Here is a 126,781-nt window from a genome sequence, read left to right as displayed (position 1 = left end):
CTCATGAGGAAGTGAACCAAGGGACAGAATTTTTGGGCAGCTGATAGGGACCATGACAAAGGTGAACGGACGAATAGGAATGTGTCAATGGTTAAGCATCCAGCTCGCTCTGGAACAGAGGGTGCTCTGACTCACTGGTCCCCTGGGCAGGGAGTGGGGAATAGGGCAACGTGGTACAGTGAGAAATAGCTGGAAATCAGAAGACTCGTCTTCCAGGGCCAGTTCTACCCTTTAATCATTAGATAACCAATTTATTGGGCACAACTGGCATACAAGTCACTTAACCTTTCTAAGTCTCTCTCTTCTCATCTGAAGACCAGAAACAGTAATAATCTCCACTATGCATCTCACAGGGTGGATGGGAGGATCAGATGGGATGGGTGGGTGGAATGGGAAGAGCACTGGGTTCTGGAGCCCAAGAATGTGGATTCAAATCATGCCTCTGATGATTACCACTTGTGGGATCTGAGCAAATCACTTAATCACCTCAAGTTTCAATTTCCCCATCTGTAAAATAAGGGGGTTAGACTAGAGGGCCTCTGAGGCTCCTTCCACCTCGAGATCTCTGATCCCATAAAGAGAATCATCTATGTGAAATGCTACAGAAATGTAAGGTACTATTATTAATTCAGAGAGATGATTGTGAACCTGCTCTCTGAGTCAGGCAAGGCAATCTGGATTCCATTCCCAGTTCCACTACTTTTTAGCCCCATAGCCTTGGACAAGTAAGCCATTTTATCTATGTCTCAGGTTCCTCAGCTGTAAAATAAGGATTACAATGTCTCAACTTCAGAAGCTATTGTAAAGGAAAAGCACTTTAAAAACAAAAGAGCCAACTTCAGGCAATACCAAGTTCCTCTCCAAGCTGAACTGGGCAGCAGTGCTCCATACTTAACGGACCCCAAAGTGGGTCCTTTTAAAAATAAAATAAATTTTTAAATAAAAAAAAAGTCTTCCAGTTTATCTACAGGCATCTAGGTGGCATGGTGAACAGAGTGTTGGGTCTGAAATCAGGAAGACCAGAGTTCAAATCTGGCCTGACTCACTAGCTGTGTGACGTTGGGCAAGTTGCTTAACCCTGTTTGCCTCAGTTTCCTCATCTGTACAATGAGCTGGAGAAGGAAGTGGCATACTACTCCAGTATCTTTGCCAAGAAAACCCCAAATGGGGTCATGAAGAGGTGGACACAACTGAAATGACTCAACAACCAGTTTATCTATTTGCAGGTTCATGTTACAAGGAGGAAATGGCAGCCCTCCAAGGAGCAGTCCCCTCCTGCCTTGAGCCCCTCTCAAATGCTCAACACTTCCATCAATCATAAACCTACTCGTCTACTCCCAAGGTTCCTATCCTTTCCCCCAAGGAAAAACCAGGAGACCAGATGGTGGCAGCTGCACCCTTGACAAGAAGTTGGTGATAATTGTGGATCTGCCCATGTATTTCACACCATAGGAGTAGGGACAACCTGATACTACTCATTGAGCCTTCTACTGGGATATGATGATGGAGAGGGCCAGGAATAACATTTTCCTAGATCACAAGAGACTGCCTGAAATCACAAGGCATCTACTTCTAATCTGGAGACTTCCAGAGATGCTAAATTAGAAAAGTTAACTTCTGAATTCCCAAAAGTTCTTTGCCAAGGACTCATTTTGGAGAAGCCTTTGACAGTGAACTCTACGATGAATGTGTAGGGTGCTTTCAAGTGGGGCTCCTACCTTCCTTATTCAGTATGAATGAGTTCAAATGAGTATAATGAATGCAAGAAGGCTTTCATGAAGAGCTAAGACCTTTTTCATTATCCGAGAGCTCATGGTAAAGAGAAATCCTAAGAATATGGTAAATCTGGCAAAGCTTTCAGAGAGTGCAGGTCAATATCAGAGAATTCATAGTGAAAAGAAATTACATATAACAAGGGTTGGAAGCCTAAACAGCTACCTGTTTTTGTAGGGCCCACCAGTTAAGAATGTTTTTTTAAAACAAAATTTTACTGTATTTTAAAATGTAAAAACCATTCTTAGCTTGTTTGACAACTCCTGAATACATGGATGCAACGTATGTGGGAAGACCTTCAGGCAAAGTCGTCAAGAGTAGATGTGTGGCTCTAACAACACTAATCTTATTAATTCAAGGTCTATGTTGAAATAAAAAGAGGCATTCAAAAGTCATTGAACATTTAACAAAGGAAATTTACTTTACCCTAACAAGGCAAAATATGACAAGAAGGATTCAGTGATGCTTAGCTTCTTTTGATGTGGCTATCCCACCTCTCCATCTAGAAATGTACTTATTCAGCAGGTAGAGTATGGCAAGTCCTTGGTATTAGGTACCCACTAAGTCTGAGAGGTCTAGCTTCCATGTGGCTAGGACTTTTTGATGCCCCTAAATGATCAGGAAGCTATGTCAGGAAAGCTGGGACCAGTCAGATCCCAAGAGCAGTTTTGTCCAGTTCTGCCATGTTGGCAGAAGCAGGTAGGGAAGGGAAGGAAGTTGCCTCAGGGAAGCTGAGGACAGTCAGGTTTCCAGGGTTCAGTTTTGTCCTATCACAGTTAACATCAGAGAATTCATGTGGAGTAAAACCCTATGGAAGTAGAATAAGTGGAAAGGTATTTAGGTACAACTCAGACCTAATTAAACATCAGGAAATTCATGGTGGATTGAATTCCTATTAATGTAAAGAATATCAGAAAGCCTTTAGAAATAACTTAGACCTCATTAAACATCAGAGCATTCATAGTGGAGAGAGACCTTATGAATATAATGAGTATGGAAAAGCTTTCATAAGAAACTAGAGCCTTTCAGTGTCAGAAAAATTCATACTGGAGTAAAACCTTAGGAATGCAGCAAATGTGGGAAAGCCTTCATTTTGACTGCAGTTCTTATTCATCATCCGGGAATTCATTGTGGGAAGAAACCCAAAAAACATAAAGAATGTGATTAAGCCTTCACCAGGAAATCAGACCTGATTGTTTACCAGATAATTTATCCTGGAGAAAAACCCTATAAATGTTAGGTACGTGGGAAAGCCTTCAGTTAAACCTCAGTTCTTATTGAACATCAGAGAACTAATATATGACAGAAGCCCTTTGAATGTGATGAATGTAGGATGTTTCAGGAGGAAATCAGACCACCAGAGGATTCACAGGGGAGAAAAATATTATGCCTGTGATCAGTTTGGAAAAGCCTTTTACCCAGAGCGCAGACCTTATGCATCATTTGAGACTTCATGATGGTAAGAATGTTTACTGATGCAATGAATATGGGAAAGTTTTAGGACTAGTTAATCCTCCCTGAAGACCAGAGTAAAACCCTAAGAATATAATGAAGATGGGAAACTTTTCAGATGTGTGATTTTGTTATACCTCAATGTATCACAGTGGAACCAGGCCTTAGAGAAGATAATGAACTTCTGGAACGAAGGATCGTGTCTTTATAATTGACTTCATACAGCATTGAATCTAGTGCTACTTGCTGATCAAAAAACCCTGTATTTAAAAATGAACAGTTGAAGGGTTATAAAAATGTAAGCTATTACAGTGATGAAATGCCTCCAGTCTCTGAGATGTGTCATTTACATATGAATATTCCCCCAAACTGGTGGCCTCAGAAAAGGCCGCTAGCCTTTCCTTCTTCATATGATGCTTTTGATTCCACTGTATATTCACCAGGCAGTCTTATGAAGTTAATTCAGTTTCTTAAGTAGACTTTTCTTCCCCAGAAGAAAATATTCCAATGTGACAATATGAGGAGTCCCATTCACTTGACTATTCTAGTTTGACTAGGGAGACAAAACTCATACCCTTCCCCTTTCTGTGACTCAACTTCCTTCAACTTCTTAAACAAGTATGAAAATCATGGCAGCCCTGTTTGCTTCTCAGGCTCAATGGAGAAAATGAATTTAGGTTTTCTTGGCAAAGATACCGGGGTTATTTGCCATTTCTTTCTCCAGCTCATTTTACAGATAAGGAAACTGAGGCTAACAGAGTTAAGTGACTTGCCCAGGGTCACATAGCTAGTAAGTGTCTAAAGCCAGATTTGAACTTAGGTCTTCCTGACTCCAGGCCCAGCGCTCTATTTGCTGTGCTACCTAGCTGCCCTAGAAAGTGAGTGGGAAGACCTTTATATGGATTTATATGAAAATTAGAGCTGGATGGGGGAGGAGGGGGCAGAGCCAACATGGCAGAGTAGCATGAAGAAATATAGCATACTACTCCCGACCCCATGAAAACTACTCTAGGCAGATCTAAAAAACACATAAGACTGAATCCTAATTGGGAAATCCAAGGTGGAGAAAACAACACAAATGGGGAAAACACTTAAAATTTAAGTCATTTTTCTGATGCAAGTTGGCATACAGAGACAGACAAAGAGATCTGCAGACACTGGGGAAGGACACTAGGAACCAAGTCTGTCCAGGAGCATGCCCTGAAGCAAGAGCCATGTACCAGGACAAGAGGATGTCACACCCAGAGATTAAACTTGTGCAGGAAGTGGTATCAACTGGCAGCTCTGTCACTCACTACCCAGTTCTAGGTCATAGATCCAGAACAGGCTGAGGAAGGGACCTGTGCCTAAAGGCAACATCCTAAGGTAAGGAGTGGTAGTGGAACTTAAGCTATATACTGAGCCTGAAGCCTGAAGTTCAGAAGTAGGAAGGAAACAGAAAGAATCCTACCATAAAGATCATTATGGTAACAGGGATTCTTAAGACACAAATCCAAAAGAAGAAAACATCTACAAGCAAAGCCTCAAAGGGAAAGAAAGTTTAGGTGCAAATTCCTGGAAGAGATGAAGCTAGTGTTTTGAAATGTTTTTTTTTTAATAAATGAAATAAGAATCCTAGAGGAAAAACTTGGAAGAGAGGTAATACTATGGATGAAAGAATTGCAAAGGGAATTAACAGCTTAGCCAAGAAGCAACAAATTGCTTGAAAATCAGAATGTTTCAAAAAGAAGATAATGACTCCATGAAACAATAAAAAAATATTAAACCAAGTCAAAAGACTGAAAAAAATAGGAGAAAACATAAGGTGGCTCATAGCAAAAACAATATCTGGAAACAGATATGAAAATAGATCCAGGAAAGAAAATTATGACAAAAAAAAAAAAAGAAAAAACCCAAGACATCATCTTCCAAGAAATCACCAAACACAAATTGTCTAGGTGTCTTAGAACCAGAAAAATGTGAAGAATTTAGATACAAAGAATGCACCAGCCACCTCTTGAAAGTCCAAGATGAAAATTTCCAAAACATTATAGCCAAAATCTAGTGCTTGCAGGTGAAGGAAATAATACCACCAGAAAGAATTCAAGTATCAAGAAATCACATTCAGGATCTTACAAAATTAGCAGCTACCACTTTAAAGAAACATATGACCTGGAAATAAGATATTTCAAAAGACAAAGGATATAGGCTTACCAACCAAAAAATAACCTACTCAGAAAAACTGAATTTAATCTTATAGGGGGAAAAATGGGCCTCTAATGAGGATTTCCAAGTATCCCTGACGAAAATGCCAGAGCTACATAGAAACTTTGAAGTATAAACAAAGGATTTAAGAGGAAGATGAGCCAAACATTAAAAAAAAAAAAACCCAAATATTGAGTTGAATTGACCAAATTGGCCTGGCATTATGGAAATACAACAAATAAGCTGTCACACAGTTGTAGAAATTAACCCTGAAAATAGCAGTAAAGGAAAAATACATGCTCAAGTCAGAAACTATGCTCAGGCAGAATGGCAGATCAATTTTTCTGCTTCCTAATGAAAACAGGATAAGCCAGCTAGGTGGCTCAGGGGATAGAGTGCTGGGTCTGGAGTCAGGAAGACCTGAGTTCAAATCTGATCTTAGATATTTACTAGCTATGCAACCCTGGGCAAGTTATTTAACCTCTGTTTTCCTTAATCCACTGGAGAAGGAAATGGCAAACCACTCCAGTATCTTTTCCACGTAAACCCCATAATGGAGTCAGACACAAATGAAAAAGTGAACCTCAGTAATGAAATTAAAACAAGACATCAAACACCATAATAGTCCAAAATCCAGGGCATTCCTTGGTAATGGGTGTGATTAGCTAGCAAATTTCTTCTTGCTAGGAAATTATTTCTTACACAACAGCAGGTAAACGGAAAGCCTGCTGACCTTTCATGTTCAGGAATGTGTATAGATAATGTGTATAGATCCGCACCCTCACCCCCTAAACAAAGGAATCCTGTTTAAACTAAATTCATTTTTAAAAAAATCTCTTTATCAAGGAGTAAAATTTGGTATTTTGGAAGAGTACTTGATGCCCTTGATGACCAAGGGCAAAAATCACTTAATTTCTCTCAGCCTCAATTTCCTTATCTATGAAATTAAGGAGTTGGAGTAGATGACCTCTAAGATCCCTACAAGTTCAAAGTCTATTATTTTATGAGGCTCTACCATTTTAACAAGAAACAATTGCCCTATGCAGAAAGATTGCGTGTTAAGGTGAAAAGGATATTCATTCACTCATTCATTCAGTCAACAAACATTTACTAAATATCTATAATATATAATGCAATGAAGCCACTAAGAAAAAACAGGAATAAACGAAAAAGCATTTATTTATTTATATATATATTTATTAACCTTTTATTTTTCCAATTACATGTAAAAACAAATTTTAGTGTTTTTTTTTTAAATTTTGAGTTCCAAATTCTTTCCCACCCTCCCTTCCCTTCCCCCTCATTTAGAAGGCATGCAGTTTGGAATAGGTTATATATGCACAGTCATACACAACATATTTCCATATTAATCATGTTGTCAAAGAAAACACAGACCCCCCCCCAATAAAAATAAAGTTTAAAAATATATGTTTCAATCTGCATTCAGATCTGTCAGTTCTTTCTCTGAAAGAAAATAGCATTTTTCATCAAGAGTCCTACAGAATTGTCTTACATTGTTGCATTCTTGAAAACAGGTAAGTCCTTCACAGTTGATCATTGTACAATATTGTTACTATGTACAATGTTTTCCTGGTTCTGTTCACTCTACTCTGCATCAATTCATGTACATCTTTCCAGGTTTTTCTGAAAGCATCCTGATCATCATTTCTTACAGCGCAATAGCATTCCATCATAGTCATATACCACAACTTGTCCAGCCATTCCTGAACTGATAAGCATCCAGGAATCCCTTCAATGTCCAATTCTTTGCCACCACAAAAAGAGATTCTATAAATATTTTTGTATATGTAGGTCCTTTTCCTTTTGTTTTTTAAAACCTTTTTGGTAGTGATATTGCTGGATCAAAGGGTATGTACAATTTTATAGTCCTTTAGGCATAGTTCCAAATTGCTCTCCAGAATGGCTGAATCAGTTCACAATTCCATCAACAGTGCATTAGTGTGCCAATTTTCCCACATTCCCTCCGACATGTCATTTTCCTTGAAAAAGTATTTATTAAGGGATTAGTATATGCCATATACCATACCAAGCACTAGTGATACAAAAAGAAAAATCTAGACAGTCCCTGTTCACACTCTATTTGTGGGGAAATACATAGAAGAGAGCTTAACTGAAAGGCAAATAGATGTTACGATCCAGAAATCTTGAGGGTTCAACAAATGATCAGATGGCAAGACCCAGGGGTCTTTAGAGAGCATCAGCAAACTATTTTTTACAAAATGCACAAGCAGGACCATAGGAACAGAAAAAAAAAAAAACAACCATGAATACAGAACTCTTTTCCCTTCTATCCAAATTTTGTTTATAAAAAGTGACTGATTATGCCATTAGTAATAATAGTAAACATTTATGTGGCATTTATTATGTGCCAGGGACTGTGCTAAACTCTTTACAATGATTAACCTCATTAACTTAATCCTTTTTTCCCCCTCTGGCAAGAAATTGCTGTGGATCTGTGGGTTGATGTTCCTTAAACCTTCATGAGAAGCTTCTCCTGGCAGTCATAGACCTAGTGAAATCCCAAAAGACTTGGAAGAGCCACCATATATTCAACAGTTAAGCCTGTAAAGGAACCAAATTTAAGGAACAACCTTCATGAGTTAGACTAACCTAGTAGCAGAATGCCATGTCCTACAAAGAAGACAGTGATACCATCAATCAAGCATCACACATTTGAAAGTGAACTTGGGAGAGCTTATGTCACATGGCAACCATTTTCCATTTGAGCCCACTCTCCCCACGGACTAAGGTGGTAGAGGGGACAGTATGGATCTAGTTTGAGGGGCTGTGTCTGCGCTTCTGTTCTTGCTAGATCATTTCACTGAATAGCCCTTTGAAGAAGGTAATAGTTATTAATTATCAGTGATATGAAGGAAAAAGTAAATGGTTGGCTTAATACTAAGGCTCGAACCAGTAAGTTTAGGGGAGATACAAATTGTGTCTAGTGATTGATGTTGGAGAGAACACATGCTTGAGCTGACAGCATTGGAAGTACCCCACTGACGCATGGGCAGTACCTCTAAAATCCCAAGGAGGAGATGTAGCTGTCTTTTTGGGACATGATTTTCCATTGGGAATGGGAGCTGGAATCAGGAATTTCAAGGTCTTATTACATAAGCATGAAGAAACTGAAGCCCTTTGTTGCCCAGTATCAGAGGCAGCATTTGAATCATTTGATCCTACAACAAGTGCTCTTTCTATTGTATCATACAGGAGGAGTCTGAAAGAAGTGTGACAGAAATAGGAGAGGAATGGAATACAAGCAACTGAGGCCACTAGGTGACGCCATAGTCACAGAGCACTGGGCCTGAAGTCGGGATGACTCATTTTCATGGGTTCAAATCCAGCCTCAGACATTTACTAGCTATGTGACCCTGGACAAGTCACTTAACTCTGTTTGCTTCAGCTTCCTCCTCTGAAATGAGCTGGAGAAGGAAATGGCAAAGCCATTCCATTATCATTGCCAAGAAAACCCCAAATGGGGTCACAAAGAGTCAGACACGTCTAAAATGATTGAACAGGAATCCTTCTCTCTGCTCCCATCATCAGAGGAGTCTTTTATTTTGCCTATTAGTGGAAGAGTACATTTTGTTTTATTGACTCTTTTTTCTTTAATAAGTCAATTAACAATAGGAAAATGGGATCTTGTATGCTCTGTAGCTTTTAGTCAGTTGTTTGATGGTAAAAATAGAGTCTACTGTGGAATATCACTTATGAAAGACTTCCATTTAATGTTATGCTTGATGTTATAAAATGACATTTAACAACTGATAATGGACAGTTGAACTTGATCCATATTGTCATAAAAATTTCAGATGGAAAAGCAGCTCTCTTGATACATAGTTGTTGATTTTTTTCTCAGTTGCTTTAGTTTTATGGTAATGTCTGATTTTTTCTTTTTTTGTGTGTACATTAATCATTTTTAATTTTTGTGATTCTGACCTTGACAAATGCCAATAAACATGAACATTTTCATAATACAAAGAATAGAAAAAGAGGATTATTTATGAAACCAGGGATTTTTATCATATCGAGATTGGTTTCTTAAAAAGTATTATATTCAACACATTGGCTTCAAAAACAAAAAGCAATGCTCAAGGAATCTATAGACTAGAGGCAGGGCAAATAGTAAGTCTCACAAAATTCTAGGATTCAGTGGCAAGGCAAGTTATAAAGTGGTTTTCTATTTCATCAGGAAGATTAGTCTGGGACTCCCAGCTCATCTAAGCAGTATGAACAATCAGAATTCTTTCTGCCTGGTGGGGTCTGGGTGGTCCAGGGCAAGGGAAAGGTTGATGGTAAGGAAAGTATCTGAAAGTATCTTCAAGAAGCTTATATCCAACTGGGGATAGAAGAATAATGTCATCTTCACAGATGAGCATAACATAAACTGGAAAATAATGGCACAAAGTAAAGACAAATGGATTTTATTTAAGAGATCTGAGTTCAGTTGTCAACTCTGCCATCTTACTGATTGCTTTATTGGGTGAAAAAGGGTAGAGACAAATAGGAATTTAGAGGGCATCCTATCCAACCCCTATAATTGTACAAATGAAGAGACTGAGACCCAGAGAGGTTCAGTGAAGAATGATTTACTCATAGTCACATAACTGGCAAAGTCAAGATTTGAACCTAGGTTTTGTGACTTTAAATCTTATTCTCTTTCCCTTTTTTAAAATGTTTATTTGTTTTTAGTTTCCAACATTCACTTTCACAAAATTTTGAGTTCCAAATTTTCTCCCCATCTCTCCCCTCCCCCATCCCAAAACATCTACATTCTGATTATCCCTTCTCCCAATCTGGTCTCCCTTCTAACACGCCTCCCTTCCCTTATCCCCGTCTTCTCTCTTGTCCTGTAGGGCAAGATAAATTTCTATACTCCATTACCTGTATTTCTTATTTCCCAGTTGTATTCAAAAACAATTCTCAACATTTGTTTCTAAAACTCTGAGTTCCAACTTCTCTTCCTTCCTCCCTCCCCACCCATCCCCACTGAGAACACAAGCAATTCAACATAGGCTATATATGTGGTTTTGCAAATGACTTCCATAACAGTAATGTTGTGTAAAACTTAACTGTATTTCCTATCCTGCTCCCATTTATTCTATTCTCTCTTTTGACCTTGTCCCTCCCCAAAAGTGATTACTTCTAATTGCTCCCTCCTCCCATTTGCCCTCCCTTCCATCATCCCCCCTCACCCTGCTTCTCTCCTTCTCCCCTATGCTCCTATAGTATAAGATAGATTTTCATACCAAATTGAGTATGCATGTTGTTCCTTCCTTAAGCCATATGTGATGAGAATAAGCTTCAATTTTTCCCTCTCACCTCCCCCTTTTCCTCCTTCATTGAAAAAGCTTTTTCTTGCCTCTTTTATGAGATAATTTGCCCCATTCCATTTCTCCCTTTCTCCTTCCAATATATTTCTCTCACCCCTTAATTTTATTTTTTTAAATATGATCCCTTCCTATTCAAATCACCCTATGCTCTCTATGTATGTGTGTGTGTGTGTGTGTGTGTGTGTGTGTATAATCCCTCCAACTACCCAAATGCTGAGAAAGTTTCAAGAGTTACAAATATTATCTTTCCACGTAGGAATGTAAACAGTTCAATCTTAGTAAGTCCCTTATGATTTCTCTTTCCTGTTTACCTTTTCATGCTTTTCTTGATTCTTGTGTTTGAAAGTCAAATTTTCTATTCAGCTCTGGTCCTTTCATCAAGAATGCTTGAAAGTCTTCTTTATCATTGAATGATCATTTTTTCCCCTCAAGTATTACACTCAGTTTTGCTGGGTAGGTGATTCTTGGTTTTAGTCCTAGTTCCTTTGACTTCTGGAATATCATATTCCAAGCCCTTCAAACCCTTAATGTAGAAACTGCTAGATCTTGTTTTATCCTGATTGTATTTCCACAGTACTTGAATTGTTTCTTTCTAGCTGCTTGCAATGCTTTCTCCTTGACCTGGGAACGCTGGAATTTGGCTACAACATTCCTAGGAGTTTCTCTTTTTGGATCTCTTTCAGGAGATGATTGGTGGATTATTTCAATATTTATTTTACCCTCTGGTTCTAGAATATCAGGGCAGTTTTCCTTGATAATTTCATGAAAGATGATGTCGGGGCTCTTTTTTTGATCATGGCTTTCAGGTAGTCCCATAATTTTTAAATTATCTCTCCTGGATCTATTTTCCAGGTCAGTTGTTTTTCCAATGAGATATTTCACATTATCTTCCATTTTTTCATTCTTTCGGTTTTGTTTTGTGATTTCTTGGTTTCTCATAAAGTCATTAACCTCCATCTGTTCCGTTCTAATTTTGAAAGAACTATTTTCTTCAGTGAGCTTTTGAACCTCCTTTTCCATTTGGCTAATTCTGCTTTTGAAAGCATTCTTCTCCTCATTGGCTTTTTGAACCTCTTTTGCCCACTGAGTTAACCTATTTTTAAAGGTGTTATTTTCTTCAGCATTTTTTTGGGTCTCCTTTAGCAAGGTGTTGACTTGCTTTTCATGCTTTTCCTGCATCTTTCTCATTTCTCTTCCCTGTTTTTCCTCCACCTCTCTAACTTGATTTTCAAAATCTTTTTTGAGCTCTTCCATGGTCTGAGACCACTGCATATTTATTTTGGAGGCTTCTGATGGTAAGCATTGTTCTTCCTCATCTGAAAGGATGGAAGAAAATACCTGTTCACCAAGAAAGTAACCTTCTATTGTCTTATTCTTTTTCCATTTTGGGGGCATTTTCCCAGCTAGTTACTTGACTTCTGAGTCCTTTGTCACGAGGGTGGTATACTCTGGGGACTTGTAAGTTCTCAGTTCCTCCAAGGTGGCACAATCAAGGGAGAGGAATTTACTCCTCTCCTGGCCTGCACTCTGGTCTGGGACCTACCAAAGCTTTTCTGTTCAGAATCTGCAAGTAGAATTCCCTTTCCAGAGCCTCCACCAGCTCCACTGTTTCAGCCAGCACTCTTCCTCACCCCTGGGCAGCCACTCAGGGCTGAGGTTCAGATCAGCTGCTCAATTCCCCCAGGGGTCTTAGGCCGAGGCCTCCAAAAATGGATGCTGCTGCCACTGCTGCTGCTACCACCACTGCCATGGCCTGGGGCCGGGGATAGGGGAGGACCCTGCTCCCTTCTCACAAAGGTGAAAAAGCTTTGTAACTGACTTTTGAAGTTGTCTTTGGCATTTGTGGGTTGAGGGATCTGAGAACCGCCACTGCTGCTGGGGATTCCTCCCCTGAGGCCTGTTGCGGTCCTGTTCCTAACAGTGCCTTGCAGCCAAGGCTGGGCTGGGCTCCACTCCTTCCATGTTACCTTGGGCTGGAAATCTATATCACTCTGTCATTTTGTGACTTCTGCTGTTCTAGAATTTTTTAGAGTCATTTTTTACAGGTGTTTTATGGGCTGTGGGAGAAGAGCTAGAGTATGCACATCTTTCTACTCCACCATCTTCTTATTCTCTTTCTACTACTCCTTACTGCCTCCCTTCTAGATTTAGAAAATTTTAAAAGTCCTATGCTTTTTAAATTCAGAAAAAGGTTGTGAGAGAATGTTTCTCTTGGGAGCTATAGAAGTAGTCAATCATTGCCCTATATGAAAATGAACTTTTAGGCACTGTTGACAGATATCCAGTCCCTTCATCAACCATAGGTTAGAGAGAGATGGCACATGGGGAGAAATCCCTATTCCCAATAAGAACAAGGCAAAAGGTGTAGGGGTCATAAAGTAACTTTTCATTCTTTTAAAAATCTTTTTATTATCATGAACCCAACAAACACCAGGAAACACAACTGCATATAAAACCACAGATCTCTATTATAAATAGCTTGGTTCTGTTTTTTTTTAAAATACATAACAAATCCATCACAATAGCTCCAAAACTGTCCTGTTTACCTGTATTCCCTTTGAATTTCCTTCTGCTCTTTTCACAACAATACGGTGATTAAAAATAATGAAGACAGCAGGGTACAGTGGCCCCAGAATCTGGAGTTTTGCCATCAAGTCCCTGCAACAGTCACTGATCCATAGAGTGACCCTAAGTTCCCTGTGCCTTCAGTTATTTCTTTGCCTGTGAAACGAGGAGGTCTGGCAGAATTCCACCTCTCCCACCCATCCCACCTTCCCACTCCTAAAAAGTATGCCTGTTATTTTTCAAGCATGTGCTATTTTTTCCCCTGGTTCAGCCCTGCCCTCTTCCCCATGCTTGAGGCCCCATATAGGTACCTGTGTTGAGAATTTAGGTTTGAACTTGATTTCCCACATAGATAGCCAGTAACTGGTCCCTGGTGCTGGAGAAACCTGTTTGTGGGGATGGCTACAGAAGTATTTCACTCTCTCTATCACCCTCATTCATGCTCTTGCTATCCAATAGTCATAAAAAATCATAAATCCAGGGCTGGAAGGGACCTTAAATGCCATATAGTCCAACTCCTTGTCTATATACTTCCAAAAGTCTTTAGAAAGATTCTTGACCCCAAGGAAGTCAAGAGATAGATTTCAGAGCTCAGATGCTCTGAGCTAGGGCGGGGCTAAAGTTAATGGGGATTCATACAAAGTCTGGCAGCAGATTTAGAACCAGTATAGATCACTAGGTTCCTACTCTCCCAGGCGACTACTAGACTGCGCAAGGAGAGAGAATCCACTAGAGGTCAGAAAAATGAAGCAAGTTAAAGCTTCCACACCAATTAGTATTGGGATTGAGCCATGAGAGCCACTGCACTTCTGACCTGAGCAAGATAGGAAAACCCAACCTCAAAATGAAAAGATTTTAACTTGGGTCATAAGATCATGGACCTCAGAAAACAACCAACCCAATTCCCTCATTTTATTTTATTTTTTTTATTAATTTTGAACTTAGATACAAAAAGCCAAAAAAAAAAACCACAACCCAACATTTCCATGTGCACAGCACATAAAACCCCCTCATTTTGATAGATGAGAAATCTGAGGCCCAAGGTAATAAGTATCACACCAGGTCCTCCCCGCCCCCGCTAATATCCTTTCCACTGTAGTACCCTACTTCTGGGAAGCTACGTGGTGCAGCAAATAGAGTACCGCAAATAGAGTACCGGGCTTGGGCTCAAAAGACCTGAGTACAAATCCAGCCTCAGACACTTACTAGTTATGTGACCCTGGCAAAGCATGTAACCTTGCTTGCCTCAGTTTCCTCATCTGTAAAATGAGTTGAAGAAGGAAATGGCAAACCATTCTAGTATCTTTGCCAAGAACCCCAAATGGGGTCACAAAGTCAGAAACAATTGAAAAGACAGAACAACACTCTACCTCTGTCCTTAAACCAAGATGGGGGAAATTAATTTAAATAAACAAAGATGAGCCACCATTTCTGAACAATTTCATCACAATCCAGATGATTCTAGTAGCCTTTATTCATGTATGAAATCAGTGAATCAGTCCAAGACAAGTTCACTAGTGTACATTTATAATCATCAAGAGACTGAAGATGGTCTGGGCTTTTATTCTGTAATGTGTCCTACACTAAGCCCAAGTGTCCATTAAGAACAATTAAAAAAAGGTGGAAGTGGTCATGGCAGAACATTTGACGTTCAGATTGAATTTCAGTATCATTCTTGGCCCTTTTTCTGGTCTATTCTGTTTTTATAATTTGGGCTTCGCTGGTTTTTCACTACTTGGTCAGCTACCCAGGGGTGGGGAACCTGCACCCTCAAGGTCCTCTGTGAAATCTAGATTCTGTCAAAAGGCCACACTTGAAGACCTAGAGGCCAAGGGATTTGTTCTGTGAGGTTTGGATTCAGTTAAAACACTAGAGGGCCACATGTGGTCTCAAGTCACAAGTTCCCCACTCCTGAGCTATACCATTTATTAATCGATTGGGAATTGGGAACACTTGAGGTTTGGTTTGATAAATGCCTGAGTTTCAAGGGCAGACGTGATTCCACTCCTCTTTGGTGGATTTTGTCATTTTTAACTTCAGACTGACTTCTGCATTGACTTGACGATCTGATTTTTGAGGGGATGAGAATGACATCTTTAGGAGCACAGGTTTGGAGCTAGAAGGGACCTTGGACATCATTTTAGCTCAACCTCCTATTACAGATGAAGAGGTGGAGGCCCAGAGACATTATCTGACTTGGCCCAAGTAAGTGAGATAAGTAGCAGAGGTGAATGCTGAATCTAGGTCCTCAGACACTAAATCTAGTCATCTTTCATTACCCCATGCAATTACACTTATCCCTTCCACATAGTGAGGTTTAGGGGCATGGCACCAGAACCTTCAATCTGGAAAATCCATGTAAAATTACCATACCAGAGAAAAAGTCTGAATTTTTTTTTATGGAGTATTTACTTTATTAGAAAACTTGGGTTAAGTATTTGGTCATAGGCTATATTATACAATACTATGCATTTCTCAGTTTCTGAACTTTTTCTGTGTCATCTACTAGCCTTTGCTCCACAACAGTCCCAAAAAATTCCCATTTAATTTCTTACACAGGACTGCAACATATCAAGCTGCAATGGGGAAAATCTGCACATGGAAGTAATAACTGTACTCCATCTTTGTTTCCTAGTTTTTCCCTTGGCTGAGGAAGGGGAAATTGGATGGTGATTATGTAGGAATGTAGGTAAGACATTGCCATGTAATGCATAAAGTTCCCTGAATGGCTGATAACAAGAACTGTAGGACGAATCAATGATATGTCAGGGCTCCCAGGTGAATGGCAAGGGGGCATAAGGGGCCATCAAGAACCAGACAGAGCAGATCTCTGATCCAAGGGGGAACCACAGTGACTTACAGGCTAAAAGTGTTTAAGGAGGCTGGGTATCTCTGGCTGGGGCACACAGTGATTGAGAATTAAAAATAATGAAAGATTTTAGTCCTAGGATCAAGGGCAAAGTGTCAGCCAAGGATGGTTTCTAGAAAGAGGTGAGGTGCCAGGGGAAACTAATGCAGTTTGACCTATCTTTCAGGTCTGGAACCTTTAAAGGTGCCAGATACCTGTGCGTCACCTATTCATTTGCTTGGGTGATAAGCATGTTCTGTTAAGATTCATCTGGTCCCAACCATGTCTTCCCCAAGATAAGCCACTGCTTTACACCCATAAATGAATTACTTTCCAACACAAACTGAAAAAGGAATTTGAAATTATACTCTCAACCTACTGATGCTGTCCATGATCAATGCTTGAGAATTCTAGTTCCAAATCAGAAAATCCCCAACCTCATCTATCTGGGCCTCAACCCATCAGGGAAAGCTCACTCTGTTACTTACACCTGGTTCCCTTATTACACACCCTCTCTCACCATTCCTAGCAATGGATTTAATTAGGTAGTAAAAAGTAGTATAAAGAATTTTGGATTTAGAGGTCAGAAGACCTGCGTTTGAGTCCTGGCTCTGATGCAGACCTTGAAGCAAGTCATGGATTCCCTTAGCTGTAAAGTGGAGACAATGATGTTTGTACCACCTGCCTCACAAATTGTTGTAAAGTATTTTGCAAACCTTAAAAGTGCTATGCAAATGGAAGTTACTTTAGTGAATCCACAGTCTCATCAATGTGGCTACTTCCTCCAAAGGAGCAGATCACAACCAGACAAGGTCCTAATCTTCCAGATGCCTCCCAATTTGGATGCAGACACTCTGGCACATATCTGTGGTCATCAGCTATGTAGAGAAGCCACCATCCCACATAGTCCACTCATTAGGGGACAGCTAGGTGGCACAGTGAATAGAGAGCACCAGCCCTGGAGTCAGGAGGACATGACTTCAAATCTGACCTTAGACACTTAACACTTACTAGCTGTGTGACCTGAACAAGTCACTTAACTCCAATTGCCTTGCCTGCACCTGGCCCCCCAAAAAGTCCACTCATTGATCTCTCTAAGTCATATGGGGAAATGAAGGAGCAGTGCTGGAAAGAGGCCCATCTGGGTGATAGGAGCCAGCCCTAGAGCTAGGCTGAGGGGCTCTCTTCAGCATATACTGAAGTCTGTGGCTGGCTTTTGTTACACTTCACTGAAGATCAGTTTTGCTTCTCTAAAATTTTCAAGTCATTTTTGAACACCCACTATAGTCTTAGTCTCATGTAAGGTTATTTGATGCAGGTGAGAGAAGAAGATGCCCTCTCTGCCCTCGGAGAGTTCACAATCTAGTCAAGAAGACAGACTTGGCAGTATCCCCACAGAATGCAAGTTAGGGAGACTCAACCTGCTTTCAGAGGAAATTGCACGATGAGCTACAGAGGTCAGGAAAAGCTTCCTGAAAAAAGACTGACCAATATAACAGCAGAAGTGCTGAATCTGGAGTTGGAGAACCTAGCTTCAAACCCCAACTCTGCTACATATTACCTGAGTGACCCTGGGCAATCAATCAGTAACTAGTTAAGAAGTGCCCACTATGTGCCAGGCACTCTGCAAGTCACAGACAGAAATTAAGTGCTGCCTGCCCACAAGGAGCTTGTACTCTATTAGGAAGAGAAAACAGATACATCAATTAAGTACATACAGACTATACACACGTCAATGGCAATGTAACTTGGAGAGGAAGGGGTAGTGCCAGGGGGTGGAGCAGGAATTGGGAAAGACTTCACTTAGAAGATGCTCAAGCTAAGTTTTAAAGGGAACATAGAATTTGTGCAAGGAGGCAGCCGTGGGGAGTGAGTCAATTCCAGGTGTGGGGAATAGCCAAGGCTTGTGAAACAGCAGAAGGGCCAGTGGCCAGGAAAGGGGACTGATGTTTAATAAGGCTGAGGCCACTTTTTCATGCTATCGTTTCTATTTGACCCAAGAGACAGAGGGAACACTGCCGTTTTTGAATAAGGATATGACATGGCCACACCTGCACTTCGGGAAAATCACTTCAACAGTTGTAAGGAGGGTGGATTTGAGAAGGGAGGAACCTGAGTCAAGAAGACTAGGTAGAAGGCTATTTCATAGTCCTGGCAGGAGGTGATGAGGTTATGAATTGGGATGCTGGCTGTATGAGTAGTGAGGAGGGGCAAGTCACTTAAACCCATCCGGGCCTCAATTTCCTCATCTGTAAAATGATGCCATTGGACTAATGAGCTCTAAGTTTCCTTCCTGTTCTAAATATCTGATCCATAGCATTCTATTAAGACTTGAAAGACAGGAGGGATTTCAAAAGGGAGAGAGGGCAAAGGCATTTCCAAGCAGAGTACAAAGCCCAAGCAAGAGTTTATAGGCAGGAATGATCCTGGCATGCCTAAAAGATAATACTGGCTGAAGCAGAGGATGTGTGAAAGGGGAGAGGGGGAGACAAGGCTCAAAAGCTTACAGCCAGATCGTGAAAGGTTGTAAGTACCAGGATCAGCAGTTTGGATTCCATCTCAGAGGCTAGAGACTACACAATTAGAGGTATGCATACGGAATGTGACTGGAAGCACTGTAAGGGAAAGAATGGATGCAGGGAGACCAGTGAGAAGGCCATCTTAATAGTCTAGACAAGAGATGAGTGGCAGGATGGAGAACGGACCAGAAAGGATGGGTCAGGTTACAGGGCAAGAATTCAAAGGACCTGCTGAGTGACTAGATTGGGGGATGAAGAAGAGCTAGCCAGAACACTGTCCTATGTATAAGGGTTCTGGAGATGGAGCCTTCTCCAATCAGACAGAACATGGGGGCCGGGTAACAATGGGCAGGGACCAGATGTTGATAAATAGCTGTAAGACCAGACCGCTGGGAGCTCCAACTACCTGTGGACAGCTGGCACCCTCTCCTGGTGAATGAGAAGTCTGCAGTCTAATACATGGAGTAACTCATAGGGATTCTCTCCCCAGACCAACCCTGAGGATCTGTCCTGTATGGGTGGGCAAGGGCGGATGGGAAGGGGTTTGGTGCCGGAAAATACCTGAGACTGAGTGAAGCAGCATCCTAGATAAACCTCATCAACTCTTTCACCCCCCTCTATCCCCATGGTGATAGATGGTCCAAGCAAACCTGGAATGTGGCATCATCCATGCTCCATTACAATGAAAAATCATCCGTGTACCTTGCCCCCCCATCTCCCACCCCATCTTGATTTAAAAAAATAAAAAAACGCTTTTCTCCAAATACAGGCACTATAGAAGCATCAGGAAAGGAGGTTAAGAAATTACGTGACCTTGAGAGTAACCTCTCTAGGCTTCAGTTTTCTCATCTATAAAACGAGAATGATTGTAAGCAGACAGTCTAGCGATGGGCTCTGTCGGCTTATTTTCAACAAAAGATTCTGTCCCCTCGGCCAGCAAAGCTAAAGGTTCCAGGGGAGATATTTGTCCCCTCCCTCATTCTGAGCAACCTTCTGATACACAGTAATAATAATAGGAGTAGTTAAAATAATAATTAATAATAAATAGCTTTTATTATGTGCAGGGCACTGGGCTAACTAAGCACTTCCCAGACATTATCTCATTGGATCCTCACAACAACCCTGGGAGGCAGGTGCTATTCTTATCCCTAATTTACAGATGAAGAACCTGAGGCAGACAGAGGTTAAGTGACTTACACAAGGTCACATAGACTGGATTTGAACTGAGGTCTTCCTGACTCCAGACTCAGTGCTCTGCCCACTGCACCACTAGCTGCCTGTAGACTGTGACAAGGAAACATCTGATCCCTATTCACTCTACTGTTCAGGACAGTGAATCTCCATCTGTCCCTGTACTGTAGGTGCCCAGTGGTGGGGAATCAGGGATTAGCCACTTCCCTTATGGCACCAGCTTGAAACTAACTGTCCAAGTCCCAGCCCAGCCCAATCCCTGGGGATAATGTTGATGCTAAACTCCTTCAGGCTTAGAGATACAGGCTATAGGAGGTAGGGAAGCTTGTGGGGGGAGGGAGGAAGGGGAAAGAAACCCCTCTCTGGCTGAGCCTAGCCTCCCAGTAAGCCCGTGTTCCATCATATCCAAGGTCTGGGGAAGAAAGAGATGATCTCTATCTGGGAATGGGTAGGGTTTCCTAATGACACATCACTGACCCCCTTCCAAGTGGGGGTGGGGTATTGGTGCACAGTTCAGTTCTCAGGTTCCACTGCCCATTCAGCCAACCATTGCTGGCACCTGGCCCGCTGCTCCTCCGATTCTCCAGCCTTGGCCTCCTGCATGACCATGTCCTGGCCCACCTTGGGCAGAGGTGAAGTTTCCCCAGGGGTTGAGTCCACTGTGGCCTTCAGAGCCTGGATGACTTGCTCCAGGGGGTGGACCAATTGTTGAGGCTGCCAGTTAGCATCCAGCGTGGGTACGAATGGGTCAGGCGTGCTCACCTCGATGAGCTCCCCGCAGGTGGGGATGCGTAGATAGAAGGCATGCAGCATCATCCGGAAGGGGCGGCTATCCTTCTTGAAGCTATAGGTGAAGTCACCCACAATGGGATGTCCACTGCTACTACAGTGTACTCGCAGCTGATGGGTCCGGCCTTCGGGAGAACACAATGTCAAGAATGCACATGAACATGCTTAGCCCTCCCATCTGGGACCCTGGCAAAGAAGCATCTAGGGAAAGCCTCAGCCGTCCTTTCTGAAATCATCCTCTACATGACACCTCTCACTGGTCTTAGGGTCATGGGATTTTGACTTGGAAGGGAGGCCTTAAAGAGGATTAGTCCTAACCCCTTACTTTACAAAAAAGCAAACTGAGGCCCAGGCAGGAGAAGCGACTTGCCCAAAGTCACTAAGGCCTATGATCTTTCCCAAAATCTCCTTCAGATTTCATTGAGGTTTCTCATTCTATTCTGTGGACTTTGGCAGATAAGGGCCATCCTCTCTCCTCATCCCTTTACTGAGATGTCAACCTGTCTTCCCATATTGGAGAAGCCTTGTTGTCTGAATCATAGAATCAGATTTCAAGCTGGAAAAGACGTTAGGGCCCCATTGAGTCCAGGCCCCTTCATTTTACAGATGAGCAAACAAACTGAGGTCCCACATGACTGAGTGATTTTTGCCCAGGGTCACAGGGCTAGTAAATGCCTAAAGCACAATTTGAACTCAAGTCTTCCTGACTGCACTTCCATAGTTCTATCCATCACAGCACTTACCAGTCTTTAACGAAAGACCATGCTTCTATAGCACTTAACAGTTAAAGACCTCTCTTGACAACCACCTCGGGAGGTAGGGAGTCAAAGTATCATTGGATACACCTACAGGTGAGGAAGCTTGGTCTTAGAAGACGGGGGCACACACCTGGTAGGTGGCGGAGCCAGCTCTGGGGCAAGTCCAGGGCTTCTCCCAAGGCATCTCACAACTCAAGTTTCTTGGGGTTTGGGGTCAGTAATGGGCATTTACAACTCCTCTTCCCTAACCTCTGGCTAAATAGGATGGGCAACAATCATTCACAGACCAAAAGAATTCTTCACACTCCTCTTCTCTCACTCACTCTGCCTGTATCTTCCAGGCTGCCTCCAACCTCCCCAAACCTCCCATTCCTCTACAGAGGAGGAGGCTCCAAACTTTCTGATCATATATCTCATCAGCAAAAACCAATTGAGCACACATCCCCGATACGTCTGTTTATTCATAAATGATACACATGCGCTACTATATTAATGATAACATTGTAAAACTTATGCAAAAAATGGACATTTTAAAAGGATATGATAAAGATGAAATAATTTTTGATCCTAGAATCAATAGGAAACCATCAGGATTTATTGAGTAGGAGAGTAATATGGTCAGACGATGCTTTAAGGAGTATTGTTTTTCAATTCGACAGCTGAATGGAAAAGAATATGGAGAGGGAAGGGACTTGAGACTGGAAGACCAATTAGGAAGCTGTGGAAATAGTCCAGGGAAGAGGTAATAAAGGTCTGAACCAGGCTGGTGCCTGTGCAAGTGCTGAAAAGGGGACCTATGCCAAAAGATAAAAAAAAGGCAAAATCTCTCAAGCGACTGGCTTTCTAGGATGACCCCAAAGTTGTGAACCTAAGTGACTGCAAGGATTGTGGTCCCCTTGACCAGAAGAGGGGTGGGATTTTGGGGAAAGCTAACGTAAGTGAAGACAAGGCTGTCACTGCTCAGAGCTTGGGGTATGTACCACCACTACCACAATGTCAGCTGGAATGAGAAAGGAGGCAGGTTGTGGCAATGGTGGTGAGGTGGGGGGAAGGAAGTTGCCCTAGCTGCCTGGATCATAATGAGGTCATAAGACCACCCCATCTCCCCACCACCGATACCCAACGTAGACACAAGAGGCCATGAGGGGAAGGGTAGGACTGAGCTGTTGAACAAGACAAATAAAAGGGTGTGATTATACTGGAATCAAGCACACTGGCTATTGAATGAGGGTGAGATGTGACCCATTTTTCTACTCTCTGATTAGTTAATCCCATATACTACTGGGGTTCTATACAGGTGGAGACCACCACTCTAGACAAAACCCAGGACTAAAATGTGGCTGCCTCAGATACCTGCTAGCTACAGACCAAAATAACTCAACTCCATCAACCTCCACTCTTCGAGGCTAAGTGGATTGGGCTACTGAAAGATTTAAGTGTCAAGGAACTCCTTAATTCCGATCCTTCCTCTAACACAACTAGCTTTTGTAAGCATGGAGCCTCCTTATCTGTGAAATGGGTATAAATAATGGATGCAATAACCTACCCTCACAGGATTGTTGTAGATCAAATGAAAATAATGGATGAAAAGCATTTTGCCAACCTTACAAAGTGCTAGAAGGGCAGATACTTCAGTAGCTTAGAACAGCATTAAGACTTTGGGGACCCCTTGTATAAATGTCAACAATGATATTATAATAAGAGTCAAGAAATCTGGGTTTGATTCCTAGCCCTGCCACATACTGGGCAAGTCCCTTACCATGCTGGGTACCTCATTCACAATACTAATCTAAACTACAATACGTCTAATTCAAGACTCAATAGGATGATAAAGAATGTTATAAAGAATGTTACTACTCACATCCTGGCAGAGAGGTGAGGGGTTCAGGTAGAGAAGGAAGTCAATTTTTTGGATATAACCCATCAGGGAATGTGTTTGGCTTGACTGCGCCTATTTCTTACATGGCTTTTTTTTCTTTGTTTTGTCTGCTCCCTTTTTTCCCCAATGGGGGAAAGAAGTGAAAGAGAAAAATAAATTTTTCCTATTTTTTAAAAATTAAATTAACAAATAAATGAAAATGAGGTTAGATTATATGACCTCTAAGAGACCTTTAAGCTATAAAGACCAAGCTCTGAAGCCATCAAGTCTCACTGAGCCTCAATTTCCCTATCTGAAAAACAGGTATAATAATATAACATAATACAATTAATATAATAATATATCATTATATCACATATAATTATGTAATGTGCGTTATATAACAATATAATAGTAATAATATCATTTCTATTACAGCACGAGGGCTGAACGAGAGGATGTTTGTGAGAGAACCACTCAGGGCTGTGCAGAGAGCAAACCTTCCTGAATGGGGAGAATGCCTGGTTCACCATCCAGGCCGACACATAGAGCTGGTTCCTCCAGAAGCACCACAAAACATTCAGACCCTCCCCTGACCCTGGCCAGGTGAGCTGTGAGGGAGGTAGTGGCGACCTTACCTGTGAGGGGCTGGAGAAGAACTTTGGAGACTGGATCACCCTCATACAACCCACGCTCCAGGACTGTCAGCTCTGTCAGGCACGGTTTGGCGTTCTCACAGCCTGGGTGGGGCAGAACAGAAGACAGACTGTGGGATGCTGCCCTTCCCCTTGCAGTAAATGCTGGCTTGAAGAGCTCCCAACTGCAGGAAAACCTTCCTAGATTTGCCCCCATGTCCTTTTCTCCATAGGCCCAGGTAAATCCCTGGGCTGTGCCTTTCCTTTCAGCAGCAACATTTCCTTAGTCAACACATCTGTCTGTTGTACTCATAGACCATGAGTTCCCTGAGAGTTTTTTTTGTCTAAGAAGCACAAAGCTGTCCCTGGATGTTCAATACTGGCCTTTTTGATACAGCATGACCCTAAAATGAAATTCATTCATATGGAATGAAAGCCTGCCCTCCTCAGACCCTGGTCCTGCCCTCTGGAAGTTTATATTCCAAGGCTATGCAGCAAAAGCATTTGTGGTTGTTCGTGACATCAGGAGGGTGATGCCCTGACTTGTGAGTGAACTGGATTTAAGTGAGGCAGGGCTGGACAACATTATCAGTCTCACTCTCTCCCTCCAGAGTCATTGGAGTCCAGTGGCAAAACATGGTCTGGACGACTCATAATGGCAAAGGATGCAGTGGGAGACCTTGACTTTTTTAAGCCAAAGTCTTTCCCAGGTCTCAGTTTGTCTGAGGCAACACCCATCCAATAGTCAAGGCCAGGTAAGGACAGAGGTAAAAGACAGCCTAGTTTACCTCCACAATCAATCCAAGTTTCTCTTAACCAGAGTTAAGACCACCCAGACTCCCTACCTTCTGTCCCTTCAATACACATCATGTGGGTCAGGCCTTCTGTCATATTCTTTCCAATGGCATGGTTGATGGTCATCCTATTCTCTTCTACATGGCCTCGGACCTTGGGAATATAAAGAAATCACGCCACTCTGAGAATATTTCAAAACAATTCAACAAATACCAATTTAGTACCTGCCATATAAAAGGAGACTCACAAAACCAAAAAACAAAACAGAACCTGCCCAATTGGAGTTGGGAGACCTGGGTTCTAATTATGCACTAGATACTTATTGTGTGACCCTGTGGAAGTCACTTGATCTCTCTAAACCTAAGTTTGCTCATCTGTAAAGTGAGGATAATACTTATATTACCCAACTTACAGGGCTGGTGGGAGGAAACTTTTTTAAACCCATAAGTACCAAAGAAATGTGTATCACTATCATCACCATTGCTATTATGGGCCTGGCCCAAGCCTCGCCTCCTCTAAGGGGCCTTCCCTGACCACAGTCTCTCCAGATTCCTACAGCAATTCATTATTGCCACACAAATCAACACCTGATCACAAACTCTCTCTTGTGGTGTGCTTTATTTCAAATCAGATAATATTTGTAAAGTGCTTAGCACAGTACCTCGCACAGAGTAAGTAGTAGCACACTCCCTCCACCCTGTAGTATCCTCTATTTCACCTATATTTTGGCCTCATCCCACAATGTCTGGTTAATACCAGTCACACAGTAGGCAGAGTAGACTTGATGAATGAATAACTGACCCCTCCAAAACAAACAGGGAATGTGTCCCTCCCTGGGTAATCTCCAGAGTAGGACTCTGTCTCTCTCAAGGACACTTCACCATCTTCCTTCCCTCCTGTCTGAGTACCTACTATGTGCAAGGCATTGTGCTGGGTGCTGTAGGAAGGATTAGGGGCAAAGAGGGAGGAACAAGGACAAAGAGAACTCCCCAAAGGAGCTCAGAGAGAAGACAATTTGCAAATTATCTGATTTGAAATAGAGCACACCACAAGAGAGAGCCTGTGGTCAGGTATTAAATTGTGTGGCAATCAGCAATTGCTGCAGGAGTTTGGAGAGACTGGTGTGGGTTAGAGTGGTCAGGGAAGGCTCCTTTGAGGAGATGAGGCTTTAGCTGGGCCCATAATAATGACAGTAATGAAGATGCATCATCTGCACCCATGCAAACAAATATAAGTACTATATGATGAGTACCTCAGAGAGGTGCTATGTGTTATAAACTTAGATTGGGGGGGCTGGGAAATCCGGAAACACTTCATCGAAAAAGCAGGGCCTTAAAGGACAGGTAGGCAGCCAACCAACAGAAGAAATGAAAGGAGAAGCATTCCAGCTGTGGTGTGTCACAGAGACAGGAAAGTAGGGGTTAACTAATTATTCATTTTGGCTGGAATGTGGAGTCTGTGAAGGGGGTAATGCAAGAAAGCAAGGAGGAGGAGGGCCTCCTGGAGGGCCTTGAATGCCAGGCTAAGGTATCATGGACTGGGAGCCATGTGAAGGCAGGGATGGGGAGACACGTGAAGGTATGGGCGTGGGCCACGTGTGGGTGGGGGCCAAATGAAAGGCATGGAGGGGGCACATGAAAGGCATGGGTGGGGAGCCATATAAAAGATTTCCCCCAAACATCCTAAGTTTTCTTTCATGATAACCTATCAAAGCTCTGTTAGCCTGGGGTTGGCTAAAGCATTTTTTTAGGGCATGACTGGTAGTGAATGACCATCAAGGGCACCACAAGCTATGCCAACCCTACCTCCCATGCATCTCTCACTCTCCCTCCCCAAAAAACCCTCACAAAACCTAACAAGATATAACCACGTTCCCATAGCCCCTCGCTGGGGTTTCATACCAGGGCAAGGTAGGCCTTGGTGACCTGCCGCTCCTTGAAGCACTTGTACGCCCTGCCAGCTGCTGCCTTGTTCAAAGCCACACAGAGCGCTCCACTAGTGGAGAAATCCAGCTGGTGACAGAACCTGGAGGCAGACACAAGACCCACAAACATCACTTTCCTCTGGGCAACGAGAGAGAGAGAACAAGGCTAGGCAGGGGCTCCTGCTCCTGTGGGCCATGGGCAGCAGAAATGACCACACTCTGCCAGGGCAGGAGACCCATGTCCCCTACCTCCCAGCTTTGTTGGTGACTTCACTCATTGGGAGACCCTGAACAAATGACACTTTTTTTTGAACCACAGAGCTAGAAAAGACCTCAGGGATCATTCAGGTAAACCCTTTATTTTAAAGATGAGGAAACAGGCCTTGCCCAGGGTCATACAGGTACTAAGTGGTGGTATGTTCATCCTTTGTTGCAAAGGAGACCATGCCATCAGAGAGATAATGACATGATCTACACTTGACTTTGTTTTGAGTGAGGGAGGGCTGTGCATGTCACCAGCCTCACTTCTGTTCCAGAGTCATCTGAATCCAGGATGATGATATTCATCAGGATGACTGGAGATGACCCAGGATGAGGCAATTGGGGCTAAGTGACTTGCCTAAGGTCACACAGCTAGTGAGTGTCAAGTGTCTGAGGTGAGATTTGAACTCAGGTCCTCCTGACTCCTGCACTGGTGCTCTATCCAGTGCACCACCTAGCTGCCTCAACTAAGTAGTGGAGCAAGGATTGAAACTCAAATCTTCTGACTCCAAAATCCAGAACTTTTTCCACTGCATCAGAGTTCCCTGAGCCTCAGTTTCCTCTGCTGTAAATATTTGAGGTCCCTCTTTCAAAGGACTGTTTGTTGCTAATCTCAGCAGAGAAGACATGTGCAAGAGATACACAAATCACAAAATGAGGCATTAAAGTGTGAGTTGCTATGATTTTTATTAGTATAGAAACAAAAATATTAAGTTGGAAGGAACTCTGTAGAAGAACTTGCTCTTTATGGAAGAAAACAGGTCCAGGAAAAGAGATTAGGTGACTTAAATACTTGCCATATAGCAAATCAGTGACAGTATCAAGACCAGAGAACCTTGGTTTCCTACCTCCTAACCCAAGGACCCTGCCTTTATCAGCACCTCCACTGTTGATGCTCAGAGAATCCCAGGCCTCATACCTGAAGCCATAGTAGGTGTCAGGATCAGCCAGCTCTGGGAACCGATGTTTCAGCTGGCTCTGCAGGGTCAGGGTCTCATACCACATCTTGCTGTCAATGCGGAGGTCCCAATGCTTGTTGACCACGATGAAGTCTGAGCTCTGATAGAGAATGGAGAGGTTCTCCATGCATCCTGGCTCCATGATGGGCTTGAAGCCTATAAAACAATAGGATAAGGACTGCGTTCCTCCCAAACCCGTTGGTTTTCTTTCTTCTACTAAGAGATATAGTCCCAAGCTGAACCTCTGCCAATCATCAAGCATTATATGCCAGATCCTGACGCTAAGTTTCCAGAAGCAGAGACAGTAGAAGTCCCAGGCTAATTAACATGAATTTGCAAAATGGCTTCGATGGGATTTAAGGGTACAACCAAAGACTCAGAAAGAGGTTTTTTTCTTGCACAAAACCCACTGATCCTGAAGGAGTTAAAACTTGTGAAATCAGAATAATTCTCAACTTTCAGTGACACAGTGGTGGAAGGAAAGAAATGTTGGACAGCAGAGCAGATTCTCCTTCTCAGTCTCCTTTAGTCACTACCCCTCTCCAAGAGAAGTATGTCCCCAGAAGCTCCCTCCTCATTTTAGATGAATCCAGGAGAGCATCTGAAAGGGCTGCTTCTCTTTAATTTGATATACCCTGACAATCACAAGCACATATGTCTTAAGACCCCACTTTACTCCTGGCCCAACAACCATCTGAACACAAAAAGAACCTTGAATTCAGAGTCAGAAAACCAAGGCGTTCAAAGCCTATCTCTGCCATTCACTAGGGATGCGACGTGGGGAAGTCCACTTCTTCCTCTCAGAAGGCAATTACATATCTCAAAGGGTTGCTTTTAGAAAAACAATTTGTAAGCCTTCAGGTGATGAGAGTTATGATTATAGACCATAATATCCCTGAGGGGAGATGTTCAATTCCCCCCAATCATGTCCCTCTAGATCCCACCATAGCATCCTGCATGCAGCAGGTGCTCAATAATGCTGCTTAAATTGCAGAAATGAATGACCTAGGAAAAGCTAAATCTTCAGAAAGTTACCATAAGAGGGAGAGACCTACCCAGAAAGAACCTACTTTAAGTAAATTTGATTTAAACAAATTTCTAAACTTACAGAAAAAGAATATAGGAGCCATCAATCCCTTGCAATCAAAAAAATCTCTATGTTTCTAATAGGATTCTTTAAGATGGCCTGCTCCCCCAGAAATACTAAAAACAGAGCTTGAGTTAGATAAATTCACCTCACACCTACTTTCTCTGGGAAATGTGTCTATCTTACAAAACAAACACATCTGATGGTATGAAACCCCTCTCCACAAACTTGGATCACAACCTTTCTATAAGCAAGAGACAGCTAGGTGATTTTTCAGTGACCACACAGCTAGAAGGTAGGAGAGGTAAGATTTGAACTCAGGTCTTCCTGACTCCACATTAACATTCTATCCACTGTGCCATTTTCTTCTCTGTGAAAACAAGGTGATGATGATGACAATAATAACAGTCCACTTTTCCAGGGGACAGAGCACTGAGCTTAGAATCAGAAACACTCATCTTTATGAGTTCAAATCCAGCCTCTGACACTTACCTGAGGCAAGTCACTTAAAGGGCCTCAGCTCCTCACCAGTAAAAAGAGCTGGAGAAGGAAATGGCAAATCATTCTAGTATCTTTGCCAAGAAAACCCCAAACAGGGGTCTTGTAATGCTAATGAGAGTTAAAGATCTTCCCCATTCATTAATGGGCCTGCCCATTAAGGGAAGTTTGATTAGGGGAGATTTTTGTTGTTGTTGGAAGGCCCACACTTTTTATTAATTTCTAATGAGGCACTGGTTCTCAAGGGTTGTGATGCCCTCCGGTTCTGAAAAGTGTATAAATACTCTGAGGTGAGGTTTTACTTTGGATCTTACCCACTGGAAGTGTTTGTTTGGCCAGATGAAACTCTGGGTAGCTGCTAAGGAGCCTCCCCCACCTCCCTTTGAAAACCCAGATGTTGGTGCTTCACTCTCTGGTAACTATGTATGTATGTAATGGTCAGACAGCTGGATCTGTCTGTTGGTCTGTGATGTATGTATTGCTTATGGTCAGACAGTTGGAAGCCCTGTCTATTGATCTTTATTTCTCAGTTTGTGTTTTCTCTGAAGTTCAGGGTGCTGACGTTTTCCCCTGAACTAAGTGAATGATGTATGTGCTTTATTAAAGTGATTGTTGACCCCTCAAAAGTTGCTTTCCTTTTAGAAAAGCAGATCTAAGAACCTGTGCAGCAAACTCTCCTATGTGTGTCAGGGTGCTTGCTGTTACAGGTCTTGAAGAGTAGGACACAACTGAACACTTTTCCAGAGTGATTTACACTTTTAGAAGGTGTTCCCACATCAACCCTATGAGCCCTTCATTGTACACAGAAGGAAAACAGCTCTGGACAGGATAAATAGTGTGCCCAGGGTTAGATGGCTCATAAGAGAAAGAAACGGAATTTGAATCCAGGCCTTCTGAAAACAAGTCAAGGACTCCTTCCAGAACATCACATGGCTATTTCTGTAGCACATTAAAAAGCCAAACTGAAATGACTTGGGAAGTGTCTGTAGCACTGGCATAGGAAATTCAGAGGGGCTTTCATAGGCCTGTTTGTGTCCTTCAGTGCCTTTCATTTCCTAAGAATGATCTTAGCTTCAGAACAGCTCAGTCATATAGGGGAGGTATACCAATTTGTAGACAGAGAAACTAATGCCCAGAAAGATCATAGAACTTACCTCAAATCGCCCAGGGAGTCAGCAGCAGAGATGGAAACAGAATCTAAGTGTTGGGCCTTGGAGTCCCATGAGCTGTTCAGTAAATCATGCTCCTTCTGTGGCTCCTCTCACTTTGGGGCTACTGGAAGGGATAAGGAGGCTGGAAGAGATTCCAGGCAGCATCTCTGACTGTGGAAACAGAAGACAGTGCTTATATCAGAGCTCCCTGGGGGAGAAACCCAGTGTACTAGCTGGAAGCTATTATTTTAGATGTTATCTAAAATAATAGGTCAATGAATGTTGAGTTAATAAGGGACCTTAGTGATCAGAGAGGAGGAAAGGGTAGTACCACTGCTTTCTAGAAAGAGTGTGGTCATCAACTGCTCTATGGTGCCATTCAGCATTGTTTGTGATTCCCCCATCAATCAACAAGCTTCTATTAAGCCTTTACAATGTGCCAGGCACTAGGCTCAGCTTCAAAGAAGCAAAGACTTCAATGACCTTATATTCTAATGCAAGAGACAATACAAATCAGTTAGAACATACATGATAAATACGGAGTGGATGGAAGGTAACCTCAGAGAAATGGCACTAGGGTATAGGAGGGGATGCAGGGAGGGAACAACCAGGAAAGGCTTCCTAGAGAAGGTGGCACTTAGTTGAGTCTCAAAGGATGCTAGGGATTCTAAAAGTTGGAGGCTGGAAAAGGAAGGCATTCCAAGAAGGGAGAACAGCTATTGTAAAGGCAGAGAGGCAGGAGATAGAGCATATAGAGATGGAAGAAAGGCGCTTAAGAAAAGCAAATAGGCCAGGATGTATGGATCTCAGAGTACTCAGAAAGGTGTAGAATGGAAGAAGATTGGAAAGGCTGGATGGAAGGGGGCCCAGTTGGATTCCATATATGACTCAAAACTCTCTTTCCTGGACACCACTTCCCTAAATGTATTGTCTCTCCCATTAGAATATAATCTTTTTTGCTGTTTGTATTTGTATTTCCAGAGTATAGCACATTGACTGGCATACAGTAGGTGCTTACCAAACGCTGGTTGACTTTTCTCAATCTATAAAACAGGAATTATACTCAGTATCTTGTTAAATACTACAAGAGAGTGGGCTGAAGGCTACTAAGGACAGAGAGGAGTAGTGAGAGACAATAAGGGTAGGGTAGGGGGCGAGGCTTGCTTTGGGTCTCAGGAAGGAAACCTGCCAGGACCTGACTTCCCAAGTGGGCCATTATATTTCTGTGTGACTTTGGGCAAGTCACTTAATCCTGGAAAAATGAAGGTTGTCAGCTTTTTATATCCTTTTGACAGGATAGGATTTAGAGCTGGACAGAATCTCTGTGGTCATCTTGTTCAACCCCCTTCATTTTACAGATAAAGAAACTGAGGCAGAACCAGGATTCAAACCCAGATCGCAGGACCCCACAATCAGTTGTTCCCACACATTACTGACACAAATTTATATAGTTACAACCCTACCTTCTTTTGCTCCCTCACCTCCAAACCTCCATCTCCCATTTTCTCATTTCCCCTAAACTCTCTTCCCAGAAATCAAATAAAAAGAGATTTGAAGAATGAAAAACAAAGAGAAGAATAAAGGAACATTAGCTAGATTTGTAGATTGCCTGGAGGAAAAGACAAATGGCTTCCCGCAATCTACTTAATGGAATAAATGAAGACTTTAATTGAGGCTAAGGGGAAATGAGGACCCTAATGGAAGCTGGGAGGAGTCAGGGCTCCTAGGCCAAAACCTCTTTGGATTTTCAAGAGCCTGGCCAAGTCCCTAAGCAATCCAGCTCAAGTTTGTGGAACTGGGCACTTAGCTGGAGAAAGAACTCAGTGCAGTGCTAGGAGATGGGAGGGACAGAAAGTTATATCCTCATGGAGCTTATGTACAGTCTAAGAAGAGGGAAGAGGCACAAATACAGATAATGCTATTACAGCAACATATCATGATAAGTACATTTGGAAAATGACATGAGAGGGAAAGCTGGGACCAGTCAAAGGGATGAGCAAATGTTTTGTGGAGGATGTATAAGTCTAGTCAAACTGTGTTTTGCAGAGGAGAAAGGATGCTATAGATCTGGAATAGTCAAGGAACTCCTGTGAGGCTGCTCAGGAGATGAGAAAGGCACCTCTCCTGGGAAAAGCATTTACCTGAGAATCAAGAGGCCATACCCTCGAAGCTTAGTACCAGTGTGATTTTGTGCAAATTACTTAACTTTTCGAAGCCTCTATCTCCTTATTTACACAATGAAAGATGGCTTTTAAGATTACTCTTAGCTCAAAAATCTATGATATTATGATGATCATTTATACCTAGTACCGGAAACAGACCTGTCTAATACCAAAGAGGAATGAGAGGATCATTGGACACCAGTAGGCTATTTCCTCATGGAGCTCAAAAAAGGTCTACAGTATGACCCAGATTCTTTTGACTATAGATTTGGTAAGGAGGGCTCAGGGACAGCCCTCCCCCCCATCAGACCTTTTGCCTGGACATATATATGTACATGTATGTGTATAACATATATGCTGTCTTTAGTATAGGTAGAAGAGGATTCTTCAGTCAAGATAGCAAAGTAAGGAGTTTTGCCTGACAAAATAATAGAAATCACCAAGGAAAAGAAAAAAATTAAAAACGCACAAGAAAACAAGTCATCCCAAATAGTAATAATAAAGAGAATACTAATATGATTTTTAAAAATACAGAACTGAAAAAGCTAAAACAAGAAAATCATTAAGACCATGTAAATGGACAGCTTAGAGGAAATAAGAAAAAATCTTGGGAACTCAAGCTAGAGATGAAAGATGCTTTTAAAAAAGGAGGGGAAAAGAAGAAAATGGTTAACAAGTTAATAATGAAAACAGCAGCCAATCTATAGTGGTAAACAGATAAGGCAAATTAACTGGAGATATATTTGGAAAAAAATCACTGAAGTGTCCAAAGAAGTTTAGAACATGCAAAATCAAGTCAAGATAAGTAGAAATACAGTACTTCCAGGATCAGACATGCTAGAAATTTAAAAAACAAACCAGAAAAATCTGGATGAGTTATTGCAGGAAAAAGGAAAATAAAACTCAGAATTAGGCTCCCAAGGCACCAGCATTCAAACAGATTGCACAACATCCTGTCGAAGAATACTACCATATTCAAACTCCACATACAAAAAGGATACACTTATCAACATCCTAGACCCAAAAGGAAATAGGCTCTGTATTCTGGACCCAGCACTGGGGATGGGCCACCAAGAGCCATCCACATTCTCTCCAATGATCTCCCTAGCGTTCCATAAGTTTTGTGAGAGAGCATGAAATTAGGGGTTCAACCTGGGGCCAGCAGGATTTAGGAAACTCAAAATTCTTTCACTACCAGACTAAAATAAGGCTCTTGACTTCCAGGCCTCATTAACACCTTTTTGAATGAACTCAAGGCATAGATTCATAAAATGTCTGAGGGGAAGGAACCAGGAGGCCATGTAATCCAACCTTCTCTTTTTATAAATTAGGAAACTGACCTACAGAGTGAAAGAGACTTGCCCAAGGTCACTGAACTAGTTAATCCCGGAGTTGGGACACAAGTATTTCGAACATATCCTCCAGTTCCCCGGGGGCGGCAGGACTTAAACCCTCCGACACTCCTCTATCCAGGGCCACCCAAAATCATACGGATTCCGTCTGCACCACCATGGATGACGACCTGAACGGGCCTGTGTTTAGCAGCCCTTGGAGGGCAGAGACCCCACCCTCAAGTCACTCTATCTGCCGGAGCAAAGCGGCGTCACTAGTAGCACAGCCCCCGCGGCCGAGGCCCAGATCCTATCTCCCCCTCCCAAATACAGATCCATTTGAAATGCAGCCCCCCAAGCCGGGCAGTCAAGCTGTCCTGCAAACCAAGATGGGGAGAGGGCAGGGGGCTCGAGAACTGACTGCACTGAGGGACAGCTTCCTCCGACACAGCTAGTTCTGCAATTCCCAGGCTGCACGCAACCGTCCCAAAGTCGCACTGGAAGAGGCAGCTTCCTTCGGGGCCATGAAAGGATTCCCCCCCCCCCCCCTGGAATCTACCTGAAGAAGCCCCCGGCCCCCCAGCCTCCCTCTCCGGCCCTTTCACCCCAGCTGAGCTTTTCCGCCGCAGATCCAGCGTGCACTACTCACCTCCCAGGACCACAGTAGCTTGCAACACTGTATCCTCCGGTTGTTGCACTGACTTTTCCACCCCGCCTCCACGACCAGATTGAAAGCCACACTGACCAATGGGAGAGAATGTAACGCCCCCAGCCTACCTCTCCGGTCCTTTCACTCACCGTGGGACTCACCCCCGCTGAGCTTTTCCGCCGCAGAGAAAGCGAGCACTACTCACTTCCCAGGACCAAAAACTGCGCTTGCAACACTGTATCCTCCGGTTGTTGCATTGGCTTTTCCCCCGCCTCCATGGCTAGATTGAAAACCACGCCGACCAATGGGAAAGGATATAACGCCCCCAGCCGAGCCCGGAACGGTGGTTGGCTGGAGCCGGGTGGAACGCCCGGAATTCGCCGAGGGAAGGCGTGCGCGCGCGCTGCGTGACTCCGTAAGCGCGGGTCTTTCGGACCGGCTGCTCCGCGTCCGGGCAGCCCCAGGTGTTGGGGCTGGAGCCCAGCGCCGCAGGGGGTCCCGTGGCCCCCGCGGCTGCTAGAGCCGAGTCCGCTGCCTGTTGGGAGCCGCGATGGAGGACTACGAGCAGGAGCTGTACGGAGTCGAAGATGAGTTCGAGGACCAGTTTGCCTCCGAGTTGGAAGTCTTAGCGGAGCTGGAAGGTGAGATTGAGAGCCTCCCGGGGCTGGGGCCAGGGGGCGGCGGGGCCGGGGTCCGAGCGGGGGGACAGGCCGGTCAGCACCGCCCCGGGCACCTGCGGGTAGTGCGGGATCGGACGCCGTGCCGAGCGGGGGGAGCAGAGGCTCCTAGCTGCGCGCTGCCGGGCTGGACGGTGGCCGCCTTCCTGGGCCAGCTTCTGCAGCGAGCTCCCCGGGAGCAGAGAGCGTCCCCTGCAGAAGGAGCCGCTGTCCTGCCGACCTTGGAATCAGGACGGCCTGAGGTCGAACCCTCTGCTGCATGACCCAGCTGGGTGTCCCCGGCAAGCCACCGAACCCCTCCCAGCCTCAGTGTCCATCTGTACAACGGGGATGGTAATAGCACCTACTTCACAAGGTTGTTGTCATCGTAAAGGAAACGGTGTGAGCATAAATGTGAATTGTTAGTATTTGGGCTAGGGACCCTGGGCCGGGCAGTCCGTCGTACTGTCTTTCCTAGCCAGAGAAGACCACGCCATCAGAGAAATGAGCGAGGGAGGGCTGCCTACTGTCTGTAGGATGTGTGGAAAGGACAGACACCCAGGAGCAGGACTCTCCATTCCTCCCACCTTGTGACATGGCCACTTTTCCAGGGACTCCGGCTTAGGAGTTGAAGAAGTCCTTGGTTTGGGTCCCTGCTCCCCTATAATACTCAACTTTAGTTTCCTCATCCTCTTTGGTCAAATAGGGATAATAAGAGTTTGCACTATCTCCCCCTTAGGGTATTATGTGAGGAAAGCACTTTTGCATGCTGAAAAATACCAAAGAAAAGTGTGCTGGGATCGGATTATTCCTGGATTCCGTTTCCAGCTTTGCTATCTGAAAGCAGGCAAAGCAGATTCCTTTTCTGTAGCCCATTTTCCTCATCTGAAAAACAATCAATAATAATTCTTGTCCTTCTTATCTCACAAATCTATGGTACTCTTTATGTAGAGGATCTTAAATGTATGTAGTATAAGGGATCATTGAGTCCAGTCTCATCATTTTACTTATGAAGAAACTCAGATGCAAAAATTAAGGACTTGCCTAGGGTCACACAGAAACACCAGGAACTAAACCATAAAAACACTTTAGAAACAGAAGCTGTTGTTGTTGTCATAACTGTCGTAGAAGCCCCCATCCTAGAATGACAGATTTAGAATGGAAAGAAACTATAGTTCGATGCTATTTTATCCTGTCTTTTCAGTTTACTGGAAGGAGAAGAGCTTGTAAAGCTAAGTGTTTTACAGGTAATAATAGTTGCTAACATTTATATGGCACTTACTATGGGCCAGGCACTCGGCTAAGCACTTTGCAAATGTTATTTCACTTGATTCTAACCATTTATCTTATCATTAGAGTGTAACTTCCTTAAGAGTAAGAATTCTCTTTTTTTTTTGGTATCTCCAGCTCTTAGCACAGTGGCTCTTCTGACTCTTTGTGATCCTATGAACCATAATGCCCGTGGGGTTTTCTTGGCAAGGATACTGGAGTAGTTTGCCCTTTCCTTCTCCAGTGGATTAAGATAAACAGAGGTTCAGTGACTTGCCCAGGGTCACACAGCTAACAGGTGTTTGAGACTGACTCCAGGCCCAGCTAATAAGTATTTGAACTCAGGTCTTCTTCACTCCAGGTCCAGGGTTCTAATCACTTCCTGCACTGATGAGGAAAATGAGGCTCATATAGGTTAAGTGGTCACACAGGTAGTGAATGACAGGGAGGATTTGAATCCACTTCCTTTGACTCTGAAGTCACTGTATGGTGACTATACTGCTCTGAGTTTTGTCCCTGTAACAATGTTGGTTTTTCCTCCAGGAGATCGCTCTGTCCCGCCATCTAGAGTCTCACAACCCCAGAAGAACAAGCTGACATTTGAAGATGCCATCACTTCTGGGGATGTCATTCCCTCCTCCATCAGCATCCGACAACGACAGAATGGTGTCTCCCCCCACAAAAACCACAGGGAGGACAGGGACGACAGCTCTAAGAAACGGCTCCTGAATGTTGATCTCAAGGAAGAAGAGGAGGAGAAAGACTTTGAGTTTTTACCCTCAGTAGACCTCCAATTCAGTAAGTCGACCTAGTCACCCTGCTGTTGGAGAAGGAATCAGAGCCTGTTAATTTACCAAACTTAAGGACATCATAGACCTGCCTTGAAACCTCTAGCAAGTCATAGAAGAGATCTCAGAAGTCACTCCCCACAGGAAGCCTAACGTCCCTGATAAGTGGCCATCAGGCCCTGTGCATACCTCTCCATTCCACTTTCATATGGAGGAAGAGTGGGCAAACTGTAGGACCAAACATGTCAGATATTTGTGTATAGTCCACAAGCTAAGAATGGTGTTTACATCTCTAAATACTATAGAACTTTTATTTTAAAAAAATGTAAAACCATGGCAAGCCATTCCAGTTAGTTGCTGACCCCTAATATAGACAGCTGTATTCATGGGCAGCTAGGTGGCCCAACATGCGGGGACTGAAGTTAGGGAGACCTGAGTTCCAGTCTGCCCTCAGACACTTACTAGCTGTGTGATCCTGGGCAAGTCACTTAACCCTATTTGTCTCAGTTTCCTCATCTGTAAAAGGAGATAACAAACCACTCCCATCTCTTTGCCAGGAAAGCCTCAAGATTGGACATAACTGAAAATGACTAAAAAACAACACTCATTAAAAAAAAATTTTTTTTCTTCTATTCCATCAGAATCCTCCTCATAACTTCTGCTTCTAGTTCTGCCCTGTCCCTGCCCGCAGGAAAAAAAAATCAAATCCCCTCAATCCAATAAGCATGTTTTTTATTTTATTTGCTATCGTTTCTTTTAATATCACCTACATTTTCTGTTATATCTCTTGTTCTACTCCCAGAGAATCATCTGTAATAATTATAGCATTTGTGTAATGCTTTAAGGTTTGCAAAGTGCTTTTCACATACTTCATGTTATCGTTAAAACAACCTGGAGAGAGGTAGGTTCTATTATTATCCTCATTGTACAGAGGAGGAAACTGAGGCCCAGAGAGATTAAGTGATTTGGGTGCAGATTTGAACACAATTCTTCCAGATTCAGGAATAAAAATGTAGAGGAATAAACAGGTGGTTTTTTTTTAGGAATAAACAGTTTAGCCAAACTAACCAACAGATCAGAAAAAGTCTGAGATGATATGCTGTGTCCTATACCCACTGTCTCCCAACTTAGCCTTCTTATCGTTCTTTCTTTGGGACCAAGCTCCAGCAATCTTTTATTATCAATATCTTCCTGGGAGTACAAAGACAAAGCGATGTCTTATCCTTGCCAAGTCTACACATCCCATTTCCTTCAGCTAATCCATAGCATGGTTTAGAAACCAACCTCCTCACTCTCCTTTGAACACACTTGTCCACATCCTTCCTAAAATGAAGGAAGGAGTCTGATACGATCATGATTATAAAATCAGATTTATGTCAAGTACCAAATGTTACCTGGGACTATTACCCTGGCCTTCTAGACTCTAAATATGTATGATGAACTAGGCCTTCCAAGATTTCATTGGCTTTTTTTGGCTTTCTCATTTTAGGACAAGTCACAAACTGCCTCCAATTTACTCCTGACCGGTGGTCTCAAACTCAAAAAGAAACAATAGGTTGGCTGCATATTGACTTAGAAAACCACACAGCATCTTTATCTATGTTCTGTTGTATTTTTATTTATTTCATAAAATATTTGCCAGTTACATTTAATCTAATTCCTGTTGCACTTGGCAGGATTGACTTTAAGAACTTGGTGCCCTGCGAGATTCCGTAAGGGTATAGGTCTCCTCCAGGAGACAGAAATGAAGTAGCTGATTTAAGGTATTCCTAAGGTATTCCAGAGCATGACATTTTTGATGAACAAGTTTAGGAAGTTCTTGGATGCTGGTTCCACCCCTTTCTCCAAGGCATTACAGGAGACTGGAAATTAAAGGGCAGCCTTAGAGAAATTAAGGGACCTGGTACCTCCTTACCATATCTGACTCTTCAGTATTTCTGCTCCATGTCCTGACAGCTCCTAAGTCCAAGAGGCAGAAGCTGGAGGTAGTCAAGAAGCTGACCTTTGGACTGGAGGAAGAACCAATTTATCCCGACTCCCCTCCTAGAGATATCACTCCACCCCTTTCTCCTGAGGATGTCCAAGAGGCGTGGAGCAACAGGTAGGTGTGAATATAGCAAGGTGGCTACTGTGCCAAAGCAGAAATCTACTACATGAGGGGCACTGTGAGAAGTACTGGGGGTGCTGCTTGGTTTTTGTCCTTCATTCTCAAAGAGAACCAAAATGACCTCATTATGCTGGAGTCAAGGTACAGTGTTTCCAACTGTGATTCATTAGACCAATACAAACTTGGAAGGCTGTACTATAGATTGAAGTGGAGATGTCTCTAAATTTGTGCATCTCACATCTCTTGAGCTACTCAATTTTGCTTTGCTTATAGCGCACAGCTCTGAGAATGCAAAAAGAAGCAAAAGACAGTTCCTGACCTTACGCAGCTTACAATGTAATGTGGGAGGCAGCCGGCAAACAAATATATGTAAAACAAGTTACGTATAGGATAAAATAGGAAATAATTAACAGGCATAGGAATTTTGAGGGGTTGGCACAGAACTCACAGTCAGCAGCTCTGAATTACAGTCTTTCTGTGCCTGGGTTTCCTCGTCTCTAAAGTGGAGATAATGGTATCCTGTTCATAGAAAAGTCAAGAGGAGACGATGAGGGTGAAAGGTAGGAAGCATTGTTGTACAGTGGTAACAACTGGGGTCTGGGAGTAAAAGGACTGAGTTCAAGTCACTGCTCCAGCACTTAGTAGCTCTATAACCCTGGGCATATCACCATTAGCTCTCTTGAAACCATTTCCTTATTTTAAAAATGGGAACAGTAATGCTTGCCCTAACAGATACATGATATTCTCGGGACAGAAGCTCTTTGTAAATCTTAAAGTGCTGTATAAGTGAATTATTGATGATATTAAATACATTATTAATAGATATGTCATTCTCATTTTTTAGATAAGGAAAGTAGAGCCCAGAGTGGAAAGGTGACTTGCCTGGTCACACAGCAAATTAGTAGCAGAATTTAGGTTGGAATCCTACACAGTTACTAGCCCGGTGCTCTTTTCACTGTTCAAAATTGGGAAATTGGTGACTGATGTGGGAGTGGAAAATTTTGTCTCTGGGCAAACCTGCTCAGACCTGCTCATCAGTATTTGTGTTTGTTCCCTGCGGATATTATAGAGACTTAGACAAGCTTGTGGACCAAGGGCCCCTGGACATCAGTGATGTGGGTCTCCTGCAGATGACACCACCTGTTTGCAGGGACAAGAAACTAGTCCTGAAACGCCCCCCAATCCTGGAGGAATATGTCAATGTGACATCCACTGATGGCACCCGGGTTTTCATGGTGGTAAAAGACGACCCCTTGGGAGTAGGAGTGAAGGTAGGAGGAACTAGAGGATTGCCTGAGCCTTCAGGCAATTACACCCCCATGTTGATAAAGGCCCTGCCTTCAAGTAGCTTACAATTTAACATGGGGGGAAAGACAAAAACATAACTAACTGTGATGCAAGGGGGAATGGGATGAGTGTGCAAAGGCATAATCCAAGCAGAGTGTGGAAAAATGATGAAATTTCAAGAGTGAGAGGATGCTAATTATAAGTAAATTTATGTAAGGATTTAAGATTAGCAAACCACTTTAAATATAGTATCTCCTCCAGTCTTCACAACAGTCCGTACCTTCTCGATAAGGACTACAGGTATTATCCCTATTTTTCAGATAAGGAAACTGAGTTTTTTAAAGGCAAAGTGACTTGTCTCTACACATACAGCTAGTAAGTGTCAGAGGTGGGATTTGAATCCAGTGTCTCCAAATTCAGTGTTCTTCCTTTTGTATCATGTTGTTTCTCTTACATCTGCAGTGGTTAGAGGCAGGGCAAGGGAACTGTCTGCCAGGTACTGTGGAGGTGAATGTCAATGGTCCTTGAGTTGAAGGGAAGAACTGGAAAAACAGATGGGAGGAAAAGAAGGGCAGGCTATTGTAGGCCATGGCAAGAGCAAAGATTTGTCTAAGGGAAATGGCAGGATGAAAACAGGAGATGGAAAGAAGTCCATTTTGCCCGCAGTATAGGATATGTGAAGTTGAGTAGTATGAGCTAAGGCTAGAAAGGTAAGTTGGAAGCTGATGAAGAAGAAGAACCCACATCTACATAGCTCTTCAAATTTATAAAGTATTCTCACAACAGCTGTATGAGATGGATCATGGAAAGCCTTGAATTCCAGGAGCAGGACCATCTAATTTGTTCAGTAGACAGTGAGAACCATTGAGGATTTTCTGGTAGAGGAGTGCTATGATGGTGCCCATTTGAAAGCAGTTCCAGTGATGGGTTGGAAAGGGAGTGATAATGCAAAGTGGAGCGAGCAGAACCAGGAGAACATTGTACACGCTAACATCAGTATTGTACAGTGATCAACTGGGAATGACTTAACTGTTCTCAGCAATACAGTGATCCAAGACAATTTCAAAGGACTCGTGATGGAAAATGCTATCCACTTCCAGAGAAAGAATTGATGGAGTCTGAAAGCTGATTGAAACACCTTTTTTAACTTTATTGTTGTTGGGATTTTGGGTCTGTGCATTCTTTTGCAAATGGCTAATATGGAAAGGTTTTGCATGACTGCACATGTACAATGTATATCAAATTGCCTGCCTTCTCAAAGATGGGGGAGGGAAGGGATTGAGGGAGAGGATATGGAACTCAGTAAGAAATAAATGTTAAAAATTTTTGTTTGCATGTAATTGAGAAAAAAATAAAATGAAAATGAAATGAAAAAAGGAGTAATAGGCAGCTGGACCAATAGGGAGATTATTACAATTGAGGTGAAAGAAATAAGGGCCTCATCTAGAGCTGGAGTAGAATGTAAGTAAAAAGCAATAGAATTTAGCATCTGATTTGGAGCGAATGATGTAGAAACTGAGAGGCAAGGGCACGTCAAGAAGGATGCTGCATTTATAAGCGTTGGTGGCTGGGAAGATACTTGTGTTCTCAACCGAAAGAGAAATTAGGGAGAGAGGCAAGTTTTGGGGGATGAGATGATGAATTCAGTTTTGTACATGTTAAGGTTGAGGTACCATTGGGACCTTAAAAAGAAGCAGTTGGAGATGAATTACCCAATTCTTAATCCAGTGCTCTTTTCACTGTTCAAAATTGGGACAGAGCTTGATAGCGCCCAAGAAAGATCTAGAGGTAGAGATATAGGAGCCAAGATGTCTTTTAGTCATTAGTCTATTGGCCCCATGTAGTAGGCTGAGCCTGATTCAGGCCTAGTACTGTAGGTTCAATGTTGGAATGAAATAAGATGCTTATAAATCATCCAGCTGTTAAAAAAGGGGGGGAGATTTACTTAGTCATAGCATAAGAAGGATATTCATCAAGGATATAGCTCTCCAGTTGGGTGTTCACAGCACACCCACACATACATATTGAAAGGGTCTGGTTAGGATGTTGAAACATCAGGCAGACTTTTTTTTATGTCCTTAATTGACCAAGAAGCTCTATCAACACTAGGCCTCTTGAGTTTTAGCCTTCTGGTCCAGTAAAGTCTAGGAGACAGCTTCCTTGGATCTTAGAAAGAGAATTAGCTTCAACCTACATAGCAAGGTGAGAGTGGGTAAAAACCCTGGCCAATTACATCCCAGTTGTTAGGTCGTGGAATTATCCTAATACTTTAAAGAATAAGAAACCTTAGAAATTAATGGAGTCCTGGATCTAAAAGCAGAGGATCTGGATTCAAATACAAAAAAATCTGATATTATCTTAATTTAATTTTATAATTCTAATTTAACTTTTTTGACACTTATTAGCTTTTCCTCATGGGTGAATCACAACCTCTTGGAGCCTCTCTTTGTTTATCTGTAAAATGGGGCTAATTACACTTGTGTACATAGTGCTGTCTTGCAAAAAAAAAAAATGCTGCATTAATGTAGGTTACGAGTACTACAACCTTTACCTGTGTGGTCTGGAGTAGATCACCTAAACTTTCCATTTCAATGTCCTCTTCTATAAAATGGGGAGTGTATGTGAGAGGGGATGACTGGACAGACATCAAGGTCCCTTCCAGCTCTGCATCTGTGATCTCATTATTCAGAAGAGGGAAACAACACTAAGAAATAGGGAATACTTTGTTTAATATCCAACCAAGGTCTGCGCTGGGATGTGAACCCTAGGGCTTAAAAATCTACTGCTTTCTCTACTGATGCGGTGATAGTGTAGAATAATGGGAATGTGTTACCTTGTAACCAGAAGACCTGTTAAGTGCTGGCCCTGCTGCTAGATGGTAGAGTGTATAGATTCCTGGGCCTGGAGTCAGGAAGAATTATCTTCCTGAGTTCAAATCCAGCCTCAGATGCTTACTAGCTTGTATGACCCTGTGCAAGTCATTTAACCCTGTTTGCCTCAGTTTCCTCATCTGTAAAATGAGCTGGAGAAGGAAATAGCAAACCATTCCATTGTCTCTGGCCAGAAAACCCCAAATGGGGTCACAAAGCCTCAGACACAACTAACGTCACCTGAACGACAGTAATCCGCTTCTAACTCACTTTGTGACCCTAGGCAAACTATTTCTTACCCTTCTGTGCCTCTGTTTCCTCAGCTGTGAAATGGAGATGATTTGCATTTACCTACTTCACAAAATTATTGTGAAAAAAAAGGTTTTGTAAGCCATAAAACACTAGAGGAAGGTGAACTGTTATTATTCAGTAATTCAGTTCGTTTGGTGCTTGAGGCTTTCTATGTGCCCAGCACTGTGCTAGCTACTCCATTCAAGGATGCCTCCTCTTATATAACAAGTGAGGTTTTTCTGAAAAGTTGCATATGAATTTGAAACCTAATTTAAATGAACCAGGATAACTCATGGCTTAAAGGGACATTCTTGTTATATGAACGGAAGGATTCTTGTGTAAAATTAAGTACTTTCTTCACACCAATTTATCTTCTTGGTAAGTTTGGATTTTTTCCCAACTCTATGGCCTAATTAATTACAGGATAAGAAAAGAATCTGAGCTATTCTCTGGAAGCTGTTCAAATAGGATCTGACCTGTGTTCTCATTAGTCCTGGAGATTGCCCATGTTCCAGTTCTTGCCCATCACAGTGGCCCCTAGAGCCTCATTCCTTTGGCCCTGTTAAAATACAGATGGTCGGAAGCAGTGTTCATTAAACCATTTTTCTCATTTCCATCCATACATATATGGATTTGCCATTCATTTCCTCTTTACATGACCAGGATATGATAATGGAAGGTGGGGGCAGAGGCAGGGGGTCCGTAGAAGGAAAGACACAGAGAGAAGGCCTGGAGTTTGACCCTAGGAAGGGGTTTTATAAAAGTGCTATGTCTACATATCTTGTCTCCCCCAGCTCTCCTACTGTGATGCTACCTGGCGTGGACGTGGGCATCTCCATTTGTTAGGCATGCCCTTTTCTTACTTGAAGGAGCAAGTTGCTGATGAGGTAAGGCTCTATATCCAATGGTCTTCCTGCTTGGGGACTCCTGGTAGGAGGAGGGAGAAGGACTGATGAAGCCAGATAGAGAGATTGGCACAGCAGTATTGAAAGAAACAAAACCAAAACACTAAGAGTCCAAAGACCTCAGTTTGCATTCCATTTCTGACATAGGCAAGTCAGTCTCTCGAAGTCTCAGTTTTCTCATTTGTAAAATAGGGATGATATTACTTCTCCCTATTAAGTTATTAATACTTAAAAGGGCTTTTCTTATATCACTGAACTGGGATGAAAAGATCACCTTGTAAATACTTGTAAGGGCTGCAGAAATAGAAATTTAATTGTTATTTTGGCATAGATGCCCCTCTCTTGCTCTCCCTCCATGGGCTTGAGAAGTACAAGGAGAGGTTTCTTTTTTGGTCTAAGGTCACACATGGAGTCAGAGAAAAGATCAGAGTCCAAGTTTCCTAATTCCCAGCCAGATCCGACCTCCAAAAAATAGTATAATATAGTATGTATTCAAGGCAACTTTAAAAAATCTAGCTTGAAATCCAAATCCCAAATTTGAATTTTTTGTTAAACCTACAAGATGTGTTTATTCTTGTGGGCCATGAAGTTTAACGTGATCCTGATTTGGAGTGGCAGAAAGACTGACAGATACATCATCAAAGGAACTGGGCTCAAATCTACTTAACTGAGTATACCTTTGGGCAGATCTCACTCTATCTATAAAATGAAAAGATTAGATCAGATGATGTACAAGATCTCTCCTAGCTCTGATTCTGTGATTCCTCTCATCTGTTTGCTTGCAGCGTAGGCGGCGGGTTCTGGAAGCATCGGAGAAACTAACTGAGATGTTGAACAGGTGAGTTTATTTGCCTTTCTACCTGATCTTTCTAGGGCAGCTAGGTGGCACAGTGGGTAGAGTACTGGGCCTGGAATCAGGAAGATCGACATGCAAATCCAGTCTCACTAGCTGTGTGACCCTGGGCGAGTCATTTAACCCTGTTTGCCTCAGTTTCCTCATCTGTAAAATGAGCTGGAGAAGGAAATGGCAAACCATTCCAGTATCTCTGCCAAGAAAACCCCAAGTGGAGTCACAAAGAGTCAGATGTGACTGAAGTGACTGAACCACAATAATAGCTAGTCTATCCAGGGAAAAACTTTGCCTCTTAGTCCCTTGACCTTCTGTGGATTCTACTTTACTGATGCTGGTTCCAGAATCCTCTTTGTTCATGCCCTCCTGTTCATGTGAGGGTCCTAGCCCAAGGCTGAGCCTCTATATCTAGCTAACCCCACCCAACCACCAAAGTTCATGTCTGGTCAGTGTGTGAGAGGGTGTGGGTAGCTCATTGTAGTACATTCCCACCATCGGAAACAGCTTCTGGCCCTGATCCTGCTGTGGGTCAGTTGAGTCATGATAGATTTTAGAGAAAATTGTCTAGTCCAATTTCCTCATTTTACAGATAAGAAGACTGAGACCCAGAGAGGGTAACTGATTTGTTCTGAGTCACACAGAGAGTAAATATCAGAAGACAGATTTGAATTCAGGTCCTCTGACTCACAATCTAGCACTTTTCCCCCAAACTATACCAGAATTCTGTTTACAGATGATATAATGATTTACTTTAAAGAATCCTAGAGGATCAGTGAATAAATTAATCAAAACAGATTAAGTCAAATAGAAAGATATAAAATAAAACACACAAAAATCCTCGCATTTTCTCTCTTTTGCTAACAAGACCTATCGGGAAAGTTTGTTTTTTTTAAAATTTTATTCACAATAAATAATTGGGAATTGACCTATTGCAAAAACACCCAGAACTTACATGAATACAATTAGAAAACACTCTGTACAGCAAAATAGGAAAGCTTAAATCATCAGAGTGATGTTCATTGTTCATGGTTGGGTTGTGATGAAAATGACAGTGTTACATAGACTGGCATACCAAAGAGGGAAAACCTGCAGGGTGGGTGTGGAGCTGGGAATATGGACACTTGGTGGTTTGATACCCACCTGTTGGTGTTATACTGGTTTTCAGACATCAGGAGGCCAGTGAACCTGAAGGGGAGATCTCAGAGATGGGGGATGATGGCAGTAGAGCCAAAGAGGTGGAGGAAGAGGAGGGCAAGGAAAATCAAGACTCTTCCCAGCACAGCCTCTGGGTAGACTTATTCACCCCCAGGCACTACAGGGAGTTGCTCAGTGATGATGTAAGTCTTCGTTCCAAAAAGTGGGATTGGTTTTCTCATCACAAAAACTGTGTATATGTTGGGAGGTTGGGGGTGGGAATAGAAAACAAATTTCACTGATGTCCTGTCAATTCTGAAAAGATTGTCTAGCAGGGGTGGGGAACCTGCGGCCTCAAGACCACATGTGGCTCTCTCAGGGGTCTTGATTCTGTCAAGGGCCGCACTTGAGGACTTTGTGGGCCACGTGTGGCCTCAAGGCCACAGGTTCCCCACCCCTGGTCTAGTAGAATGATGGCCACCGAACTTGGAGGGAATTGGGTATTTTATGGGTTAAAGGAAAAGCTACAGAAAAATCCAGATAACTGATGGGGGCTTGATCATAGGATCATAGATATAGAGGTAGAGAGGATCTTGTTCAAGCCCCTCACTTTTTAGATGCACCTCAGGCCCAGAGAGGTTTAGGAACTGTCTATGGTCACACAGCAAGTTAGTGGCTGAGCTAGAAGTTTAAAGCAGTCCAGTTCTCTGGTGCTGGTGGTAGACATTTCCTTGGGGTTTGGAGATTGACCAGTGGCAGAGCTTTGCTGGTGAGATGTTCTAATTGGAGGAGCTAGCATTTGGGGCAGTTTGTGTAGTTTAATCTTTCTCCTGGCAGCCAGGAACAGGAGAATCAAACAATGACCCCTCTGGAAGCTGAGAATGACAATACTCAAAACGTTTGGGTTAGAAACAGCCCTGGAAAGAGAGTCTGAATTCATCTTTGCTATTAACTGGCTATATGACCTCTCTAGGTCTCAGTTTTCCCATCTGTAAAATCCAGTGTTGGGTTACATGTCTAGCAGCTAGGTAGCACAGTAGCTCACAGAGCGCTGGGCCTTTAGTCAGGAAGACTCATCTCCCCAAGTTCAAATCTGGTCTCAGGTACTTACTAGCTATGTGTCCCTGGGCAAGTCACTTAACCCTATTTGCCTCAGTTTCCTTATCTGCAAAACGAACCAGAGAAGAAAATGGCAAACTACTCTAGCAGCTTTGCCAAGAAAACCCCAAATGGGGTTACAAAGCATCGAATACAGCTGAAAACAACTGAACAACAAAACAGTCTACAATTTGCCCATGAATTGCCAATTTTTCCATTGGTTCCTGCTTCTCTGCCACTCATGAAGGTGTCTACTCTCCTCCCCACAGTACACAAACCGCTGTCTTCTGAAGTGGCTCAAGCTGTGGGATGTGGTGGTGTTTGGCAGAGAGAAGCTTGCCAAGAAACCAAAACTGAATGCTGAGCAGCCACCAGCCCGGGCTCCCTCCAAGTTTGGCCGGGAGCCCCAGAAATGGAAGACCAAAGAGCAGATAATGGAAGAGATTCTGGAGGCTGAACTGGATCAGAACAACAGGCCCAAATATAAGGTGAGGGCTCAGACTCCAGGGGATGGTGGGGAGGCTGTTGAGGTCCCTCTGGGAAGACTGACATAGTGTAGGGAGATGACCAAGTACCAAAGTGGCATTCTCCACTCTCCCCAAGACGCTCACTCCTAGCAGTCTGGCCTAGTGCAATGGAAAGAACCATATTTCTTTGTGTCAGGAGACCAGGTTCAAATCTCACTGTATGACTATCACCCTCACTTTCTTCTGTGAAGTGGAGATGATAGAATTTGCATTGCCTGAACTCCCAGGATTGTTAACACTTTGCAAACCTTAGAGCAGTTTATAAATGAGTTATTGCATTCCAAAATCCCCAGAAATTCCTTATTAAGATTGTAGACTTAGAGCTAGAATGGGATCTCGGAGGCTTCCTGGTCCAACCTTCAGACACTTTATGACCCTGGGAAAGTCACTTAACCCTGTTTGCCTCAGTTTCCTCATGGGTAAAATGAGTTGGAGAAGGAAATGGCAAACCACTCCAGTATCTTTGCCAAGAAAACCCCAAATGGGGTCGCAGAGAGTTGGACGGGACTGAATAACAACAGTCCAACCCCCTCATTTTACAGATGAGCAAACTAAGGCCCAAAAAGATGAAGTGATTTTTCCCAAGGTCACACAGGTGATAGCAGCAGGCCTGAGATTCGGCCTCTCTGATTCTCATCCTGTTAATTCCTCATCCAAATCTGTGATCCTTTGGACAGAAGCTGAGAGGAAATCTTTTATGTTTATTATTTCTTTAATTGGGTGGAGGGGTGATCTTTTGCATATGAGAAGGGGGGAAAATCTTTAACCAAACAATATAGTAAGGAGGATAACTCTCACTTCCCTCATGCTTGTAAAGAACTTTGCTCATCACAATCCTGCTAGGAAAGCTGTGCAGGTCTTGTTATGCCTGCTTTAGAGATGAGCAAATTGAGGCCCAGAGAATTACATTGAGTTGCCCCAGGTCATAGAGCTTAAATAGCAGAGCCAGTGCTAGAACCCAGCTTCCTAGTACCCCATCCTCTGCCCTTTCCATTTCCAAGTCCATCTTGGACTTGGAAGTTTAGTAGGGAAGACAAAATTCACACACAAAACGCAAACAGAAAACAGCGCTCTGTGGTATTTTATCAGGTGTAGAGCTATGTGGTGCTGACTACAAGTCCTTTAGGAGAGAAGGAAGGAAGGAGGGTGGGATTGGATTTAATCAAGGAGGACTTCATGGAGTAGGAGGTGGTAGGGCCAATACTAGGCCTTGGAAGCCCATACAGAGTTTCAGTGCATTTTTCTGTCCCCTGCTGACTACAGGTAGCCCTTCTGTGTGGTCCACCTGGGCTGGGGAAAACCACCCTGGCACATGTGATTGCCAAGCATGCTGGGTACAGTGTGGTGGAGATGAATGCCAGGTGAGTGGAGGAGGGGCAGGAGATTTCAAGAGAACAATTCTGTAGGGGAGGACTTCTGAGACTAAGAAAATATTTTTTAAGAAGAAAAAGGAGAGTTTGCATGATTGACAGCACACAATGCTGGATAGAGTGTTGGACTTGGAGTCATGGACCCTGGGTTCAAATCCTGCCAAGTACACTTATTAGCTATGTGAAATGGGACAGATCACTGAGCCTCAGCTGCACCTTACTCATCTGTGAAGTTGGAGTACTAATGGTATCTCTATCCCAGGGTTGTCGTGAAGATCAGATGAAGTAACATAGATAAGACATTTTGCAAACCTTAAAGTGTGATGTGTGTTCTAGCTGTCTTTACTATTATTCATGACAAGCCTGTGAGATGGTTTTGTGCAAATACCATTATATGTATTTCCCAGCTGAGGAAACCAAGGCTCATCATGTCTTGCTATTGATAAGTAATTAGAATCTTGATCTAAAACTAGACCTTTGGATTCCCAAGTCTGGTGGGTTGTTCTGGGGGTTTTTTCATTACCTGAGTCATCAACAGGAGAGAATTATGTTGGAGATAGGAAGGACTTCTTAATGCCACCCTGCATGGTGTAGGCTGTGGCCTCAAGGCAGGGACCTGCTCCGTATGATCTTCTGAAGTCTTCTGAAGTCAACTCCTAATTCTTTGCTGCTGTGATGGCTTTGGGCTGATTCTCTTTCAGCGATGACCGCAGTCCTGAGGTCTTCAAGACTCGAATTGAAGCAGCCACGCAGATGGAGTCAGTACTGGGAGCCAAGGGGAAACCCAACTGCTTGATCATTGATGAAATAGATGGTGCGCCCACGGTACGAGTGGCTTTGGAAGAACTTTTAGGCTACTCTGTGACCAAATTCTTGACTCTCCACAGGTCCCCAGTAGGGTGTAGGTACAAACTATCTGGATCAGTTACCTGGTAGTTACTGTACTATGCTCAGGGGGCCAAAGTCTGCATGTAGGCCAGTGAACTTCAGTCAGAGACAACACCTTAGTCCCCATCAGCTATCTCACAGACATGGGGTATCTGAGAGATGGAATGTGTGAATGGCTTATGGATAATTTGGAATGTATTTTCCCCTAAGTGCCAAGATTGCTAGGTAGTACAGTCTATTGAGTGTCAGAATCAGATATCTTCGTGAATTCAAATCTGGCCCCACACATTGATTAGCTATATGATCTTCAGCACATCACTTAATCCTGTTTGCCTCAGTTTCTTCATATATAAAACAAGCTGGAGAAGGAAATGGCAAATCACTCTAGTATCTTTGCCAATAAAACCCCAAATGGGGTCACAAAGAGTGAGACAGAATTGAACAGTAATAAAACAGTGCCAGTTGTTCTTCCCACATAAAGTGAAACACATTTTTTTAAAGAAGGCGGCCACATTTGTCATTCCATCTGATCTATGGTTCTTAGGTCTCTGCTTTCTCTTATCTCCCAAGGCCTCTAGGTTAAGATTCCATCCCTCCTTCTAGAACACACCCAAGCCAAACATGGGACTCACCCACCTGAGCATGCTGGACCATTCTGTAATCCCAGTCAGTCAGGAAACCTCTTGGTGGAACTTTCAGTTGGTTGGGACTCACTTGTATCACCATGTTTTCATTCTGCTAACTCACCTTCCTTTTCCTCTCTCTACTGTGAGACAAACACTGTGAAGTAAAAGTCACAGTTTTCCCATCATTTCCAGAAGCAGACAAATTAGCATTCATTTTACCTGCAGAGTTCACAAGGGGGAAATGGACGTGGCTCAGATTTAGGCCAAAAGTTCCAGATCTGCATCCTTTAAGTTTTTTTTGTTGTTGTTACTATATTTCTTCTTTCCCCTTTCCTAGCCATGGCAGTGTCCTGGGACAGGAGGATGGGAGTGGCGTATAAGCAAGGGTATGCTGGAGCCAGCTCAGATTGGCTCTTAAGAAGTAATTGTTCAATATTCAGTGTGAGCATTTGTATTTCAGAAAATGGCAAATCTGACGAGTCAGGGCTTGACTTGACTGTTTTGTTGATTGGAGAAAATATTAACAATGAAGATTAAATTTTAAAGTGTCCTGTGTACATTTTTCCCCCAGAGAGCTGGCTGTTAAACATTTACCAGCATACCCCTAAGTATAGGTGTTATTCCAGAGAAATGTGTTTTGTTTTATATCGTGTCCCCATGTGCTGGAGTCCAGTCAGTCACTCATATACTTCCCTGCCTCCTTCCAGCCCTCCATCAACGTGCTACTTAGCATCGTTAATCGTAAAGATGTGGGAGAGACAGAGACAACAGGAGGAGCAGCTGGGGGTGGCAAGAAACGAAAGAAAGAAGGGGGCCTCTTGCTGCGGCCCATTATCTGCATCTGCAATGACCAGTGAGTATCTGTGGTACCTTTCTTTTCTGTGTCTTTCTCTGTAAAATAGGGATGTTGCACTTGATTTCTAAGAACTCTTTCAGCTCCAATGTTCCATTCAAAATGGTGGCACTAGAACTGTTCTAGGTCCTCTGACTGAAAAACTATGGGAACACAATGTCACATACATGGTTAGATGTGGTCACTGCATTGGTTGTTTTAGCTTGACTTTGTTGTAAGAGAGGGTTCAATGCCAAGAACTGAGGAGGAAGATACAGAACGTGGAGAATCATAGGTGGAAGAGATATCAGAGATTATCTAGTCCAAGGCTCTTTCTACTACACGCAACTGACTAGTGATTTAAGTCATTAGTTCATGGATAAGGGACACCTCCACGTTATCTAAATGGCCTGCATTATCTAAAAATGCCCATAGATACAGACTTTAACCCATCCACCCCTTCCTATCCCGTAGGAGTCTTGCCTCAGTCTTTGTATAAGCCTGAGGTACTGAAGGCCTTCTTCAGATTCTTCTAATACATCATGAATGCCAGTATAATACTTCAGCTGTCTACCTGTTGATCCCTCACCTTCCTGACACAACTGGCCCACCTCCTTTCCCAGTCATAAATATCTTTCATAATTAATGTCCTTCCTTCTACTTCTGATGCTCAAGTCATTGTTAGAAGTAGGGCTGCGTCTTTCTTACACCTGCCCGTGGGTCTTTCCATTGAGTTTTCTGTATCACCCTCAGATCTGGTTCTTCCAAGACCAAGACCTTCCATGATTTATGGCGCTATGATGCCATTTGAGAGAGTATCAGTATTAAAAGATAGCCTTCTACATGAGTGAGAAGTTTGGGATCATTGAAAAGTGCCTTGTGATTACTTGGCGCAGTGTGTGATAAATACAAAGCTGTTTACTTAACAAGAGTCCCCTATCCAAGAGCTCAGTTATCACAGATCTTTGATGGTTGGGGTTGGCATTGTTGAGGATTGACTGCCCTCTTTATTCAGGCATATGGTACAATGGAAAGAATATGGAGTCAGAGGACCTGGTTTCAAACCCCAACTCCACCACTGTGTGACTTTTGTAGGCTTCAGTTTCCTCATCTATAAAATGAGAGGATTGGACCAAGTTACCTCTAAGGTCTCTTCCATCTATGATGCGCTCATCCTATGATTTACTCTGTATCATCAGAGCCTTCTTCAATAGAGCCTCTGTTTTGAAACAGCTTTTGCTTTTCCATCTCCCCACATCCCCCAATAAACAGCTACTATGTGGTGGACACTGTGCTAAGAGCTTTACAGATATCTCATTTGTTCCTGAATAGATACACACCTTCTTTGAGACAACTGAAGCAGCAGGCGTTCCTCCTCCAGTTCCCACAGACTCTGCCTTCCCGGCTGGTGCAGAGATTGAATGAGGTCAGTATCTTGATTAAGGGAAAGGCAGAGGGGCCAAGCCCAAGGTTGGTGCTGCCCCTGATCCTGAAAATTAGACACAGAGCCTCTACCCAGCTTTGTCCCTGCAGCTTAGAGCATAGCCTGGCTTTCTGGAGTTGTTGGCCAGCTGTCAGAGCTGCCTCATGATTACCTTCTTAGTGGATTATCTGCGTTAGAATGAAGGAAATCATTGTGGAGAGCCGTCTTCAACAGGGCCATCCAACACTTGCACAGACTTGGATTCTCTGTGCTTAAAGTCTAAGACATTGTCTTTTATGTCTACCATCTTGCCCTGAGTTGAGCAGGTACCCTTCTCTCTCTCCCCAGCCTCCACTTACCAACTTTCCCGCTACATGTTGTCTTCCCCCAGGAAAATGTAAATTTTTTTTTAAGGGTAGGCACTTTTTTTTTTTTGGTTCATATTTGTATTCTTGAGTTTGGCCTGGCACAAAATAATCACTTTATAAATGCTCTATCTATACATGCCACCCCTACTGAATGTCTTATCATGTCTTGGTTTTCTTAGTGAAGGTAGTGCTATCCAACAAGTTGCTTTATATCTGTAGGATATGTTAGCTGCTACCAGTGGAGGGCTTGAAGAGAGAGAATAGGGCAATGGGGAATAATCTGTGGGTTGTTTCAGGGGAAGAAATAAGGCAATAGGGTGGCTGATGAATAGACCAAGATGGTCTAGTCAAGTCAGGAAAAGGAAGTGGGATGGTTTTAGGGAAAGCTTCCTGAAGAGGAGCAGGTCAGCTTCTCCTTAGCACTCTCCCATTTCTGACTTACGGACATAAACTTGATCCTTTGTTGTTGTTCAGTTGTGTCCAGCTCTTCATGACCCTGTTAGGGGTTTCAGCTCATTTTACATATAAGGAAACTGAGGCAAACAGGGTTAAGTGACTAGTGCAGGGTCACACAGCTGTTAAGTGTCTGAGATCAGAATTCAGGAAGATGAGTGTTTCTGATTCCAGGCCTGGAACTCTGTGCACTATGAAGCAGCCTAGCTGCCCCAGGCCTGATCCTGAGAGACCATAAATCCAGAGAGGAAGTTTAACACCCAGTATTATCTTGCCTTAGATCTCCTTGCGGCAGGGAATGAAAGCAGATACTGGTACCCTCATGATGCTGTGTGAGAAGACAGAGAATGATATCCGCTCCTGCATAAACACCCTGCAGGTATAAACCCAAACAGAGAACTTTGGCAGTGACTTCCAGGGTTGGGGGGGTGGGTAGGGAGTTTTCACTGAACTGAAATAGTCCCCTCTCTCTATAGGTGATGGCAACACTGGATAGTTCTTGTCCTTGGCCAGCTTCTAGTTGGCATATTTCAAACCTGGAGCCTTCTCTAGGTTTTCCACCATCCACCAGAATATGGCAGGTTTCTTACTTCCCTGTAATTGGCCTCACAGATTGTATTTCTGATGGGAAGACCCAAAGGAGATCAATCCTACAGTTAGGGACATGTCTCAGGCATTCCCTCTGTCCTTTAATAACCCATCATAAGACTAACTAGAAGTTTTCTCCAAACCCTTCTAGAAAGCTTGGAGAGACCCATGGCAGAGCCCTTGACTTGGGGTGGGAGGCCTAAGTTCATGTATTAGCCAAGATGTTAACTCATCAATTTCCAATTCTTTGCTGCCACAAAAAACTGCTATAAATATTTTTGTATATATGAATCCTTTTCCTCTTTCTTTGATCTCTTTGGGATACAGACCTAGCAATGGCATTACTGGGTCAAATGGTATATATAATTTTATTGCCTTTTGAGTATAGTTCCAAATTGTACTCTAGAATGGCAGTCTCGTAATTTTACATACATGAAAACTGAGACCGACAGCAAATTGCTTAATTTTTTCTTCATCTGTAAAACAAAGGGTTCTGACTCTTCCCTAAGGTTGCTTCTAGCTTCAAAATACTGAGTCATCCCATCTTATAATTTTAAAGGTGCGACAGAGAGTACACCAAAAGAAAGCTGAACCCGGAGTGGTTTTAACTACCAGTCTGGGTTCCAGAAAGCAGAGAGTAAAACATACCTCCCTTCTCTTGATAGAAAAATGGAAGACTGCTGAATGGTGTGTACCATGGCAGAAATGGTCACTGCATTGGCTGATTTTATTTATTTGTTTTTAATTCATCAGAGAGGTTCGGAGGAGGGAAAGAGGAAGTATATAGCCAAAATGACTGTTACAAAAAAGCAAAAGCATGTTAAACATAAAATGCATATATTCACAGAGTGTCCCATAATCACAGTACAATTTCAAGGTATTAAGGCAACTAAGGTTTCAGGGACTCTGTGTGTGTATATATGTTTAGATTTATATTTTTACATATATTGATATACATATATATTATAAACCTATCATAGGATGATTTTGAATTAGAAGAACCTCAAATATCATCTGATGCAACCCCCTAATTTTTTTTAATTTTTAATTTATTTTAAATAAATTTTGATTTCTAAATTCTCTCCTATTTGTTCCCTCTAAATTCCCTCCCCCACATTTTGCGAAGGCAAACAATATGATATGAAGTACACATGTGAAGTCATTCAAAACATATTTCCATATTAGCCATGTTGCAAAAAAAAAAAAAAAGCGAGAAGCACAAAGAGTTAACAAAATTATATGTCATTTTGCACTCTGAGTTCATCAGCTCTCTCTGGAGGTGGACGACATTTTTCATTATGAGTCCTTTGGCATTGTCTTGGATATTGATCAGAGTAGCCAAGTCTTTAACAGTTGATCATCATTACAATATTCCTCTGACCATGTGCAACGATCTCCTGGTTCTGTTCACTTCACTCTGCATCGATTCATATAGGTCTTCTTTTTCTGAAACCATCCCCCTCATCTTTTTTTATAGTACAGTAGTATTCTGTTGCAATCATAAACCACAACATGTTCACCCATTCTGCAATCAATGGGCATCCCCCCAGTTTCCAATTCTTTGCCACCACAAAAAGCTGCTGCAATTATTTTTGTACATATAAATCCTTTTCCTCTTTGATCTCTTTGGGATGCAGACCTAGCAGTGGTATTGCTGGGTCAACAGGTATGTACAGTTTTATTGCCCTTTGCTTATAGTTTCAAATTGTTCTCCAGGATAGCAGCCCCTTAATTTTTACACACATGGAAACCAAGACCTACAGAGGTTAAGCAATTTGCTTAAGACCACTTGAGTAGCAAACAGAGCTTATATTTTAACTCATATCTTCTGACTCCAGATTGATAGCCCTTGACTTTCCCCATTCAAAGCTAAAGTCTTTTGTTTTAGTCTGACTCATAGGGACATCCTTTGGCACCCATTAAATCATTTGAATGTATTGTTCTCAAGGGTCTCTACCCTTCTTTGTATCATTTTTCTACCTTCAGTTGAGGCATTTTATGGAGTTCTGTGTGTCAGAACTGAACTTAGAGATTCTGTAGATCCAACCTCCTTATTCTACACATGAAGAAAATGAGGTCCAGAGATTGTTTAAGGTCACCCACATCCTCTACCGGAACCAATATCTTACTCCCATCTCTAAACTTTGTACATGTTTACGTAGTAAGGCAAAATAACCTTAGGTTTGGAGTCAGTCTGTGTCAAATCTTGGCTCATTTACTTAATTATTTTTCTCCTCTGTAGAATGAGGTAGAGCCTAAAGTTCCTTCCACCTTGATATTCTTTGAGCTTTAAAAATAATGGAATAGCACCAGGATTTTGGGAAGCCAAGTTACTGAAATTAGTGCCCTAAAATATCAAATTTCAAGTTTGCATCCTGCCTTCATTCGAATCATTCCTTCCTCATGTTCTGTATGTGTTTGCTTCCCCCTCTCCTCTGGCTGGTGGATACCTAGTTCCTGTATGGCCAGGGCCAGAAGGAGCTGAGTTCAAGGATGGTGCAGTCCATGAGCATCGGCTTGAAGGACCAGAAGAAGGGACTGTTTTCCATTTGGCAAGAAATATTTCAGTTGCCCAAGATTCAAAGGTAATGCTGTGTCTCTGGACTGGGAGTGTTGGAGAGTGTGGGAATGGGAACACAGAGATCCTGGAGGGCTTCAGGACCCCAGCACTGGGAATTGCCAAGGAAAGGTTCCTTTGATCTCCTGCCAGCTGCTATAATACAGCCCAATCGAATCCAGCAGGACACCAGTAGCTTAGAGTCAGACACAGTATTTGGGTTTGAATCATAGGATGATAGAGCCAAAAGGAGACCTTATAGGTCAGTGAGTCTACCCCCTTCATTTAACAGATGAGGAAACCAGACCCAAGAGAAGTTAAGTGATTTGGATAAGGTCAGTAATTGGTTTCCCTTGTAATTTTATGTTTTATTTTGTACATTTCAAACTATTATTTTGAGAAGTTTTTGCTAAACCAGACTAAGAGATCCACAGCCCCCCAAAAAGGCTAAGAACTACTGCTGTAGGGAATGCCTGGCATTCCTGGCTACCAGAGGAAGACTTTTATTTATGAGCAAGGAAACAAATGGAGATGGGGAGGAAGCACTGAGTACAACTGGAGCCCCTCTGGGCCCCAGATACCTATGAAGAGTAATTACATCTCCTGTACACCTGACTTCACGTGCCTGGTATGTACAGAGACCATTAACTGTGCAACCACCAGATGTCGCCCTTTACAGCAACCCCTAAGTCACCCATCCCCATGCCCATCACCATCCTGGCTGTGCATGGCAACGTTAGTCTAATGTTAAGACAGCAATGCCCTGTTCCTCCTACCACATGGTTAGCCAGTTGTACCTGAGTAACATAGAAGGGAATTTTCTAGTTAACTAAATATCATCCCTTTAGGTTTCACAAGTGTTTTTTGATTTTTACCATTTTGGATGGAAATCTTTCTAAAATATATTGACAGCCTCCTTTTCTTTTGTCTTCTTTTCCTGCCTTTCCTTCCTCCCTTTGCACTTTCCTTTCTCTTCCTCCTTCTTTCATCCTCTATCCCTCCTTCCCTTCCTCCTTTCTTTCCCCCTTCCCTCTCTTCCTCCCTCCCTTCTGTTCCTTTCCTCTCTTTTCCTTCCTTCTCCACTCCCTTCTTCCTCCCTTTTCCCTCTTTCCCTCCATCTTTCCTTTGTTCATTCCTTTCCTTCATTCCTTCCTCTCCCTCCCTTTTTAAATTTCTTCCATCTTTCTTTTCGTTCCTCTTTTTCCTTCCTTCCATAAACAGGATACAAAACAAAATATAACTTTTTCTCAGGTCATCATATCCATTTAAGTAGATGTCACATAGGAGGCAGGTGACCTGGGTTCTAATCCTCTCACCTTCCCTTCCCTTTGGCCTTGGACAAGTCATTTTGGCCTCAGACAAGGGACTGAACCAAATTGTCATTTTGAATTCAAGTCCACCCATGAAACGATGATAATAGGTAACATTTACATGGTGCTTTCAAGGTTCACAAAGCACTTGGTAGGTGGAGGAAATGTTATCCAAAATTCTCCAACTCTTCAATCCAGTGATGCCTTCAGGGACCACTGAGGCGCAGGGTAGAGCTGTTTCTCCCTTCAGATAAACAGCCACAGGCCGGCTCAGGATGAGTTTCCCATCACAATTCTTCTGTCTACATTTAATTCTATAATTCTGTCTCCTCCCTTCCATCACTGTCGTTTCTTGATGTTGTTGGTTTTTTTGTTAATGTTTCTCATAATCGCAGCATGTCACAGATGGAAACTTAGAATACGGAACATAGGAAGTTAGACCTGAAAGACACCTCAGATCGTATGGAAGTTTTTCACCTGGCGTCCATAAACTTATTTTTGGGGGGATTTGTGTGTTGTTTTAATATTTTGATCATTGAATTTCAATGTCATTGATTTCCTTTTAATGCATTTAAAATATTCTGCGAAGGGGTCTAGAGACTTCGCCAGACTGCCCAAGGGCTCCTTGACACATACAAAAAAGGCTAAAAAACCCTGATCTAGCAATACCTCCTTATGCTAGAAGTATAGAAACTGAGGCCCAAAGAGGAGAGATGGCTTTCCCAAGCAGCGCAGCCAAGATGGAAACCATATTCCCTGGCACTACTCCCCAACTGTGTGTATATATACTACACCACAGCTGTGCTTTTATAATTATTATATTTTGACGTTGTTGGTTCCTTCTTGCTGCTAGTATCAGTGTCCTAGATGCTTCTGGATTCACAAACACAAGAAAATTGGAGAATGTCAGAAGAGAAAGACACCTTGGGTGATGGAATGTAACTTAGCAGACCTAGAAGAAACCTCTGAGACCATTGTTCTACAGAGCCCCAGAGAGAAGGGCTTAATGGTTAACATAGATAGTTTAATGCCAGACATGGAATCCAGGTCTCTGGACTTGCAATCCAGGCCTGTTGCTATGATAGCATTCCACAAAAGTGGGGAGAATTTAAGTAGAATTAAAGGTAATTTTGCCTGGAGGCTTTTGTGAGGGTAGCATCTGGAAGCAGGCAAAGGCAGGGTGACTACCTCTCTCTTTGGCATCCCCAGGCAACGCATTGGCCAGGATGTCTTTCTGCCAGACCAGACTCTCCTTGATGGTGACAGTGGCCCTCTGGGTAGGGGTCCTCTAAACACCTCATCCCAGAGGTTCCACCATATCCTGCATATTACCACTTCCACCGGAGATCACGAGAAGGTGACCCAGGTAAAACCACCTTTCACCTTGCCCTAGTGTTTTTGCCTCTGAAGTGCCAGAACTTTTCCAGTGTAATTCAGTCTTCATAGCTGTAGGAAGCTGTCCTCTGCTGCTTGTTTTTCCAGATACAAATACAGTGAGCAAAAAGCCAGGCAAGTGTTATAACCTTCATTCTACAGAGAAACTGAGGCCAGGAGAGGTGAATGGACTAGCCTCAGGTCACATTGGTAGCAGCATTGCTGGGGTTTGAACTTGGGTCTCTTGACTTCCAAGTTCATCACCTTTCCATTCCCCCTACAGTGCTTCTGTGTGAAGGGTTAATTGGTTTGGTAATTCTGTTGCTTCTCAGTTTCATCAGTAACCATGTCCTTGGTGAACTAGGGATTCTCTCCCCTAAAGCGGCTTTAGATTAACAAGCCAGTATGTGTGGGTCTGTACAGGAAACTGTCCCTCTGGGCTTCCAGAAAACCTCTGGATTGAGCCCTGGGTTTGTTTTGGAGGATTAATTTTGGATTTGATAATGCAGGTGAGCTAAGGCAAGGATTTGGGTAATGATGCAAAAGCACACGTGGAATCCCAGTTTATTGTTTTTTTATGTTTTTTGTTTTTTAGATTTTTTTGTTAAACTCTTGTTCCTGGAAAGATGAGCAGGTGCTAAGCCCTCTTCCTCTGGGGTAGTGTGAGATACTCTCACTGGGGGGAATCCGCAGCAGTGAGGGAATACTTACCCCATCCTACCACTGTCACCTCAGACAGAATTACAATAGATTTTGAACACTTTAGTGAATTGAAGTGGTCATGTTCAGCTATCGGGCTCATGGGTTATTTGAGTCTTACTTAAGAGGCAGCATTGTATAATAGGAAAGAGAGTGACCTTGACCTGGGCTTCAGAAAACCCTTCATACAAACCTTTAGCGTTTCTTCTTTCTCTGGGCCACAGAGCCACGTTTTCCTCCTCTACAAACTGGGGAACGTAATGCCCACAGGGTTGTTGTGAAGAATATAAATATAAAATTTGTCAAAGAAATCTTAAAGTGCTCTTTGATGACTCACTGTTAGTATGAATATCCCACACAATTTTAATGATATTAATAATGATAGCTAGCATTTAAATGGTGCTTTCTATGTACCAAGCACTGTGCTAAGCGCTCTACAATTACTTTACTTGGTCCTCACAACAGCTCTGGGTAGTTGTTGTTCATTATTTCAGTCATGTCTGACTTTTCATGACCCCATTTGGGGTTTTCTTGGCAGAGATATTGGAATGATTTGCCATTTCCTTCTCCAGTTCATTTTACAGATGAGGAAACTAAGGCAAACAGGGTCAAGTGACTTGCCTAGGATCACATAGCAAGTATCTGAGACCGGATTTGAATTCAGGTCTTTCTTAATCCAAGCCCAGCACTCTATCCACTGAGTCACCTAGGTGAACGGGTCAAGTGACTTGCCTAGGGCCACACAACTAGTAAGTGTCTGAGGCCAGATTTGAATTCAGGTCTTCCTAACTGTGGACCTGGCACTCTACCCACTGAGATGCATAGCTGCCTTCTGCTTCTGTCTTAACTGTAACCATAGCCATGTACATGAGGGTTTTGCAGAGAATCTAGGCTTAAGATCATATGTTCTTCTTTTGTAGCAAATCTTTCTTCACTCCACCAGTGACAGAACCTAAACTCTGGGCTGTTTTTATTTACAGGGATGGTCTGTACTAAGCCCTACCATATTTCCGTGCTGGGTTCTCCCATGTGACTACGTACAGAACATTTATGAAACAGCTAACTGTTGCTGGTCTGAGAGCTGGGCCAAGAGTGCCTTTGTGAATAAGGCTGGAGGAACAGGGTGGAGACAGCTTGTAGGAGGCCTTGAATGCCAAGCTAGGAAGTTTGGCTTGTATCCTCCAGGCCAGTGGTTTTCAATCTTTCTTAATCAATATTCCCAATCAAATCAAATTTCTTAATCAAATATTCCCATCAAAAAATATATTTTCAAGCATTTGTCTTTTGAGCAAAATTTTTGATCTCCAGTATGCACATATTTTATATAAATAATGTATATTTAGGAAACAACACTAAAATAGACATTTTTAAAAGGACAAGAAAAAGATGAAATAATATTTGATCCTCTTTAGGGAGCTAATGGAATAGAAAGTCATGTTGGTAGCTGTGTGAAGATGAATTGGACTTAGGAGAAATTTGAGGCAGGGTTCTATTGGCTTTAAATAGAAGGCTGCTATGATAGCACAGGAGAGAGATGCTCTTGTCCTCCTGAGCTAGAGCAGAGGAGACAGATACAAACCATGTTGTTGAGGGAGAAGTGACAAGATTTGGCGGCTGATTGGATAAATAGAATGAGAGAGAAGGAGGAACTGAAGATGATGCTGAGGTTGTAAACCCAGGGAGTTGGACGCATGGTGGTTCGTTGTTCAGAAGAGGGGTAGGTTTGGGTGGAAAGAGAATGTAAAGAAGTCTCCAGGGGCAGATTGTAATTCATCCATGCCCACTTGTCCTGTGGGACTCCCAAAATACAAAGACCGGAACCAGACTGACACTAGTCATTGCCTGTGGGGGCCTGCCATGGCCCCTGGGCAATCTGAGAATGGATGGGGGAAGTCTAGAGGACAGGGAGTAGGGGGAGTTTTCCCCACTGTATCTTTGCAGCTGCTGCTGTGGGTTCCCAGGTAGCAGTTAGATTATACCAGCTCTAAGGAACCAGCTCAGCCTCAGAACCAGTGAGATTGGGAATTTGAATAGCAAGATGAGTGAGTGAAGTTGGAGAATGTTGAGGAATGAGGGTTGGGGTGGTTGTGTTGGAGATAAATTCCTATAATTGGTTGTATCCATGTTGTGGCCTCCACTTTGGAAGCCACTGCTCCAGGCAGTAGAAAACAATGCAGGGCTTCCAGGAGGGAAGCGTGATGTGGTCCAAGCTGTGTCTGAGAGATGTCATCTGCCAACTCTGAAGGATGGGGAGACTTCTATTACAGTAGTCCTGAGGAAGATGATGTGTGAGGGCCTAGAATGGGAAGGGAAGGAGAGAAGAAAGTGTGTATAATATGCCACTCCCCCCGACCCCTACACCTTGCCCTTTGAGGTGAGTTAAAACTCAGGCCCTCTGAGTTTTTACTTTGATCTCATCCATTGCAGGGCCTCTATGACAACTTCCTAAACATGAAGCTCAAAGATCCCACCTTAAACTCTGTGTGCGCTGCCATGGATTGGTTGATATTTGAAGACATTCTGGACCAGACTGTACGACATGGGCAGAACTTCCAGCTTATGAGATACTTCCCTTTCCTTCCCGTCGCCTTCCACCTCCTCTTCGCAGCCAACAGCATCCCTAGGATCTCCTACCCCAACAGCCAGCATGAGGCAAGTGTGAGCCCCTCAGGATGGAGGAGAGGTTAAGGGACTATTCATAATCTGCATTCATCTGAAGCAAAGTTACCTCTTTTTTTCCTAATATTAGAGATAACATCTATTTGACTCCAAATCCAAGACTTTTTTCCTCTAAATTTTTCAAATTTCATTCTGCTATACTCCCTAGTTAAGAGGGTACAGCTGGATGGAACCTTTCTTCTTCCCCCAATACAATACCCTACACCTTCTATCCACATAAAAATAAAAAAACTTAACCATAGCTTATCTGCCTCTTAGCCTAGTAACAGATTCATGGGCTGAGGATGAGTCAAGAAGGGGTTGGGGATCTTGGAAATAGAGAAGAGGTGTTTATATCGTTTCCCCATGTAGTTTGCCCTTGACACCATCAAACAGCTCTTGGGAACTCTGATTTCTGGAGTCCTTTAGGCTCTCTCCAGTGGTCTCCTTCCTGGAATGAATCCTGACCATCCTTTTCTCACATTCCCCTTCTCCCAGCCAATTTTAAGAACCAGCTTAAAAAAAAACCAACAAACAAACCCTATGGAATCTCTCCCCACTGCACTATGCTGTTAACATAGCAATTGCCCCCATCTTTACCAGAGTGTACATGTTTGACATTCCCACCCCCTCCCCATGGGCCCTAGTGTTTTCTAAACCTACTGTACTATTGGACTTTTTCCCTTGCTCTAGAGCCCAGATGATCCTGTTTGTGGTAGGGAGGTGGGACAGAGCTACCTATCAGACCATTAGTTCAAAATGAATTTTTTTCTAAACCAATCTACAGGCACAGAATAAGATGAACCAGACACAGAACCTGATTATGTCGCTGGTATCAGGGGTCACTCCAGCTGCCCGAAGCCGCGCTGCCCCACAGTCCCTCATCCTTGAAGCTCTCTGTCTACTCCTGGACATCATCTCCCCTAAGCTTCGTCCTGTGAGTCACCTTCTGGGTTAAGGGTCTGTGAGGTATATCAATAAAAGCTTGAGGGGGTAGAGGTATAGTCATTCCTGATAACCTCACAGGGTAGTGTAAAGGCAAGCACCCTGACACATCCAGGATGGCCTGCTAGCGCAGGTTCTTAGATCTGCTTTTCTAAAAGGAAACCAACTTTTGAGGGGTCCACAATCTAATTATATTACCAACAGAGAAAATGCAGTCAGAGAAATAAAGACCAAGAGACAGGGCTTCTAACTGTCTGTATGTAAGCAATACATACATCACAGACCAACAGACAGATCCAACTGTCTGACCATTACATACATACATAGTTACCAGAGAGAAGCACCAACATCTGGATTTTCAAAGCCAAGGGGCTTCTTAATGGCCACTCAGAGTCTCATCTGGCACATGAACCTTCTTCCAAAGAGTAAGCCCCCAAGTAAAAACTCACCCAAACCAGAGGGCATCATGACCCTCATAACCCATTGCCTTGTTGAAATTAACAAAAGCTTCCCTTAATGAACTTCAGGTGAGACCTTTTAATGACTAGGGAAGATCTTTAACCTTAATTAACATGACAGGTAGTGGTAGGTACATTCTGAATCCCCAGGCATTGGGAAGGGCAGAGAATCAGGGTTCGCTTCTTCAGAATTGGGGCATAGAGACCATCTTCCTCATTACATCAGAGTGTAATGTAGGGGCCATCTCCAGTCATCCTGATCTGTATCTGGCCACTGGACTCAGATGGCTCTGGAAGAGAAAATGAGGCTGGTGACTTTACATAGCCCTCCCTCACTTAAATCCAGTTCACTTGCAAGTCATGGCATTATCTTCCTGATGTCATGGTCCTCTTCCGAGAATCAAGGATAAACTGTAACCCAGTATAGTATAATTCATGTTTCTTCCATCAGTCAGAGGGCTCCTCCAAGAACAGGGACTCTCATTTTCCCCTTAAGACTGGGATGGTATAGAGCAAGAGGGGAACAGAAAAGATAAGGAGAACCATGAACACTCCATTATTGATTGTACCTCCTTTAAGACCATAAACACCTCTCAGAAGCTTGAGACTTAAGAATTACAAGGTCTTCCACCACATTCTGCCCCTCTCCGCATCTGTCCATGTTAATCCTAGAGTTTTAGAACCATAACATCTCAGAGCCAGAAGGGGTTATTAGAATCATCTGGTCAGAGGTGTCAAACTCACAGGAGATTTCCTTAGTGTGGCGGAACCAGATTAAAATGTAATTGGGAAATGTTTAACAAAATAAATAGAAATACAGTACAATATAGATCATGTTACTTTGTGGTTTTCTAAATCAATATGTGGCCTCCAGGGATCCATTTCCATTTGAGTTTGACACCATTTATCATTGTCCAAACCAGCTCACTTTAAAGAGGAAGAAACTGATGTGAAGGCCCAAAAGTAAGAAATATTGGGGGGAGAGGGGCGAGGGGCAGGGAATCTTTTTAGGAAAAAAAAACTTTTTCAGAGTCTTTATGTGTTGCCCCAGGAGAATGTCAACTCCTTGAAGGCAGGGATAGTTTTATTTTTTTCTTTGTAGCACTTTCCTTCACATAATAGGTGCTTAGTGAATGAATGTTTGTTGACCTGAATTCAATCCCAGTACCAAACATGGTTATGTTAATGTTCCCAAGCTAAAAAAGTGACTTTACATCTATAAAGACTACTAGTCTGAAAAGTATTGCTTATGTTTCCATTTTCCCAAAAATTTGTTTTTCTCTTGTTTCTTCCTTCTGACCACAGTGAGGTTCATAAAGTCCTGTGTTGCTTCATCATGGTACAGAGGTGATGTTTGGTTCTCAAAGTCTACACTAGCAGAGCACAAGCTCTGTCAAGTTAACAACTCAGTGAGCATTTATTAAGCACTTACTGTGTTCAGCAATACTGTGTAGGTTGTACCATGATGGAAAGACCTCTGATATGATCCCAGTGAAGATTGAATCCAAGAGCAAACCTAGTTAAGAACAGAGAAGTACTTCAGTAAATTGATCTCTGATTGATGAATATTTTGGTTGTAGCAGCCTTTGAACAAAGAAAACTTAAAAATGGCCTTTGGTCTTATGTAGTTCCTCTTTTGCATCCATGTTGTTGGTGACAGGGTGACAGACAAGGGGCCAGAGGGTGATTAGAATCCATTTTTTAGAGCATCCATAACCATTAAGTGACAGCTCAGTGGTGCAGTTGATAGAATGCTGGACTTGGAATCAGGAAGAGCCAAGTTCAAACCCTGCCTTGGGCACTTAACTATCACCCAGCAAGTCATTTAATGTCTCAACCTCAGTCACTTTCCTCATCTGTAAAATGGAGACCATAATAATAGCACCTAACTCACAAGGTTGTTATGAGGTTGAAATGAGTTGTCATAATAAAGCATTTTGTAATATAAATATAATAGTAAAGCATTTTGCCAACCTTAAAATACTGCATAAATGCTAGCTATTATTATTAACTACTCTGAATGTGAGATACTTATTAATACTCAACAACCTAAACCAATAAAAAGATTAAACCATATAAATATCAGTATTTTGATGAGATTGTTTAAAAAAAACAGAAGACAAAAGGAAATTTTAGCTAAAAGGAAGAGTAGCCCTCTTAGAGAGGCAGACAAAGGAACTGGCAGAGTTGGTTTCATTGGGTACCCCAAAGACATCAAGAAATATCATTTCATGGGACATGATCTCGTCTTGCCATGTTTGTGAGTGGTGTAAGTAAAAAGACTACCATGAAAAGAACTACAGCCTTGAAGTGTTGCAGAGAATGAAAATGGTGAAAATTCTATGAAGACTCTAAGAGGATCCCTTCAGCTAAGCCAGACATACTTTGATGCAAGGGTGACTTGAGTGCCAAGGCGAGCACTGAGAAGAAGGGTGAGAAATACTTTGGAAAATATGACTCAAGTTTAAGAAACAAAAGAGAAAGCTTGCAGATTATTCAGGAACCCCACACTTTTGGAATGTCAACCCTTTTAGAAGAGAGTTGGAAAGCATTCGACATGGAGAACACTGAATAGTATGGTGAAAAATTAGCATAGGATCATAGATCCAGAGCTGAAAGGGACCTCAGAAACCATCTAGTCCGACCCCTTCATTTTACAGATAAGGAAACTGAGGCCCAAGGGAAAAAATTGGTACACCCAAGGTCATGCAGGTGGTAAGCATCAGAGGTAAGAATTGAACCCAGGTTCTCTGACTCCAAAGCTGGTGTTTTTTCTACTACCTTGAATGAAATTGATTATAACTTAATAAACAAGAAGCAACTGTGACATGATAAGTTGGAGTACGCTTCTAGATGTAGTCAAGCTATTTGCTAATTAAAGCAAAAGCCAAAATCAACAGCAAACTAGGAGAAAGGCTAAAGATAAGGGGAGATCACTGTGAGTAATCGCAACATCTTCTACCTGGCTTATTCAGATGAGTCACCAATGAAGAAAATTGTTGTCGTTCAGTTGTTTCAGTCATGTCTGACTCTTTGTGACCCCATTTGGGGTTTTCTTGGCAAAGATACTGAGTGGTTTGCCATTTCCTTCTCCAGTTCATTTTACAGATGAGGAAATTGAGGCATACGGGGTTGAGTAATTTGCTCAGGGTTACACAACTAGTAAGTCTTTGAGACTGGATTGGAACTCAGGAAGATGAGTCTTCCTGACTCCATGCCTGGTGCTCTATCCACTGTGCTATCTAGCTGCCCCAGGAAATTCAGAAATGGCAAAGATATCTGTCTACCTAGATTACCCACCATTTCCTTCTAAAGTTTAATATAAAGCAGTTATAGCAATGTCAAGTTCAAAAGAGTCTAGTAACTTACTTAAGCCACCAAATATTTCACCTCCTTGGCATGTACAGAAAAATGACAGTCAAGGGCATCACTGATTTAGAAATACAAACTCATTTATAAAACACTGTGGAAAAGGAAGATAATGGAATATTCTGAACAATGTCTGCTTTTACAACAAAAAAAGCAAAGTCTACAGAGAGCTTGGCATGAGACCCAAATGAGCCATATCCTCCCAAGAGCATTCACAGATGAAACTGACAAGAAAACAAATAGAAAGTGGAACAAATTTGTCACTGTTTCTATGGCGATCTATTTTCATCATCAGCAAGAGGAACCACAGCATTTGGACCCTAGCACCTCAGTCCCTGATGTATCCAAAGAAGTAGAAATAGCACTTAGGAAGATGTAACTGGGAAGGATGGTTGGACCAGACCAAATTCACCTTGAGGAAGTCTGTCCTGGAGACCGCAGAATCTTGAAAGCATTGAAAGATTAATTTACAGGATAGCTCAGGAAGAGGGAAAGATAATAAACGATTAGGGAGAAAAAAATCTTCATGTTAATTCCCCAAACGACAACTAAGAAATCATCCGTAACTGCTCACCCATGTGCTTGCTTTCTCATCTTCATTCAAGATCTATGTAACTACCTAGCAAAGTCATCCTCAGTGGAAATAGGAGGAAACAGGCAAGCTTTTGCAAACAGTTTTCCAATTAATTACTAATCATTTGGGAATCATTGTGTCAGTCACTGCTTGATGCTGGGGATGCAAAGATGAAAATGAAGCTGCTCTTTTTGTCCAAGTTTTTCTGCCCATCAGATCACATCTTTACAGTCACACAGCTGACTGAAAAGTACAGAACACAAGATTCCATTATGTTCGTTGATTATGGAAGGAGGGGCAACAAATCATTTGAATGGGTGGGCAAAAAAGACCCATAGCCTAAAATGCTATTCTACAACCTATGAATATTAAGGTTGTAAAAGATTCTTTGGTAAATGCAACTAGACAGATCACTTTATTCGATGGCCCTTTAATTGGTAACATCAGGAAAGGTATAGAACAAAGAGGTCATCAGATGATGAGGAGCTCCCAAATGTTTTTGTTTGAGGTGGATGCACTAATTGCATCAAGCTCCCAGGATGTTATAGGACCTTGTCAAGGAGATTCACAATTATTTCAAAAGAAAATTGCTTAATAATCCATTTGCAAAAAACAAAGGAAAATGTCTGTTGGCCAGACTATCTATATCATTCAATGAAATGACTGCTCCATTGAATTATTGCATCAGTAAATATATTTCAAACAGGCACTAAAGATCCAGTAAGTTGTGTCCATGATTAAATAAGAAAATGAGACTGGATTGCATTTAAGAAACTTTGCAATATTTTTAATTGTACCAAGCTGTTCCCCTCTTCAGTGACCCTTTTTTTCCCCAATACAATTACTCTCTCAGTGATACATATGGTTATGAATCTTTTATTTACACGTTCATCAAGGAATGAGAGGTGCAGGTAGCCTAAAGGGTGTTGAGAGAGAATGCATAGGAAGCTTAAGCAAGTGACAGCGTATTTCTAATACGACCTACACTCAAGTGCTGATATATTAGAAATATTGAAGAAATATATCATTAGAAAAGGAGGTGGGCTGGTCACGTAGTAAGAGCAAGGAAAGGATAACAGAGAGATAACCAAGAGGCTCCTCTCATGCCCCTAAAATGGAGAAGGACCCTAGAGGAAGGACTCTAGTACACTGAGTGGGGCCTCTGGAAAATTGATAGAAGATCATGGGCAAGGAAGGATCACATAGGAGGAGATGGCATGGATAGGTCACCATCTGCTCCAGTGGAGGAAATGGTAAGACCATAGATCTGTTTGAACTAATTCTACAACAAGGAAGGTGATGGTTGTGCTATCGAGTAGTATTGTGTTTATTTCTGATTATCACATATTTTGGAAAGACATTGACCAGTTGGAGCTCATCTACCGGAGGACAATGTCATTGATGATTGATCTGGAAACTGTGCTAGAAGAGGATCAGTTTAAGTAATGGGGGATTTTTACCATGGAGAAGAGAAGTCTTTGGAGAATGGGTACAATGGCTGTCTCCAAAGAGCCAACGATTTCACGTGGAAGATGAATTTACTTTGTCTTATTTGTCCCTGGCAGGCAGAATTAAAGACTAAGACTACTAAGAGCAGAGGTTGCAGAAAGGCAGCATTCAGTTCTAACAATTAAGAGTTATCTCAGAATAGAGTGGACTGCCTTGGAAGGTAGTAAGTTCCGTATCATTAGACCAAGTGAAGCCTCAATCACTTGAAGTCTCTTTTAGCATTAAGATTCCATGACCCTATCTTTTCTCACATTTCTTCAGCCTCTATAGAAATGTTAAATCTCTAGGCTGGGTAGGCAGCTGACTCTTATAGCTGTATGACCATGGGCAATCACTTCATTTCTCTAGGACTCTTGTTTCCTTTTCTATCTAGATCTATGATCTATGGTAACCTTTGAAGTTTTGAGATAAGGATGGTTGTATATGGTCAGCCACATTATAATGATAATAAACCACATTTCTGTAGTGTATTCCTCATACCAGTCCTGGGAGGCAGGTAATATTGGGACTCAGAAAGGGGGATAGTAACTCGCCCAAGGTTTCAAAGCTAATAATTAGCTGAACATGGAATTTGAGTCCATGTCTTCTCCCCATCCATTCTCCTTCTGCACCATGCTGCCTTTCATGAAAGCCTTTGTGAGCCGCCATGTTAGAATGTTGTTTCTTTGGGGGAATGTGAAACATGTCAAGAAGGGAATGTAGCAGTAACCAAGGGAACACTTCTTGATCTCCTGGCCTCTAGCAACAGGTTTGATCCTGGTGTGCAGGCCAAGCCAACTTTCTGTTTGTGTGCCAGTGGTTTACAATTTGGGATGTATTTGTATTATGTGGTGGTTGGGTTTTTTGTCAACATGGAGGCTTCTTAGGTGGTGATCTCCCTGGGTCCCTGGAGGCTTTCCCCAGTGACTAAGACCCTCTCCCTCTTAAATGTTTCTTTCCAGGTGAGCACCCAGTTATACAGCAACAGAGAGAAGCAGCAGTTGGCCAACCTCATTAATATCATGCTGGCCTATAATCTCACATACCACCAGGAGCGGACACCTGATGGGATGTATACATATAAACTGGATCCGTAAGTCTCAGTAATATTAATGATGATGCCAATAGCACACACCTCTCTTGCATTTTGGGTGTGTAACAAGGGTGGGTTCTAGACCTGTGATTTCGTCAGAGGAGGTAAACTCTCATTGTGGAAGCTTTCCACTAAGGCAGATCAGCAACTTCCCTGTATCTTATTGTCTTAGAAAATGACCTGGAGCCCCAAGACAATAAGTGACTAGGGCTGTACGTTGTGTGCCAAGGCACACTTGTACTCAGATCTTCTTTAAGTTTTAAAAATAAATGTATATATATATTTTGGATTTATATATATATGTGTAGTTTCTTCACCAGTATTTCACAATGTGTCTCTATACATTCCACCTCCCATTGCTACAAAGAATAAAGAAGAAGTCTCCCTTTAGATTCACACTTTACAAAGTTTTTCCCTCCCGAGAACCTGGCAAGGTAAGATAGTCAGCATTATTGTCTACAGTTTGTAGCTGAGCAAACTGCAAGTCAGATGTAGAATAGCTTAATAGTACTTAGTACACTGCCTGGCACGTAGGTGCTTAATAAATACCTATTAATCGACTGACTGCCTGGAATAACTTTCCCAGTGTCACACAATAAATGTCAATCAGGTCAAAAAACCAAGCCTTTTGGCTCTTAAGTTCAGAGATCTCTATGAACCTCTTTATTTTTCCAAAGATGGAGAAGGTCATTTTTTCTTTCTTCTGTCTTGGGATCATTGACTGAAATTCTGGGGGCTTTCTAACATGATGATTTATAAGTGAAATGCCAATATTTCTCACCATCTCCCAGATATCCAGCCCTCTTGAGAGAACCTTAGAAACTATAAAATGTCACAGCTGGGGTCTCACTCAGTGATAGCCAGCAGTAATTGTAGACTACCTTGAACATTCCCACCTTTTTGCCTCCCTTTCTTCTCCCCGCTCCTTGCCTAATTCTGACTAGGGAAGTGTGCAGCCTCAGTTTAAACAAAAATGGAAGAAGACATTTCTGCTCTTGTCATCGACAAAGGCCCTGGTAGTATGTGCAAAGCAGGATTAGCTGGGGATAATGCTCCCCAGGCTGGGTTCCTGTCCATAGTAGGATGCCCAAGATGTCAGGTTGGCATGGTGGGATTCAGGCAGAAAGACTTTTATGTATAGCATTTGCTTCAAGAGTGTTCACAAAATATAAATTTGCCCTGGTAAACATACATCTCACATTGGGCTCATGAAACTAAAATAAGTCTTTGAAAAGAAACTTGTTGAACTATTACTGATTTGACCTCATATGCAAGTTAATGGTTGTTCCTTTGGTCTACATTTTATCATTCCTTGTATATGATCTTTGATCTAAACCCTGATGCAGGTCACTTCATGTGGCAGGTAAGGCTAAGAGCAAACTTCTGTTGACTTGAAAATATGGCAGTACAGTACATGAACGGTTGACAGTCTCATCAGCTGTATAGTTTAGTTGTATGAAGCATCAGATCTATACAGGGTATCTAAAGGTCATTTCCAGCATCTAAAATAACTGACTACTAGAATTTCTCTCCTAAGGCTGGCAAGAAAGATTTTATTAAATGGGTGTTACATCTTGCCATCATTCTAGAAAGAAGATTTATTGAATCCAAGCCTTAGGAACCAGTTGGTTTTTTTTTTTTTTTTGGTTTGTTTTTTTAACCCACTGTTTTCCCCCCAGTGTTATTGAACTAAGTTACTCAACCTTGAGTTGCAAAAAAGTTTGCATTTACAATCTATAAATCTATTCATTTACATAAGATTTTTTAAATCTAATTTATGTAAAATGTTTTTTATTGTTATTCACTGATGTCATACTCTTCATAGACTCATTTAGGGTTTTCCTGGCAAAGATACTGGAGTGGCTTGCCATTTCCTTTTCTAATTCTTTCTACAGATCAGGAAACTGAGGCAAACAGGATGAAGTGACTTGCCTAGGGTCACACAGCTAGGAAGTGTCTGAGGCCAGGATGGAACTCAGGAAGATGAGGCTTCCTGACTCCAGGCCAGGCTCTCTATCCCCTACACCACGTAGTTGCCCCAGAATTTTTGTACTTTGTCTTAATGTTCTCGTATGACAATAGAATACCAAAAGTTTGTAAGTAATCCTGAGTGTTGAGGATGGTAATGCCCAGCACATCGTTGTGTAAGGAAAAATACAAAGTGCTGCAAGGAAATTTAAAAAAATACAATGTCATAGTTGGGAGATACCTTAAAAATTACTTGGTCCAAACCCCTCTCCCCCCTCAGTTTATAGAAGAGGGCCCTGAGAAAAGAAAATGACTTGACCAAGGTCATACCTCAGGTACAGGTAGGGCTGGGACTAGAACCCAAAACTGCCGACTCCCAGCCTAGAGCTCTTTCTACTGCATTTCCTCTAACTTTTGACTCCAGGACAGTGTTAGTATGGACCCTGGAATATTCAGGCCATATTGAGCTTTTGAGTCATTTTCAGTTGTGTTTGACCCTTCGTGACCCTATTTGAAGTTTTTCTTGGAGGGTTTGCCATTTTCTTCTTCGGATCATTTTACATATGAGGAAACTGAGGCAAACAGGATGAAGTGACTTGCCCAGGGTCACACAACTAGTAAGTGCCTGAGGCCAGATTTGAGCTCAGGAAGATGAGCACCTTGCCTAGCTGTCCCCATCTTGGAGTTAGGCACAGCCAAAAGAAAATGGGCCGTGAGTCTGGGTGAAGAGGGAAGATGTGTGTGGTCTCTGATCACATAGGATATGAAAAGGAGGTTCAGACTGTATTTAAAGCAATCAGGAAAATTAAGCATTAAGGAAGATGTGGTTGGAGACAGGAGAGAGTGTTATGTTGTAGAAAGAGCCCTGGACTGAGACGCCCGGGCTCATGGCCCAACTCTGCCTTTTAATTCCATCTGACCTTGGACAAGTTACATCCTCTACCTGACCTCCATGTTGTTCTTTGAAGAATGAATGGAGGGTAAAGCACTGGATCTGGAGTCAGGAAGACCTGAGTTCAAATCCAGCCTCAGATGTTTACTGATTGTGTGACTCTGGGTAAAGTCACTTAACCCCAGTTACCTCAAAAAAAGGAAAAGACTGAATGTAGTTTTTCTTTTTCACTAATATTCTATGGTAGAGGTTGGGGGTCAGGAGCTGTGTTTGAGTGAACCTATGATTTCATTAGTGTAGGGAGCTCCCAGTGAGGAGCTTTCTCTGCCAATTCAAACTATTACCTTCTTTATAATGTAAAGTCTTCTAGAGGGACCTGGGGTACTAAGTGGTTAAATGGCTTACCCCACAGCCAGACTCTGCCAGTATATGGCAGGGGTGGGACTTGAAGACCCAGATCTTTTTGACTCTGAGGCCAGTTTTCTATCCACTTGGCAACACTGCCTCTCTGTTCTAACTTTTAACAGTCTTTTGGGGTTTGGTTCCTGGCCCTCTGAGAAGTCATGTGAGAAACTTTCATTGTGCCTATAAATTATCCCATTGAGAACTTCCCAGAAACCAATCCTCAAGAACATAGATCTTTTGCAAGTTATTTTAAAAAAATTGTTTTCAGAAGTCCAAGTCTCTTGTTGGCATTATTGCCGGCATTCTGCTTAGGATTCAAAAGCATTTATCTAGTTCCTTCTCTTTTCACTCTATCCTTAAAATGGTCTTTGTGCTGAAGTGGGAGCTAACTGGGGTCTCTTCTTCTCATGCCCAGAAGGCTCAGGATGCTAATGGAAGAGAGATTTGGCCATGCCAGGTATCCGTGGGCCTTTCTCACTCATTGCTGAGCAAGGCTCATATAATAATAAGCTTTTCTGCCATGTCCTCTTGTCAGGTCAGACAGTCAAGGACTCCTGGCACTCCATGGGTGGGGAGCAGATGGCCAACTAAGCCCCAGCATCCCATTTATCTTCATTCACGTGGGGTTTAAACACATCTCATTGCCTCATGACTTTTCCCCTTGAGCTAATCTCCTTATTCCTGTACTCGATCTTTAATTCCAAGGGCTCCCTCCATCTATCTTGCTTCTCTATTTCCTATGAAGAAAGGATCCCATTTCCTCCTTATTTTCTTCCTTTTTCCCCACTACGACTTCCTTTCCTCCTCTTTCTTCTATCTCTTCCCTCTTCATTCTCTTTCTCTTTCCTTCCCAGCTACTGAAATTCTCATCTTCCCTACCTCTCGACATCCCTAAAAACACATATTCTCAGAGCTGGAAGGAATATCAGAGATCGTGTAGTCCAACTCTCTGATTTTGTAAAGGGGGAAACTGAGATTCAGAAGAGTGAAAAGTCTTCCCTACTGGCATATATTTGAGGTGATGGCAGAATCAGGACTAGAACTTAGGACTCTTAACTCTCTAAACAGTATTTTTCCCCCTGTATTATGTATCCCTAAAACCTCATCAGACTTTGAACCTTTTGGTTCTGCAAAGACAGAGGGCAGGGGTTGTGCTAAGGGTAAACAAGGGGTGATACCTGGGTTAGAACTCCCTGGAGGGAAACACTCTCACATCTTGGATAATAGATCCTGCACTTAGATTACAGAATCTTAACATTGAGAGAGACCTTTAAAGTCCATGTAGTCTAACCCTTCCATTTCCTGAAGCCCTATAACAAATGTCAGGACCAGGATTTGAATCTGGTTCTCCTGACTCCACGTCTGGCATTTTTTCAACCACATCACAGTCTTCTTTCTTAAAATTCTCAAGACTTGGGAAAACAGTGACAGTTATAGCCTTTGGGGAAGCGAAGCTTTTCTTTTGGACAGGCAAGGGAAAGAAGACAGCCATTAGAAAAGCATCCTGTTCTGATGTTGGTATGGACAGGACATAGTGACCTCGAAAATGACTTTTCCAGGCTATGCTTTAGGAATGAACTCTTCTTCCAAATCCCCCTATCCCGGATTCCACCAAAGGGTTTAGTGATGGTTCCCACCAGAAAGGTGATTGGCTCTTAGAGCTTGGAGCTTTCCGGTTTGGAGTGGGTAGTGGGGGTGGCTTAGACTGTCATTGAACTCTTGGAACCTGCCATCCTAAAAGTCCCCCATTCAAGCTCAGTCAGGGGCAAAGGACCTCAGAGCTTCAACTACCCATCTCCAGTCTAGGCAGGTATCTGTGGAGCTGGCCAGAATGTGCTTTTGAAGTAGAGAGAGCAGAGCTTTAGGAAATAGTCATGGTTTTCTCTTCCAAGTGAAGGGATATTGGGGGTGTCCAAGAGCCATGTGCAGAATTCGGGGAGTTGATACTAGGGGCATCGCTGCTCATTTCTCTGGACACTGACTGGGCAGCTGCCGACATTCTACCCCAAATGTTCCAGGCCCGGTGCCACGAAACTCTGTTCATCACTGACTGGGGGATGCCCCTGGCTATTGCCCTGATGCTTCTGGGGCTGATCTACCTCTTTATCTACCTTCCTGCCATCCTGCAGCATCACTCAGCTGTAGTTGTGGAGACAGCCCAGAATGTCACGGAGGAACTCCCCACTGGAGCCCTGGGATTTGCCAGGGAGTAGAGGGTGTTCTGTCCCCTCTAGGCACGGGCCAGTAAGGGAGGAAGGGTGAGTGACCAGGACGTCCATCCAGTCACACGGGTCCATCTGGAGGATGCTCCAGCAGCCTGGGGTAGAAGGTGCCCCAGACCACAGCCATGTGAGTGACTGACCCTGTTTCAGTTCCTTCTCCTTGAAAGCAGTGCCTGGTTGTCAGGACTAGATGGGCTGCTACATGAAATTTCAAAGTGGTTATACAATTGGGCCGTGTTACTTCAGACCACATTCATTGGGAATGGGTGCTCATTCAGGCAGAGCAGAACTGAATTGTATCTTTGCAATCATGTCTCTGAAAGAAGGGCATGCAGGGCAGGTTAACAGAACAAATAGAATTGCAGAGGCCTGTTTTAAAGACTTTGGGGAGCAAACTTTTCAAATACCTTTGTATGCCAGTGCTGTGTTCATCACAGATGAGCTTTATTTATCAAAGCAAGTCTGGCAGGATCTCTGACTGCCCTGTGAGCCAACAGTTTGTATTACTGCACATAGTGAAGCCAAGAGTTAATTCTGACTGGTACCCAATTCAAACTCCCTCTGCCCCAGTCAGTCCTTGCTAATAAGGTTTCACTATAGAGTTGACTCTTACTTATTCATGTTGAAGTGGAGGGGGGAAGGATCCAAAAATATGTCTGTATGGTTCAGTAATTTAGAAACCACCCCCTGCCTATCTCCAGATGTTTTCCTCCATAGCTGTTGACTGATTACCCACCGTCACGAGTAGTAAGTTAGATGCTAAAGGTCCTCCTTTTCCATCTTCCCTTCTCTTTCCCCTATTTTTTGTCCATTTTTCTGTCCCCCTCCTTCCTTTTTTCCCCTCTTTTTTGTCCTCCTTTCCTTTTTTCCCTTTTTCTTTTCCTTCCCTTTTTCCTTCTCTCCTTCTCTTTTTCTCTTCCCCCTCTCCTTTCCTTTTTTCCTCCTTTCTTCCTTCATTCCTTCCTTCCCTTGGCCATCCCACCCCATTTCTTCTTAGGAGACACCTCTACGTCCTCCCTCCTCTGCCTTTTACCTCTAGACCTTCATCTACCTACCCACCTTGTCTGTACCTTCCCTCTTACTGGGTGTATGGTATCTATAAATGCTGGCAGAGCTGAGCTGTTTCTAAAGTATGTTGACACAGAAGGTACAACCACTGTGGCTGTGGCTTCCAGCCTAACTTTGGTGTCTCTCCTCAAGGCTGCCCAGGATGTTCTCAGGAGAAGCCTGAGGGTTGGCACCTTAACTCCTTCTGGGTCTGATTCTGGCTCTCTTACATCTGATTCACTGCAGCCTTGAAGCTGTTTCTGGGAATGTTTGCAAGGGATCTATTTTTCAATTGCAGAGGCACCACGATATATTATTTAGGCTGCATGTATGCGGTTGTGTGTGCTGATATGCATATTTTTAAAACAGCTCATTTGCAAAGGCAGCCATTGAAGTCTGCCCCCAAGTACAGAAAGAAGTTTCACTCTGGGGCTTAAAACAAAATGAAGTTAATTTTTCAAAACTCTTCTTTAGTTGGGAAACAGACTTACTTTCAAAATCATTCTCACTTCATTATTGTGAGTCCTTTCTCCTTCCACTGATGCATATCACAACCCTCCCATGCCTTAAATATGGTGGGTCTGAAGCCAGAAGGACCCCATGGCATCAATCTTCTGGAAATTTGAGCTTATCTTAGAGATGAGCCTTTCTAAATTCAGCTAGCCTGATGCTCCAACATTAAACCTCCATGCCGTACCATGATACACTGAGCCTCTCTAGCTAGGTAGCACCCACCAGAACAATCATTCTCCTAGCATAGCTTTCAAGAACCTAGAATCATCACCATGCCTTAGTGAGGCACAGGAAGAAGGAACTTCAGTTCAGTAATGTTCTACTCTGTGCCAGGAACAAAGAAAAAAGTTAAATGGGCCATGACCTCCGGAAGCTTCCCTTCTGCTTCTAGATGCACGTGCAAATAGGTAAATACAAGGTGGTTTGAGGAGGGAGAGAATGAGCCCTTGAGAGTAAAAGTTGCTTCATTCTTTATATATTTGCATCACTAGCAGCTAACATGGTGCCTGGCATAAAGTAGTTAGCTACTCACCCAATGCTTATGAATTCACAGAGGAAGTGGCATGTGAGCCAAGCCAAAAGCAGAAAAATATGGAGATGGGGAGAGGTTGGCTTGTTCAAATGACTAGAGATGCAGTGTTGAATTCAGGGGACAGTTAGTCTAGTTTAGCTGCCTATGAAGACCCCAGAAGAAGGAAAAGAAAAGGACTGGGCTGCCTACTGTTGGAGTTGGGTCTTAGTCCTGCTTTCCCCTCCCTTTCACCCTTCCCCTCAAACCATCAGGAACATAGAGGATGTCTGTCGGTTCCCCGATCTCCCTGCCCGTAAGCAGCTGACCTATCAGACCAAGCAGCTCATTGCTCGGGAAATTGAGCTGGAGAAGATGAGGAGAGCAGAAGCTTCTTTTCAGGCTCGACACGGCAGCCAGGTGAGCAGAACATGGGCACCACAAACCTGGGTTCTTGCCCTTCTGGGAGGGTAGAGGGAACTTTGGATTGGCCAGGCCTCAGGGTGGGGAACCTGTGGCCTTGAGGCCACATGTGACCCTTTAGGTCCTCAAATGCAGCTGAATCCAAACTTCACAGAAAAAATCCCTTTAATAAAAGGATTTGTTCTAAAGACTCAAGTCAAAATGCCACACCCTACGGTCCTAGAAGGCCACCTGTAGCCTGGAAGCCTCTGATTCTCCACTCCTGGGGCAGTGGGTGGGAGGATGGAGATATGGAAATCTCCAGCCAGTGCCTGACTGGCATAGCTTCTGCATGCCCCCTGAGCCCAGAATCATCTCTTCTTAGCGATTCTCTTGTCTGCTTTTCTCTCTCAAGTACTACTGACCCAGGAGAGGGCAGTGATGAATGGTTTACTGTCTTTCCCTTTCTTTGGCACTGACTCTTTGAAAGGGAGCTCAGAAGACCACCTCCTGACATCCTGGCTTGTTTGGTGTGCAGTCAATTTGAAATGATTTCCAGAATTTGGTCATTTTCATTTCTGTCCCTGCAAAACACCCATTCTGGTTTTCTGGAAGTGGTATTGGGGAAATTCTGGAAAGTGAAGCCCCCTGCCTCTATACCCAGACCGCTGGGACAGATTTTCATTACCAAAATCAAGGACTGACCTTCAGGGAAGCTGGAGCCAAGATAGCCCAGGCCTTAAAATTGTTCAGAAATAGAAAAAATTTCAGAGGGTATCTGATCTACTACTCCCCACTGGAACAGGAATCTCTTCTGTAACAGCTCCAGCACAGTCATCCAGCCTCTCCTGAAATACCTTAGGTAATGAGAATCTTACCACCTCCCACCAGTTCTTATTGGCAGTATATTCCTTTTTCTTGAACCAAAATCTGCTTCCTGCACCTTCATCTCCTGTTCCCCCCACCCCCACCACTGTCACTGGTCTTAATCCTGCTGGGTAAGACCAAGCCTTTCCTTCTGTGCAGTGCTTAGCACACAGGAAGCACTTAATAAATGTGACTGACACCCTGTTCCCCATGACAACTCTTTAGATATTGGAAGACAGCTCCCATGTTCCCCTAAAATCTTTTCTAACTGGAAAGTTTCCCTGTTTCCTTTAGTGAGCCCTCATGACATAGTTTCCAGTCGTCTCACCATCCTAGATCCCTTGTCAATCCTGAGCTCATTTGTCAATGATCTTCCCGAGATGGGATTTCCCCAAACTGAATATAATACTTTAAGGTGACATCTCACTGGCAGATTGTCATCCTCATACCCCCCCCCCTTTTTTTTTTAACTACCATATCATATTGAGCCTTTGGCTCACTACGTTTTTAGTCTCTCCCCATGCTATACCTTCCCCCACCCGCACCCCTCAGCCCCCTTTATAATCACAGAATTTCCGCATCTCAGCCTGGCAGTGGGAATTTCAGATAAACACAGGATTTCCCAAATACAGCTACCTAGGGGGCAGTCCTAGTATGAACACCTAAGGTACACTAGAAATTACTCAATTTCTACTCCTCCCTGGATTTTTTTCTTCTCTCCTCTTTAATGACTCACAGCAGAAATTTCTTCCCTGGTGCATCCAAGGCCAGGATAATTAGTCCTTCTGAGGCAGCATGAGAGCATGCTTGTCAGCAAAAACCAGCATGAAAGACTGCCAGGCTAGAGCCCTGAGGAATTTTTGTTTGCATCATGTCTTTGGGGAGACATGGGGGCCTCCTCGGACCACTGCCTCCAGTGGTTGGCCTGAGTGGGTGGTTGAGTTTAAAGCTGTTCATCCCGCATCCTTTGAGATTGGAAGAGGTTAACTGGACCAAAAAATTGGCAAGACATTAGCCTAGGAAGGCAGGGTGAAAAAGAATGCCTGTTGTGTCCCAGCTAAAATAAGAAACAAGTTTTAGCTCTCACAAGGGTGTAAGCATAACGGAGTACAGCAACAGATAGAGCCCCAGTTTGGGAGTTAGAAAACTTGGATTCTTTTCCTGGCTAGCTTTGTGACCTTTAACAAAGCTACTTCTCTCATCATCCATTTCCTCATTTGTAAGATTGCAGGGTTGGACACAGGGGAGGTGGTCTCTAAGGCTCCTTCCAACTCTGACATTCTGTATTTCTATGAGCTAAACTCCTGACAGTTCTCACTTTAATGGTGCATCGATTTAACTAGCAGCTACTTTCCTCGATGGGGAGTTATTGGTGTGCCAAAGCAGACACAGAGCCTAGCAAGGTAGTTTTATGTTTGTATTGATTGTTTTGTATCTAAGGTTAATGAAGTGGATTTTTTTTTAACACATGGTTGATATGCTTGGAGTCCCTAATGAGGACAGCTACGTAAACAGGCTGTTAGACTAAGAATCACCATGGGTACTGTGCACTAAATTGCTCATCCTTAATGGGCATTAAGTAAGACCATTTGCCATTCCAGAAACATAGGATGCCCAGAACTGGACTCCATGTTCAAGATGGACACAGCTGACCAGCATATAAGTCAGTGGGGCCAGTTACCACATCATTCCTACGTCTTTTCTTCTCTGGGCTATACATGTCCACTTCCTTGGAGACCTCAGAGCCCACCTAATCCAGCTATTTTCTCCCTCAGTTTACTAGACTTGTATGTGTGCTGATGATTTGGGGTCCTTTCTGTGTTCCTTTTGGAACCTGGAACAGTACTATCCACTCTGTAGAAGAGTACACCATGGTATAGATCCCTGGACTGGTAAGTCAAGTCATTGTGGCCTTGGAGAGATCTCTGCTTCTTAGGTCTGAGAGTTCACTTTCCTAAATTATGGCTATTGAACAGAATTATTTGGAAGCTTTAGAAGTATATACTTCTCAAGTTAGGGGAGGGCAGGGAAAACCAACAGGAAGGATTTTGATATCTCCAAGTGCCCATCAGAGTATCTCGTATCAAGGATCCAAGACAAGGCCTCTCCCAGGATTTGAGGCCCTGAGATAATTGATTGAAAGCGTATGCTCTGTCCAATTCAGTCCCCTCCTCGTGGAGGCAGGGAAGGAAAACACTGACCCCAATAACTATTATGCAAAGTAGAACTTTATTTGTTTTGATGTATTGTTATTTGAGACCTGAGAAATGAAACATCATTCCTCCTTGAGGTGGTGGTGATGGGGAAGAATCAGAATAGATTTCCTGGAGGAGGTGATACCTGAGTCAGACCTTGAAGGACGGAGGCAAGGATTTCAGCCGAGACAGGAAGCATGGGGTGGGGGGACCAGTCTGAGCAGCGTGTGCTTAAGGACCAACAGAATGATACAGATAGCAGTGTTCTAGGGTTGAGCTCTGTCCAGCCCTCTGTCTCCAGCAGTCAGGCACGGGGTGGGGAGGGGGCATCATTCAGATAGCCTGAGAGGATCTGAACTGAAAGGGACAGCCGCAGGCATCTGTGGGAGTGCAAGGGGGAAGCCCCCACTGCCGGCATCTTCTCCAACCCTGTTTCCTCTGGCCTGACTCTTCACCAAAGACCCTTGCCTTCTCCCGTGTTGTGCTCTCAGTCAGATTCTTTTTGTCTCGTTCTGGCATATTGGAGTGGGAAGGAATACTGGCTCTAGAGTCGTGTAGTGACCTGGGTTCAATTCCCAGCCCTGCCACATACAACTTATGTAACCTAGAGCAGGCCCCAATTTTTTCTGTGGTTTTTTTCTGGCTATAAAAAGAGGGGATTGGGCTAGACCTCCAGGCCCCTTGCTAGCTTTAAATCCTGTTCCGGTGACCTCTTTCCCACTTACACAGCTCTATTTTGCTTTGAAGCTGCTTGTGTAGACCTTGTGTCTGCCTTTACGATTCCACTGCATTTTTCTCTCTCAAGCACATCATGGAGAATTGGAAAATGTTCCCTGTGACTTCCCTCCTGTATTGTTCTATCTCCTCTATATAGTGATTGAAAATGCATAATTCTGTACCATTTTGTGTCCTGACTTGGTTATCCATATGGAAGTCTCATCTCCCCTTCTAGACATTGGGGTCCTGAATGGCAGGAAACCTACCTTAATTCAATTCACTGACTCCTTGTTAGTGGCATAGTTATAGTAGATAATGGTTAGCCCTGGAGTCAGAAAGACCTGGGTTCCAATCCTGCCTCTGATTGTTGTCACACATAGTGGTTATGTGACCATAGGCAAGTCACTTAGGCTCTCAGTGTTTCCACATATTTTCCCCCTACCCCCAAGATTTAATTATTACAAATTACAGAAAAGCTGTTGGTCTGCATTGGTGGATGAAATCTCTCTCCTTATCAGAAAGTCCCATACCTATGAAATCATACATCCAGATCACCACCTCCTAAATGTTTTTTTGGCACCTACTGTATATAGAGGGTCATTTGGTGCTAAAAGAGATATGTGTGTCTGTTTCTGTCTTCTCAGAACATTATAAATAGACTTTTCTATCCCCTAAAATCTAACACACAAAAGTTTTCTGAATACTGATTGGTTGGTCATCAGGAAATTGAACCAGACACCCAAGGCTCAAGCCAGAAATCTCCATCTTTTTAACCCACATATGTATAACTTCATCTATACAGAAGTCAGAGTCCATAGAAGGGGATCAGGCAGTGCTTGGTGACAGAGACTTCGAATGGAGTGAATGCCCAAGGTTTGGTGTGTTCCTAAGATGTCTCTTGTTGTACGTTTCTCCCCACTTTAACAGGCCAACGAGGAAAGCACTTTGGCGACAGAGAACCCACAGATGTGCAGTAGGGAGAAAGCAACGGGGGCTGCTCCCATCCGGAACCATGAGCAGCGCCTGGAACACATCATGAAGAGAAAAGCTTTCTTTGAAGAGAAGGTGAGTTTTGAAGGGACTGAGGAGAGCCAAGGACAGGGAGAGAGTCCTAGGTTTGGCGGAGAGAAGATGTGAATACTCTCCCTGGTTCTGCCACTGATTTGCTGGCTGATCTTGGCTCAGTTCTTACCCCTCTCTGGGCCTTAGTTTCTTCCCTGTAAAATGGGGATTGTGATGTGTTACTTCAAAAAGGTTATTAGAAGGATAAGAAGTTTAAAAATAATAATATCTAGCATTACAATAGCGTCCACTGTATGTGATGTACTGCTAAGCACTTTACAAATATTACTTCACTTGATTGTCTCAAGAACCGTGGGTGGTAGTTTTATTTTTATCCTCATTTTATAGAGGAAAAACTGGGGCAGACAGAGGTTAAGTGACTTGCCCAGGGTCACACAGCTAATCAGTGTTTGAGACTGGATTTGACCTCAGATTTTCCTGAGTCCACTTAGCCACCCAGCTGCCTACTGGACATCTCCGCCTGGATTGTCTTGGATGCCCCATAGGCATCTCAAAGTCAACATGTCCATCACTGAACTAATTATCTTTCCCTACCATGTCTCCCTCCCCGCCCCCCCAATTTCTCCTATTTTTGTCAGGAACATCACTGTTCTTCCAATCACACAGATTCTCTACCTAAGAGTCATCCTCAGATCATCTCCACTCTCTTTTTCCCCCTCCCCCAACCCTTTTCCAATCAGTTTTCAAGTCTCATCAATCCTGCTTCCTCATCATCTCTCAAATCTCTTCCTCTTCTCTCTCCCAACAACCACCATCATCTAGGCCATTACAGTCTTTCATCTGAGCTATTGTATTAGCATCCCAAAGGGTCCCCTTGCCTTTAACATCTCTCCTCTCCCATCCACTCTTCACTTCGATGCCAGGTTGATCTTAAAGTGTAGGCCTGGCCATGCTACTCCCCAACTCAAGAAACATCAGTTCTCCCTGTCACCTTTAGGTTAAGAGGCAGGCTCCTGACCTTTAAAACTTTCACAAGGCCAATGACACATTAGTCTCCCTATGTACGTGACATTCCATCTTCTGCCTCCTGCCTTGGCTGTCTCTCATACCTGGAATGCTCTCCCCTCACCTCTGACTCTTGGAAACTCTTAATTCCTTTTAGGCCTGGCTCAAAAACCACCTTCTTCAAGAGGCCTTTGTGGTTTTGTTGATATGCTCACCTCATCTCCCCCTGCGCCTCCACCCACATCACTGTGTGTAATTTTTTTTATTCTGTATTTACTTTTTTCTGATCATGTTTTATCCTCCTCATTTAAAGTCATTGGGGACAAGTACTGCATCATCTTTGTATATGTATACAAATTCAAAGCCTGAATGTTAGGCTAAGGAATGCAGACTTTATCCTTAAGACATTGGGGAACCATTGAAGACTTTTGTGCTGGGTAGAGACACGATCAAAACTGTTTCCTTGATGGAAGGCAAGGGATGTGAAAGTGCCATACGCCCAAGATGTTTTCTGGACTTACCCTTCTTGGCCTTGGTTTGTTGGAAGCCTGGTTTTATTTATGTCAAATATCCTGGATCCTAATCATGCTTCAGTATAGAAGCAGGGTAGAGGTCATTCCCTAGCCCAGGAGGAAGGCTAGGCTGGGAGGCAAGAACATTATTCTACCCTCTGCTATCCTTCATCGCTAGAAGAGAGCAGGACTCCCCACTGACTCATCTACCCAGATGAGTAGGAAAGTAGGAAAGGAGGGCTCAGTATACTGTTCTCAGCCGCCATCTTTCCTTTCCTTAGGAGAGGGGTCAGAGAGGGTAGGAGACCTGAGCCTTGAGTGAGCCCTTAGCCAAGGACAAACAGTGCTTCCTAAAACCTACAAACTAACTCATCCCAGCTTCCCAGAGTGTGGAGGGGCTCATGGGGCTCTTGAGGTATTCCTGGACTTTATGGCAACTGTGTACATTCCAACGAGCCTCTGGACTAGTGAAGGGGGGTGCACAGGGGTTGGACATGAGAGGATTTGCAAAGGATTCCTCTTCCACCAAGAACTGAGGGACCTTATCCTTTTGATTTTGTAGCCTAGTAAGAATGAAAAGGGACAGTGAGGTGGCACAGTAGATAGAGAGCCAACCTTACATTCAGGAGAACCTGAGCTCAAATCCAGCCTCAGATGCTTACTAGTTAGGTGACCTTTGAGGAAGTCACCTAACCCTGATTGCCTCTCCTCTTCTCTCCCCCTCAAAAAAAAAAACAAAACCGAATAAATAAGATGAGGTGAGAGGGTTCATACCCTCTGAAAACAGAATAACCTTTTTAGATATATCATGGACCTTTGGGATTTTGTTACCCTGAATTCTCCTCCTGGGCCCTTAACCCCGCCTCTGTGTACAGTAGAAAGATAACAGACACCTTGATGAAGAAGGGAGGGGACAAACATAAATAAGCACCTACTACTACTAACTAATAAGCCAGACGCTGTGCTAAGAGTTTACAGACGTTAATAGCAGTTGATATTCGTCTGTCACTCATTGTTTCCTCTCCTGTGAAACTAAAAACTAATCCCTACCCTGCTTCCTTCAGGGTATGAGTCTTGATGGTAAAGACGGATGGAAACCCTTGGTAAACTGTAAAGTAGCAGAGATGTGAAGGATAGTGATTACTGTTAAGAATGACATGCGATCAGGAGGCCTTGATGGATCATGCCCCTTCTGCCCTGCCTGCAATATCCGTCTCCAGGCCCAGATAATGATGATAATCGTAAGCTCATATTTGGGTGGTGCTCAGTGATGACCAGGTGCTTTTCACCTCATTTAATCCTCCTGTGAGGTGGGCAGCACAGGCACAGTCCTTCCTCATTTTACAAAGATGGAAACTAAGGCTCAGGAGACCTGCCCAAGGCCACATGGATGACATCAGCCTGCTGCTTGTTACCTTCCCCGAAGACAGAGTGGTAGTGAGAAAGAGGGGAGGGGGCACCTGGCCAACAGATGTTGCCTTTTATTTCTGTTAGACCGAACACAGTTAATCTGGGCTAGGGAGTTGATCTAACAGAGGTGGGGGAGGGGAGAAGAGACACTCATTAATATAATCCCTCAAAATGATGGCAAGCAGAATTCTGGCCCAGAACATAAGATTTAAAAATTTTAGACAAAAAAAGGTGATATTCTGGGGCATTAGGGTAGGAGAGTGTATGTGTATGAAAATAAAAAGGGTAGGGAAAGGGGGAGAAGGGTTTAAAGGGTGACTTTCAGGGATGAGGAGAGAGACACTCTAATCCCTAGAGAAATGAATTTGCCTTCAGACCATTTGTTCGCTTACGCAGCTGGGAGGATAATGATATTAATGTCTGTTCTCTTTGGCTGGTCTGGGTGGGTTTTTCAGACAAGTGAATGCTAGGCTGCACTGGAAATTGACTGAACCCCTGTCTTTTTAATCCTCAGCCAGAAAGAGATTTCTTTGGACGAGAGGTAGTGAGAAAAGTTGTCACTCCAAGTCAAGGTAGGTGGAATGGGATGGAATGGGACCAGCCTCCCTTTGAGGGAGGAGGAGAAGGAAAAGGGGAAATGGGGAGCAGGGAAGGTTTTTTATGTGCAGAGAGGTCATCACATTGAAGGAGAGGGAATTTAGAGGGTTCAGATTAGACTTCAGGAATAGAAGAAAGAATTGTTTAGGATTGTCCATGTGAGCAGTCTAGGAGGGGTTGTTGGCTTACGTTCACCCCTTCCATCTCACTGTATATACTGGTCCTCTTCTCCCTGAGATAGGGATAGAAGCCACTGGCTTCTTCACTTAAAATTTGGGGATCTCAGGAATCTCTCCTTTCTTACCCTTGAGTCTTAGAAAATGACCCCCATCTTCCTCTTATCCACAGCAAGGGTTCCAAGATACATCCTATCCACCCTTAAGAGAGTGGGAGCTGTCCACATCAGAGCCCATTTTCCCTTAGGGAGTCACTGTGGTATAAAGGGGAAAGATCTCAGAAGACTTGCCTTCCTATCCTCCCACTTCCTAGCATCATGACCTGGGGTCTAGTCCCTTCTTACTGGTTCTTTTTTAATGTGCAAAATGGGAATGATAATCCTTGGTCTCTCTCACTGGCTGATTGTAAGACAACAACTGTGAAAGCCCTTTGTAAATTATAAAGTGGGTATTATAATAGATGATGATTCTTATCATCAGGCCTCCCTTTTCTTTTGGTTGCTCATTGGAATTCAGGACCCTTCAAGTCCCACCTTGGAATAATTTCCTCAAGGGATCTTAGAGATCAGACCCAGTCTAATCCTTGTGTAGACGAGGGAGTTGAGAGGAAACAGATCATTACTGACTGTTCCATTCGTGGCTCCAGTGGTCACTCTTAGTCCCACCTGGTCACTTCATTGTCTTCTTGTCTTTCCACCATAGAAATACCAGGACCTGAGAGAGATTCATTGGAGAGACGGATGGGAAAAGCAGTGGGGAAGAGCGATGTGTGGTTTCGATTTAACGAAGGTGTTTCCAATGCTGTCCGGAGAAACCTTTATATTAAAGACTTACTCTGAACCCTTGCTTGACCCCTGGCCTGAGCTGTTCTCCCTGCTCAGGATTGGGTGCCTCCTTAAGAGGAGAGAGAGACACACACTGTCCCCTCGCCCCACCGTGTGTGTGTGTGTGTGTGTGTGTGTATGTGTGTGTATGTGTGTATGAATGCATTTGAGTGTGTTGGCCATGTTTTGCCTCCAGATCTCTTTGTAATAAATAAACCAGCGAATAAATCGCAACGTTGAGAGACTGTGAAGTATTGCTTTGTTTTTATTTACGTATAAACCTTAGTTTCCTGCATGGTTGGCCTGTTGACTGCAAAATTGTATATTCTACAATATACAAAAGTATTGAAAACCATTGAAAAGTCTTTTTTTTTTTACAAAAGTTCTTCGTTTACAAGTTCCCCTCTACCCCCTCCCCACAAAAAAAAAAAAGGGGCTGAATGGTTTTACACAAGTGTCAGCATCATTAAATGAAAGCTCCATTTCCAAGAATCTTAAGAACTAGCTGGAGTAACTCTCCCTCCTTTCCTACCCTGCCATGGTAATTGTAGATGGTGGTTCTGACCTCATATGTCATTGGGACCCCCACTGCCCAGACTCTTCCCTGGGTGAGTTAACCTTTCCCCAAACCCTAACCCCATCCTTTAGGATTTGAGATCCTGCCTTCACCCACCCCTCACCCCCACCCCCCCACCCTCATACAAATGAGAAGCCAAGGCCATAATAAGGTTGCTTTAGTGCTGCATGAACCTAACTGAAAACCAGAGAGAAGAGATTGAGTGAGTGGGAGGGAGAGGCGTATTTGGGGAAGAATTCACTGTCCTGGTTAGAAGCTGCTGCTCCAGAGCGGGTCTGGGAGGGAGAGCTGGAGCCCCTCACTACAGGATGGTACATTTTCCCTTCTCCACCCAAGGGTTGTTCTTCATCAGGTCAGGATTCAGAAATGGGTCATTGGGGATTCCATCTTCAATCCACTTTAGCAGTCTACAGAAAAAGGGAAAGGAGTTAGAGTGTCCTGGGGGAGGCCAGTGTGTGCTGAACCAGAGCCCTGGACGTAGGGTGTGGACAAACTACTGGAAGGCTGTGGTCAAATCACTTAACTTTGAGTCAGTTTCCTCATCTTGAAAATGGGGGTGATAATACTTGACTCACAGGGTTCATTTCCATTCAAAGAACATTTATTAAATACCTTCTCTGTGCCAGATATTGGTGATACAAAGACAAAAATGAATATCCCTGCCCTCAAAGGGGGGCATATGTGGGGTTATACAGGGTCACGGGGAAAGTGCCCTTGAGCTCAGGTCTTCTGACTACAAGGCAACTTTGTGTCATCCCGTACTGCCTCTCTGCTTTATAAATGTTTTATTAAAATTAATTCCAAATACTTTGGGGACTTAATGACTTTTGTCAGGAGTCCCTCCACTTGCCTCTGCCTGTTCAGAAGCATGGCAGAAGGGGCAGCTATCTAGTGCGCTGGGTAGAGCACCAACCCTGGAGTCAGCAGGACCTGAGTTCAAATTTGACTTCAGACACTAGCTGTGTGACCTTAGGCAAGTCACTTAATCCTGATTGCCTCAAAACACACACATATGGTAGAAATAGCCCCCAGGTACTGAAGTCTACATTTACAAACATAGCCTTGAGTTGTTTCCTTTCCATCTCTGGAACCTCTTTCCCCATGTAAAAAATGAGGATAATAGGTTACAGATTTAGAAGTGGAAGGGTCCTGAGAAGATAATGAGCAAAATCCCCCCATTTTACAGATAAGAGACTAGAGCCCAAAGAGACTGGGACTTTCCACACTGGTTACAGGAACAGGATTTGAATTCTTCCTCTGACTTCAAATCCAACATACTATCCCCTTACCAGCTGCCTAACAGGACCCAGCCGTGGTCCCTTGAGGATAAAAAGATGATAGGAAGTGTTAATGACCTTAGTAACATCATAACAGCATTATTCTTAGAATTCTTTTGGGTCTTTCATCCAGGGTCAGAGGTTGGTCTCGGGTCTACGAGGCAAGCTAGGTTCTAGAAGGGCTCACATTTGAGACTTGCCTGGGGCTAAGCCTGGCATATGGCCCTGGAGAGTCAAAATGGCCAGGAACTCAAAGTGGTCGCCCAGGACCCCTAGATCAGTGCCCAATACCAGTTGGGTTACTGCACAACCAAGTGGCACTTGTCAGGCCAACACTGACGCCCACCCGGAGCCTGTCAATTCCATCTCCATCCTACCATCTGAGCTCCTCTTGGACTAAGGCCTAGTTTGTTGAGAACAGATGGCATTGGCATATTACAAATGACATACAAATACACAGTGGTGCATTACAGCATATATGCAAAAACTGATGTATGCAAATTAATCCATGGTCTTCTTTGAAGGGTGGGAGGAAGGAATTCTTCATTCGGGACTTGGGTTGGGTCAACAGGCAGGAGAACTGATGTCCTAGACCTGGACTAAAGGTGTCCCAAGGAGAGGAAGATCCCATGGCAGGGGAAGCCAGTGAGTCCAAGACAGCTTCCACCATGCCATCCTCTGCCTCCAAAGAGATGAGCTTCAAACCAAGCTAAGACCCCTCACTTATAAGAGATGCCCCCTCTCATCCCACCCCATCCAAACATCCTGCCCCTGGATCACTGAGCCATATCCTTGTCACCACCCTCAAATGTGTGTGTATATACATATATATACACACATTATATGTATATATACATATGTATATACAGATACACATACATATATAATATGTATGTATGTATGTATATGTACGTGTGTTTATATATACATATATAAAATGCGTTTATGTATGTAAATATTTATATGTATATATAAAATGTTTGTATATATGTGCATGTGTTTGTGTATATATACACACGTATACATACATACATATATCTGCCCCTTCCTCAGGCTTCTTCCAAGTCAGCCGCAGCCACACTGCCTTTCCCCTACTATCTCTGTCCATCAGTAAGCCCTGCCTTGAAAGTACAGGTCCCAGGAAATAGCCACAGCAAGAAGTCAGAGAGGCCAGGTTATTATGCCTTCGGTCTACAAAGGCCTGATGTCTCTCTGTACACATTCCCTGATTTCTTTGAAGGCCAACTACCTGGGCTTCTTCTAAATCCAGCATTCTTTCCATGCTCCCCATCCTGCCTCTGGCTGAGTCACCAGCACAAAGGTGATACCTGAAGCCTGACAAATTACCCATAGGCATTTCTAGTCTACACAGCTCTCTTGGGCTTGGATAACAATGGGTCTAACAAAATTCCTCCTCTTGCTTCCCCCAGGGTGTATCTTGTGATTCAGTTTCTATAGTGCTGCCCCACTCCCACCTCAAGGGGTTGTTTCGTGTTTGTATCCTCAGCACTTGGCACAAGACCTGGCATTTAGTGGGTGCTTAATGAATGCTCCCCAAAAGAATTTTCTGGATTATTGGACCTTGGACTGAACTGAAAAGCCAGAAAAGGGAGAGTAGGGACAAGGGGAAGGGTGTCCTCCCTACGGGAATTCTGGCTCCCAGCATCGCTCCCATTTAACAGGCAACTCTGGGACCCTGTCTTATCCTCAGAGCTCTTTCTTAGATTAAATAAACACCAGGGACCCTCAAGGGCCAAACCAGAGGCAGCTGTTTGGAAGAGTTTGTTTGCATACAATTTGAATGTGATTTGCATATTTGGGCCAAAGCTTATCCCATCAAAATATGACTGCCGCTTCCAACAATGGCCCCTTTCTCTACCCTGACTCAAACCCTGCCCTTCAAAGGAGCAAGGAGGCAAAAGAAGAGAGGTTCATTGGCGGGCGCTACAAGGTCCAATGAAGACTCACTCGGGTATTGTTTTTGAAGACATCTCCCTCTTGAAAGCCAGTTGGTATTTCAGACTCTCTACTTCTTTTTTCATCTGAGGTACATCCCACTCTTCCATGATGCCTGGAGGGCTGGCAGTTCCAGGAACAGGCTGGCAGTGGAGAAAGAGAGAAAGGAATTTAGAGACAAGGACCATCCATCCCAGAGACCAGGAAAGACACCTCTCCACTGAAAATGGGAGCCCAGTCCTCATCCTGCTAAGGGACCTATGTCACAGATACATCAGTCTATCAATCTCAATGAACTTGTTCTCCTGGGAGAGAGGCCAGATAGAATGCAGATAGAAGGCGGAAGAATGAGTTGTCAGGCAAGAGTCCCCAGGGTACAGTTGAGGCCTGGGGCCTCTGCTAGTAATGCTTAATAATAATTTTTAAAGCCCCTTAACATTCATTGCATTGAATCCTCGCAATATTCTTTTGAGTCAAGCAGGACAAAGATTATTATCTTTATTTCACAAATGGGAAAATTGAGGCTCAGAGCTCAGTGACCAACTGTAGCTACACTCAAATCTTTACCATCATTATCATCAGTTAAAACTGTCAGCAATACCTCCTGGCCACCACCAGCAGCAGAATAGTTCTGTAGTGGATAGAGTGTTAGGCTTTAAAGTCAGGAAGGCCTGGGGCAGCGGGGTGCTAGGACCAGCTCAAATTGATGTGAGAGCTGCTTGTTAAACTCAGCATGAGCATTTGTACCTCAATGGCAATGCCATCTCGTTTTATCCTTTTGTCAACTTCTAGACTTAAGAAAGTTGAGGGGGAAATGTTAATAATGCAGATTAAACTTTAAAGTATATATTCCTGCAACCTATTGTTAAACATTTACCAAAACATGCATTACCCTGAGCAAGTCACTTAAACACTCAGTGCCCCACTATGACCATAAATTGTAGGTAAAGTGCTGCTCAGCATCAGTGGAATAAATTCATCATAGGGAACTCCCTATATTAATGAAATAATACTACACATACAAAACCCACCAATTTCATTATTTTCACCACCACTCAAGTCACCCTACAAGCATCCAGTGGCCACTCTGGGCTTTCTCCTTTCCTCTTTCTAAATTCTCCTCTCAAGCTGGACTCTTTCCTCTCCTCTTTCTTTTCTTGATGATCTCATTATGGGTTCAATGATCATCTTTACCCAGATAATTTCCAAATCCACACATATAGTCCTAATGTCTCCAGAGCTCAAGTCCTGTATTGCCAGCTCCCTGCTGGATTGTTCGGTTATTTCAGTCCTGTCCAACTCTACATGATCCCATTTGGGGTTTTCTTGGCAGAGAAACTGGAGTAGTTTACCATTTCCTTCTCCGGCTCATTTTGCAGATGAGGAAACTGAGGCAAATGGGGTTAAGTGATTTGCTCAGGCTCACATGGTTAGTAAGTGTCTGAGGCCAGATTTGAACTCAGGAATATGAGTTTTCCCAACTCCAGGCCCAGTAATCTATGCACTTCAATCTATGTACAAACTGTCTGAGAGGTTGGCAGGACCTTCTATGTTCCAAGTACTGTGCTAGGTACTGATAATATTTAATATAAATTCTGGACTTTAATAAGGGCCAAAGCTTGAATTAAGAAGAGTCTGGACCTAATAGTCTCCTTTGTTGTCTTAAGTAAGCTCAGAAAATGCCTTTGTCAGCAAAGCAGATAGGACTGATTTAATAACTTCCTTAGGAGACCCTTTTCCTGACATCTTAGTGATAAGGAAAAACACAGATGTCTTGGGTTGTAATTTCAATTGAACCTTCATTAAAGGTACCCTTTCCTGTGTCAGCTATTTCGAGTACCTGTTTAGGACAGGAAGCTTGCTAGAGTGGTGGGATTTTCTCCTTATCTTATGTCACAGAGACATATGTTACAGAGAGGAAGTTTACACAGCTTGGGATCATAACTGACATTGCTTTGTTAATTGTCTTGTCTTACCAAATTTACAATTTGTCCAACTAAGAGAGTTCCTTTCTCACAGTAAAATGTATATAAGCCAGAAGATGTCTGTACCAGGTAGTCAGATCATTTTCTGGCTCCATGATGCATTATGTTACCATTTTCTTTAATAGGGAATTGATTGATTGATTAATTAAATCATGAAATGCATGCATTTAGCCTGTTGCCTTTTCTTTAACCAAGTTTTCAGGTCAACAGTACTGAGGATATAAATATAATAATGGATTGATCCCTACACCCAAGGTGCTTACATACCTGTGCTAGATTTTAGAGAATGCAAAGATAGATCAGAAATAATTCCCACCCTCAAAGATCTTAAAAGTCTAGGAGGCAAAGGAGCACCTACTGACTATTACCATTTAAATGTCCCTTTGATATACTGAACTCAACACATCCAAAGCAACTCATCTTCTTTTCCTCTCATCTAAACTTCTGGCCACCTTCTTCCCACTTCCTCACCCCCCAGGTTCATAAACTGGAGTCATCTTAGACCCTTTTTTACACCTCCCTTCCCCCTCCTCACCTCCATATTCAATTGATTGTCCAGCCTTATTCATTCTCCTTCCACAATATTTTGCATCTATCCTCTTTTACCAATTCACATGGCCATCACCCTAGTTAACTTTAGCCAATCAAAAAGGCAAGTCTTTGTCACCTCTTGCCTGGCACTGTAATACCTCTTAATTAGTCTTCCTGCTTCCAGTATATCCTTTTTCCAATCCATCTTATACACACAGATGACAAGATAATCTTCCTAAGGTACCATTTCACTCCATTGTTTAGGAAACATTCTGTAGCTCCCTATTGCCTCTTCCATAAAATACAAACTCATTAGCCTGGCATTTAAGGCCTATCCACAATCTACTTCTAATCTTTCCTTTTCTTTATCTCCTCCCTTATTCCACACTACTCCCATTCTTATGCAATGTTCCAGGAAAAAAAAAACCAAAAAATGAGCCAATGGCCAGTTCTCTGAATTTGACATTTTATTTCCATGATTCCCTGAGGTCATCTCACCTTGCAACACCCTCTATTTTTTCAGTCCTCCTTTTCCATTGGTGAGCTTCCATTTTGTGGAGGGGCCTGGGTCAACTAATCTTCATTCCTCTCCCCTCTATGCTTCTGACTTTCTGAACTTCAACACCAATACCCCAGCACAAAGTAGTCTCTCCACCCTTCCCCACCCCTTTCCAATTCCCTTTTGTATGTTATTTTTCCCCTGCTGGATTATAATCTCCTTGAAAGCAGGTATTGCCTTTTTTTCCTTCTATATGAATCCCTAGAGCTGAGAACAGTGCTTGGCCCATAATAAATGTGTAATAAATGCCTTTTGCCTTTCCTTTCCTCCATAAGTTTGTAAAGCTGTTCCCTATCCCCCCTTCACCCTTTCAGATTCCCCATTGTCTTTCAAGCTGAGCTCCAGTACCATCTCTACTATGAAGTTTTCTCGGACCATCATCTCACGGTGATATCTTTCTTCTCTCTGTAGCTCATTGATTTATACGCATATGAAAAATATTAACCATGCTTTGCCTCCCTAAGTAGATTTTAAGATTCTTGAGGGTGGGAATTATTTCTAATCTATCTTTGCATTCTCCAAAACATCTAGCACAGGTATATAAGCTCCTTGGGTATAGGGATTGATCCGTTTATTATATTTATATCCCCAGTGCCAAGCATAGTACTTGGAACATAGAAAGTCCTGTCAACCTCTCATAGATTTTATTTTAAGTAAACAAATGAAATTAGGTCGTGTGTCCATGTTTTTATTTCTCTCACAAGCTGGATCGACATGCAATTCATGGGAGTTACAGTTCAGAACTAGTCCCCACCCCCGAGGAGGCCAGTCCAGACCTGACTCAATTTGGGGGTTAGGGGTACAGAGTATATACCCTTCAAAGAGTAGGTCTTCCCAATTGTCAACACATTGGGAGGAGGAGTATATTAAAATGAGGGTCTTAGGGTACTGACTTAGGTCACTTAATCTTCGTCCAAGGGACATCAATTTCCATATCACCTGTCTGGACAATAGGGAGGAATCAACATTATCCCAGACCTGTCTGGGCAACTCAATGAGCAGGAATAGACCCATTTAAATTAAATCTTAATGTCCTTCTGAAGAAACTAAACTTACTAAGAAAGGGGGATGGGAGAAGCTCTGAGTCTCCAAAATAATGATTACTAAAGAAAATCACTTTTCACAGTCCTTATTGAATGTTTGATTGATTGATTTTACATATGTTCAATAAAGACCTATTGATTAATGTGTTGAGTAGACTTCATTATTACAGCAGAAAGGATTAAGGTTAAGCATTGGAAAGAACTTTGCCCATAGTGGGACTGAGAGTCTGGAACAAGGCATGGTCCTTTTGGGGATAAGAAACTTGGTAAAATGATCTCAGGTTTATTGAACAGTCCTTGAACCTACCTTGAACAGGCTGTCAGGATTCTAGGGCCCTCCCTCCCCCAACTAGGACTTCAGCATTCTAGAAATGACTTCTTAAACTTTTTCCACTCGCCTTTCAGCAGTATTTACTGGTGCTGCATGGCCTGAGGGCATGTATAGTGCAAAGTGCACATACTTTGTCTTCAGAACCAAAGCTGCAGTAAAATGGTTCCATGCAACAGAGGTAATCACTGCCAGGAGCACCTTAGATTCTTTACACGTTTGATTTTTAATTAATTTTTGGTTGTTACACATTCAGAAATTTTTAACTGTTGCCAAATTTTTCTGGGGTTTCAACCCATAGTTTAAGAAGCACTATGTAAAACATCCTCTTTTCCTCCTCTAGAACCTGACTCATATTCTAGAACTCCTTGTGTGAGACAAATAGACCTTCTGGTGAGAGGCTTTGAAGGTACTCCTGTTTGCCTTCTGCTACTGTGTTGAAACCAGAGAAGAGTGGGGCATTTGACTAACAAATTTGAGAGTTGCCAGGGCATGAAAGTAGCGGGGTCAGCAAAGATCTTGAATAGGAAGAAGGGAGAAGGTTTGTTGCCTTGATTCCCCAAGCAAGTCAAGGGATCTGAACTCCACTGTCACATAAACATGGGATTCCCCAGGACTGGAAGAAATCTCACTGCTTGCCCTTGGTTTCCCCTATGTAAATGAGATAATCCCTAAGGTTCCTTCCAGCACTGACATTCTTTGATTTTATAATAGAGAACTTATGTATTCTCTGCAGAATAGGTTAGAGAATGAATTCTGAGAAGACCATCAGTGACAGTTGCTTAGCCATATGATCCCTCAGAGTTCTCTGCCCAGAGTCTAGACTGGTCGGAACTCAGTTCTAATGAAGTCAACTTATGGGATCCTCACTGAAACCAGTTAATTTTGCACATGTCCTCTCTGGGCCTCAGTTCCCACATTTGTTAAATAGTAAATGCCTGACTCAATTCCTTCATAGGGTGGTTTTGAGTATTGTAAAGCTCAGTATAAGACTTTAATACTATTAACTCCTAAACCAGCTTGACCCCTAATAGTGGCCCCAGACTGAGCCATCCCTCCATAATGATCCCTAACCTTGGCTTCCAACTGCTCATACCTCAGCTCCAAACTGATAACCAGCTAACCTTGGCCCTTAATTTTGGTCAGGCCAAGGCCACAGATTGACCCTGAAGTCCCTGCCTAGGTACATGTGGCCTCCAAGGGAGATTATGGATGGCTCAGTGCAGTTCATCCCCACATGACTCTGAATCCATGGCCTGCTACCACACAATAAAAGAATATACAGGTAGGTCCCATTCTAAGGAAGCCCCATCTCATCCAGTCTTGATTAGGGAGTATGGCAGGAATAATGTAATCCACCTTACACAAGTATTTGGCCCAAGGGCTGACTTTCTTGTTGACAATCTGACTAAAGATGGCAGAAAGAGAGCTGTGATTCTCCTCACTGTGCCTTCCCTATGCCTTCAGGGTCACCACGTCCCCTCAGTCCCTGACCAGGAGTTAGATGAAATCTCAAATCTACCTAGGCTCTGCCCATTCAATCTGTTGTCAAAATGTGGTGCCCATCCTATACTAATCTCCATTGTCCTCTCTGTTCCAGTTCTATGTAGGACAAAGAGATCCTAGGCCCTGGTCAACTCAATCATGGGATTGCTGGAAACACCTCTGACCCATTCCTCCCCACCGATCCCCCATTGCCCTGGGTTATGGGATATAGGAAGGCTCTAAATAATTTATCTTTTGTTTAGAATCCTAAATAATTTAAATCCACTGAAAATCTCCAAGTGTCCCAGGAATTCTTAACTCCCATGGAACGGCAGCACCAGCAGCAGATCTGAAATCAGAGTCTCACCTCTTACTATCTGTCCACTCATGGGGGCCAGTCATTCTTAACTTCCTTGAGTCTCAGTTTTCTCATCTCTAAAATGAAGGGACTAGGCTAGATGGCATTTAAATTCCTTCTAGCTCTACATCTGTGTTCTTATGATCTTCTTGCGCTAATCTCCTCCTGGAGATTTTAACAAAACAAACAGGGCCATTTTGAACTTTTCTCTTCTGTCTGCTCTGGTTCTAATGAAAAGCTAAAGGGAGGAAACGAGACATGCAAGGGTATAATCATTCTACACCTTCCTGGCCCATGGTGCATTGGAAAGAGAGCTAGACCTGGGATCAGGAGCCCTGACAGACCAACTCTTCTACTTACTACCCACCTGAGTGACTTTGGGCTAGTCATTTCAGCTCTTCATTTCCCTAGCTGTAAAATAAGATGCTAGGGATGGATAAGGACCTTCGGAGGTAGGTACGTGGCATTGTGGGTAGAGTGCCCAGCCTGGAGTCAGGAAGAGTCCTGAGTTTAAATATGGCCTCAGATACTTACTGGCTGTGTGACCCTGGGCAAGTCACTCCAACTGTTTGCCTCAGTTTCCTCATCTGTAAAATGAGCTGGAGAAGGAAAAGACAAACCACTCCAGTATCTCTGCCCAAAAAAACTTAAATGAGGTCACGAAGAGTCAAACAAAACTAAAAATGACTGCGCACTCACAGAAGGACCTTCAAGGTAATTGGTTAAATCTCATTTTAATATGATTTGGGTGTGCTCAGGCATTGTCCTGGTTTCTCACTGACCCTGGCAAAAGAAGTTCCAGGGCATCAATCATATCTCCTTACCGAGGTATGAGTTTGCAGGATAATTGATTGATTGAAGTTCAGACATGGTGCTTACCCTTTGAACTTGGCCTTTGAAAGGGAGCTCAGAGAGCCAGAGAAGGACAATCAGAGCTGGAAAATTAGGCAAAGAGAAGCCCGTGGGACATGTCTGAATTTGGTTCCCTCCAAGGAAAGCTTCCTAGTCACATGGCACCTCCAGGGAACCGTGAACACCAGGAAACCATTTGGCCCCAGGATGGCCAGTTATGGGCCTTGGTAGATGGATAAGGAGTTCTTGGGCCAAGAAGGGGGCAATAGGAATGAGAACTGACCTCAGTGCCCTGGTGGCAACAATTAAAAGAGGAGCCATCAGAGGAGGAAGGGGAGGCCATACAGATTAAGTGACTTACCCAAAGTCAAAGAGATAATAGGTAGTAGATCCAGAATTTGAATCAAGGTTCTCGCATGCCAAATCCAAGCCTCCTTTAACTACCCTTATGCTGCTCCTCCCCTAAAGTGCCTTCCAGCTAAAAATAATCCTGTGATCCAATGATGCCACCTTGCCCCTCCCCTTCTTCCAGCTCACTGGCCCCCTGGCTAATTAAAAGTGGGCCATGTTATGATTTTGACATGACCCTTACTCCGAACAAATGTCTACTCATCCATTCCAGCTGCCCACTGTCAGTGTTGGCCGTCTGTGTTCTACGTTTCATTGGTGCCCCTGGGGCCAGAGGGCTAGTCACTTTGCATGGGCTGAATCAGAAGGAATTCACGCACAAAACCTACATCTGGTAAATCAGGACTGATTTGACTGTGATTTGAATCAATGACTGAGTCAGGTTCCAACAGCAAAGAAAGACTGAGTTGAAGGGTTAAGAGAGGGATCAGGACTAGACAAGGGGCACAAGCCCCTGGACTCTGGAAGGGGTGGGGAGAGGGGAACAGGCTCTGGACCTGGGCTGAGATGGACTTAGAGTCATTGCCAGGAAGGCCGGTGGCTTGTACCAATAGCATTTATATAGCACTTAAAGGTTTACAAAGTGCTTTACAGATATCTCATTTGATTCGTACAGCAATCTTGGGAGGTGGGTACTATTATTATCTCCATTTTATAGCTGGGGAAACTGAGGTAGACAGCAGTTAAGTTTATATAACTATGGAAGAATTTGAACTCAGATCGTCTGAACTCCAAGCCCAGTGCTCTATCTACCATGCCACCTAGCTGTTAGTAGAAATAATTTATAACCAAGAAAACTAGGTTCTAATCATGGCTCTGCCACGAATCTGCTTTATGATCCCGAGACGTCACCTCCTTTCTCTGGGCCTCAGTTTCCTCCTTTTTAAAATGAGTCAATTTGACTACAGTTGTTTCTAGCATCCCACCCAGCTCTAATATTCTATATTCTTAAAGGCCCTTTAAGGTCTGACGTTTCATCTGCTACAGTCTAAGGTCCGTTTCCACCCAAACATTCTATGCTCTTAAGTGCCTCTTAGCTCTGACATTCTAGGGTCTATGGCTCTATAATTCTCAGTTCTGGATAAACAGTAGGAAGAAGTCAGGAATGGGGTTAGGATTGTGGTTTGTGGCTCATATTAAAGGAAGAAATAAAATCCAGGGAATGGACTGGGGATTGTTTCAGGAAGAAGGAAACAAGTTCCATGTGGCTACTCAGGGGCTGGGGCCTTTTAAGCAAGTTGGCTAGACACAACCACAAAGGTTTCAGATGCTCTTAGAGATCAATGACCACCTAGAAGTCTAGGGGTCCTCCTAAGGTTTAAATAGGGACCTTTTAAATCAACTTGAAAGTGAAGGAAGGAGGAAAGCCTGCCAAGACCCAGCCTTCCTTCATGAACTCTACAGGTGCTATCTACATTTAAAAAGCAGAGTGCTGTAGTGGAGAGAACCTTAGGCAGGAAGCCAGGAGACCTGGGTTTTAGTGGGCAAGTTCCTTCAGCTTCATGGGCTTCATTCAATACCATCCTCCTGGAAAATGGGAATGAAAATTGGATAGCTAGGCGGTGCAGTGGATAGAGTGCTGGACCTGGAGTCAGGAAGATTTGAACTTGAAATGAGTTCAGATTTGACCTTTGTAGCTGTGCGATTACAGGGAAGTCACTTAACCTCTAACTCAGTTTCCTCATTGGTAAAATGGGGTAATAATAGTACCTACCTCCCAGGGAGGCTAGGTGGCCCAGTAGAGTGTTGGGCCTGGTGTTAAGGAGACTGAGTTCAAAATCTGGTCTCAGACATTTACTAGCTGTGTGACCCCGGGCAAGTCACTTGACCCTGTTGGCCTCAGTTTCCTCATCTATAAAATGAGCTGGAGAGGGAAATGGCACACCAGTCCAGTATTTTTGCCAAGAAAACCTCAAATGGGGTCACAAAGAGTTGGACACGACTGAAGAAATGACTGAAGAACAATGAGATATCTGTAAAGAGCTTTGTAAACTTCAAAGTGCTGTGGAAATGATAGTTCCTATTATATTATTAATTATTATTATGATTTATGTCACTTATCTCACAAGGTTCGTATGAGTAAAACTCCCAATGTAGAATTCTCTTATGTTAGCACTACTGCTTTATTCAAATGCCTGTTGTTAGGACTAGTTTCCCTTAAAAAATATTTGCATCCCACAGCTTGCAATATTTAAATCATTTCCTAAATCCTAGAATCTATAACGTAAGAGTAAAAATTCAGCCCCCCACCCCCACCCCAAGGTGAGCCTTTTATCATGTGAGGAAAGTGCCTTGTCAATCTTAAGACACTGTAGAAATGGGGAATGTTAGTATTTAGCATTTATCTTGTCTGGCTAAAGAAACCTGCTTACCCCAAGGAAAAGCTAGGGGCAGAGAAAAGTGGGTGCTGTTCCTGGCTGGTCCCCAAAGAAGACTTGAAAAAATGTACCTACCTCCCTTATTCAAAGAGGTCAGAGGTTGTGAGTGTGGAACATTGAATATACTGTCAGATGTAGATACCTGGTTCCTAGTGGCCCTAAGATAACGCCTGATGATTGATTAGTGAGATTAATTTTGCTCAACTGTTTCCCTCTGTCTCTGTGTCTCTCTGTCTCTGTCTTTCTGTCTGTGTCTCTCTTTTCACCTTTTGTGACAGGATTCAGGGAGGTAATATTCAGAAGTTAAGGTAAGATATGAAAGCAAGGTAGTAAGAAAACTTCTAAAATATGATTATTATAGCTGGCAGAGAATTTTAGGATTATCTAGACTGAGGGTTCTTAACACAGGATCTTTAGATTGATTTCAGGGGCTCTGGGAATTTGGATTGGAGAGAAAAATTACATCTTTATTTCAACATAATTGGTTTCCTTTGTAATCCTATGGATAGGTGTTCCAAAAGTCTTAACACTATTAAAGCTTCCTGCTGTCCTGAGACTTTGGGAATGCCCGGTACTTTATTTCATGCATTTAAAAATCCCCCTGAGCACATTCACCAAACTCCAGAGGTGTTCATGACGCTAACAAGGTGAAGAACCTTATCTTCACAGTGGCCCAGAAAGGACTTGCTCAAGGCTATATATTGATGGCTGATTCAGGGATAGAACCTAAGTCTCCTGATACCCAATCCAGTAATTTCCACACCATGCTTGCTGGGGTTACTATTGGGGTATAGAGCCTGGGTTCAGGACCATTTGTGGGGTTGCACTACCAAAAGGTAGGTGGGGGTAAGGCAAACCATGGCAGGTGCTAGCATAGAACTAGTGTCCAGGAAGAATTTGTTGAGTTGAGGAGCAAAGGAACGGTACAGAGAACAGAAACAAAAGAAAGCCCCCATTAAGGAGGTAATTTGGATCTTTTCTAGGACAGAGACGAGTATCTGGGGCCAGAGCCCCCAGGGCAGTTGGAGCTATGACCCAGCCCAGGCTGGCTCAGGGAAGGGCACTGATAGGCTCTGGGGTCTACGGAGAATTTATCTTAACCCCTCTGAGGCCACCTCTTGGCCCTCACCCCCAGTGACTCAAACACTGCATAGCAACACAGTCCTGGGACCTGGAGACTCCCCACTGTACCCTGGACTCCAGGTTCCCAGAGGCCTTCTGCAGCCAAGGTTCTATGGAAGATAGAGATAGGATATGGAGAGAGGAAGGCAGAGCGGCAGAATATTAATAGGTGAGCTTGAGGGGCAGGATGTTAGGATTTAGGGAAACAGATACCACAGGCAGAATTTAGTGGGCAGGATGTTAGGACAAATATGACAAACAATTAAGGGGGGCCAAAGTTTTGAGGCCCCTGGATACTGAGATCTGAGAGGAAGGAAGGTCAAATGTTGGGGGCAAAAGGTTGGGATTTTGGGGATCAGGGGACAAAGATGTTCAAAGACAGGATTTGGGGGAAGGATTTTAGGATTTTTGAGAGAGAGAGGACCAACCATTAGGAGACTGTGTCAGGATTTTCGGGGAGGAGATAAAATCTGGAAGACAAGGTTTTGGGACTTTGCAGGTAGAACAGGGTGGGAGGGGAGTATGATAGGGTGTTGAGGGATTAGCATACAGAGAGTGCCTAGAAGGTAGTGTGAGTAGGGATTTGGGGGACCTGTAAGGCAATTTGGTTTTACTATCTCCAGGACCCAAGATAATCCTGGCTCAGATGGAAAGAGGAGGGGGCAAGCATGTCTGCCCTCTTAGGCCTGGCTGAAATTTTTATTTTTAGCTTAAGTAAGTGTGTGAGGCGGGCGAAGGGAGAGTAATTGGGCCCAGTGCCCTCTTTGCCTGGCACAGTGTGAGTCTAGGGGAGCCAGTAGCTTTGGCTTTAACCATGTGAAGCCTGGAAATCCTTCCAGGGTCCTCAGTGGACAGGAGAGAAAGAGGCTAGTAAGGGTGTGGGGGGTGCAATTTCCTCTTACTTTTCTACCTAAAGAAAGAAAGGCTGGATGCCTTTCTCAGCTTCACTGAGATGGGTATTTTTCCATCTGTCTGCAAAGCGCACTGCCTCCTGGCACTGTTTTGGTTTGACTGGGTGTGTACATGCACACACACGAACACACATGAACACACAACACATATACAGATACAAACACAATCTCACACTAACTTACATACTGATAAACAAAGATTCACACTCATGAGCATAGCTGTACATAGACATATATACATAAGGGGATGGGCACACACAGGCACACCCCCCTAGTTGTAGAGGTTTCTCCTATCCAATCTGCTGTCAGATTGGTCACAGAGGGACAAAGGGCTCTGTGGGGTCAAGGTTTGGGTATTGTTCAGAGGGTGGTTCCATTTTTCTGTCCACAGATGGGCATATCTATAAGCTAGTATAGGCTGGATGATAATACACCTACCTATAACTTTATCTATCCACTGTATACATACAGGAACATACACATAAATGCACACATGTACATGTGTATCACACAGAGATACCTGTGTGATACACATATAAACACAGACATATTCCATATACAATTGTTTTCAGAGACCTAGGCACTCAGGGAGACACAGCTTTACAAATACACAAATATCCAGACTCACAACGTAGACACAAATACACGCTCACAACACCCACAGCAGCAGCTGTCTGACCTTAGCCCTGCTCAGTCCTTGCCAAAAATCATCCTTCTCTTCTTAGGAGAGGTGAGAGCCGTCATCAAAAATTGATCTTATGGTCAAAATGACTTGGAAGGTCAATGGCCACAATGCTGATCTCCTTCTGTGGGTCCTTTCCTTGTTTCCTCCTCATTCCTCTCTCCTCCTTCCTCCCCCTGAACTCCCCAGCCATTTCCCTCCTCCCCTGACAGGATCCCACAGGGCCCTCCAAGAATAGGACTGGAGGGTCTTGATGGGGGAGGTGAGGGAGGAGGCAGCAGGCCATTGACCTCCAAATTCCTGGGCCCAGCTTCTGCTCCTCTCCTTCTGCACCCTTCCCACCTCCACCACCAAGGAGGCAGACTGAGCAATCAAACTCTTCCTTCCATTATCCCTTTCCTGCCTCATCCCAATCCCATCTAGCCTAGCCTAGCCCTATTATAGATGCCCCCATCTCTAGTAAGAACCATGCCACCATCCTCTGAGTGACACCCAAGACCTTGACCCCAGAGAGCCCTTGCCCCTCTGTGACCAAGCAGACCAGATAGGAGAAGTGCCTATAGATCCAGTCCTGAACCCCCAAACTCAGATCACATCCTTATGGGGGACCAAGAACCAGTGTGCTCTCCCTGACTGCCCTGTCTAATGCAGATCCTTTGCCCTGCATCCTTCATCCTTTGCCCCTGATCCCTCACTCTCTGGCCTTAACCATGCCCCAAACAAGCTCCCAGCCAGCCCAGCAGCCTGCCCCCAAGCCTTTTTCTCCCCTGGCTGTCCTCCTTCCTCTAGCCGAGGTGGCCCGAAGCCAGCCACCACCAAGGGAAACAAGCCTTGTTGAGACGGCAGTCCGGGGACCGGGGCAAGAGGGAGATCCCAGGTCCAATCCCAATCGGCACCCCCAAGTCCCTACCTGGAAAGCGAGCTCCCACGAGCGCAGACCCCGGTCCTGGTCAGCCGGGCGTTCCCAGAGCCTGTCTCCTTGCTGCGATCTCGCCCGCTCCGCAGTCCCAGCTGGAGAGAGGAGCGGAGAGCCGGCGCACTGGCGCGTACGATGGGGACACCCCCAGTTCAGCCGCCCGATCCTGGGCTGCCCCGGGGGAGGAGGTGGGGCAGGCTAAGACCCAGACAGCCTGAGCTCGAGCTCGAGCGGGGGGCGAGACGAGGCAGCCAGACGGAGCGAGCCCCGGGCCGCGTCCTGCGTCCTGCGTCCTGTGCCGATCCCTCCCAGTGCCCTCTGTGCTTAATGACAGGTTCTGCAGAAGCGGGAGCGGATTAGGCAGCGGCTGGGCTGCCTCGTTAGCTCCTGGGGAATTTCCATTGGTAGCTGACGCTGGGTGACAGGGGATGCTTGGGTACCAGGGCAGGCTCCCCCTGAGAGCAAGGCGTTAATGGTACCCCTGAGGGGTGCAGGAGACCCAGAACAGAGCCCAACACACCCAAGTACACACGACACACAAAGATGCGCAGTCACAGCGCACACACACTTGATACACAAGCATACACACTTAACACAGCAGGCATACAATACAGACTCTTTCATCATAACCAAAGGCACAGAAACAATGCATAGGTGCTGTTCCATGACACACAGAAGACCTCCATGTCACACGAACCCAGCAGAGGGGCTTAGGCAACACAGATACAACATACGCAAGGATGACAGCTGTAGCCTTAAGTATTATACCCATTTTAGAGATGAGGAAAGCAAAAGGCTAAGGGGTTAAGGGTCCTGCCTGCGGTCCTCCACTAAGTCCGAGTAGGAGCATGGCAGAATGGCTAGAGTGTGGGCCTGGAGTCAGGGAGAACTGGTCTCCTTAAAGGCATTTCCTCACCCTTGACAAATCACCAACTGAGTCACAATTTTCTCATCTAGAAAATGGGGATTATAAGAAAAGCACCTACTTCCCAGGGATAAAGGATAAGGATAAAATGAAATACTGTACATAAAGCACTTTAAAGTGATAAATATATCAGTTATTATTATCGATACATGCCTATTCACAAACATATGTGAACACATGTGCACAAATTCCATATAGACATGCAAGCACATGCACACACACAAGGAGAAGGATAGACTATACTATTAACCTCTGCTCAACATCCCTCAGTGACTTCTCAGGTGATTCAGAAGCGCCCTAAAGGATATTTGCTCTTCCTCTATAAAATGTTCATTTTATTTCCCTTTCCCTTGAGGTCAGTGTGTGACCAGTACCTGGAAGGGGGAGGTCTCAACAGTGGTCATTGAAATCCACTGGGAAGAAAAAAGCAGCTAATTAAGAGCTCCCAACAGAGGTTTGGCCTCATGATACCGGGACAAAGACTGTATCTTACTCTCTCTCATTCCCTGCTTGTTATAAAAGATTGGAGAGAGACAATAGATGAGTTCTTGAATGCCCACACTAACTGATCCAATGGATGGAGTGTTTTCAGCATCCATGTATCTGAGGGCTAAGGCACATAAGGGAAGAGTGAGGTTAAAGGCCCTTCATGGAGCACTCTGGTGTGGACATGGAGAGATTCTGCCCTGGGACAGCTATGGCACAGAGAGAAAGAGAGACAGAGACAGAGAAGCAGTTCAGAAAAAAACCTAACCCATACATCAACAGACACTGTGTATGCAAGATATGCAAGGTTCCCCACCCATAGGCCTTCACCTCTGCAGAGAAGAGAGAGATGCATTTTCTCACCTCCTCTCTGGGACCAAGCTTAGTCAGAGGGCTACAGTTTTCATTCAGTTTCAGGTGTGGGGTGACTTTTTTCTTTCAGTGACTCCATTGTTGAAGTCAGTGTGTATGTTGTTTTCCTGGTTCTATTTATTTCATTCTTTCAGTTTTCTCTCAATTCTTCATATTTATCATTTCCTACATTGTAGTAATATTCCATTATATTCTCATACCTCAGTTTGTTTAACCATTTTGTAATTGATGGGTATTTTCTTTGTTTCCAGTTCTTTGCTACCACAAAAGTGTTACTAGGAATATTGTGGTGCATAGGAGACCCTTCTCCTCTTGGTTTATAGACCTACCAGTGAGATCTTAAGGTCAAAGGACAAGGATGTTTTTGTCTGTTCAGCTTTTGGAATGCTCTCATTATACTTTCCTTTTCCATCCAACTAAAATCTGTCTCTCTGCACTTCCTCCCAGAACTCAAAGAACAAGGCTAATCCGTCTTCTCCTATAGCTCTTTAAATCCTTGAAGACAACCATCCTTTTGCCCCCTTAAATTTTCTCTTCCAGAGGCTGAATATCCTTAGTTCCTACAGTCAATCCTCATGTAGCATGGCTTTCTGGAGCAAGAGAGGCCTGATTAAGACACTGTCTAACTGTATGACCTTGGATCATTTATTTAACCTTTCTCAGCCTCAGTCTCTTCACCTATAAAATGGTGACGATGATGATGGTAACTGTCACAGGGTGTTCTAGTCATTTCCCCACCCAACCTGCTCTGCCATGGTTAATAGGCTTGCCAAGAGCTGGGAGTAAGGAGATTTTAGTTGTAGCCTTGATTCCATCACTAACATCATTTGCGAGGCTTGGGTTAGTGAATTATTTCCCTTCTCTGGCCCTTATTTTTGGTATCTGCATTATGGGCTTTGACAAAGCTGGAGGACAAATGTGAGAACTCTATGAAACTTAAAACAGAAGCTTAAATGCTTAAAACAGAAGCATCACACACACACACACACACACACACATGCACGCACATGAATTCTTGTGATTTTACTGTTAAGTTGGACTGAGCAGGAGTTTTAATATATGAGGCACCTCTCTGGACAGGTTCTCTCCCCACAACCCATCTCTGTATCCCTGAGTGATTTCGGAGAGTCTTTCATTGGCGTGTTGGCTAATCTCTTCCAATGGGTCTCATCTTTGCTCCAGATCTGATTTCAAAAAAGACATTGATCTCTTTGGCTTCATCCTTTGTAGTGGTATAGAAAGATTTCAACTAATTAAGTTGAATTCTCTACCTATAAGACACTTGCTTTGGTAGTTTATGATACGTATCCACCCCCACCACATACCTTCATCATTGTCCAGGGAATGTACTAGGGACCATTTCTCACTGCTTTTTCATCAGTTTGGGTTGTTTTGGAAGATAAAGGGAAAATTGTTTGGATGAACTTCTATCCAGTTTGGAGACAAGGAAACAAGGTAGATAACCTCTGAAAGTTATGATGACCTAATGGCTTCCAGCTCTGTCTATAATCTTATGATCTCAAGTCCTACAGAGAGCCTGTGACTGATCTTTAAGTGTTTGTTTTTATAAATGTGTTTATTAGTTATTCTGGGAGGTGACTGAACCCAGTTATCCCCATTCTACAGAGGAGGAAATTGAGGAATAGCACTTGCTTAAAACCACTGGAGTGAGCATCAGTCTCTACTTGTCCTGACTCCTTGGAACTTTTCCAAAGGTGGGCAACACACTGACTACGAGAATACACCTATCACATAGCAAGAAAATGGATCCATTCATGAAGATGACACCTTTGAAGGTCTCAGCTCTTAGTACGAAGGCCCGTTGACAATGAGGCAAGGACTGTAAACCGGGTTCCCTAGAAACAGGGACAGGTTGAACTGAGCCATCCATACTGACTCCATTTCCCATTATCGGTTTTTTTTTTTTTTTGCAAAGACTACTCTCCATGCCTGGAATGCACTCCCTTTGCCTCCTGGAACCCCTAGATTCCTTCAGGGCTCAGACCAAGTGCCATCTTCTGCAAGAGGCCTTTCCTGACCCCCTTAGTCTCACATGCATTTATGAGTTGACCAGGAATTTAGACTTGGGCTGAGTTAAGGGTCAGATGGTGAACAGAGTTAGAGGCTGTCTGAGGACTAGATTAGGGGTCATTTTGAGGTTAGGAATCATTCCACAGATAGGATTTGGAGTTGACTTGGGTCCATGATAAGGGGTTAGTTCAGGACCTGAATCTTAAGGCAGTCTAGGGTGAGGATTAGGTTTTGATTTGAGGCCAGGGTTAGGGATCAGTCAGTTTAGGGCCTGAATCTGGGATAAGTCTAGGTGCAGGTTTAAGCAGTTGGTCTGATATTAGAATCAGGCAGGACTCACTCTGTGTCCAGCTCATATCCTTCTTGCTGGAAGAATATATAAATACCTGAAGGGTAAGAAACACCCTTATAAATGGTTTTTGAGTGAATAAATGGATACCTCGAGAGGATTAGATTTGTTCTGTTTGGCCCCTGAGGGCGGGGGTGCCTTGATAGGTATGTTGACTCTTCACTTTCCCTGAAGATTGAGCCTCCCACAGATATACACGTGTCCCCTCTGAATAATGGGTAGAATTTACCTGGTTGATTCCACTGGTCAGTTTATCAAACCCCTTTAATTAACCAATCAATTAATTCATCCACAAGCATTTATAAAATGTGTACTATGTGCTAGGCTCTATATGAGGTGCAAGGGATATGAAGAAAAAACTAAAATAATCCCTGCCCTCAAGGAGCTTATATTCTAATGGGGGAGAGAATATATACACAAGTAATTATATACAAAACAGATACAAGATAATTTTGGATTGGGGAAGCAGACACCAACAGCTAAAGGGGATCAGGGAAGGCCTCCTGCAGAGGACTGAACTTGATCTGAGCCTTGAAGGAAGCTGGTGTTCTAAGAGGTGGAGGGAGTGCATTCCAGGCATGGAAAATAGTCTTTGCAAAAGCACAATGATGGGAAATGGAGTGCCATGTATGAAGAACAGGAAGAGGAAAGATTGGACATGTATGTAGAGTATCCATGTAATAAAACTAGAAAGTTAGGTCAGAGTCAGGTGGTGAAGGGATTAAAATGTCAAATAGAAACTAGAGGCAAAAAGAACTCACTGTAATTTATTGAATAGGGGAGTGACACGAGCAGACCTGTGCTCTAGGTCTTTGGCAGCTATGTGTAGATAGGGGGATCACAGTACAGCAAGAGATGATGAAGGCCTGAACCAGTGTGGTGGCCAAGTGAGTGGAGAGGCTTTAGTTCCAAGGCTGGCATTGCCCATAGGTTGAATAGCAATCAGCCCGGTCAATTGGGGAACACCAGGTAAGGCCCCCTGATCCCCAAATGTCAACCCTGCTGACTGTCATTCTATCATTATAGCTTTATTCCTTTGCATTTGGAAGGTTTTGCAGTTTCCCTGTCCTCTCTTCAAATACAAGTACTGCTGTGAGCTAACACTGCAATTTTCCCCAGTGGTTATTGCTATGGAATCCTAAAATCTCAGAGCTGGAAGGGACCTGAGGGGGTCATCTAGTTTACCTCTCTATCTGCTTCAGGAATCTCTTCTACAGTATTCCTGACAGGGAATCATTCAGTCTCTTCTCGCTGAAAGTATTCACTTCCAGCTAGGGGAGGTCAGGATTGCTGGACAGCTCTGACAGGAAGTTGTTCTGCTGAATTGAGAAGAACTATGTCTCCCTATAACTTATTTCCTACTGATCAGTGCCTGGCACTATAACTGCTTAATAAATGCTTTTTTCCTTCCTTCCTTCCTTCCTTCCTTCCTTCCTTCCTTCCTTCCTTCCTTCCTTCCTTCCTTCCTTCCTTCCTTCCTTCCTTCCTTCCTTCCTTTCTTCTCTCCCTCCTTACTTCCCTCCTTCCTTTCTTCCTTCCTTTCTTCTTTCTCTCTCTCTCCCTCCCTTCCTTCCTCATCTTTGTCCTATCTTCTGTTGCCAGATAGAACAAGTGGCTATGATCAGGTTTCCCAAGCCAAAAAGGACAAGGCAAGGGGCTAGCTGGCTACTTGATTGTGGTAGTAGAAAGCCCATTGGCTTAGGTGTCAGGTGATCTGGTTTGTAGCGTTTGTTTCTGTATGTTTGGGCATGTTTCTAGGCCTTGGTTTCTTCCTTTGTTAAATGAAAATGTCAGACTAGGTGATGTTACAGAATCACAGGAGCTCAGAACCAGAGTCAGAAAGTTAGAAGGGGTCTCAGTGGCTGTGTAGCCCAACCTTGATTTGAACTAGAATCCCCTTGAGAGCATCCCTGACAAGGGATCATCCAATCTTTACTTAAAAGATCCCAAGAGAAAAGAAACTTACTACTTATTTTCTGAGTGACCTGTTGTACTTCTAGATAGCTCTCATGATTAGGAAGTTTTTCCTTACACTGAGCTGAGATCTTCATCCCAGTCCTTCCACCCAATACACCTGGTTTTTCCCACTGTGGCCAAGAAAAACAAGTCTAATCCATCTTCCACATGACAGGCATTCAAAGACTTGAGGACTCCTCTAAGTCTTCTCTCCTTCATGATAAATGTGTCCAGTTTCTTTGATCAATCCTCATAGCATAATCTATATCTTTACCATCTTGACTGCCTACCTTGGGACGCTCTGAATCTTTTTATTGTTGTTCCTAAAGTATGGTACCTAAAACTGATCACAATCCAGTACAGTCCAAATTAAGTACAGTATGAAAAAACTATAACCTCCCTAGTCCTGGATGCTGTTTCTTTCCATGTAATTTAAGATTAGATTAAAAGTTTGACTACCATATCACATTATGGATTCATATTGTGTTTGTAAAACATTAAAATCTCAGCTTTGGGGGTTAGGCGATGAGGGTCAAATAACTTGCCCAGGGTCACACAGCTAGTAAGTTTCTGAGGCCAGATTTGAACTCAGATCCTCCTGACTCCAAGGTCATTGCTCTATCCGCTGTGCTACCCCTAGCACTTTTTCAAACAACTTGTCTAGGTTCATCTCTCCCATCTACCATTTGTGAAGTTAATTTTTGAACCCAAGTATGTTCAGTTTCAAGCTATTAATTTCTTAAAATCTTTTTGGATCCTGATTTTGTTACACAATGTGTTAGCCATATCTCCTAGGTCACCTGTAAATTTATTAAACATGTCATCTTTGCTTTTATCGAAGTCATTAATAAATAGTAGAAACCTCCTTTCCAGTTGCCATCGAATTATTAGTGACCCTTCTTGGGTTTGGCCATTCAGCCAGTTCTGCTTCCCCTCAGTTGTGCTTTTCTCGAACCCACATCTCTTCGTCTTGTGCACCAGAATAGTGTAAGAACCTTTGCCAAGTGCTTTGCTAGAAACAAGGCAAATATATCTATGGCAGTTCCCTGGTCTGCCAGCCTAGTAACCCCATCAAAAAAAGGAAACTGGGTTAGTCTTATGATCTGTCCTTGATGAAACCATAATTAAAATTGCTATCTGTGCAGTGCTTTAAAATTTATAGAGTGCTTTAGATACATTATCTCTTTGGAGCCTCATTCATGACCTTCCTCTGATCAACACTTCCTTCTTTAGATGCTCAATAACACACTCTAGAATTTTTCTAGGAGTGGCAGTCAAGTTCACTTACCTCTAATGTGAAAAATCCACTATCTTCCTTTTTTTTTTTGAATTGGGACAACTGCTTTTGTCCAGGCTTATTGCACCTTTCCCATTCTACATAGTCTTTCTTGGATTATTGATCTTGGTTCAACAGTCTCATCTAGCAGTCTCTTAATACCTTGGGATGTATTTCATCTGGGCCTGGACACTTGAATTCACTAACACCTGCTAAATGCTTTCTGCTACTCCTGGTAATATATCCCTACTTATTCTGGGTTTTACCTTCATAAATCAAAATGAGCCTATATGGATGACTACTCCCTTACATCTACTGTCTCTTCCTGGACTTCTTGAAGACAGGAACTGTTCTGCTTTAGTATCCCATAGTCCTTTGCACATAGTAAGTGATTAATAAATAGTTTTTCATTCATGTATTCATTCATTTGGTCACTTTCAATTCCAACACTAAGATTTTACAAGTCTATAATCCTTTGACCTGTACTGTTCTTTGCCAGGTCCTGGGGTAAGGGCTCCCTCCCCTCTACTTTTAGGGGTATGATGTTGTCTGTTCTTTACTCTTAAAGAGGACCATGACATCAGGAAGTTGATGCCATGACATGCAAGTGAATTGGATTTAAGAGAGGGAGGGCTGTGCAAAGTCACCAGCCTCTCTTTCTCCTCCTGAGCCATCTGGGTCCAGTGGCAAGATATAGAATAGGATGACTAGAGATGGCCCTGGATGCAGTAGGAGACCTTGGCCTTTTAAATCTAAGGTCTGAGTTCTCATTCTGGCATTACTGGGAGTAGAAATAAACAATGGAAAAGGCATTTATTAAATACATACTATGCTCCAATCGCTGTACTAAGCACTGGGGATATAAATACAAGAAAACAAGACAATGTCTGCCCTCAGGAAATTTATATTCTAATAGGGGAAAACAACTTGGATAAAGCAATTCTTCATAAGTCTCCATCTATATCTCTTCATGACTCAGTCATATCACTCTTAGTAGAGCCTCATCTTTGAGAAGAAGAGGATTACAGGGTAAAAAAGTAAACATAAAGAAACAAGCAACAAACCCCTAGATACAGTCTGGAGATCTGAGTTACTCTGAGGCTTATTAGCTATGTGACCTTGGGAAAATCATGAATATCTATGAGTCTCAGTTTCTTCATTTATTTCTTCATATATTCCAATTAATTTGTAATCTCATCAATGCAGGTACTATCCCTGACACATACCCATTCATGCCTGTCCATTCTGGGCAACTCTAGTCCATGTCCTTGCCCATAAATCTTCCATAGAGGTCAGACCAACATGCTAGTGGCCATCATCTAGTTCTCTTAATGTTTTGGATGTATTGTGCTAGAGAGAAGTGTGACCAGATCCTGTCTGGCAATTTAGATCGACCACTCAGGCTCACCTATGACATGTGCCATTCAAGAGCAGAGGATACCTGTCATCCTCCATGCTCTCTGCACCATTCTCAGGCTCTCAAAACAGCTGCCTGCCACTTAAGTCTTGGCTTGCCCATCTGTAAGAACTATCAGTTCTCACTTAATCTATGCATTGGGTCTACACTATCTGATCAAATCTCATGTCTTGGGACCCCATTCTACTTAGGAAAACTCTGCTTCAACCCCAACGTTCAAGAATTCATTCAAGGTCACCTCTAAGCCTTAATTAAAATGGCAGCAACAAGTCAAAGCAGATTGGTGATGGTGTTAATACAGATAAGAGCTGGAAAAGATCTTAGCATTTATTTGAGTAGTCTTAACCAGAACTCCATGAACATGGGTTTAAAAAATTTTTTTTTGATAACTGTATTTCAATATAATTATTTTTTTTGCAATCCTATGTATTTTATTTTGTGCATTTAAAAATATTATTCTGAGAAGGGAACCATCAGTTTCACCATTTGCCATTCTCAAAACAAAACAAAAATCTCTTCTTCCTGTTTTTGGCAGTCATGAATGTTAGATCAAAGGAATCCATGATGCTAAAAAGATAAAAATCTAGTCCAACCCCTTTTTATAGATAATGAAACTGAGGCTCAGGGAGGTTAAGTAACTCACCCAAGATCACATCTGAAGTGGAATTGATACCAAGCTCCTCCACCTCCAGAGTTAATATTAATTAATTAATTTTTAATTTTCAACATTCACTTTTATAAGATTTTAAGTCTAAATTTTTCCCTCTCCGTGCTCCCCAAGCTGGCATGCAATCTGATATAGGCTACACATGTACAATCATATTAAACATATTTCCACATTAGTCATACTGTGAAAGAAGAATCAGACTAAAAGGGAAAAACCACAAGAAAGAAAAAACAAAACAGAAAGAAAAAAGAGAAAAATAGAATGCTTTGATCTGCATTTAGGCTTCACAGTTCTTTCTCTGAATATAGATAGCATTTTCCATTATGAGTCTTTTGGAAATTGTCTTAGATCGTTGCATTGCTGAGAAGGGAAGAGCTGACTCTATCGTAGTGAATCATCACACAGTGTTGCTGTTGCTGTGTACAGAGTTCTCCTGGTTCTGCTCACTTCACTCAGCATCAGTTCCTATAAGTCTTTCCAGGTTTTTCAGAAATTGGCCTGTTCATCATTTTTTATGAGACAATAGTATTTCATTACATTCATATGCCACAACTTGTTTAGCCATTCCCCAACTTATGGACATCCCTTCAGTTTCCAGTTCTTTGCCACCACAAAAGGAGCTGCTATAAATATTTTTATACATGTGGGTCCTTTTCCCTTCTTATGATCTTTTGGATATAGATCTAGAAGTAGTATTGCTGGATCTAAGGGTATGCAGTTTTATAGCCCTTTGGGCATAGTTCCAAATTGCTCTCCAGAATGGTGGGATCAGTTCACAACTCCACCAACAAGTGTTCCAATTTTCCCACGTCTTTCCCAACACTTATCATTTTCCTGTTTTGTCTAGTTAGCCAATCTGATAGGAGTATGTATGTGTGTCTGTGTGTGTCTGTGTGTGTGAGAGAGAGACGTGGTAGAGAGTTGTTTTAACTTGTATTTCTTTAATCAACAGTAATTTAGAGCATTTTTTCATATGACTATAGATAGCTTTAATTTCTTCCCCTGAAAACTGCCTGTTCATATCCTTTGACCATTTAGCAACTGGGGAATGACTTGTATCCTTATGAATTTGACTCAGTTCTCTACATATTTTAGAAATGAGGCCTTTATAAGAGACACTGACTGTAAAAATTGTTTCCAAGATTTCTGCTTCCCTTCTAATCTTGGTTGCATTGGCTTTATTTGTACAAACACATTTCAATTTACTGTAAGCAAAAAGATCCATTTTGCATTTCATAATGTTCCCTGTCTCTTGTCTAGTCATAAATTCTTCTTTTCTCCATAGATCTGACAAACTCTTCCTTGTTCTCCTAATTTGCTTGTAGTATCACTCTTTATGTCTAAACTGTGTACCCATTTTGACTTTATCTTGGTATACACTGTAGAGTCAATACTCTTTCCACTGCATCAAGATTGATATCTGTACATTTAATATATAACCATCCTATTGGGGCATCAACTAACCTAGCAGCAGAAAGGACAAAATCCCTTAAGTTAAGATGCTTTTGCTCTTGGCCAAGAACTAGGTTTTCCCAGCACACTCCAGGGCTTTTAACTGATGTCCTCCCCAATCCTCCCTAGAGCCCCTTGTCAATGATCTTATACAAGACAGGGGTTCTGCCTCTCTCTTCCAAAGCAGCATGAGCTTTACAAATGGTGGTACGTACCATGTGGTACTACCAAGCAACTCCCAGACCACTGAGTCTTCACTTCTTACAGGTCTGTCAGGTACATAATTGCATTATAGTCCCTGAAAGACCAGTTGAGTCTGAGGGGGTTTTCCACCTTAAGAAGTAAGCCCCCTGGCTATCCCAGTAGCACCTCAGGATTGAAACAGTAATATTTAGTTCCAATCGTTACCAGTCTTACTAGACTACAGTAAGCTCCTACTAGTCTAAGAGATGATCATGGTTTGTGTGTTCTCTATATCCCTGTCTCTCTCCGTGTCTCTATACGCTGTCTGTTTCTGTCTCTCTCTATCTCTGCATCTCTGCCTCTGTCTCTTGCTCTTTCCCTTTCACAGGAATACGGTGATCTCTTTCCTTGGTCCATTGTCTATGCTCACCTCAATGTGTACCATTGTAATGTCTCAGTTTGTCTTTAAAGGGGATAAATCTCTTCCTAAATCTCACTCTGGACTATTATAAAATCATGCCAGTAAACCCACTTTTCTTATTTTTGATCAAACAAATAGAGCATCAGAATTGAAAGGGTGATAGTCAAAATAACAAAGCGTGGACACTGACCAGTTTTAGCAGGCCTCCAGGCAAAACAGAATATGCAGAAAAGGAGCCTGGGAAGAGTTTGACCAATAGTCCATCAGAGAGAGAAACTTTAACTAATCTTCTTTAATAAGCAAAGGGGGGCAGGGGACAAAAGCTTTCACTGGCTGTGCCAACAGCTCTCCCTGGCAGCATTCCCATTGGTTCATAGCAGGAAGGGGGTGGGATTGTTTCTCACATTGAAGCACCAACCTGTAAGAATCTTGGTGAACAGGGGCTGATGGTGGGGGTGGGGAGAAAGGCGTGCCAAAGCTGCTCCTCTAACACCCTAACTCAGCACTGGGATTCTGCACAGCTCAGCAAGATGGGTCTTCTCTGTTTCTATGATGTCCCCCTTCTTCCAGGCCTCTCGATGCCAAGTTCTTAAGTCACTGGAGCGGTAACCTCTGGGTAAAAGTCTCCTCTGTGACAACTCTCACTAATTGTCAGACCAGGGGGCCACTCAGAGCAGAAAGGAAAGAAAAAACACTTTAGGAGGGCAAAAAAGAAGCAAAGACAATTTGTATATAGAAAATTGGAATATATAGTTGAATATATGCTTAAAAATTATATGTAAGAGAAGTTCATGATTTCATAAGTAACCCTCTTTTCTGCTTTTTATATAATGAAAGGTTTATGCCTGTTGATGATGTCCATATTAAAAAAGAAAAAAAAATTAAATGCCCTCTACTGAGGCATGAGCACGTTGTGGTCTGGGACAGCATGGGGAGTCCTCACAGCCATGACATCATGGGTCTCAGAAGCATTAAAATACTCTCCTCCTCACAGAGTAGTTGTCAGAAAAACTTTGTCACCGTTCAAGCTTTAGCTGGGATTTTTCTTGCCTTTTCGGTCCATTTGGTTTTTTCCTTTGTGAATTCATGTTTTAAAGCTCCGGACCTGCTGTTGCTTTCTGTTTTTTGGGTTTTTTTTCCTTCTGTACCACATGGTGTTTCATAACATGGGCTACTCGTCTCCAAGCCCTGTTTTACATACGCACACCATGTGGTGGCTGAGTTTAGACACTCAGCTGCATGTTTAAATAGAAACCTCCCCAGCTGTATTTGAACACACGGTGCAACTCCCACTGACTGTCTTTGGGCACCCACTTCTCTTTCCCTCCTGTCACAGTCACACATAGGGACACCCTGGGAATGGGACAGGTGAACCTGTATATTAGGAGGCCTCCAAGGATCTATTCTAAGCACTTATATCGGGGGCAGAACCTGTGGTGTGACATCTCTCTCCAGAGACAAGGGGAGTATGTGTCATTGTCAGACCTCTGGAGTCAAGGTCTACCATCAGCATTCTTATGTCTTTCAAGGTTGTTTTCCTTTACATTTTGGTCACTGGGTCAATTCTTTCTTGTCTCTCTATTCTCCTGACTTTGCTCTGCATCGGTTCCTTCAAGTCTTCCTAAGTTTTTCTGAATCCCTCCTGTGACTTCTTATAGTGCAATAGTATTCCATACTGGTATATGTTGCCAGAAATAGTCGGTTTATCATTAGGTTTTGTGGAACTGCTTTTTTTTTTTCCTTTTTAACCTGGGAAGACTTGTTGGGCAATGCGGGTGGGGATGGGGGGAAGAAGGCTATATTCAGAAATGAATGAGGTAATAAACAAAAGGCCTCAATTTTTTTAAAAAAGGAAAAATGTTCAGCCATTCCCTGGTTGATGGACACTTAACTTTGTTTCCAGGTTTGTTTTGTTAACAAGGAACAACACTTTCTGAAATCTGTCTGTGTCCAGGGGTCCCAACCACAGACTGATGTATGGGGAAGAGTACTGGACTTGGCCTCAGCAGACCTGGATTGAGGGGTGTGCCAGAGCTAGCTTATGTTGGCTCTGGTTCTCAAGAGACACAATTGTTAAGTTTCCAGTGTGAACATTCGCACCCTCCAAACAGGCAAATACAACACTTCTGGACTTGATTTATTATTTTTGTTAATTGTCTAGACTTAAGAAAGTAATTGGCAGCTGCTGCTTGCTGTTTGACTTCATTCTGGAAGAGGACCATAACATCAAGGAGGTGATGCCATGACATCAAGTGGATTGGATTTAAGTGAGGAAGGGCTGTGCAAAGTCACCAGCCTCACTTTCTTCTCCCTAGCCATCTGGGTCCGGTGGTCAGATACATATCAGGACCACTGGAGATGACCCAGGATGCAGTGGGGAACCTTGGTCTCTTCAGACTAAGGTCTTTAACAAGTCTTAGTTTGACTGAGGCAGAGCCTATTCAGTGATTAAGGCATGGTAATAGATGAGGCAAAGAATGGTCATTCTTTGAACCATCTATCTATCTATCTATCTATCTATCTATCTATCTATCTATCTATCTATCTATCTATCTATTTATCTATCTACCTATGTACACACACATACATACACGTGTGTGTGTGTGTGTGTGTGTGTGTGTGTGTGTGTGTATGAGAGGGGAAGAACCTCAGGGCTTCTGGCTAAAATAGAAACAATTGTTATTTACTTTTATTTTGAGCCAATCAAGATACGAACAGCGACCAAATACGCTTGATCTGGGACCAGAATATTTGGGATTAAGGCTGGTCTTTAAGAGAAAAAAACAACTAGGTGACTCAGTGGATAGAGTGTTGCTGGTCTCAGACACTTACTAGCATTGTGACCCTGAGCAAGTCACTTAACCCTGTTTGCTTCAGTTTCCTCATCTGTAAAATGAGCTGGAGAAGGAAATGCCAAATCACTCCAGTATCTTTGCCAAAAAACAAAACTTAAATGGGGTCATGAAGATTTGGATATGTGGCAACTAGGTGGCATAGTGGACAGACCACTGGCCCTGGAATAAGGGCATGAGTTCAAATCTAGCCTAGCTGTGTGATCCTGGGCAAGTCACTTAACTCTGATTGCTTTAAAAAAAAGAGAGAGAGAGACAGGACTGAAAAAAGAAAGTGATGGAGAAAATCTTTTTTAAAATTAATTAATTAATTTGTTTTCAGCTTTCTACAATGACTTCCATATATCTTAGATTTTCAGTCCTCCCCACTCCCTCCATAGACAGTGTGCAATCTTATATAGGTTCTACACATACATTCTTATTAAATACATTTTCACCTTAGTCATGTTGCATAGAAGAATTAAAATGAATGGGACAAACCACGAAACAAAACAATACAAAACATAATGAGAAAATGGTCTGCTTCATTCTGCAATTCAGTTCCATAGTTCTTTCTCTGGATGTGGAAGAGATTTTGTTTCAAGAGTCCATTGGGAATTTTTTAGGTCCTTGCATTACTGTGAAGGACTAAGTCTACCAGAAAAATTCCTCACACACTGTGGTTGTTGCTGTGTACAGTGTTCTCCTGGTTCTGCCCATTTCACTCAGCATCAGTTCATGTAGGTCCTTCCAGGCCTCTCTGAAGTCTTCCTGTTCATCATTTGGTATAGCACAATAGTATTCCATTACATTCATATACCACAACTTGTTCATCTGTTCCCAATTGATGCGCATTCCCTCGATTTCGAGTTCTTGGCCACCACAAAGAGAGTTGCTATAAATATTTTTGTACATGTGAGACCCTTTCACATTTTGATGATCTCTTTGGGATACAGTCCTAGAAGCAATATTGCTGGGTCAAAGGGTATGCACATTTTTGTAGTCCTTTGGGCATAGTTCCACATTGTTTCCAGAATGGTGGGATCAGCTCTCAGCTCCAACAGTGAATTAGTGTTCCAACTCTCCCACATCTTCTCCAACATTTATCATCATCCTGTTTTGTCATTTTAGTCAATCTGATAGGGGTGATGTGGTAGCTCAGAGTTGTTTCGATTTGCATGTCTTAGAGCATTTTTTCATATGACTATAGATAGTTTTAATTTCTTCCTCTGAAAACTCGCTGTTCATATCCTTTGACCATTTCAATTGGAGAATGACATTTTCTTGTATATTTGACTCAGTTCTCTATATACTTTAGAAATGAGGTCCTTATCATAGACACTAGTTGCAAAAATTCTTTCCCAGTTTTCTGCTTCCCTCCTAATCTTGGTTGCATTGAGTTTGTTTGTGCAAAAACTTTTCAATTTAATGTAATCAAAATTATCCATTTTGTACTTCATAATGTTGTTTATCTCTTGTTTGGTCATAAATTTCTCCATTCTCCATAAATCTGACAAATACACTATTCCTTGCTCCCCTAACTTGTTTATAATATCATACTTTATAGATAGATCATATATCCATTTGGACTTCATTCTTGTGTATAGTGTCAGGCATTGGTCTATGCCCAATTTCTGCCACATTGTTATCCAATTTTCCCAGCAATTTTTATCAAACAGTGAGTTCTTATCCGAGAAAATCTTAATAATGCAAGTTAAACTTAAAAGTGGGCTATGCATACATTTTTTTGTTTTTGGAGAACTGGTTGTTAAACATTTACTAGCATACTTTGCCTAGATTGGTATCCTAGTTGTAGAAGCGATGTGACCTAAGCCACATGTGCTTTATTCTCTGCCATGTTCCCAGTATGGTAATCCCTCCATCACTAGAAGAACAGTTCCTTCCTAGATATTGCTGTTAGCTCTACCTGCCTCTGAGGGAGCCTTATCCCAGAAGGGTAGTGCAACATGGTAGAAAGAGTGATGACTGGTTCAGGTGACAGGAAGTCTAACATTGAAATTCAACATAAAGTAGCTCTATGACCTCGACCAAAGTTACTTTCTCTGGGTCTCAGCATCCTCATCTATAAAATGGGGATAATAATCCCTGACCCTTTACCTCCCAGGCCTTCTACAACATGGGATGGGAAAGTACTTTGTATGTAAATTTTTGTACAGTGCTATTCATTTGCGGGGGGTTATCATTCTTGCTGGGCAAGTGGAAGTAGGACTTGGTGAGAACCATTGAATTCCAATAGCATGGTTCAGGGTAGAAGGAGCCCTGGAAGTGACTTCAGAGGAGCTGGGTTCAGATCCTGACTCTGACACTTCCTACTTGAGTAAAATGTCAGGCCTCAGTTTGCACCTTTGTGTTGGACTAGTTGACCTCTAAGTTCCCTTTCAAGTCTAAATTTATGATCAGATGGGGCTGGGGAGACTGTTGTATTCTTTTCTCTCTCTTCCTATCCCATTCTGAGGCCAAGGTCTTGGTCTCCCTGGATATTTATGTATGTATGTATGCATGTATGTATGTATGTATGTATACACACATATATATACATATATATGTATATATATGTGTGTGTGTGTGTATATATATATATATGTATATACACATGCATCCTCCTGCTTCTCAATAGCTGCAAATTGTTCTGCGTCTCAGAGCCCCATGGACTTGTTAGTGATGCACATGGAGTCCCAGCAGCCGAGGCTGAGTCCCTAGACCCCAGGGCATGAGAAGGAAAAGGAAGAAAAGTGACAACCAAAATGGAAGGAAGGCAGGGCCTGGCAGATTTGATCATGCTAAAGTGCTGGAAGACTCTCCCTTGAATAAGATAGAGCTAGCGTTTGGCTGGGAAAATGGGTACAGGTATTCCTGATGTTATCATTTTTTTACTACTCAAACAGGTGATTTCATTGGTGTGGGTACTCTCTCTGCCCAGGTAATCTTCTAGGTTACCAGTTCTCTGCAGATCAGTAGCTAGTTTAATAAATTGTTGTGGCCAAAACATTTCTTTCCCTGGTGGTCAAGCTCTGATGGTGAGCATTTCTGAACTTAACTGGGCTGGTCCATAGACGAGTGTGTTGGCTGTACTCTGTACACTGATATTTGAGGTCACTTTGTTCGACTCAATAGAAAAACCTTCTAGAGCCTGTGCACCACTGGTGAGGCCTTTGAGAATCCAATATCTTCTTCACACCAGGATAAGGCATCAGAGGGCATTATTAAGTTATGAAATATAATTGGGAAACTCATCTTCATGAGTTCAAATCTAATCTCAGACTACCAGCTGTATGTCCCATGGCAAGTCATTTAAACCTGGTTTGCCTCAGTTTCCCCCTTTGCAAAATGAACTAGAGAAGGAAATGGAAAATCACTCCAGTATCTTGATCAAGAAAACCCCCAATGGGGTCATGGTGAGTCTGAAAGGACTCAATAACAACCACAAAATGGGGGAAATCCCCCAAAGTTTACAAACCTCAGGTAAGAACCCTTGCTCTAAGTCTAACCCTTCACCTATTGCCAGAATGTCTCCAGCCTCCTTTAGAGGTGTTTTTCTAACTTCTACTCAGACACCTCCAGCAACAAGTCTTGGCTTCTGTCCCCTTGCCTTGGAGAAGCACAAGAACAACTGATCAGCAGTTGCTCCTGAGAGAAGAACAGGCCAGGACAGTGATGAGCAAATATCTGTGATGCAACAAAGGGAACTCAACTGATACACCACAGTATAGAGACCGAAATTGAGACCACTTTCATAATGATTGTACCGCTATTTTAACATCAGTAAACAGCAAGTAATTAAGGTACTTAAGAGGATGTCTTTTTTTCTTTCATTATTTATTCTATTTTATTTTTAATTTATGGAATAAAACAAGCATTTCCGTAACATAGTATAATTAAAAAAAAAGATAATTGCACATGGAACTACAAATCAATTAGGTACAACTTGTTATTTCTTTTAAATATGTAATAAAGTTACCATGTAAATGTCCTTTTTTCATTTATTTCTTCCCTCCTCCCTCCCCCCAGCCTAGAGATGGCCACTATTAGACACAAATAGATGTGTGTGTGTGTGTGTGTGTTTAAAATTATTCTATACCTACTTCTATTTGTTAGTTCTTTCTCTGGGTGCAGGCAGTATTTTTCTTCATGTGTCCTTTATAGTTAATTTGGGTATTTATAATAGTCAAAATAACTTATTCATTCGAAGTCATTTAAGAGGATAAATATTGCCTGTGGACATAAGACTAACCTTAGGCTATGGCCACCAGGGAGAATTATTTTAGCAGCGCAGACAGGCCTGATTCAAGTAAATCTTTTGGGGTGGGGGTGCGAGGGTGCAGGTACAACTGGAAGGCTGCACAGGGTAGTGGAAGGAGCCTGGGGCTCAAATCAGAAAGGGTTGAGTTGCCTCCTACCTCTGACACTTATCATACTGGGTGATTCTGGGCAAGCCATGTCACTCCTTCTAAGTTTCCACATCTAAAAAATGAAGATAAGAAGGCTGCCTCATTGGATCTATTCTGAAGGGAGGACTGGGATTAGACTCATTGAATTAGTGTATGGAGAATTAGTATGTTTATGTCTTCTGTGGGCTAGTCCAGCCAAGCTCAGAAATGCTCATCATCAGATTGGCCACCAGGCAATGAATAATTTTGGCCACAACAACTTGGCAAACCAGCTACGGACCTGCAGAGGACTGGTAATCTGCCTTGGCACAGGGAGTACCCACACCAATGAAATTACCTGTCTGAGTAACATGGAAGTCAGGGATAGCAGTATTCATTGTCACTGCAAATGCTGCTCTGTTCATCTTATTAAAGGGAGAATTTTCCACCATTTTAGGATATCAGATCTCCCAGGTGAAGAAACTCTCTCCACCAATGCAGCAGGCACCTTTTCTGTAACTTTCAGTCTTAGAGAGTTTCCTTAGAGCCGAAGTATCAGACCACTAGCTCCAGGCCACCTGTAGCCCACAATTCTTCAGAATATGGCCTGAACCAGAATAAAATGTCATTGGGAACTATTTAACTAAATAATTAAGAATACCATAAAACAGATTATGTTACGTTTTAAAGCTAAGTCAATATGCAGCCCTTGGGAATCCTTAAGTAGGGTAACATGATTGACTTCTGTTTCTCTTTGATTTTGCACTTCTGAACTAGAGCCAGCATTGAAATGTAAAGTGACTAAATGAGGGTCCCATAGACAGTATGTGTCAGAAAAAGACCTGAGTTCTCGTCTTTTTTTTTTTTTTTTTGAGGTAATGGAGGTTAAGTGACTTGCCCAGGGTCACGCAGCTAGTGAGTATCTGAAATCAGATTTGAACTCAGGTCCTCCTGTTGCTAGTGCTCCATAATCCAGGTCTTTATATTGAGGGTAGGATCTCAAGTCACTATCCCTTCTATACTATACCATGCTGCCCTCTTTCCTCAGTGAGAAAACTGATTTGTAAATATTAAGGAATAGGGACTGGACCTGTGATTTCATTTGTAGAAGGAACTCTCAGGTGAGGAAATCCTCTCTACCAATGCAGGATAGCCACCTTCTCTGAGACTTCTACTCTTAGAGAGTCGCCTAGAGGGTGAGAGGTTAAGTGATTTGCCCAGGGTCACAGTATGTCAGAGGCAGGATCTGAATTCAGGTCGTCCTGGATCCCAGGCTGGTTCTCTGTTTTGTAGATGATCTCCCTGGTGTTCAAATCAGGCTGGGGGAAGGGGAAAGGCAGGGAATAAACCAGGGGTGGGGAACCTGTGGCCTTGAGGACACATGTGGTCTTCTAGGTCCTCAAGTGTGGCCTTTTGACTGAGGCCAAACTTCACAACAAATCCCCTTAATAAGAGGATTTGTTCTGTAAAATTGGACCCCTGCTAGAATCCCAGATTGCTTTCATAGTATATAGTCCAGGTTTTATCTGAATTTGCTCGTCACCGTTCTGGTGAAAACAAGTGCAACCTAAAATAGAAAAGAAAAGGAAGGGAATACAAAAGCATCATGCTTGAACTCTTCCTCCACTCTTTACTCCCAAACCCAGAGGGTGGCCAGCTAGGTGGAGCAGTGGATAGAGCACTGGGACTGGAGTCAGGAAGACCTGAGTTCAAATCCGGCCATAGACACTAGCTGTGTGACCCTGGGCAAGTCACTTAACTCTGCTTGCCTCAGT

The 126,781-nt window shown here is 43.0% G+C and overlaps 3 protein-coding genes across 4 annotated transcripts; 1 reads left to right on the top strand and 2 right to left on the bottom strand.

Moving 5' to 3' along the window:
* Positions 1-19,732: 19,732 nt before the first annotated feature.
* Positions 19,733-34,836, bottom strand: RPUSD1 (RNA pseudouridine synthase domain containing 1). The gene is made up of 7 exons (XM_072601165.1): positions 34,747-34,836; positions 30,608-30,775; positions 27,829-28,024; positions 26,626-26,749; positions 24,775-24,877; positions 23,933-24,034; positions 19,733-20,803 (listed from the first exon to the last, which is right to left on the bottom strand). The coding sequence occupies exons 3-7, from the start codon at positions 28,008-28,010 to the stop codon at positions 20,403-20,405; spliced, it is 912 nt and encodes a 303-aa protein (XP_072457266.1). The 5' UTR covers positions 28,011-28,024; positions 30,608-30,775; positions 34,747-34,836; the 3' UTR covers positions 19,733-20,402.
* A 356-nt stretch (positions 34,837-35,192) lies between these two features.
* CHTF18 (chromosome transmission fidelity factor 18) lies at positions 35,193-89,129 on the top strand. 2 transcript variants are annotated; one of them, XM_072601002.1, is made up of 22 exons: positions 35,193-35,387; positions 37,215-37,469; positions 39,416-39,560; positions 40,636-40,837; positions 44,809-44,901; positions 45,705-45,757; positions 46,935-47,106; positions 48,271-48,489; positions 49,792-49,889; positions 50,600-50,723; positions 52,120-52,265; positions 53,577-53,670; positions 54,769-54,867; positions 57,531-57,661; positions 60,153-60,309; positions 63,444-63,668; positions 64,462-64,611; positions 71,471-71,601; positions 79,432-79,576; positions 84,265-84,402; positions 87,802-87,859; positions 88,763-89,129. In XM_072601002.1, the coding sequence occupies exons 1-22, from the start codon at positions 35,297-35,299 to the stop codon at positions 88,897-88,899; spliced, it is 3,063 nt and encodes a 1,020-aa protein (XP_072457103.1). In that variant the 5' UTR covers positions 35,193-35,296; the 3' UTR covers positions 88,900-89,129. The 2 variants fall into 2 exon arrangements, with proteins under 2 accessions (XP_072457103.1, XP_072457109.1); XM_072601008.1 differs by having other exon boundaries at positions 35,200-35,387; positions 63,444-63,674; positions 64,468-64,611.
* GNG13 (G protein subunit gamma 13) lies at positions 89,127-106,869 on the bottom strand. Its single transcript, XM_072601013.1, has 3 exons — positions 106,247-106,869; positions 92,707-92,837; positions 89,127-89,868 (listed from the first exon to the last, which is right to left on the bottom strand). The coding sequence occupies exons 2-3, from the start codon at positions 92,802-92,804 to the stop codon at positions 89,763-89,765; spliced, it is 204 nt and encodes a 67-aa protein (XP_072457114.1). The 5' UTR covers positions 92,805-92,837; positions 106,247-106,869; the 3' UTR covers positions 89,127-89,762.
* Between the last annotated feature and the right edge of the window lie 19,912 nt (positions 106,870-126,781).

Source organism: Notamacropus eugenii, chromosome 1, assembly GCF_028372415.1.
Source record: "Notamacropus eugenii isolate mMacEug1 chromosome 1, mMacEug1.pri_v2, whole genome shotgun sequence".
Taxonomy (NCBI): domain Eukaryota; kingdom Metazoa; phylum Chordata; class Mammalia; order Diprotodontia; family Macropodidae; genus Notamacropus; species Notamacropus eugenii.
This window is presented reverse-complemented; position numbering and strand designations above follow the sequence as displayed.

Coding starts and splice junctions, on each gene's coding strand:
- GNG13 (XM_072601013.1), bottom strand. CDS start 92,804: ATGGAAGAGTGGGATGTACCTCAGATGAAAAAAGAAGTAGAGAGTCTG. Junction 89,869..92,706: donor TCTTCAAAAACAATACCCGA/GTGAGTCTTCAT, acceptor CTTTTTCTGTAG/ACTGCTAAAGTGGATTGAAG.
- RPUSD1 (XM_072601165.1), bottom strand. CDS start 28,010: ATGGAGCCAGGATGCATGGAGAACCTCTCCATTCTCTATCAGAGCTCA. Junction 24,878..26,625: donor CCAAGGCCTACCTTGCCCTG/GTATGAAACCCC, acceptor TATATTCCCAAG/GTCCGAGGCCATGTAGAAGA. Junction 24,035..24,774: donor GTGTATTGAAGGGACAGAAG/GTAGGGAGTCTG, acceptor TGCCCCACCCAG/GCTGTGAGAACGCCAAACCG.
- CHTF18 (XM_072601002.1), top strand. CDS start 35,297: ATGGAGGACTACGAGCAGGAGCTGTACGGAGTCGAAGATGAGTTCGAG. Junction 35,388..37,214: donor AGTCTTAGCGGAGCTGGAAG/GTGAGATTGAGA, acceptor TTTTTCCTCCAG/GAGATCGCTCTGTCCCGCCA. Junction 57,662..60,152: donor CAGTTGCCCAAGATTCAAAG/GTAATGCTGTGT, acceptor TGGCATCCCCAG/GCAACGCATTGGCCAGGATG.